This window comes from Lepidochelys kempii, chromosome 1 (assembly GCF_965140265.1).
Source record: "Lepidochelys kempii isolate rLepKem1 chromosome 1, rLepKem1.hap2, whole genome shotgun sequence".
Lineage (NCBI taxonomy): Eukaryota > Metazoa > Chordata > Testudines > Cheloniidae > Lepidochelys > Lepidochelys kempii.
The window spans coordinates 166,350,459-166,494,637 of record NC_133256.1 but is presented as its reverse complement, the minus strand read 5'-3'; the positions used below and the strand labels follow the sequence as shown (position 1 = coordinate 166,494,637).

The window sequence follows — 144,179 nt, the reverse complement described above, 5'->3', positions numbered from 1 at the left end:
ATCCCCTAGATATTGAACCCGGCCCTTGTTGCTGCCAACTCTGATGGGCAGAAGGGTTACACTCGTAAAACCAAAACTGACAGATGTACAGTCTTCCCTTCCCATTCTCCATGGTAAAGAAAATTATGGGGATGCCCTTGCCTCCCCTCTAGAGCTTCCTAGGATTTTTTTTTTAATTATTCCCAGATACTTACTATAGATTCAGATCTAGAGAATGTCTGCCATCAGTTAAGGTTGCTAGCTTGATAATACTAAAGGTTTTTGATTATGATTGTCTGAGACAGTCACCCAGTTAGATTTTTGAGGGCTAAAGGTATTAACCCACAGTCTTCCCACTTGAAAAGAAAATAATCCCCCTAAAGACATGAAGGCAGGATTTGGGAGTAAGAGCATGACAGGTGTGTGAACCTGTAATGTAGCCATGCTGGACTCAGGATCGAGTGGGTACTCTGGCAGAAAGGTTTTGACAAATTTTTTCCTCCGTATATCTGTTACATTACTCATAATAAATATAAGACAACACAAGTATGTTAACATTCTTGGACCATGATAGCTTTATTATAATAATTATTTTGAAAGGTATCACAGATACAAAAGCTAGCTTTGTGAAACTAAGCAAACAAACATACCTAGGAAGAAAAAATTGTCTCCATTACAGGCAGTGGAATAGGAACCCCTGTCTCTGCAACAGATTTCTGATAAATCAACAATCTTGCAGTGCCTCATTTCCCCATCTGTAAAATGGGGACAATACCCCCCTACACACCTCAGAAGCATGGTGGGAGGATAAATTAATTGTTTGTAATATCTCATAATATGGCAATGGGAGTCTGTCATAGCGCTTGGGGTGCAATCCAGACCAGTAAGAGGTTGTGTTACCACTTGCCCTGCAACCCTGGGTGCATTACAATGCTTTGCAGCTTTAGCTCCCAGTCTGGGATGCTTATAGCCAGACAGCAAGCATGCAGGACATATCCTGAGTGCGTGTGTGCTAGACAGCTCTGGTTCAGCAGCTCTGACCCAGCAGCCTGTCTACAGCCACACAGCGGTTTCCACCTTGGTTACAAACAGCAAGGTGACCCCAACACACTCCCAGTCCCGAATTTTCCCAGACCATGTGCTCTGCAGCATCCAGCCCTCTCCTAGACAGCTTAGAGACATAATAAGGTTCCTGTATTCCTTTAAAGAGATAAAAGTACATCACAGCTTATTAACTTTACTGGGGCAAATACACCCTTCCTTACAAACACAGCACTGAGTTGGTTTATAAATAAAACAAATGCATTAACAACAGGACATAACAATAGGTTAAGTGGTGGCAAGTAAAAGGAATAAAATTAGAAATCGCTACAAGCAAATAAGAGTGAAAACATGCATCTAAAAGTCTATAACTTAATCTAGCAAGGTAGAAGCTCTGTTCAAGCTCTGTTCTCTCACCAACCTTCCTTCTTCCCAGCCATGGCTGTCATTCCCTTGGTCAGGACTTTCCACAGAAGTGCAAGATTTTGGCTTCCCTTGTCTCCCTAGGTGAAAGATCTTTGCACCTATATTCAGTTTCCAGATAATTCAGCCCACCCACCCCCTTGGCTGAAGGACCCGTCTTTCTCAGCATGCAAGAGCTCTGTTTCCTCGTGTCAGTCTAGTGATGAATACCAAAGATTGGTTCTGTCCTTGCTTACATCTTCCAAATTTAAATTACCTTGTTTCAAGAGGCAGGATGACCTCATGCTGTTTTTCCCCTTTCTTGTAGGATTCCTGGGGCATCCATTGTTTTGATTACACCATACTTAATTCACATAGGAGACAAGAACATAGCTGCATTCTCTCCTGTCTTGAAGGAAACCTGTTTCTCCTTGTTTGGTTACAGGCTCTAATGCTTAATCATTATTAAGAAGCCATATTTCCATACGTAGTACTAATACATACATTTCACAATGACATTAATCACCAGTGTGTCATTTGCTTTCTGAAAAGACCTAATTTTTATAAAACAGTAATATTGTATATATCCGTTGATTCAATTGGTTATCCCTTGAGGTTCAGCCCCATCTTTATAGACCAGTAAGCTTTGAAATGGATTCTTCTGAAGGTTACCCCTCAAAGTAACATTTATTCAAGCTGCAAAAAAGGCAACATGGAGTTTGGTGGTGAAGAAAGCTCCATGTTCTTTCTTCCCCCGCTGGTGTTTGCTAAATACAGATTGCAGGAAACAGAACAATCTCCTTCCCCACTTGTTAGTTTGATGGCCCCGTTTACTGCTTATCTGTAAATTCCTTTGTCTAAGGCAGACTATGTATATGCACTGCTTGCCAAACACATTTCAGAATACACTTCTAGCCCATATTCATATCTTTGTACACACCCTGTACAAGAATATTAATGATCGGTGAGTTATTAGTTTCCCAATGATTTATTATTACATGCCACCTTTTAGATACAGATTATGACAGTGTGTTAGGTGTAGCAAGTATGTCAGGCCTGACAAGAGCTGCTGACAATGTGAACCTCAAATGGGCCTGTGTGTCAGAGCCATAGAAAAAGATAATGAAAGAAGCAACTAGATGGATCCCATACGGAGTATCCTATATTGCTATACCCACATATGTACCATAAACAATCTCTAGCGTAGCTAAGACGACTTTGTAGGGAGAGTGGTCACTTTGGATGAGCTATTACCAGCAGGAGAGTGAGTTTGTGTGTGTATGGGGGTGGGGGGGTGAGAAAACCTGGATTTGTGGTGGAAATGGCCCACCTTGATTATCATGCACATTGTAGGGAGAGTGGTCACTTTGGATGAGCTATTACCAGCAGGAGAGTGAGTTTGTGTGTGTGGTTTTTGGAGTGGGGTGAGAGAACCTGGATTTGTGCAGGAAATGGCCCACCTTGATTATCATGCACATTGTGAAGAGAGTTGTCACTTTGGATGGGCTATTACCAGCAGGAGAGTGAGTTTGTGTGTAGGGGGGTGGAGGGTGAGAAAACCTGGATTTGTGCTGGAAATGGCCCAACTTGATGATCACTTTAGATAAGCTATTACCAGCAGGACAGTGGGGTGGGAGGAGGTATTGTTTCATGATCTCTGTGTGTATATAATATCTGCTGCAGTTTCCACGGTATGCATCCGATGAAGTGAGCTGTAGCTCACGAAAGCTCATGCTCAAATAAATTGGTTAGTCTCTAAGGTGCCACAAGTACTCCTTTTCTTTTTGCGAATACAGACTAACACGGCTGTTACTCTGAAACCTGCTCAAATATATTTTTCTATTCTTCATATCATAATAGTAGTGATAAACAAGAATGAATTGTTCATTGGGCATAATATTGAATTCCAAGGTGACAAAACTTGGTTTAGCACATGGCAGTACAATGATAAAGCAGTCATTTTTCAAGTCATTTCTTTGGGCAACAAGAAGCAGGTTTTCAAAGCCATAAATGGAAGTTGGATGCCTAATTCCCATAGAAAAATCACCAAGAGTTAGACAACTAAATGCTATTTGTGCCTTTGAAAATCTGTTCATCGAGTGAATGACTTTTTGGGGGAGAGAGATTGTTGTCAGATCACCTACATCTATTCCACCAGTACATACGCATATTCAAAAAAGTCCAATGTGTTAACACCCACCAATCCAATCTCTAATCATCACTGTAAATTCTACTATTTGGAGAATACACCTTAATTATTCTTGGGTAAAATGTTGGAAAATACAGTATCAAAGGATTCAAGTTTAAAAGAATTTTACAGAAAAAATAGGAAAAGATCAGGCTGTTGACTTTGGCTTTTCATATGCTGCAACTTCATTACATCAGAGACTTGAGATACTATGAATATATCTAAGTGTTGACCTCATTGCAGTTTCCAGTATTTGGAGGCAATAAATATCTCTCACTGCATAAATACAGAACCCACTAGTATTTATGAACTGCAGGAAACATTGATGCCAAATATTCTGTGAAAACCAAAATGGGATTAATGATATTTTATTGGAAGTTAAAAAAAAGAGTCACAAAAGAGTCCCCTTTTCCTAAACTGGTGATTGTTAAGTTGAGTAATTTATTGGCTTAATAAGAGCAGTTGGAAAGTAACATTTCTTATTAATTTATTGTTGGGTTCATTTTTCACTGGTTTTGGAGGGCGTGGTCAGAAAAATCAGAAGTTCACCGTAGGATTTCAACATATTGCAGTTGTCAAATTGTGCAGGTGTTTTGTTAGTAAACTCACTATTATTCCATCTGAAATATTACAAAAAGTGAAAGTTAAGATTGGTGTTGAGAACTCACATATTGGAACAGGCTGACGTTAAGTTCACACTTGCAACCTTCACTCTGAGTCTTTGTTCATGTGCAGTATGCTATTGTCTATTATTACATGATCACATGCTACTTCTCTAATATTAGGTGCAGAGGATCATGCCCACTATTATACCTCTCCTAAAGGTGTAGCATTCCCATCACACAGACATCTGGTTAGGAAACCTGGTACATGTTTAAAGAGAGAAGCATTTACCCTGCCTTCTTTCTACCCCCTCACTTCTTTCGGGTTATCTTCCACCACAGGAGGTAAACAAAGATACTTGGTTGTTGCTAGGTGCTGCACAAGGATGCAAGCAGTAGAAGCTCCTGGCACGCAGGAAGTAGTCAGACACAATCTGGTCCTGTGTAAACAAGCTATTAATTATCACTGAAGTAAAAATTTTCAACTAAGGCCTTGTCTACACTACACAGTTTTGTCAACAAAAGTCAGGTTTCGTCAATAAAACAGTGGAGGTGTACACACTGCAATGCCCCTTCTGCCAACAAAACTCTCCTGCTTTGCAGACAAAATAAAATCACCTCGATGAGAGGCATAACGTTTTCTGTGGCAAAGTTATAACAAATTGTTAGTGTAGGCACCGCACTTCATTATGTCGCTGTAAATGGCCTCCAGGTGGTGTCCCATAACACCCATCCTGACCACTCTGGTCAGCAGTTTGAGCTTCGCTACCTTGCCCCCAGGGACACAGGCATCCATCTCTGCCCCTTTAAAGGCCCAGGAATTTTTGAAATTCCACTTCCTGTTTGCTTGGCATGTAGAGTTCACATCACATCCTCCCAGCTGACCATGGCGGCTCCATGCAGCAAATGCTCTCCTGCTCGGAGCACACCTGAGTTGTTGGATCTGCTGGCACTGTGGAGAAAGGAGGCTGTTCAATCCCAGCTCCACTCCAGCTATAGGAACTTCAATACCTATGGTCAGATTTCTCATGGCATGTTGGATAAGGGCTATGAATGGGACATGCATCCATGCTGTGTGAAGATAAAGGAACGCAGGCAGGCATACCAGAAGGCAAGGGTGGCAAACCAGCACTCTGGTGCTGCGCCGAAGTCCTGTTGCTTCTATAAGGAGCTGGATGCTATCCTTGGCGGCAACTCCACCTCCGCTGCCAAGAACCCCATAGATACTTCAGCGAGGCTGGAGACATCAGACAGTGGACTCAACCCCGAGGACAAAGTCATGAACAAGGAGGTGAAGTTGGAGGATGATGTGGAGCACATGGCAGGCTCGTCCAGTGAAATGGCAAGTCAAGACCTCTTTTCCACTCTTGAGGGGTCTAGCCAGTACCAGCCCTCCATCTCTGGCTCACATGATGCAGGAGAGGAGAGCTTTGGTAAGTGTTCTTTTTTAGTTAATGCTGCTTGGTTATATGAGGTAGCGCTGTCCTTTGCTCTGTATACTCTAGAAGTGTGCAAAGGGATAGAAATATACAAGACTAGTTGTGTTTGTGTGTATTCCACATTCCCCTGTGCAGCTAAGCAATGTGTGTGTTAATGTACACTGATATTTACATTTACACTGATGTACACTGATATTTATATTAACAGTGTGTTAATGTACACTGATATTTCATGGGAATACTCCAGAGAAATCTCTAGGAAACTTTTCTGGAGGTACTCGCCAATCCTCTGCTGAAGGTTCTTGGAAGAGCTACTTTGTTCCTTCCCTCATTGTAAGGAAACCTTCCTGTACCAATCAGCAATCACTTGTGTAGGGACCAAAGCAGCACACAGGTAAGAAGCATAGGGACCGGGTCTGAAGCCGTATGCATGCAGGAGATGCACCCTTGCATCCTTGCTTAACCTCAGGAGTGAGACAGCGGTTTCAATTACCCCTGCCTGTAGAAAGTGATGGCAGAATTTATAATATTGTCCCCTAGTCACCTGCAGTGATCCCCTTAAAAAAAATACAAAAAAACACTTAGACCCTCTGCCCCATCTTGAGTGCCCAACCCCTCCCGCCCACCCCCACCCCCGGGCCAAACTCACCATGTTTAGGGTGTTCACCAAGATGTGTGCTTGCCAAGGGTTAGTAAGAAAGTGATTGGTATGGAAAAAGAGGTGTATTTTACTATAAATGATTCAATGTTGTGCATGAACTAGCAATCATGCTTCTGTTTATTGTTTCTTGTGCTTCTGCAGATGTGGCTTCAGCAGAACCCCGTAAAGACAAGAAGAGCACCTCTGCCAGATAAGGAAGTGACCAAGGCAGAGCAAGAAGGACATGTTCCGAGAGGTGCTCCAATCCTCAGAGGCCAAAAACAGAGAATGCAGGGAGTGAAGAGAGACCCTGAAGGAAAAATTTAAAATAGACAGGCAGGACAGAAAGGAGAGAGAGGGGCACATTGTAAAGGGCCAGGAACGGATAATAAAAGTGATGGAGGAGCAAAAGAGATTCTGAAATCCCTAATCAGAACACGTGTGCTCACCCTCTCCCCCACCCCAAACCAATACAGAAATGCTTTCCATGTCCTCTCCAAACTCTTCCCATGCATTCCTTGAAACTTTTCGAATGTCTCAATACCCCATTCACTTCACCCCTTCGGACAGCTTCCAAAATGGTAGCTGGACTTACACACAGGCATAAGAGCCTACACTGCCCTGCATTCTTATTTCCCTTCCCACAAAGCCTTCTGTGTGTGCTGTTAATTGCTATTTAACAAAAACAAACTCTGTGAAAGATAACAGATCTTTATTTGGTGGTTGCTGCTTATAGTAATACATAATGGCAATTTGATCATTTTCTGACTACAAATCCCTGTCAGGAATCACCACAATTTTCATACAAGATGGCAAGTTAATAAAGCATGGCAGAGTGCTGTATAGAAAGACACATTACTGGTACTCTTTGTCAAATTGCTGCCTCAAAGCCTCCCTGATTCGAATAGCCCGCCCTTTGTGCCCCTCTAATAGCCCTGGTATCTGACTGCTCAAAAACAGCTGCCAGGTATTCTGCCACCAGGCTCCACTCCGGGGTAACTTTTCACCCTTAGCCTCAAATATGCAGTGCACAGCAGGCTGTTATGGCCAGGGAAATGTTTTCCTCAGTTAGGTCTAACCTGCCATAAAGGCAGCGCCAGCATGCTTTTAATCTGCCAAAGGCACATTGTACACTTGCACAGCCTATTGTTGAAGCACTCCTTGCTGCTGTCCAGGTTTCCCATGTAAGGCTTCATGAGCCATGGGAGTAAGTGGTACACTGGATCTTCCAGGATCACTATGGGCATTTCAACATCCCTCACTGGAATCTTCTGGTCTGGAAAGAAAGTCCCTGCTTGGAGCTTTCTGTACAGGCCTGTGTTCCTGAAGATGTGTGCAGCATGCACCTTCCCAGACCATCCTGCATTGATGTCAGGAAATGCCCACAGTGATCCACAAGCACCTACAATACCATAGAGAAGTACCCTTTTCTACTGATGTACTCCATTGCAAGGGCCAAAATTGGGATGTGCGTGTTATCTATTGCCCCGCTACAGCTAAGGAATCCCATTGCCACAAAGCCATCCACTATTTCATCCACATATCCAAGGGTCACAGTCCTTCATAACAGGATGTGATTAATGGCCCTCAACACCTGTGTTAATGCAGCCCCAACAGTGAGCTTCCTGATTCCAGACTGATTTACGACCTACCAGTAGCAGTCTGGAGTTGTGAGCCTCCACACAGTGATCACCATGCGCTTCTCACTGAGAGGGCAGCTCTCAATTAGGTGTCCTTGAGCCACAGGGCTGGGGTGAGCTCTGCACACAGTTCCAGGAAGGTGGCTTTCTTTAGCTGAAAATTCTACAGCCACTGCTCGTCATCCCAGCCCTGCATCGCAATGCAATCCCACCGCTCCGTGCTTGTTTCCGGGACCAAAAGCAATGGTCTACTGAGTTCAGATGCTCTGTGAATGCCAAACGTAATCTGATGTTGTTTCTTTCCATGGCACACAGAGGTCAGGCAACTCTGATTCCTGTTCAGATTGGGAGTTCACCATACACTGCATGACCATCTGTGATGCGTTCATAACAGTGACCGCAACTGTAGAGAGCAGTGCGGGATCCATCCTTTCAGACAGAGTTGGTGGGTGCACAATAAATAGGAGCCATTGAAAAATGCCATGAAACGCAGTCAGCAGCCCATGGAATGATGGGATGGAGAAAAAAGCATCCTGGGACATTGAGCCTGCACCCATGATGCACTGCAATCCACTCCGCCTTCCCACAACTCCTAGCTACAGAAGGTGGCGAGTAGCACAGTGGGATAGCTACCCACAGTGCACTGCTCTCACTGTCGATGCTAGAGCACCAACTGTGGATGTGCTCTGCTGACAGAAGGAGCGTTGTGTGCACATGCACAAACAATGTAAATGTACCACTTTTTGATTGTCGGCATAACTTGTCTCGACAAAACTGCATCGTGTAGACAAGCCCTAAGTAACTCGATGTAACTCACTAATCTCGTTTCCCACTTGATCTTGCTTGCTTACAATGCTTACCCTCAAAAACTTGTCATTTACATTAGAAAAAGAAATATAGTTACCCCAGTATTTGCAGTGTTTTAGGTATCCTCCCATAGTAAGTCTAGGAAATACTGCAGAAAGCAAGGTAATGAGCTACGGCAAAACTACAGTGACTTTTAAGGGCAACCGTGATATGCTTCCAACCAACCCCTTCAAAATGGCAACATGTAACATGAGATCATACTCCAGCAACTTTGCATGTGCTGTTTTATTTCAAAATTAATTTTTCCTGGTGGTTAGGACACTCAGATTTCAATGCTTCCTTCAGAGTAGGCCTAACAGGTGTATTCTAGCTCATGATGCACCTACCAGACAGATAGTAGAAAGGTAGCAGAGCTGATGACTACTGCAAGAAGCTATTTGTGAGCATTTGTTCAGATACAAACCATGAACTTGTTTTGATAGTATGCACCACTCATTTGCTTCCTCTGCACGTTCATATGAGGCAATTATTTTTTTCGTAAGAGCATTCAAAGAAAAGAATTATGACTACTCATAAGAATATGTATTTGCACAAGTATTCATGCCAGAATTGTTCCTGTGACCATCTTGAAAACTGTGTGGGTTTGGGAGACATCCAACCAGGAATCAGAAACTATGCCATGTGACTTAGATGACCAATTGCACAGAACAAACAGCTCATTGAGAATAATAAACACTCAAGGCAACGGTTGTTGCAAGTACTTCATGAGGAATGTATAGGCTGAAATATTTTTGCAATACGCTGTTCAAATATTGAATAATGAACGAATTCATAAAAGTTTAAGACTGCTCACTCATGGACAATATTTGCAGAGAAAATGAAATTCACCCCTCTGCAGAGGGCCAGCACAAAGTCTGCGTAGCAATCTAAATCCCACTGGCCTTCTGCACAGGGTTGCCATTCACCCAGATAAAGGGGGCATTAAATAAATTGTCTGATGTTGCCAATAGTTCCCCCAGCTCAAGCAAACTTCAATAAAACTTCTAAGTTTGTATGTAAAGTGATACAAAGAGGACTTAACAGGGCCCTAAGGGGCCAGCTGGGAATTCCCTTGGTGCATCCAAGAGTAGTATAAAACACCCCCCAGCCCTGTCCTCTTTACCTCATCCTCTAATAGTGCAAGGGAGGTATTAGATGTTGGGTGCATGCTGAGAGAGCAGGTGTGGCCAGATAGCACTGGGCTGCAGTGATCCCTGACATATAACAGCTCCTGCTGGGCAGTTACAGTCCCTTACAGCTTACACTAATCTAGACATTGCAATAAGTTACACAATGCTGAACCAAACCTTGGCAGCCCTGAGGACTGCAGAACATGACCCTCTCTGAGGTGCATCAATCCTGCCTTCTGTTTCTAAGCCACCATCCTTCAGACATGGCAAAGAAACTTGACCTCTTTGGAGATTTAAAACTATGACACGTGTGACTTTTAAAAAATAACCTATTTTAGGATTCTCTAATTGAAAATGAATGAGTCCAAAAATGCTTGCACAGCATGATTACATATTTTCCATGCTCTGTTCATTTAAAACTAGACAAACAGAATTTCAGCAAACATCACTTCTGGCTTGAGAACAAGCATGTGAAATTTCAGACAAAAGAGTAATATCCCGCTTTTTGGGATAAATTATAAGCACCTGAAAATGAAAGTGCCTCCTGAATTGTTTGTACAGTAACTATAGTGCAGTTACCACAATAGTATAATACAGCAGCTAGATAATTGCAGCTATTATAGCCTATTACAAATATTTACCAAACTGTGGGCAACGAAAATTGCTGTCTCAACCGATTTTGACATTCCAAGTGGAAAACAAATGCCTTTTACTCTTGGACAATTTGTTGAACAAAAATTTCAAGCAGCATCATATTTATTTTGGGTTCAGAAAGTGTATAGTGGCTCTCAGAGTGGTTTTCATGCCTGACAAAGTCAGATTTCCAGAAATGTGTGTGTAATAAAATCATTTTCTATTACAGGGATCGGCAACCTTTGGCACGCAGCCCTCCAGGGTACCCTCCCTGGCGGGCCGGGCCAGTTTGTTTACCTGCCGCGTCTGGAGGGTCGGCCGATCGCAGCTCCCACTGGCTGTGGTTCGCTGTCCCAGGCCAATGGGGGCTGCGGGAAGCGGCAACCAGCACATCCCTTGGCCCGTGCCGCTTCCCGCAGTACCCATTGGCCTGGGATGGTGAACCGCAGCCAGTGGGAGCTGTGATTGGCCGAACCTGAGGACGTGGCAGGTAAACAAACCGGCCTGGCCCGCCAGGGGGCTTACCTTGGCGGAACACATGCCAAAGGTTGCCGATCCCTGTTCCATAAGGAGAAACAAATCAGAAGATAAGAAAGATTCCAAATCAGTTATTGCACCTTCTCCTGCTGCTTTTGTTTTCTAATTTGCCAGCTTCTGGTTGCATTTTGTTGGAATGTTTTACATCCAATGCATCTCTCTGTCTCTCTCAGGCTTCACTCCTGTAATGAGCAAAGTGCAGACACCCCATTGACTTCACTGGGGAATTGCAAGTGAACAGGGGTCCACTCATATGGAGCTCATTGCAAGATCAGGCCCTAACAACGTAGATATAGTCCTGACAATCTCAGGGCCTGAGCCAAAACAGCATTGAAGTCAACTGAGGTGTAACTTCAGCAAGCTTTAAGTTTTTTGCCAATGAAGCCTGATCCAAAAGTGTCCCCCAGGCACGCACTCACTCTTCCCCCCCCCGCCCCCCCCCCCATAAAACTGTCAATCTGAAAGTTAGTATTAGAGCTATGAGAATTTGAAAACCGATGAGAAAAGTGGGAGGGGAAGTAGTAGTGTTTGGCTTACATTTTAAAGGACTCATCCCACACCCATTGAAGTCAGAGATTATTGTGGACTGGGATGTAGGTGGCCTGGCCTAGTAATCAGTGATGTCTAGTGGACAGAGCAGGCAACCAGTTTTGGGGACTAAGCCAAGGGTCAGCACCAGAGTCAACTGCCAGTTACCAGAGCCAGGGGTCAAGCCAGAGTCAGAGCCACAAATTGAAGCTGAAGGGTCACTGCCAAAGTCAGATACTAAATGCCAGAGTCAAGAATCAAGCTGGCATCAGAAGTCAGAGGCCCTGGGTTGGAGACAGGACTGGTAACTGACAGTGGAAGCAAGATAAGGGCAGGAACTGGAAGAGAGGCAAGAACCAAGCACAGAACAGGAACACAGTTTGGGCAGGTACCAGGAGCAGAACCGGAACAGGGTTGGGTTCAGGAGGCAGGCACATACAGTGTCCAATGCAGCCACAACACACCTGTTACTCAAACTTCCTGTGCCTCCTTTCGTCTTAAATAGCATAGTTGGACCAATCGGTGGAGCCTGGGTGCTCCTCCAATCAGAGCTCCCATGGGTGGTCCGTGGGCTGAGACTGTAGTCCTACTAGCTTCTTAGCCCACCAGGTTGCAGCAAACACTGGGCGGATGCCTGCACAGAGATCCAACAAGGTTTTAGTAAAACATTCCAGGTCCAGGATCTCCTTCTTGATCAAATCTATGAATAGCTGACACTTTACTAACCACTGGCCTTGCATTAATTAGCATGAACTGGGATCCCTGGCCACCAATTGACCTTCTGAAAGTTACATCATGCAAAACAAGTAGCGTAAAGACTAAACATCTCAACTATACTTTATGCCTTGCTCTCCTTTTTTTTTTTTCCTGCATTGTCTCTCCCTAACCACTCTCAGGGAGATCAAGGAAACCAACCACTTGCAAACAATTCTGCCCCAATTCCCACAGATTCCCAGCACATAGCAGTTTGGTTCCACCTTCTCAGCCAACCTATTGTAAACATCAAAGAGATGCAGCTACCACAGTTGAATACCCCAAAAGGATCTCCAGGGCCGGCCACAATATCCATGTCTAATACAAACCTTTTCATTTTTTTTTAAATTGATGTGCAGATAAAAAAGGACTCAATAAGATGATTCAAACAAAATCCTATAAAACCTCCCTTGCCAGGAGAAAGGTATATCTGAAATTATCACGTTTTACAGGTAAAGTAAATATTCCGCTTGGTGAAAACTGCTGAACAAAACCGATACACCACACACAAAAAATTTGCCAAACAGAGAATCACTAGTTAATCAGCTGTCAGTGATCCTGTGAATTGCTGCCACATTATTCATTCATTTCATATAGGATAGTATATTACTCCAGCATTGTGGATATGTTACTCAGTGTAAAATGTTGTGGTTCTGGCCGATTTCACTGCCATACTGTGCATCTTTCTCAACAGCTGTACCATTCTGCAGACCTCTCTTATTGAATTTGTCTAATCGCATCAAGAAATAGTGGGAAGGGAAACTGGGTTATCTAGAAAAGGATTTATTTGCATATGTTTGGACTCTAGTTACTTTTATCTAAATTATGCTCTTCTACAGTGATTATAATGAATTAATTTGATTGTCATGTAGATACCAGATCTATAAGGCCAGATTTTTACAATGAAGAGAGTGACATCAATTTACACCAAGAACTGGCTCAAACTGTACATATCCATCTGCACCAATGTGTTTTTTTTAAGTATACCTTTAAATGAAACTGATGACGGTAGGAATACACACCCTGATGGCAATAAAGATATGTGGCAGCAGAAATCACATTCAGTTGTAAAAGTAGACATGTTATCATATTGCCTAAAAATTTCCTTTGCTAAAACAGCAGCCATGTAATCTGAGCAGAGTGAGGGCTTGGGTAGAATTATCTTGTGCTACTTCTCCCAGGTGCTTCCTAAAGAGTTAAGATTGTTCAGTCTTTGCATTTGACATTCTGCTACTCCCACTCGTTGCCAGGATAATCACTCTATCTTGTCTCCTTAATTCTGACATTCTGACATCAATTTAGAGGAGAAAGGGTTTAACTTTGCAGTCCAAAGGGGCATGGGAGCAAATCAGCAATGACAAAACCAATGCAATATCCATTCCTTGCTACCAGCACCAATACTAAATTAACTTATTAGGGAAGGCTAATGTTAATGTTCAGGATCAATTATAATAAATCATTTAACAAGATTTAAAGATCTAAATGCCATCCTTGCATGCTATTACTAACATAACTTTGTAAATATAATAGGAGCATAAGAATGGCCATACTGGATCATACCAATAGTCCATGAATACGTTATTCTGTGTCTGAGCATGACCATTACCAGATACTTTGGGGGGTGAAGGAGGGAAGAAGTACATAATGGATCTCTATGTTCATCAGCTGGAAATAAGTGCTTGTCACTTTAATTTATTACCATACTGTCACTTTTATATCACCCAAGAGTTTTAGTATCATAAGTTGTATAAATGTGGGACACCAATATTTTTAGAGACCAATTCTAATTCAAAATATTAGGAGAAGCTCCATCATGAGGAGTTCTGAAAGCAGGTTCTCTAACTTAAGCAACAAAGCACACTGGTTTGAATTGAATATTTGTGATGGCTAAATGTCCTAGTCTGGACAAAGGTAATGTTAATGGAAACAACGGGAAGCTGACACAGAGTTGACAATCCCAGAGAAAACTCAATTAAAGTGAACTGAAAAGTTAAAATGAGGACGGCAAGAAATAATTTTAAAGAGATGCTCCAGATGCTCAGCCGAGGTAAAATATCATACGTCCACTGAAGTCAATCAAGCTCTGCTGATTTACACAAGCAAAGGATCTGGCCCTCTATCTTGAAACCAGTCCAGGAGAAGCTGTTGCAGCCCAACAGCAGCCACTGTTGATTTAAGGGACAGTTCATATCATGAGCAGAAAATTCCAAGTAGAGTGGGAGCTATAATAAGGCAACATGAGAACCAATCTCCTACCTGTTATGAGTTATGTCTGTAGAAGAAAAGCATTCTGCAGTTACTTGCTGATTGAGCACAGTCCCCCCACAAAAGTACTTAGCCTAACAATAGGTCTATCTAAAAACAAAAAAACAAGTGTAACTGGAGTAGAATTCCTCCTCGAGTTCTTTGAAGGACAATGCAGCACCCCATTGCCCACAAAAGGGTCTGGGTTTATAAGGCATTAATGACTGTATGATCCTCTCTGGAAAGGGCTGTAAGACCAGGTTCACCGATACAACCAGGCTGCTTTGTGCATCCAGGGATGCAAAATGGCTATTAACCTGGCTTAACTGACCAATGGAGGATTTCCCATATCTAGGGGAATCCTCTAGTGATGTAGAACCACCAGGACAGCTCCTGCACCACCTCTCCCCTCAGCCCCCAGCAAACAGGGCCAGGCCAAGGGCCATGGAAAAGGGAGTGTGGACAAGACATCTTTACACCTCAGTGATCCCCAGCTGTCATCTGAACTGATTGGAAGCTTTTGACAGCTGCTATAAAATACAGCAGCTTTGAAGCTGGCATTTTATGCCCAGGAGAAGTCCAGTGACCAAATAGCCCCAGGATCAGGAATCTGTCAAGGAAGAATAAAGAATACCCTACCTCTACCCGAGACCTATGTCACGCCTCCCCAGAACACTGAATGCAGCCCATCAGCTTGTATTTGCCTATGAATCCACAGTGATTGTGCTGCAATAGTAACAGTTGTAGCATTCATTATAAGTAATCAAATATAATTCATTCATAATTAAATAGGTATAATATTTGTCAGCAGTCTGTTAGCAAGTTTTTCCTCAGGAACCAAGAGGAAAGTTAACGTGACAGTTAATGAAATAGCTACTACTTGCTGAGTGCTGTTACTTGCTACTACTGCCCATGAGAAACCTGGCAAACTTTTAGAAATGTTTATAATTTTTGTATTTTTTCCAAAAAAATTTTAAATTGAATAATGATGGGCTTGCTGAAAGAAATTCAGTCTGTTGGCGGGGTTGTCAACAGCCATGCCTCTTTTCTTAAAAGATATTTCTTTGTTCTTATTAATATGTTTTTAAAAATATTTTTCCATTTTAACTTTTTTTATTACTATGTTAAAATCCATGAAACACTACACATATATTGTGGAGCCCAATCCACATCGTCTGACAGGTACGCAGCAAGGTGGGAACATAAATGCTCCTATAATGTCCATCGGTCAGTGAACAGTACAGTTAACTACTGCACTGTACCTTCACAATAATTTTCTCTGTGCCATGACTAGTGAGCATGCTGCTACAGGGAAAGATTGTAACATTATAATAGGAACCTCCTGCTGTCTGGTTTGAATATTGCTGACCTTCCTTTACATATCTTTTAAATATCCCTAGTTCCCAACCACACTTCATTTGTGCCAAACCCAGCATCAAATGATTGTTCAGTATTTCCGTGTTTTGCTTTGGGAACACCTAATTAATAATTATTTATGGCGTCAATAAGATCCTGAATTGTGCAAATGAGACTGTCACATCCTCTGACTCAGTATGTTTCTTCTTAATTTTTGTATTTTGGAAAACATAAGTGTATGAGAGATGGGTTGTCATTTTATTCATAATTTTAAAAATACATCCAAAACCCCCAAACAACTGAAGGGTCTGACTTAAAAATACAAAGTAAAGCATCACAACTCCAGTGTATTCATAGACTCAAACAGATGCAGTGATATTCCCTTGCAAACCGAAGCAGGAGACATATTTGCCTCTATGAGACCCATAAGAATTATGTAAAATTTGTGGGGATCATTTCCTCCCCCTCTAACATTGGGATTCAATTTTTCCTCAGATTATCCAAGTCAATTGTATATGTTACTGTAGTTTTACTGCTGTGGAAAGAAATCCATATCTGCTCAATATTCTTTATTGAAATCAATGGAAAATTTCTAAAGGATATTTGATCCTCTCCTGGGGCTCTGTTGTCCTGCTACAGGATGGGAGTAACTCCCACTGACTGCAACGGCAGTTTACTCCCATCCTGTAATGGTCATTAAGGCTCCAGGAGAGGACTCACCACTTGGTCTCTTTGGCTAGAGATGTCTCTAGAGAGGAATAGCCCAAGGCACTATTCATCCACCACAGCATGAAAATAACTTCCACTGACTTCCAAGAGGTTACTCCCATCCTGTGGCAGAAGAATAGTACCCCTTGCTATTTCTCTCTGGAGAGACCTCAGTTTTTCAACTGAAAATCTAGTAAATTCAGGTCAATCAACAGATACCAGTTTATGAGGAAGAAGACAGAGGGATGGTGTGGGGATAACCAATAGAAGACTGTTAATTCTTCATCTCAGTCAGTTGGACTCTTCTGTAATGAGAACCATAGATTTTTCAGGAATGAGGAAGTCCACTAACAATGCGTGATCTAGTTCCGAAAAAGTAACAACGCCACACACTCACGCCCCAACTCCCCTGAAGCCCCCCCTTCCCCCTTTTCACCAGGTGCAAAAGAAAAATCAAAGCAAATTTTTCAGGTTTTGAAATGACTGATTCTTTTCACTTCTGGTTTCTAGCCAAGACTGGAACTGGAAATGCAAAATATTTTCATGTATCAGAGGGGTAGCCGTGTTAGTCTGGATCTGTAAAAGCGGCAAAGAGTCTTGTGGCACCTTACAGACTAACAGATGTATTGGAGCATAAGCTTTCCATGGGTGAATACCCACTTTGTCGGAGCCATGCATCGAAAGCTTATGCTCCAATACATCTGTTAGTCCATAAGGTGCCACAGGACTCTTTGCCAAATATTTTCATGAAATTTCCAGACCAAATTTTGTGGATTTAAGAGGTTGGGATAAGTTTGGGTGAGCATCCAAACTGTTAGAATAGCCATCAATGGCGAAAACTCCAACAACTTTGAACTGACCCAGGACGCACATTTGAACCAGTGACCTACAGGCCACCTATTACTAGCCCCAGAGCCATCCCAAGGACTGAGCCTGCCTCCTGACTATCTTATGCTCTTCCCAGCTCAAGTCCATACTGAAATTCCATTCACACTCACTCCCTGCCCTCAGGCTATCTTGATGTCCCGCTTAATCAGACGCACCAGATATGAGGCTTCAGTAAATCATCTCAGACATCATGGAATCAAACCCAATGGAGTAGCTTCACTAAACTCACTGGTCAAACATTAGCATAGCCCTGCAATGACGCTCCCTCAGCACTTGTCACCCTCAAGGATCTACCTCCAAAACCATATTTTTTCTTTTAAGTTCCAGCCTGAGATCACCTTTCTGTTGGCAGGCTGAAGTGCCTTGAAGCCTCCTCTTGCAATTTCCAGCTGATAAGGAGTCAGGATACTGCCCCTATTGCACGGTTAAATCCATTTTTTGCCACCTGCAGACAAGAATTCCCACTTTTGCCAACTACCTGTATGCTTAGCCTCATCCCCGAAGGAATCTTTTAACCTACGTGACCCTATACATCCATGAAAAGGAAAGTATACACTGACAAAGCATTAATCAAGCATTTCTGTTCATAATACCACCATAAATCTCAATTAAATATCCAGATTTACTGGGGAGATCAAGTCATAACCCACTAAAGAATTTTTGTTTAAAACAACAAGCCTAAAAACCTGATATACATCACTGTTTAGGTAGTAATGTCCGAAGATTAAACCTCAACTTTCTCCAAGTCTCATAACTAGATCTGCTTTGTATTTCAGAACAGCTAAATAACTCACTGGCTACTGTCCTGCAAAGTCATTTCCTCTCTTTGTTTTTCACATTTGAATATATCTTTTTCCAACCTTTTGTGCATAGAGTGAGTCAAGTTTGGCAATTTTGCCCACAGTGGCCTTTTTTTCCATATATAAAGTCTTTTATTAACCTCTCCATCTCCATCAAACATAGATTCCTGTCAATGCTGTCATAAATTATTCCTTTTATGTAATTTGAAGACTAAAAGGGATTCAATTGAATGATGTGTGTTAATTTAACAGGTATTGCTCAAGAACAATGACATCTTTTGAACATTTGGTATTGCTAAAAAAAAAGAGAGAGAGAGAGAGAGAGACAGAAAACAACAAAAACAAGGAGACAGGAAAACACTTGCCTAATCAGCTCTGATTATCCTGCAAAGAAATGAAATTTGACATATTGCATATAAGTGGCCTTCACAATTACATCATTACTCCTCCTTCTTAGCTTCCCCCTCCCATCTGAACTCCATAAGTCACAGCAGGTTCTGCACACATGCTGCATCCTGCAGTCAGTCTGTAGACATCAGAGGCCCACTGAGGTAATTTTATTGCAGGATTCAATTCATACCAGATACAATTTTCATCATTTCACTATTAAGATGGGGGAGTGGGGGATAAGGAAGCAATAATTCAGTAGCAGCTCTCAGACAGACAGTTATGCTTTGGAAAGCACCTTTCTCAGACTGGATTGTTTTTTAAAAATTACTGGAAATAATGTAATTCGTTGATTGTATCTCAGATTTCGCTTCCCAATCAGAAGAGGGCTAAATGATGAACAAATCAAAACAGAAAATTCAGCCAATATATAAAATAAGGCTCTATTTTCAGGCAGAAATTTTGATAATAAAGAGATAGAAGGAACTAGTTCATGTCAACATTCATATAGACTTTGTGATTGTCTGAACCAAAAGTCCCAGAAAGGGGGAGAAAGGCTAGCATCAGTCCATCAGTTATATTATTCAAAATGGGAAGGAAATGGGTTTTTTTTTACCATCTTGGTTTGTAAGTCGTGAAGGAACCTGGAGAACATGTAGGGTATTAGAGGGGCTCAGAAAACCACTATTTTACTAGTTGCAGTCTGTTCAGTCAAGTTTCATGCTGACTGCAGAGGAGGGAAAGTCCCTATTTTACCGAATTAATTTTTTCCCTATTCTGTTCCTCCAAAAGCATCTCCCGGTCCAATGTATTTCAGTTACTATCTTCCCCTCCCCACAAAATGTCTCTTTATAGGCTTCTGACTATTGTTACAGTATATATGGGTTGATCATGACTTCAGTGGGACCAAGATTTCACTCTGAAGGTTTATAATCACAGAAGGCAATTTAATGGTCTATTTACGGTCTTTAGCCCATTTCTAGTGAGGTGACCACTTGCCTATAAAAACCTCTATCAGGAACACAGTCTCAGTAGAGAGGATACAACTGATACCCTTCTAGTCCAGAACATATCTGACACATATTTGAAGGGTGGGAAGGGCAGGGAAATTTGCACCACCACCTTTTGTTCTGTCTGCTCTGTGGCTAAATAAAGACTTCAGTGCTATCAATCCAGCAAGTTTCACAAGCACTAGAGGACTGACTAAACCTATTAAACAACTCTCAGGATGAAATGCCCCCTCCCAAAGGGATGGAGAACACCCTGATGCATAAGAAAAGCCTCAAAAAGTCTAAAGGAGTCATAGAATTTAAGGCCAGAACGGACCACCAGATCATCTAGTCTGACCTCCTGTATATCACAGGCCACAAACACAACCCAGCACTAAACTCAATAGCCAAATTAGACCAAAGTATTACAGCCCACAGGATGCTAGACTATTATGTGCCACAGGCAGAGAATAGAAGGGACCAAGGTGCACCAGTGCCCAAGGTCCTAACAATGCCAGGGAAATTATTAAGTGAGATATACCCAGATACTGTCATCAAGTGACCCACACCCACACACTACAGAGGAAGGCAAAATCCTCCCAAAAATGATGGTCAATCTGACCAGGGAGAAAAATCCTTCCCAACTCCACATATAATTATTATTGCATTCTGAACACCTTGTCCAGTGTCCCAATCCAGAGTTTCCTATTTAAAGCCCTTCTACTGGACTAGCAATTTCATGTGCCAGTTCTTCAGTATTCTGAGATGGAAATTCATTTCAGAGCATTAAGTTCTTCGAGTTTTTCTTCTGCCTGAGATCTGGTCATTTCCATTTCTAGACACATTTCCATTAGCCTTACTCCTTCATGCCCATCTTATCATCCTTATTGCAAAATGAGACAAAGTATTCATTTAGGTTTTGGACCATACCTAGATTATACATTATAACATTTATCTCCTCGTTTAAAGCCCTTCTTATCAATCATGTCAGCCTGGATCCCAGAAGGTTGATACCCCAGGTATTCAAATGTATCCATCCGTCAAGAAAAGCCTTCTTTCTGTGAATGCGTCCCACTACTTTCATCCCAAAACCTTCTTCACAGCACCAGACCTTGATCCGTCTGTTGATCTTGATGCAGTCCAGGGGGAACCTAGCAGTATCATCTGTCCTGACATGCAGAATGGTCAGAGGATTTTTCCCCACTCCTATCAGGATCCTTCTCAGCCTCACGTTCACAAGTCGTATCCATGCTCCTGGCAGACAGCATACTCTTCTGTTCTCTGGACCTGGTCTGCTAGGCCTATCAATTGTTCTTAATATAGAGTCCCCAGTCACAAAGACCTGTCTCTTCCTGGTGTTGATCTGAATCTGTGTGATGTGCTCTCTCACAGTCCTTTATATATCATCCTCATTTTATCTTGGGCTCCAGTCCCTGGCTATATCCATCATCTTTTCTGGAGGGACTGGCTTCCTTTCTCTTCTTCCTCGCCACCCCATCTTCTGCCTATTTCCTCTCCTCATTCCCCAGTGCAGCAAGACTGTTACTCAACTTGATTTCACGCCACTAGCTGGTCTCTTCCTCTGCCTTGTCCTCATGGTCACTTCTTCAATGGATCACCCTTCTCTTTCGGCAGTCCACCTTCCAAGTCCCCTTATTCGACAGATGCCACAAATCTTGAGTTGCCTCTATCTCCTCTGCTGCATGATACCTTCAAATCTATCATCATCTCCAGCTGCATTTCTAATCCTTGGATCTTCTCTGTCTTCAGCTTTGTCAGGTGACATTTCATGAATAAGTAGCTTCCATCAGATACCCACTCAAGGATACATTCTGCAGCTTCCATATCCAACCATCTTTTGTGTCCTCTCCTGCTTGGGTCACCTCTAGAGCTGTCTCGAGAACCATCATTGTCTTCTCTTCCTAGTCACTACTCCTAGAGGGTTAAAAAAAAAACTAAACTCCTAGCTAGAAACTTTGTTAGCTGCTAGCTGCTCCAGTGTTCACTGTTCAGTGGCCTTTAAACCTAGCCAAACTAGGTCAGCACCTCCCCCTGATAAGGGATATCAGGAAGCACTGGGATAAAGCAGCACAGCTGGAGCACATCACTGGGGGGAAAACATCAAGACAGTATGTCCAGAACACAAGATCGCCACTCTCATTTCAGGCCATACTCCCACAGAAACTACCAGAGCTTCCCAGGATTTTCAGTATGAATTTGCTTTTGCTAAGAAGTTTCCATTTTCCTTATCTATTATGTATACTCAGAGTAATATTTGATATCACATCCTAGTGACAGTGAGATGATGGAATTGAATAGGGAAGGTGAGTTCAGTTGTATCATTCCCCTGGAATTGTAGGAATGGCCATTGATTAGACTGCTTGGCTTCAAAACAATATGTGCCCATGGAAAGGCATCAGATACCTGTAAATCTCAGCCCATAGTACTTATTCCATCTCTGCTGACTCCCAATCCCTCTTCTTTGTAATGGCATCATTACTTGTTCAGTGGCCATTCTGCTACTGATTTCTGCTATCCTCAAGTGCTCTCATATATATATTTTCAACTGTAGGGGAAGGCAGAGCATGTGAGGGATGTAAATGCTGCTTCAAGTCTGTTTCCACTTTCAAAGGGCTGTGTAGTGTGATTGATGTTGTGGTTATATGTTGTAGGAAAGCAGCTCTGTCAGAAGTTGGATTCCCATTGTCACTCGCTGCTCTGAGTTTTCTCTCCACCTTCTGGCTGGCCACACCATGCCACTTCTCCCCCTGCACTGTCCCCTTGGCGAGCATTTGTTGTGGAAAGTCTGACAGGGGCTGAACAGAAATGTATAATGCAATGTAGTAGTAAGCACCCTTCACATTCACTAACCTGTTTTTCTCCACACTGCATAACAGAGGGAACAATACAGCCCACAGAATTATAGGCACCTCCCAAATAACTGTTTACTTTTAATTGGAGGGAAATAATTTTTTTAGAACCCAGCTACCTGTGGAAAAAATACATGACATGCTTGCAGCACAACATCTTAGCCAGCGCTAGCTTCTTCCCATAGGCGAAATACATGAAAAAATCACCAGTCCCGGAAACATTTAACCCTATCATCCTACATTCTAAAAGTGCTTCAGTGCATGGGGTCTTCTAATGTTCTGCTTCTGTAATCAAAGGAGGATGTCCAATACATACTGAGCCAAATTCAGACCCGGCGTAAGTGGAGCTGCATCTGCCTGCACTGTGTCTGAATTTGTCCCATTGTGTTAAGGGGGACCAGTCAAAAAGAAGGTGGGATCACACAAAACCAACACATTAGAAATACTGGCTGAGATGGCCTTCTTAAAATTCCATGTGTTCTTCATCACTACAGCTCCTGGCCAATTCCATTGTTTTTAAAATAAAAACAAATACCTATGGCCAAATGGTTAAACTCAATGTTAGCCATTTTGAGAGGGGAGAGTTGGAACTCTGATAAGGGAAGCATTAACTCAGACTTAGAGTGCCATGAATAAAGCATTGTACGAATGACACCCTGAAGCAGGCAATCCCCTGACTTGAGGAGTCACTTTAAAATAGCCCCAGGGTTTCCAGTACACATTTCTTGGTGTTTTATAATTAAAAGCTATCTCCATTAGGCAACCAATTTTTGCTGGTCCCTGGGTGGTTACTAAAAGCAATTTTTACTATGTATACAAAGTGGTTGTATACCAAAAAAAAGCCAAGTTAAAAAGTAGGCTGCCACACAAAGGTGTTATATCTACTAAAGGGGCCAGATTACAAAAGGCTTAGCCATTTAAATAGCCAAGTCAAACAAAATGCAGTTGGGTCTAACTTTTCTCCACCAGGAATTCATAAACACACATGGCAGGTCAAGAGGGGGCAACTTATCCTCATCTCTGTATTGTTTTCCTTGGCTATTTTAATGGCTAACCCTTTTGTAAATTGGCAGGTTTTATGGATATCACATTTTTATACAACTACCCTTGCTTTCCCCCTTTAACTTGGCACTTTTGTGCATAGCAACTGGTTTTGATCAGATATTATTTCTTTGTTCACAAAAAAAGTTAAAAGGTTAAAGAGATGGGCCTGATCCAACACCCCAGATCCAAACACTCCCAATCTTTAGGGAAGTTTAGATTCAACCTTTGTGGTTCTTGCTCAGTTCTTACTATTACTGTTGGATATGTGGACTGGACAAAGGATGTGTTGGGAGGTGAATCTTTTCTCTATTACTTCTGTGTGAGAAGGGAAAGTGGTATCAGGATAGGGGGAATGATCTCAATAAATACTGTACTTTAAGAAAAGCCGAATTGCTCCAACAAAAAGAGAGGCGAGAAATAGCTATGTATTATATAAATATGTAACTATATCAATGCATAGAAAGAGATTCAATATGAATATAGTTAATGTCATGCACAATGTCACCTGTCAGAAGAATCAGACTTTGCTTGTTAGTTTAAACAGAACTTAGTAATTGTCAGGTGTTAGACTCAACTTCAAACCCTCATTGTTTGAGTAAGAGCACACTTCTTCCCAGCACAGGATGAAAGAGTAGGTACATCTTCAAACACCAAAGTCAAATTCATTAGCTCACATTAGATTGTCAAGCACTAAGGAGTGACGGCTAGCTTTGTTGACAGAAGGTAACTAGTTTCAATCAGATTAGATGGTTCAGAGTTTCAGAAATGGAGGTTTTGGCAACAATCATGGCATCCTCAAGGTTTGTATGAAAGAGAAAAAAAGGTTATGCACTAGCTTAGAAAACAAAATCCAGGGGCAGATTCTCCGCCTCCCACTTCATCTCCTTTTCCACTGCTCTGGAAGCACAAAGAAAGCATATCTCCCCTGCTAAGAATTCCCCCACCACCAGGAAGTGCTCAGCTGGTGCAGATCCAACACAGCAGACTCTTACACCACCCTTTTCTCAGTCCGGGCACAGCAAATCACATATCTAGACCTGTCCAAAGCATGCTGCACTCCAGCAACCTCCAGATGGCAAAGAGCCCCATGGGACCATTGTCAGCTCACAGAATTAAACCTTCTCTAAAAACTCTTCTGGGCTGGGGGAGAACTAGCTGAAGAATCAGGAAACCATAGTTGGCTCCCCATGGCCTCCCCATGTCTGCTGCACTGAGTGGATTTCTGGCCCAGCAGATAATAGGGGCCCAGGTAGGATTTTGTTCTGTGTAATCCGAGGAGCTATCCAACATTTTAAATAATAATACTGCACGTCCAGAACAAGCTGAGAACAAAGACATCAAATTATTCAAGGCTCTATAAACACACATTACCCTGTTATCAGACCTTCAGCCAAACTCCAGAGTCAAGAATGAAACAGTCACCAGCTCGGGTTTTAGCCTGAGACTTTAACCACAAAAATGCTATTTTACAAGCTGCTTGGAATTTAAAAAAAAAAAAAAAAAAAGTTAAGATTTCGGTCTTTCTTCCCCTTTGTCAGTACATAGGAAGATAGGAATTGCCATAATGGAACAGAACCCTGGTTCATTAAGTCCAGTAACCTGCCTTTACTAATGATCAAGACCTGATGGATCAGAGGATTAAGTGATCTAACAAATACACACACTCCTGGATGACCATGCTGTGAAATACCCTATGGGGGACAGCTCTGCAGGAGGCTTTTGAGTCAAGAAAGCATGAGAATTGCTCTCAGTAGACTTTCTAATAAAAGTGGAGGAAAGGATCTGTCCAATTCATGATGCCAGAGTAGGACCAGAACATGAAACTGCCTGTTCTTTTCTGCATTATGACAAAGATTAAGGGACAGGGCCTCAAATGGCATAAGTTTCTATAGCTCCATTGAGTTCAATAAAGCTTCAGCGATCTATACTAGCTCAGGATCTGGCCCTGACAAATGCAGTGTATAAAAGTGTTTTTCCAATTCATAGATAAAGACATTTCTTTGTGGAAAAATTTGAGAGTCTTTTTTTTTGTTTTGTTTAAGTAATGTGCTACAGAATCTACTTTCAATGGAGATAAATTCTGATTACAGGTTAAGTTTGATTTCTCTGATATTTGGTTTCAACCCTTCTAAAAAGTGTCTAGTCTAGTGGCATTATTCTTTTACTGTGCCAAATGATTCATTGGTATTTGATTTTTATCTAACTTTTTGCTGAGTTTGTGTTAGACTATATTTATTAAGTATACCAAGTTCTGGACATTTTCCCCTATCCAGTAGCTCAGCCCCATCTGCTAGGGTAATAGTAGTGCTACTATCTCATTATCGTGCTGTGTAACAATTAGGGGTAGGATTTTCAAAAGCACCTAAGGAATTTAGGAGCCCATGTCCCATTGAAAACCAACCCCTTCTTAGAAGAAACAAGAATGCAGTTGTCAGTATCATACTGAGAACTATTGAGGAAAATGAAATTTGAAATGGAAAGAAAGAGAATGTTAATAGAATTTAGAACTACAGCTTTTTGAATCTGACACCCCGTCAACACTTCTAGCTTGCTGGGTGTCTAGAGATGGGGTAGGAGAGAAGATGTACTAAAAAGTGCTAGGGTGGAGACCTTTCAGGACCCACTCAGTCTAAGGTTTGATGCTTACTTCAACTGTGAGAGGAGGTTACTCAAATCCATTCAGTTTCCATCCTCCTTGCTGGGGACAGGGATGGAGGTGGAATCCCTGGGTCCTGATAAGAGTCTCACCTTTCACCTTCTCTGACTTTGTGTCCACACAGGTAATACACAAATCTTCAATCCCTGGTGTCAGCATCTGGAACTGAAGCTTGAAGAAGATAAGCTGAAATCTATGCCTGAACCCCCCCATCCCAGCTTCCCATCTGGCTCTCCCAAAAGTCAGTATGCTTCCCCTCAGCCTCTTGCAATTAACATTTTAACATTGCATTAACTTTAGTTTTTGCATTTTCATATGCAACTAATAGCGTGAATGCACTAATAGTGTGCATTCAAAAATTTATAGAACATTTTGAAAGGTCCATATGCTGGGATTTTTTCCTCGTGGATAGAAGAAGATCTAGGTATTATTTTATAGGTTTCAGAGTGGTAGCCATGTTAGTCTGTATCAGCAGAAAGAATGAGGAGTACTTGTGGCACCATAGAGACTAACAAATTTAAACCCCACTGCTTTAACCCACGAACGCTTATGCTCAAATAAATTTATTAGTCTCTACAGTGCCATAAGTACTCCTTGTTCTTTCTATTATTTTATAGTAGATGAAGAACCAAGCAGTTAGCAAATTGTTAGACACCACTGTCATATACATATAAATATAACACTTTATTGTGAGCTTACTCCTCTTTAGGTAGTCCTCTGTACACATTATTTGGGTTCTTCAGTATCCTTTTTCTAAAGGTTTTGGTAAGGAATTCTTATTGGCAGACATTCAATCTGCAAAAGTACAAGCAGTGAGTAGCATCATTCTAGACAATTTTAGCCACAGCCAGAGGATAGTACAGTATGTATGGCACTGTGAATACCAGATGTCTCTACTCAGAGTAGTTGCCACCTTATAATCTTATATTATGCCATTTCTTCTGAGACTCTCCGGTAGTGTTTTTAAAAATAAGTGAAAAGGCTACCACAGAAAAATATCACTGCAGAAAAGTACATTTTTATAGCTCTATTATTTCATTTTAAAAGCTCAGATCACTAAAATCAAAACATATAGGCAATCAGGACTCCAAAAATCCATGGTGGATAATATTAGCCCTGGTCTACACTAGGACTTTAGGTCGAATTTAGCAGCGTTAAATCGATGTAAACCTGCACCCGTCCACACAATGAAGCCCTTTATTTCGACTTAAAGGGCTCTTAAAATCGATTTCCTTACTCCACCCCTGACAAGTGGATTAGCGCTTAAATCGACGTTGCCGGCTCGAATTTGGGGTACTGTGGACACAATTCGATGGTATTGGCCTCCGGGAGCTATCCCAGAGTGCTCCATTATGACCGCTCTGGACAGCACTCTCAACTCAGATGCACTGGCCAGGTAGACAGGAAAAGAACCGCGAACTTTGGAATCTCATTTCCTGTTTGGCCAGCGTGGCAAGCTGCAAGTGACCATGCAGAGCTCATCAGCACAGGTGACCATGATGGAGTCCCAGAATCGCAAAAGAGCTCCAGCATGGACCGAACGGGAGGTACGGGATCTGATCGCTGTTTGGGGAGAGGAATCCATGCTATCAGAACTCCGTTCCAGTTTTCGAAATACCAAAACCTTTGTGAAAATCTCCCAGGGCATGAAGGACAGAGGCCATAACAGGGACCCGAAGCAGTGCCGCGTGAAACTGAAGGAGCTGAGGCAAGCCTACCAGAAACCCAGAGAGGCGAACAGCCGCTCTGGGTCAGAGCCCCAAACATGCCGCTTCTATGATGAGCTGCATGCCATTTTAGGGGGTTCAGCCACCACTACCCCAGCCATGTTGTTTGACTCCTTCAATGGAGATGGAGGCAATATGGAAGCAGGTTTTGGGGACGAAGAAGATGATGATGAGGAGGAGGTTGTAAATAGCTCACAGCAAGCAAGCGGAGAAACCGGTTTTCCCGACAGCCAGGAACTGTTTCTCACCCTAGACCTGGAGCCAGTACCCCCGAACCCACCCAAGGCTGCCTCCTGGACCCAGCAGGCGGAGAAGGGACCTCTGGTGAGTGTACCTTTTAAAATACTATACATGGTTTAAAAGCAAGCATGTGAAAGGATTACTTTGCCCTGGCATTTGCGGTTCTCCTAGATGTAGTCCTAAAGCCTTTGCAAAAGGTTTCTGGGGAGGGCAGCCTTATTGCGTCCTTCATGGTAGGACACTTTACCACTCCAGGCCAGTAATACGTACTCGGGAATCATTGTAGAACAAAGCATTGCAGTGTATGTTTGCTGGCATTCAAACAATATCCGTTCTTTATCTCTCTGTGTTATCCTCAGGAGAGTGAGATATAATTCATGGTCACCTGGTTGAAATAGAGTGCTTTTCTTCAGGGGACACTCAGAGGAGCCCATTCCTGCTGGGCTGTTTGCCTGTGGCTAAACAGAAATGTTCCCCGCTGTTAGCCACAGGGAGGGGGGAAGGTTGAGGGGGTAGTCACGCGGTGGGAGGAGGCAAAATGCGACCTTGTAACGAAAGCACATGTGCTATGTATGTAATGTTAACAGCAAGGTTTACCCTGAAAGAGTATAGCCACTGTTTTATAAAATGTGTTTTTTTAAATACCGCTGTCCCTTTTTTTTTCTCCACCAGCTGCATGTGTTTCAATGATCACAGGATCTTCTCCTTCCCAGAGGCTAGTGAAGCTTAGAAAGAAAAAAAAACACACTCGCGATGAAATGTTCTCCGAGCTCATGCTGTCCTCCCACACTGACAGAGCACAGACGAATGCGTGGAGGCAAATAATGTCAGAGTGCAGGAAAGCACAAAATGACCGGGAGGAGAGGTGGCGGGCTGAAGAGAGTAAGTGGCGGGCTGAAGACAGGGCTGAAGCTCAAATGTGGCGGCAGCGTGATGAGAGGAGGCAGGATTCAATGCTGAGGCTGCTGCAGGACCAAACCAGTATGCTCCAGTGTATGGTTGAGCTGCAGCAAAGGCAGCTGGAGCACAGACTGCCACTGCTGCCCCTCTGTAACCAACCGCCCTCCTCCCCAAGTTCCATAGCCTCCACACCCAGACGCCCAAGAACGCGGTGGGGGCGCCTCCGGCCAACCAGCCACTCCACCACAGAGGATTGCCAAAAAAAAAGAAGGCTGTCATTCAATAAATTTTAAAGTTGTAAACTTTTAAAGTGCTGTGCGGCATTTTCCTTCCCTCCTCCACCACCCCTCCTGGGCTACCTTGGTAGTCATCCCCCTATTTGTGTGATGAATGAATAAAGAATGCATGAATGTAAAGCAACAATGACTTTATTGCCTCTGCAAACGGTGATTGAAGGGAGGAGGGGCGGGTGGTTAGCTTACAGGGAAGTAGAGTGAACCAAGGGGCGGGGGGTTTCATCAAGGAGAAACAAACAGAACTTTCACACCGTAGCCTGGCCAGTCATGAAACTGGTTTTCAAACTTCTCTGATGCGTACTGCGCCCTCCTGTGCTCTTCTAACCGCCCTGGTGTCTGGCTGCGCGTAACCAGCAGCCAGGCGATTTGCCTCAACCTCCCACCCCGCCATAAACGTCTCCCCCTTACTCTCACAGATATTGTGGAGCACACAGCAAGCAGTAATAACAGTGGGAATATTGGTTTCGCTGAGGTCTAAGCTAGTCAGTAAACTGCGCCAGCGCGCCTTTAAACGTCCAAATGCACATTCTACCACCATTCTGCACTTGCTCAGCCTGTAGTTGAACAGCTCCTGACTACTGTCCAGGCTGCCTGTGTACGGCTTCATGAGCCATGGCATTAAGGGGTAGGCTGGGTCCCCAAGGATACATATAGGCATTTCAACATCCCCAACAGTTATTTTCTGGTCTGGGAATAAAGTCCCTTCCTGCAGCTTTTGAAACAGACCAGAGTTCCTGAAGATGCGAGCATCATGCACCTTTCCCGGCCATCCCACGTTGATGTTGGTGAAACGTTCCTTGTGATCCACCAGAGCTTGCAGCACTATCGAAAAGTACCCCTTGCGGTTTATGTACTCGGCGGCTTGGTGCTCCGGTGCCAAGATAGGGATATGGGTTCCGTCTATAGCCCCACCACAGTTAGGGAATCCCATTGCAGCAAAGCCATCCACTATGACCTGCACATTTCCCAGGGTCACTACCCTTGATATCAGCAGATCTTTGATTGCGTGGGCTACTTGCATCACAGCAGCCCCCACAGTAGATTTGCCCACTCCAAATTGATTCCCAACTGACCGGTAGCTGTCTGGCGTTGCAAGCTTCCACAGGGCTATCGCCACTCGCTTCTCAACTGTGAGGGCTGCGCTCATCTTGGTATTCATGCGCTTCAGGGCAGGGGAAAGCAAGTCACAAAGTTCCATGAAAGTGCCCTTACGCATGCGAAAGTTTCGCAGCCACTGGGAATCATCCCAGACCTGCAACACTATGCGGTCCCACCAGTCTGTGCTTGTTTCCCGAGCCCAGAATCGGCGTTCCACAGCATGAACCTGCCCCATTAGCACCATCATGCATGCATTGGCAGGGCCCATGCTTTCAGAGAAATCTGTGTCCATGTCCTGATCACTCACGTGACCGCGCTGACGTCGCCTCCTCGCCCGGTATCGCTTTGCCAGGTTCTGGTGCTGCATATACTGCTGGATAATGCGTGTGGTGTTTAATGTGCTCCTAATTGCCAAAGTGAGCTGAGCGGCCTCCATGCTTGCCTTGGTATGGCGTCCGCACAGAAAAAAGGCGCGGAACGATTGTCTGCCGTTGCTCTGACGGAGTGAGGGGCGACTGACGACACGGCTTACAGGGTTGGCTTTAGGGAGCTAAAATCAACAAAGGGGGTGCCTGTACATCAAGGAGTATTTCAGGCAGGACTTCACGGAGGGTTCCAGTAAGAAATGGTGCACCTAAGTTATCGTTCTTATTGGAACAAGGAGGTTAGCCTGGCCTCTGATTGATACATGGTTAGATTTACCTCGCTGCACCTTCTCTGTGAGTGACTGCAGTGTGATCTAGAGGAATGAGTCCCCTAGACAGGGGAGGAGGCAAATGAGTACAAAACAAATCTGGTCTATTTCTTGTTTTGACCCACTCCATCTATCTTTTACATCTTTGGCTGGCAGCAGACGGTGCAGAAGGACTGCATGCCATCCACATCTCATGGCTGCTCGGCAGAAGACGGTACAGTACGACTGCTAGCCATCTTCATCTCTTGCCTGCCTGGCAGAAGATTGTACAATACGACTGCTAGCAATCCTCATCTCTTGCCTGCCTGGCAGAAGATGGTACAGTACGACTGCTAGCAGTCCGTATCGCCTGCCCGCTCACCATAAGACGGTTCAATAGGACTGACTGCAGGACTAAAGAGAATGACCTGGTCAAGTCACTCCAAATTTAGTCCCTGCGCCCATGTCTGCCCAGGCGCTCCCAGCCGACGTGGCCAGGAGCACCTCGGACATGACGAGGACGACTACCAGTCGTATTGCACCGTCTGCTGCCAGAAGGCAATGGGTTGCTGCTACTGTGCAGCAAAGCCGTACTGCGTCTGCCAGCACCCAGGAGACATAGGGTGACGGTTACCTGAGTGGGCTCCATGCTTGCCGTGGTATGGCGTCTGCACAGGTAACTCAGGAAAAAAGGCATGAAATGATTGTCTGCCTTTGCTTTCACGGAGGGAGGGAGGGAACGGGGGCCTGACGATACGTACCCAGAACCACCCGCGACAATGTTTTAGCCCCATCAGAGTGCTCCATTGTGACTGCTCTGGACAGCACTCTCAGATGCCCGATTGTTTGCCGTTGCTCTGACGCCGGGAGGGGCGACTGAGGACATGGCTTACAGGGTTGGCTTCAGGGAGCTAAAATCAACAAAGGGGGTGTCTTTACATCAAGGAGTATTTCAGGCAGAACTTCACGGAGGGTTCCAATAAGAAATGGTGCACCTAAATTATCGTTCTTATTGGAACAAGAAGGTTAGCCTGGCCTCTGATTGATACATGGCTAAATTTACCTCACTGCACCTTCTCTGTGAATGACTGCAGTGTGACCTAGAAGAATGAGTCCCCTAGACAGGGGAGAGGGGGAAGCAAATGAGTACAAAACAAATCTGGTCTATTTCTTGTTTTGATCCACTCCATCTATCTTTTACATCTTTGGCTGGCAGCAGACGGTGCAGAAGGACTGCATGCCATCCACATCTCATGGCTGCTCGGCAGAAGATGGCAGTACGACTGCTAGCAGTCCGTATCACCTGCCCGCTCACCATAAGACGGTTCAATAGGACTGACTGCAGGACTAAAGAGAATGACCTGGTCAAGTCACTCCAAATTTAGTCCCTGCACCCATGTCTGCTCAGGCGCTCCCAGGCGATGTGGCCAGGAGCACCTTGGACAGGACGATGACGGCTACCAGTCGTACTGTACCGTCTGCTGCCACAAGGCAAGGGGTTGCTGCTACTGTGTAGCAATGCCGTACCGCGTCTGCCAGCACCCAGGAGACATAGGGTGACGGTTACCTGAGCGGGCTCCATGCTTGCAGTGGTATGGCATCTGCACAGGTAACTCAGGAAAAAAGGCGCGAAATGATTGTCTGCCCTTGCTTTCACGGAGGGAGGGAGGGAACGGGGGCCTGACGATATGTACCCAGAACCACCCGCGACAATGTTTTAGTCCCATCAGGCATTGGGATCTCAACCCAGAATTCCAATGGGCAGCGGAGACTGCAGGAACTGTGGGATAGCTACCCACAGTGCAACGCTCCGGCAGTCGACTCTAGCCTCGGTACTGTGGAAGCGCTCCACCGAGTTAATGCACTTAATGCACTTAGAGCATTTTCTGTGGGGACACACACACTCGAATATATAAAACCGATTTCTAAAAAACCGACTTCTATAAATTCGACCTTATTCCGTAGTGTAGACATACCCTTAGTCTGTTACTTTCTCAGTGTGCTCTCTAAAGAGTAAGCGGGAAGGTCCTTGTAAGTATTTTAGTGGGTGGCCCCCTCTGAATTTTTATTTAATAACCATGTTGGGATCTGACCTCATTTCCTAGTGTCTCTCCAGTGTGAATAAGTAAAATTGGATTTTTATCATTATCTCTGTCAGAGTACTGAAAGCCACTGTTTTGTTCCAGACCTCTGGTATGATAATTTACACACAGTTTGCCCTGAGTTCATCGCTGCAACCTTGAAAGCCCATTATTTCAACAAAGCTGCTGGGGTGCAACTTAGGGTAGAATCTGGCTCATTCATAGGCTGCTGAAATGACAGAAAATACTGCTACAGCTCAAGGGGTTTAATCCATAAGGTTAGGGCACAGTGAAGCCAATAGAGCCTCGTGTATTTTAGGTCCACCCTAATAGACTAGTTATAAACAATGGGCAGCATGTGTGTGTATTAGCACCCTCTCTTCTTTCAACTCCCCCACTACCCTGCCCAATACAAAACATAAAATAGTCTATATAAATATGTATAATAACCCTTTTAAAGTAGCAGAGGACAGGTACTAAATTAACAAGGCAAAGGAAGGCACTGAGAGGGTAGGAGATGAACACAGGACCAACAGTAATCATTCTAAGACACCTGGAGAAAAGCTTTAATGGTGATTTTTAGAAGCAAGGTGTGTTCAATTGTGAAGAATTTTGACACCAAAGTGACCATAGTCTTGTTGATTGTTAAGGTGACTGAAAGAGGAATTTCCTTCAGATTTTTTCCGAACAGAAGGGATCTTGAAATCTCAAGTGCAATTTTTAAAAAAAATCCAATCAGTACTGGAATTATACTAGGCTTGAGGCCTGTTAATTCAAGAAGGAAGCCCCAGCACCTATCACGATGGACCTCCAGACGAAATGAAAGCTTCCATCTCCCAACTCTAATCCTGCAGGAATTCAGGAATCAATGTTTCTCCATTCAGCGTAGCCTAAACATCATTCAGCTGAAAGAAAGAAGTAGCGAATGGTTACCAGCTATGAAGTAGTGAGTAACTAACTCAGATTTATTCTGTGAAATGCAGATTGGGTAGTTCCGAAGGGTGCTGCCACATCATTTTCAAAATATGCTGCAAATGGCTACATTTTCAGAAGTGACTAATGCCTCTGGGTGCCCTATTTAATTTTCAGAGGGAGGTGCTCAACACTTTCTGAAAATCAGGCACCTCTTGTTGGGCACCCAAAATCATAAGTCAATTTTTAAATGTAGGCCAATGTAAACAAGCAGCTGTAGGGATCCAATGGAGATTTTAATCCTACTGCAAAATGATTATTTTGTCTCTGAGTAAGAGTTATTCTACCCTGATTATCTCTTGAACAGAGACTGTATTCCCTTACTAACCGGGCCCGTTTGGAAAACTGCACTTGGACTCCACCTCCTGACCTCCTAGTAGTGTTTCTCAACCTTTTCAGCTTGGCAATCCCTTATTCCAAGTCAAACACATTCACAGCTCTCCTACAGTGATAATAAAAGGAAAAGTAAAAAAAAAAAAAAACCAGCTGCTACATCTGACCTCTCAAACTGTGAAGGATTTGGCCACCCTGAGGCAATTCTGGAAATTTCATTTTCTTTGCCTTAGATCTGTAATAAAATGTTCAGTGCCTCACAGCTCCATAGATTGCCTTTTGCAACGCCCTCTGGGAAACAGTTCACCAGCTGAGAAACACTCTTCAAGGCCAAACAGAAGGGTCACTCATCACAGGGGAGGAATTTAATAAAAAGTTATGTGTCAATTGTTATTGCCTCCCAGGGAATCACAGGCAGAATGGAGCTAGGGGTAGGAAGCATCCTGAGTATATTCTGGGGGATTTGAGGACAATGTTAAGGCCGGGAGGCTTGGGAATGCTCTCTTGATTGCATCCTCACTTATAAAAAAAAACATTTGAAAATGGCATTAGGCTCGTAGGCAAGTCAATATAGAAAAAGAACCAATCCCAAGGGACACAGAATGATTGAGAGATCAGGAATCTCTATTTCTTCCTATTCAACTTTACCATATTTTTTTCTAGATACAGTATGCACTCACTGGAGTTCCTCCTCTTTCTTTATTCATTGTTTTCACTGATTATCCACTGAAACTGGGAGCACCTTTTAAAACATTTTCTCTTGACTATTGTCAAAATCTAGCATATTACAAAGTACTATGAAGGCTCATGGAGTGAGGGGTAAGCCTGCGATTCACAGAGGAGCCTAGAGGCATGTAAATACTACAAGCACTACAGTGGCACAGCTGTGGTGCTGCGGCTACACTGCTGTAGTGTAGACACTTGCTACAGTGACAGAAGGAGTTTTTCTGTCACTGTAGTAAATCCCCACCTGCACCCCACCTGAACAATGGTAGCTAGGTTGATGGAAGAATTCTTCCCTTGACCTAGCTGTGTCTACAGTCAGGGTTAGGACAACCTGACTACATTGCATAAAGTGTGACATTTTTCACAGCCCTGAGCAATGTAGCTAGGTTGACCTAAGTTTTAGGAGTAGACCAGGCCTAAGCAAGGTAGGTACCTAGGTTTCCAGTGAAATTCAGTGGGAGCTCCCTTAGGTTCCTTTGCAAAACCCAGCCTAAATCAATATTTATAGATGATTACAAAGACACTCTCAATCATAGTAAAGGTCATATGATCAGTCTTTGCCTCTTTCAGCTCTGCCACTCAAGCCCCAACCTCTTCACCTTGGCCTAATGCCACATCTCTACATTCCTTTCCAATATTTCCTTCTGTATGTCTAGCCACCATCTTAAATTCAAAATGATAAAATGCAACTTTGTGGGCCAAATTCTGGCTTTATTTTAGTAGTTGGTCTCATTGCCAATCAAAGCCATGTGGACCTGACCTCATGTCCTACTGTTCCTCCAGAGTGAATAAGTAAAATATTTTTATCATTTCTGTCAGACTTAAAAGCATTTGTTTTGCTCCATAGATCTTGTATTTATAGTTATGAATGTGTCCTCAGTTACATCTAGTAACTGTCTTCCTGTTCAATAGGGTCACCCTACAGAATATGACACTTCATCTATCCTTCCAAACTCTTGCCTCTCCTGCCTTTTCCATCACCATCAACAGCTCCTTGCATCATCCAGGCTTGTGGTCTTGGTATCATCTCAATAGACCTCGCCAAAAAGTTTTGGACAAGAAGTCTTCACTGAAAAAATGGCTTTCAAAAAAGGTTTTCATTTTTTGTGGGAAATTGCATCTCTTAATTATTGAAAAGGCTATCAAAATGTAAGATACAATCTTGGGGAAATAATTCCCCAAAATTCACAATTTTTTTTTATAAAAAAGATGAAAATGGGTTTGTTTCAGACACTGAAAAAAAAACTTTGAACTTTTTTTGTTGTTGCAAAAATAGGTTTTTGTTTTTGGACAAACTCTACCTGTTAGCAGCCTCTGCTCTCCTCCTCTCTCTATATTCATGTGAAGTCCTGTCACTACTTCCTCCTCGCCTCAAAACTCTATTCTCTCCTATCCACTCTTCCCATGGTGAAATCCTGATCTCTGGCTTAGTGATCTTTTGCCTTAGTTAGTACACCCCTTCCTCCCCACACTCCCTGCCATGGCTCCTCACTTCCCTCAACTCTCCTTGCTCCCCTCCTCTCTCCTTGCTCCCCTCCATTCTATTCAAAATGGCACTATATCATTCTCCCTGAACTTCATTCCCTAGCTTTCCCCGCAGCTTCTACATAGAATATCAGCATCTTATCCTCACTTCAATGCCCTCCACCCTCACTTCTTCACGTCCTGCTAACCTTTTCTCCTCAAGCCCCTCTTCTAAATGTCACCTTTGCAGTCTTTCCTCATTCTCGTGCCTTCTTTCATGCTGTTCCTCACACTTGGCATTATCTCTCCCTTCTGATGAATCAGCCCCTCCCCTTTCAAGTATCTTCTTAAAACTTTTTTCCCACAAAGCCTTTCAATGATGACCAATACAAGCTTTCTGTACCCACTTTTATGGGTGAGAACAGTTTTTTTCTAAGTCTGAAACAGACTGTAAGCCCAAGGACCACATCATCTTATATATCAGTCACTAGGGAGCTTTTTGCCAGACAACATGAGCACTCCCCAATGCCATAATATGGAAAACATGCACAACAGCTAGCAGAGTGACAGCACAAAATAAAACAGACTCAAATATTTTAAGTTCTTCTCTACATCTGTGTGCTTTCAATATTGATATATATACACAAACAACAAAAGAGTATCACAGCATGAAGCTAAATATACATACATTCTGGTATAAATGTAAAAAGATCTGTTTATAGCAACTCTAAAATACAGTGGTCAAATTCCACTACAGTCAGATATATTCCATTTCAGTTCTCAGTTTATGTTGAGGAATCCCAGGTATCCAAAATAAATTGTAATACTGTACTTTGGGCTTGTGCTCCCCTTCTCTACCCCTCCCCACTTTTCAAGACTATATAAAGACAATGTCTGAGTTTCGAGGCAAGCTGATAACTGCATAATAGCTGTGGCTGCATCACAAATTGTACAAAAACAGATTAAAGGCTTAATGTTGATTTTCTTTTAAGGCCTTATCCAAAGTCAATTGAAGTCCGTGAGACTCTTTCCACTGGCTTCAAATCAGGCCCCTAATTGGTTTTGATCCATAAAAAGCATCCAACACAAAGGGTGTCAGCCTGATTTCATCTTACAGTGCTGTAAATCAGGAGTAATGCCAATGAAGCTCTAAAACTGGAGTGAGATCAGAACAAGGCCTGGGCATATATTGCACAATATTACACAACACACATTTCTTACTGATCATGGTCAACACTGAGATACTCCTATGCTACAGAATGGCACCTCAGTGCCCCCTTCTCCCAAATAACATCATGAGAAAAGAGGTACACACGGTATATAGGATCAAACCTTACAATTGGCTATTACCACCTTACAGGCTGCTATATAATAAATATACTGGAATGACCTGCTTTAAATAACCTTTTCAGATACATTTCTTACTTAGGTATATATAATGATTTAATGTCTTCAGTAAGGGTTGGAGTGGGGCTAACATACTTCCAATGTAGCAGTTTCTGTGCCTCATACAACAATGATCTCCATAATCTTATCTTTGTGCTTCACCATTATTTAATTTAAAAAAAAACAAAAAAACTCATCTCTGAGGTAGTTCTTTGGAATTAAGAAAATTTAAAAAACTGGAGTGAAAATACTTGGATGTCCTTGGCGTATCAGCGTGACAGTGGTGAAGCTCCCCAATGAGACAGGTTCCACTGTGGAAAGGCCATTGATTGTTGAAAGTGGTGATTGCTATTGAGAGAGAGAGACGATCTCAACAAGATCGTCAGATCATGACACTTCATTGCTCGAGCAGAGAATGTGCTGATGTTGTTACTAGCATTGTGCAACAATGTGCAATGAAAAAAAAAATATCTTAGTACAAAACCCACCAAAACCCCCTAGCATTCTAGAAAGGGAGTTCTTTCTGAAAGTGTTTGAATTATAGCACTGCACAACCTTCCATTTGAACAAACGTAATAAAAGTTGTATGCCACAAAAATGTACGTTCATTTGGAAGCAAAGATATGACTGATGCTTGTACCTATCTGGTTTCCAAACTTACAGTATGCCTCAGTATATTAGCAAATGCCATTGTGTCACAAAGAAGGTTAGGAAAGACAAAGCAGTTTTATAAGCCAAATCCCTTTTTTTTTTCCTTTTAATTCAATAGGATTAAAGTTTTCTCCTTTTATGCCTAGAGACAAAGGGTAAAATCTCTGGTTGGTGTACTCTGGTGCAATTCCATTGTTTAGTGGAACTGCACAAATTTGCCCCAGCAAAGAACTTGGCCCAAATTGATTTGAAGCATCCCAATGTGTCATACAGTTTGTACACCACTTCCTTTGTACTAAAAGGATATGATGGAAATTATTTCCATATTCTGGCCATGGGGAGAATCATAGAATCATAGAATCATAGAATATCAGGGTTGGAAGGGACCCCAGAAGGTCATCTAGTCCAACCCCCTGCTCAAAGCAGGACCAATTCCCAGTTAAATCATCCCAGCCAGGGCTTTGTCAAGCCTGACCTTAAAAACCTCTAAGGAAGGAGATTCTACCACCTCCCTAGGTAACGCATTCCAGTGTTTCACCACCCTCTTAGTGAAAAAGTTTTTCCTAATATCCAATCTAAACCTCCCCCATTGCAACTTGAGACCATTACTCCTCGTTCTGTCATCTGCTACCATTGAGAACAGTCTAGAGCCATCCTCTTTGGAACCCCCTTTCAGGTAGTTGAAAGCAGCTATCAAATCCCCCCTCATTCTTCTCTTCTGCAGGCTAAACAATCCCAGCTCCCTCAGCCTCTCCTCATAACTCATGTGTTCCAGTCCCCTAATCATTTTTGTTGCCCTTCGCTGGACTCTCTCCAATTTATCCACATCCTTCTTGAAGTGTGGGGCCCAAAACTGGACACAGTACTCAAGATGAGGCCTCACCAATGTCGAATAGAGGGGAACGATCACGTCCCTCGATCTGCTCGCTATGCCCCTACTTATACATCCCAAAATGCCATTGGCCTTCTTGGCAACAAGGGCACACTGTTGACTCATATCCAGCTTCTCGTCCACTGTCACCCCTAGGTCCTTTTCCGCAGAACTGCTGCCTAGCCATTCGGTCCCTAGTCTGTAGCTGTGCATTGGGTTCTTCCGTCCTAAGTGCAGGACCCTGCACTTATCCTTATTGAACCTCATCAGATTCCTTTTGGCCCAATCTTCCAATTTGTCTAGGTCCTTCTGTATCCTATCCCTCCCCTCCAGCGTATCTACCACTCCTCCCAGTTTAGTATCATCCGCAAATTTGCTGAGAGTGCAATCCACACCATCCTCCAGATCATTTATGAAGATATTGCATAAAACCAGCCCCAGGACCGACCCTTGGGGCACTCCACTTGATACCGGCTGCCAACTAGACATGGAGCCATTGATCACTACCCATTGAGCCCGACAATCTAGCCAGCTTTCTACCCACCTTATAGTGCATTCATCCAGCCCATACTTCCTTAACTTGCTGACAAGAATACTATGGGAGACCGTGTCAAAAGCTTTGCTAAAGTCAAGAAACAATACATCCACTGCTTTCCCTTCATCCACAGAACCAGTAATCTCATCGTAAAAGGCGATTAGATTAGTCAGGCATGACCTTCCCTTGGTGAATCCATGCTGGCTGTTCCTGATCACTTTCCTCTCATGCAAGTGCTTCAGGATTGATTCTTTGAGGACCTGCTCCATGATTTTTCCAGGGACTGAGGTGAGGCTGACTGGCCTGTAGTTCCCAGGATCTTCCTTCTTCCCTTTTTTAAAGATTGGCACTACATTAGCCTTTTTCCAGTCATCCGGGACTTCCCCGGTTCGCCACGAGTTTTCAAAGATAATGGCCAGTGGCTCTGCAATCACAGCCGCCAATTCCTTCAGCACTCTCGGATGCAACTCGTCCGGCCCCATGGACTTGTGCACGTCCAGCCTCTTCCAGAGAAGAGGAAAGCAAAAAATTACCTTTAAAACTTACGGAAAGAAGAAGTTCAAGATTTTTTGGTTTATTTTGTGCAAACTTTAAGCTGAAATAATCACAATCGACTTCTGATAACTAGAAAGAATCATTTGAAAAAGTGAGGAACTGGCATTGCTGATTTTAAATTTACAAGAAACTGGATGACTGTTTGTTGTGCAATGAATATTTTGATAGGTGCACATACAGTTGATCACTAATGCTAAGGCTTACATCTATTGATTATAGGGTCCAGGGGGAAAAGAAATTCATAGGATAGAGAACCAAGCATTTTTCCATAGATTAAGTATATTTAAAGTTGTAAATGTTTTACTTACAGTGCTTTTAGCTTCACATAAAATCAGTATGTGAGTTTATAGGAATTTCCTTTGTAATGTTCTTTGAAATCTACAGATGAACAATGCAATGTGAGAGCTAAAGTATTAATATTATTTATCCATAGAACAGGCAGGGGCAAAGACAACCTTTTCATAGGGGACAGAGTAACAAAATGCCATCTGTTGAATATCATGTTAATCAGTAATATTGTGCCAGGACTAAATGTATCCACTTTTATTTGAATTTCTGTTCCAGGACACAGTATTTCCTTTAGTTATTAATACAATCCTTCCGGGGGGGAGGGGGGCAGGGTTGTCTACCCCCATGACAGGTATAACCTAGGTAGAGGCATTGCCCCACAAATCGTACTTCTCTTCTGATCCAGAGAGACTAACCCTACAGCAAGATGCTAACTGGGTCCCCAAGCCCATTTGTGATCTCTGTGGAGACTGCGTGCTGGATTTGAACTGGCTACCTGCAGCAGAAGTGAAAGACTCCATATTCTATTACCCTATTATTCTATCCTGTCTGCTTTCCAGATGATTATATTATAAATTTTGTTGTGCTTTATAAATAACAGTTATTTAGAGGTTTTGGAATTTAGCTATATTCAATAGGTGTCATTTTGGTCTCCCTCTAATTGCTCCTGTCAAAACTCGCAAATATAAAAGATCAAAAAAATACAAAATATGCTAACTACTACATATATTTTCCCCACACTGTTAATTTGTGTCTACTACACTATGCGTACTTTGGCAGATTTAGATATTTTGTTCAGTTTAGAGATTATAATATGATATTGCCACATTAAATAGGTTTGCTTGGAACATAGACAAATTTAGCAACAATGTAGTTGTCCCACATTTAAATACAAAATATCATACAAATAAAAAGGATCCCATTAGGGACAATAATAAAATATCTTTAACCTCTCTCTCCCTCTCTCTCTTACCCCCACCCATATTTTCTACAAAATAATATATTACATTGTGATATTGTACATAGGTCTCCATTGACATCAGCAGGACTTACGCACATTTTTATCCACTTTGCTGAATCAGGACCTTATTCTATACACATCAAATCTAATTAGCATCAGTGGGAATTCTCAAAAGCAGTGGAATCAAAAGCAGTACATGGATAAAGTATCTTGACAAGCAGTATAGGAAATTTTTCATAGGAAATTTCTCCAAAAAGTGTGTTTTTTCTCCCCAAAATTCCCATATAAATATTGGGGGGGGCAGTAGGGGGCCTGTCATAAATATAAAGGGAAGGGTAAACCCCTTTGAAATCCCTCCTGGCCAGGGGAAAGCTCCTCTCACCTGTAAAGGGTTAAGAAGCTAAAGGTAACCTCGCTGGCACCTGACCAAAATGACCAATGAGGAGACAAGATACTTTCAAAAGCTGGGAGGAGGGAGAGAAACAAAGGGTCTGTGTGTCTGTCTATATGCTGGTCTTTACCGGGGATAGACCAGGAATGGAGTCTTAGAACTTTTAGTAAGTAATCTAGCTAGGTATGTGTTAGATTATGATTTCTTTAAATGGCTGAGAAAAGAATTGTGCTGAATAGAATAACTATTTCTGTCTGTGTATCTTTTTTGTAACTTAAGGTTTTGCCTAGAGGGGTTCTCTATGTTTTTGAATCTAATTACCCTGTAAGATATCTACCATCCTGATTTTACAGGGGGGAATTCTTTATTTCTATTTACTTCTATTTTTATTAAAAGTCTTCTTGTAAGAAAACTGAATGCTTTTTCATTGTTCTCAGATCCAAGGGTTTGGGTCTGTGGTCACCTATGCAGATTGGTGAGGCTTTTTATCCAACATTTCCCAGGAAAGGAGGGGTGCAAGTGTTGGGAGGATTGTTTATTGTTCTTAAGATCCAAGGGTCTGGATCTGTAGTAACCCAGGCAAATTGGTGAGGCTTTTTACCAAACCTTGTCCAGGAAGTGGGGTGCAAGGTTTTGGGAAGTATTTTGGGGGGAAAGATGTTTCCAAACAGCTCTTCCCCAGTAACCAGTATCTGTTTGGTGGTGGCAGTGGCCAATCCAAGGACAAAGGGTGGAATATTTTGTACCTTGGGGAAGTTTTGACCTAAGCTGGTAAAGGTAAGCTTAGGAGGTTTTTCATGCAGGTCCCCACATCTGTACCCTAGAGTTCAGAGTGGGGGAGGAACCTTGACAGGGCCTCTGAGAAAAAACAAACAAAAACCCTGAAATAATATTTGTTTTTTAAAATCACTCAGTTAAAAAAAATCTGGCTTTTGTGAACAGTTTTGTTTTTCAAAAACAAAGATTTTACAGAATTTTACACATTATGTCCATTTTTGGTCAAATTTTACATGAACATTTTCATTGAAAAGCCATTTTTCATTGGAAAAAAAAAACCATTTCAACCAGCTCTTTAGGAAAGGTAAGATGAGTTCAGACACAACTAGAGAAAAATAATCCCTGTGGGGGGGAATTAAATATGCAATGCATATTAACTGCTTTATAATACCACCTAGCTCCCCAGCTGGAAATCTCATAGCCCTTTTAAATGTAGTTGTAGGCCTCCATTGAATTATGGTGCAGTGTTGTAGCTGTAATATAGTTGAGGTTGAGTGGCAGTTTCTGTTTAACACCAATTTTTAAACGTTTTACATGAGCTCTCTGTTACATGAATTACAGCATAAGGACCATCTACGCCAGGCCTAAGTTATCATCATCACTGGATCCTACATGTCCCCATATAAACCTGCATAAAAACTGGAGTGACACAGCAGTTAATCATGTCCAAAATATTGTTGAATATATTGTAATCTTTTTCTAAAATAATTCATATATCATTTAAAAGCATACACATCTCTAGACAATCATAATTTTGGTTCAACATGTAACATTTGTACGAAATTCTAGAGATGTATAAGCTATTGTAGATATAGCTAGCTATAGAACATTTTAAATAATAGACTATCACAGCACCATGTTTTTTTCAAAACTGAAGAAGATTTTTGTTCAGACTCCAATATTTCTGGGCAAAATACTTTGCAGAGGCATTCCATTAACGTCAACTCTGTCAACTCCAGCAGAAAAGACACTGTTTATAGAATGATGACATACAGTTCAGAAACACTGTGCTATATATTTGCTTATAGTAGCCTGTTATGCATTTTTAAAAAAAACAGTTTAACAAATTATTCTAAAGAGTTCTTTATCTATTCTAGGTACCTATTTTGGAAAGCTAACAAACAAATTAATGTTAATCTGCAGGTTACAAAGCTCTGAGTTGCCTTGCTATGAGCCTGATCCAAAGCCCACTGAAGCCAAAAGCCCATAGAACCTAAATATTGTATTGCAAAATGGCATTAAAAATCCTTTTTTGCCTTCCCTTTCCCTCTGTGGTTTGTGTTTAAATCAGATGAACATCAATGCTGTGAAATTTCAGTAAAACCTAAATTCAGATTCCATCTATCAGAGCCAGACTAATTGCATTTGTGACCCTTAACTGTAGCAAGTTGTGCCTGAGAAACATGACACTGGTGGCCCAGGTAACTTCTGCCTTAGGGGGATAACTTGAAGGCATTCCAACATCTGCTGTTGTAAGTTGTTGCTTTTATTTCCTGTGAGATTGCCAATTCTCTGGTTTTTGCCATTGTGTGGTATCTCACTACATTTCCAATTGCCCCATAGCCATTCCATCTAGCTTCCCTGCATTCTTTGTAGCGAGAAAATGAGAAATATGCACCGTTTCTTAAGAAATCAGTGACTTGCTATGCATTTGTCCTTTGTATTGTTTGCCTCAGCCACAGGCAATATGGAGAGGTCTTGACCACAGATGCTGTGGACTCTATTAGAAAAGGTAAACCAGTTTTCATTAGCTGAGTCATTTTTAGAGGGTTTTGAGTTTTTTTAAGTGTATAATTCTTATACTGTTCCTTTTTTTTTTTAAACATGGTACACAATGAGTTCACAGTGATGGGCATTATTTAGTGAAGGGCTCAAGCATGCCTTAAAGGCAGAGATGTGGATTTTGCTTCAACTCATGTAGATCATATTAAAGTTAACACCTCAAGCCCTAGTAGATGGGGCACAGTCAACGATCTTAGGGGTACTGTGATGGCGTGCAGTAGGCCTTGAGGCCCCCTGCTGGAGGCTTTGTGGCCCTGCAATACCCCGCTCCACAAAAGGGCAGTAGAGAGGTCCTCAAAGCTACCTAGAGCAGCTGTGAGGGAAGCAGCCAGCACGTCAGTATAAGACAACCTGCAGGGCTAGTGAGAGTTTAGTTCCTTACTAGAGCTGGAAGAGAGTGGATGGTGCTTCAGGCTGGCTGCTGGGGCTTCATGAGGACAAGGCCTTGAGGTAAGGGTGAAGAATGTATGGGAGCTATGGGGAAGTGGCCCAGGACAGTATAGCAGCAATGCAGTTTATTTAAGGGGACATGGTGGATGGCTGCTATCTATAGGGTCCCTGGGCTGGGACCTGGAGTAGAGAGTGGGAAAGTGGCCTGGATTTTGAAGCACCCCAGAAGGGGAGCTGAACTGTAGTGGCCCAGCTGAAGAGCTGGGGCCAGAAAGGCCCTGAGAGGGTGAAGACTGCCCCCAGGGAAGGAGCCCTGGGGCACTGCTCTATTCTGGAGCAAGGACAAATTGAGAGAGGGGGGCCCCTGCTGGACATGTACCCTGAAAGGGATTTGTGTTGCTTTTATCTCATAGACAAAGTGCGTATGACTCAGTTGGAGGGCTGAGTCAGCAAAGACCCACCACAAACAGGTAGAGAGAGTGCAGGCACATGTGCTCGGCCAGGAGGCACTTGTGGGAGGTGAGTGCAACCCCGTTACTGCTACCTTTATCTCAAGGATGCACAATGGGTTTGAGATGTTAACTTTAATATGATCTACATGAGTTGAAGTAAAATCCTTAGCAGAGCTCCCCAGCACACAGCAGAAGCTAACCTGCTCCTCATCGTCTGCTCAGCCAGTGCCACAGGCTTGTGCAAAAGGGGCATGTGGCTATGGTTTAGCCCTTCCATTCCTTTTGTGTCTTGCACCCAGAGGGGCACTAGGATAGAATACACCTGCTGCTTACAATTCCCTCCCCTTTCTCTGCCTCTGCTCATACTATTTGCAACCCTGGGTCTGTAATAAGTGTTTATAGGGAACCCATCACTGCTGTGCCTGGGTGCATTTTACATTCATATTTTATTTAAGCACAATGGTTTTGATGCTGTACTAGACAAAATATGGAGGCAGTCCCAACTTGAAGACTTTACAGTCTGAAAAACAGACTCTGGAAAGACAGGGTGGACTAGAAAGCCTATGAGAGAATAACGCAGACAGGTTTTACTAGCTCACTTCCTGTGGACCATTTAAAATGCCAGCAATTAACTATGTACTTCAATCAAACATGAGCCCAGCCCTACACAACTACAGGAGAGAGAGAGATACAGGAAAGTCTAAGGATGATGAATTCCAGGATCCTCAGTTAGTGGAAAGCCTGGACAAAGATGCTTCTGGCCAAATTCCAGCTCAGACTTATTTCCTGAGAGCAAATTCCAGCCACCATGTCTCTGCTCACTTATTATCAGACATTTTAGGATGGGGAAAAAAGAAAAATGTTCAACTAGTCTATGCTCTGATAGGAACTTCTCCTTCCCTGTGGTTCAGAATATCCAGTTAGGCCATGGCTCTTATTCCATAAACACTTAGCCATTTTCTATCCCAGGGGAACTGGAATTCATAGGATCAGGCACTAATGTCATTAGATCCCATAGTGTATTTGACTGGTCCTACAGCAGTGCAAACTGGCCTATTACACTTTAATTAAAAAAAAAATACCAGGTTATTTTATTAAAGGTGCACTCAAACCCCACTCCAGGAGAAGCACTGGCTGCCTATGGAGTTGTTTGGAAGCTGCTTTGCAAACTTTAAAACATTTTTAATCTTTCGGTTTTAAATTTTTTTTGTAGTTTTCAAACATTCTTGAAAACCCCATTCAAGTGTGATGTGTAGAGCACTAAGACAAGCCTATACACTAGCTTATAGAACTTATCATTGTAACAAGTACAACAGAGAATGCCATACAACCATCTGTAACATGAGACAGGAAGGGACAATGGTATCATTTGTGGGGATACTACAAGTAGTAATTTTCACTTTTTTTATTAATAGTTGTACTGAGATGGTTATATTTCAGCATTGCCTCACTACTGGGCTCCAATCTGCTGCCATTGAAATTGATGGAAGTTTTACCATCCACATGAATAGGCCTATTTTGTCCATTCAGTTCACCTCCATACAACATAGCCTGACCTGAATGAACACCCAGAGTTACATCACATTAATATAGACTCTTCCAGTCTTGAAGTGTAATAAGCATTTCTTTGGCTGTGATTCTAACACTGCTATATTGCCTGCCTAGTAGGGTGACCAGACAGCAAGTGTGAAAAATCAGGACGGGGGGGAGGGAGAGTAACAGGAGTCTACATAAGACAAAGCCCCAAATATTGGTACATCTGGTCACCCTACTGCCTAGTGAGGTTAAAACAGTTCTGTCACTAATAGACTGGCTTTCTATTGGGTAATGCATTCAAAGAAATGCTGGTGTGTAAATCAAACCCTGGCCTTAGGGAAGCCTTTGTCCCATTCCAAGAAAGATCTTTAAATCTATAACTGTTACACTACCTTAGTTGTCCATTAAGGATTGAGAAGCCTGAAGTGATGTCTGTATTATCCAGAAAGATTTGGAGGTGTTTTTGTTTTAAGCAGAGATGGACTGAACCCTCACCCCAGCTCTCAACACATCTTAAATTGGGGGAAGGCATCAAAATCTGTACTTGAATTTTGAGAACTGGAACAATTAGTCTCAGTTTTCTAAAGGTGGCTCTTCTTGGCCAACATGACATAAGCTGGTTGGTTTTAGATTTTAAGCTCCCTGGGGCATGGATCAGGTCTTGCTGTATATTTGTGAAGAGCCAAGTGTACTGACAGTGCTCAGTAAATGAATATATTCATCTTCTATAATAACCTTCCAGCTGGTAATGTTACCAACATCAGCATTAACAAAATATGTATCTCTGAACATTTGCGAGTACAAGTTCCCAGAAATCAGCCAAAATAATAAATGGAGATAGTACTTGAACAAGCTAGGTATCTAATTACACAAATATTTGTTTTTTAAAAAACAGAATGATCTCATTATATTCACAAGTATGTGAAGAAATATACACTTCACTTTATCCTATTTCAGGTGGTTAGCTGTCATCAGTCCATACATCCTATGTAATTTAACTGGCATCAGTGCCATATTTGGAAGTTCACCTGTTTAGCATTTCTGCAACTGTCTCTAAGAAAAGAAATGTTCCTGTAAATGCCTCCTGTGACAAATTTAGATCCAGCTCTGAGTCCCACTTTCTGCTATGTGGGGAACATTTGTGCTTTTCATCTACAGGAAATGTATACCTTCTGAACTGCATTTGTTTGCCATGTTGACATTAGGGAAGAAAAAAAGAAGGGAGATCATGCCTTCAAAATACAGAGTCCTTGGGCATCTAAAAGTTATTCTTCTGAATTCATATATGTTTTGAGGCATCTTCCCTCAAATACAGTAAGTGCCTAGAAAGTAGGTATCTTTGATTCAAACCATATGCTCTAACTCCTATGCTCCATGCTTGTATGATCTCATCCCCCAACCCTCATATGCAGTGGTGCATTGTGCAATCCTCCCTTCATTTTCAGTCTTGTCTTGCTTTATAGTGGAAATAATTTGAATGGTATTTTCCATAACACGCAAATATAAATAAATCTCACATTCTGTACCTATAATTGTATTTCACTTCAATGTGTTTCTAGAGCTGCATCCAAAAAACAGATAAATACACAATCAGTTAACTGTAGATAATTGAACTCCATGCATGCACTGAACAGTGTGTTGTATTTTTTGTTCATTAATTCTTTATAATCATGTCTAATTGTATTTGTTACTCAGGCACTGATTGTCAAACTGGCAGACTTAAGTTTTATGTAGCAGCTGGTGAAGGTCTCCACTCTGAGTAGGTGAGTGCGGATATTGTCCGAATAAAAGCAGAATTTAATTCAAATGTATTAAATCTTGGCATTTATGGCTTTTAAACTATGCTACTTTTATAGGTATTAATTCTCAGCATTAATTCTGTCTTAATTAGTTCTGTCTGGCAATTCCTTTCATATTTGCTAAGTAGAGTGGGTATTTCAAACACAGATTTCCACTTTCTTCACCAATGGTGAAATTCACACCTATATGAAGGGCAAGCATGAAGCCCATGCTCCCTGACTTAACTACCTAAACCTACAAAACAAAGATTGAGTGGAATTTAAGTGGTGTATATAGGCCTTGTGCAGGATCTCTAAAGATTTAGGGGTGAAATTCATCCCAATTCTCTACTGGTCTGGTCCAAATGATGAATCACAGTGAAAGCAAGCTTTTTAAATACAAGGAACAGATAACATTTATATTGCTGTGTAGCTCCCAGCATCCTTGCATTGAAAGGAAAATGATTCCCAGGCTGACATAAGAAGGTTGTTAAACCTGCTGTGTATTTTATATGGTCTCTTAAAATCCTCCCTGGTCCAGCATAAAAGTCTGTTTGAGCGATCCTAGGTAACTGAAGTGGACAGCTCAAACCTCCTTATTAATAAATTCACTAGCATCATTGTGCTCAATGTTCAGGAAGTGATTGTGTTGCCAGGGGATCTTTTTTTTTATATGGCTAATGAAGTATTTGCCTGCTGGGACAACAACACTACATAAGGAGGCAGAAGATGCAATTTTCAGCAGCATTTTTCCTTTATGGTTTGATCCTGTACCACTGAAGCCAACAGGAATCTTTTTATTGATTTCAATGGTGCAGTATAAAGCCCTTGTGGATTGTCTACAGAAATGGTGCCTAGACAAACTAGTAATATCAACTTAGCTAGTGTAGTACACTAGCTCAGGAAAATTAACTCCTTGGAAGAATTTGCAAGCTTGGTACTCAGGATCATCTCCCTTAGTTTTATATAATTACTGGTAGTGAAGTGTGACAGTAATTGTTCATTCCATGAGGGAGGCAAGCTGCCACTAGCCTTTTGTCAACTGCTTTGCTTAGAGCTAAGTTGTGTACTCACATTTGTCTGATGCCTACTGAAGTCAACGTACATCCAAAAATACAATATTGTAACTGTGTATTTGTTTTACAATTGCACCAAAAGGCCTCAACTGAGATCTGGGCCCCATCATGCCAGGTGCCACATAATAGACAGTTTCTGACACAAAACTTAGTCCCCTTTTGTCTATCTTGACTATTTAGGCTCCACTCCTGCAATTCATGGCACATGGGCACACTGCTCTACTCCTGTGCAGACAAAGGTGTGTGGCTGCACATAGCAAATTGGAGGATCAGGGCACAAGATTGTGCCTCAAAAAGCTTACAATGGGACCACAATTTCTGTTGGTGCTCTAGGCTCTACATGGTACAAATAAGAATTAATTAGGAAAGACCATTTCATAGAAGGAACCTCAACATTTGCATGACTCTTCCCATTTAGATCAAGAGATGCCCCCTTAAAAAAAAAATTGACAAATGTCCAAAACATGCTGCCCCATGAGGCCCGGTCCTGTGAAATGCTGAGTGCTGTTGCAAGGTAGAGAGCACCTTAATTTCCTTGACGTCAAAGGATGTGGAGGCTGCTCAGCAATTTACTATATCAGACCTTTACAGATTTGTATGCTTTGAAAAACTGCATTGAACTCTTGGTGAGGGAAGTGTGACTGTTAATTATTAAAATCAGCAGTATGTGGTGAGGATTTGAAAGCCAGACATTACCCTTGGAATCTTTAAACAACCAGTAATTAGATTTCCAGGTCTAACTGGCTCTTTGTTGGGAGCCTCACTTATAGTGAATCTAACCAATGAGCGATCTGATGTAGTCCCGGAAAGCCAACTGCATGAACATGGAAGATTTAGACCATTCTGATAAATACTTTAGAACAAATTCAAAAGAAGTTTGCAAACAGGCATTGAGTAGCAAATTTTAAAATCCCCTGTATAATCTCTCCTGTTGATATCTTCTCCATGTGTCTGAACTGCAAATCCGCCAAATAGCTTTTTAAAACTCTAGCAGCTCTGAAAGAATATCAAAACACACTTCTGAACTGGATTGAGTGCACAGTTAAAATTCTTGGCCAGGAAATACATCACTTAAAAAGAAAGCAAGTCCAGGAAAAAAAAGTCATGGAAAACATTGAGGGCAGTCACATGGCAATGCTACAGGTTAGCAAATGTAGTATTTTTACCAGATAAGATGACAGTCAAGCATCGCAGAGCATATCACCCTCATTTTCTTATCAGGGCTCTCTTTCTCCTCTCTTCTCTCCCCCTCCCCGAATGAAAGTGTTTTATATTAAGTAAACTCACTGTCCCAAACTGAACTGAAACTATTCCCAAACCAGGCCCTTATCAGGGTTGCATGCTCAGCAGCCAGAGAGCAACATTGACTTGTGCATTGTATAAATGAGAGAGGTGAGTGTTTTTGTTTTTGTTTTTGGTTTTTAAAAAAAAAAAAAAACCTAGGCGGCTGTTGTGCCTCAATCCACGATAAGGATTTGTAAGTACTTTTGTCTACAATACACAGTTAAAAGAAAAATAGCTCCAAGAGATCCATTACTGCACATGACTCCTGCAGCCACAAACTCTACATTCCTACCCTTAAAAAGTATAACCTCAAGATAGACCAGCAAGAAGAACCAGAAAAGTACACGTCCCAAGTACCTTTCCCTTCCTTTCCAAGTAATTTTCAGGTTGTTTTGTTTTTACATTGTAGAGTGTATTCTGTATGATTTAATGTCATTTATTCACTATGGACCATAATGGTGGGTTCAAAGCAGTGGAAATTCTGCGTCAGTGGGCTAAAAAGAGTTGGTGAGAAAGGTGGGAAAGACAACAGGGCATTGTTCTTCACTACAATACTGCAGAAACCCCTATACAGACAGGATGAGGATCTCTGTGTTTAGGGGAAGGATGTATCGAGGTAGGGGGTGCAGAGCTGGGGTCAGTCATTCTATGTGGCATCACTCCTGGCAAGCCAGGAGAACTTCTGAAATCTGGGAATCTTTCCATTCACTTTAATGGGGGCTGGATCAGGCCCTAAGTTCCCAAGGGAATTAACACTGTCATTTTCAGCATCGTCTCATGCTCCACACCTTTCAGATCCCTCAGAGAGGGATAATGTACAAACATTCATGGGGAGTCTGTGCAAGGAATGGTGTAAAGGAGCTGACCTATGGCAGATATCCCATAGATATGTCCCACTATGGGATCACAGGCAGACTTTTACAAGTAACTCCTGCAGATTTCTCAATGGTACAGGTTAAAAGTGCTCTAGGAATGTATTTTAGTGTCTTGTACGCTGCTCTGAGCACCTCAGTAGGTGGAGGGGAGGGTCTGGTGCACATTTCAGTCTCTATCCCAAAACTTGATTTATGTGCTTGACTTCCGGGATCAGGCAGTTTCAGCACCCTCAATCACCTAGTGAGGAGGAGGAATAGCAGAGCATGCTGAGTGAGTGGTGACCAGGGTGGGTCACAGGAGAATCTGGGCTTGCTAGGAGAATGTAAGTTGGTTCTATTTTGATCCTGTAATGTAAGAGGAAAGCCTAACTTAACTTGTAGTGAAAAGCCAGCTTGGATAAGAATATAATTCTTTTCCCCTCTCTAATACTTTGTTCCAATTGATAAATAAAAATACTTTGTCTTAAGGTGGCTTTTGATCACTATATCACAGCTACCAGCTTCCACAAGGGAGGAAATGCAGATGCTTGAAACCCAGTCAGAGCTGCAGGGTGATATGCAGTTGGTACACAGAGGGCAGCATAACCAGACCCAGCTCTAAGACTGAAAGAATCACTGGGATCCACCCCAAGACCCATAAGGGCAAGTGGCATATTACCTGACCCAGTGCACTCAGAAGGAGGACAGAGTAGCAGCTAGCCCCATAACTGTGACAGAGCTAAAGAACTGTGTGAACCTGAACAGTTTAATTTAGCAGCAATAGAATATGAACTGTGGTTATAGCCTGCAGTGGGTCAGGCTCTTGGTTCTAAACAGTCAGGCCTGGTGACTGGAGGTAGTTAAGAACAGATATCAAGGCTCAAAGCCACACAGAGTCAGGACTGAGCCGAGGCCAGTGCTGAAACCAGGGTCTGGGGACAAGCTGTGAGTTAGAACTGGGATCAGAGTCCATAGACAAGCCACATCAGGATCATAGGATCCAGAAGCAAGTGTAAGTTTGAAACTGGGCTGGAGTCAGTCCAAGGGCCTGGGAGTCAGGAGCAAGTCAGGAACACAGCATGGACAAGACTGAAGTGGACTGGAACAAAGCTAGGGCAGGAACTGAGGCAGGATCCAGGGTAGGCTGTAACACCAAGATGCAATAGGAGGAATCCTAGTGACTGGTTCACAGGCTCACTCACAGCTCTAGCAGTAGGAGTGAGATACCTGTGCCTGGGGGTCCTTCCCCATGGATATGCTACTACAATGTGCCAGGCTCCCTTGGCAGAATGTAGCTGAGCAAGCAGCCCTGGTCCAGCAGCGGGTTTGCCTCACACAGTGGTTCAGCCTCACATTCCCTCAGCTTTGCTTTAGGTTTGGGGTTCAAATGAATCCCCAAAAATCTTCAAGTGCAGGTCAGCCAAAATCAAATGTCTAGTTTTGAATAAAAACCTGAATGACCAGGTTTCTGCATAGCTTTCTACCAACAAGGATAAATCAGCTCTGAGTCACTGAAAATTTGCTTGGTTTACAGTGTAACCTGGTTTCAGAGTAGCAGCCTTGTTAGTCTGTATTCGCAAAAAGAAAAGGAGTACTTGGGGCACCTTAGAGACTAACAAATTTATTTGAGCATAAGCTTTTGTGAGCTACAGCTCACTCTTTGGATGCATTCAGTTCACCTAGGTTCACCAAAACTTTCATCAGCCTCTGCAAACCATCTGTTGAACCAAGTGTTGGGATTGTGAGAAATCTTGTTCCAGGTTTCATTTAATGGAAGAGGACATATAATTCCATTTTATATTAAAATATTCTTATTTTGCTGTTAACTTGAAGAGATATAAAGGAGACATTTACATACATAACAGGTTTACAAAGCAAATTACTATCTAGAAAACAAAGAATGGTACATAAACATACTAACCATATAACTCCAGAAACAAGGACTAAATAACATCAACAACTATTTTATCTTTCAGGCAACATGAGATTCTTTTCTCTATTTGCTAATCCACTCTGACCATTATGCTATTCACAGCAATATTTAAACCAGATGCAGACTGCCATTTTTTGTTAGTCTGCTGTGCTTTGCTATTGGAGCTGCTTTCAAAAAGAATTGTGGGGGCAATACATTTAAGGATCAGATATCACCCACTTGCTATAACACAAAAGTCTCTCAGGTTGCTCAGGGTGTCACCACACAGTATCAAATTAAGTCTGGAGTGTTTTTCGAGGCGGGGGGCAATTATAAATATACTCAAATGATGATTCTGAACAATGTTGCCAGAGCGATACTTAGAATTTACAGTATTCTCAGAAAGTCAATTCCTGCACCTCTGATCAAAGGAGTGACTCAGATTAAATGGTTCTGCTGAAGCCCATGACTGCTCTCCAGGGGTCAAAACCTAATGCCAGCAACCAGCTTGAGAAGCTAGTGTGAGCACTGGGCAGATGTATGGAGCAACAAAGGAAGGTATCATACTTTGTGAGGGCAGAGCAACTGAGGAGCCATTCCACAGAGTAGCCCTATGTATCCTCACTTCAGGGTGGATGGCTGGAGGGCTCATGCAAAGATAGATCCTCAATCCCACCTCCAGCCTATCCCAAGCCTCACCACTCCTTCCCCTTGTGTGCTGCCATCTATACAACATCCTGAGGAGCTTGGCTCTGCACTGCACTAGAGGTGGCAGCCTGCCATATGACACCCCATCCAAATCCTACCTATCCTTGCACAGGAGAACTGCAACAGTTTAATTATCATGGGACCCCCTATGGTTGCAGAGAAGAGGCAGGATTTGCCCCAGGATGCCTATTTTGTGAGAGTCCTGCCCTTGAATTTGTAAGTAGAGGGTCCTACTGACGAAAGCTGGTATGAATGTTTATGCTGAACATCTCAAAGAACAATGATCTAGACTTTTAGCAGACTGATTCTGAGCACCTAAACAAACGAAGCACCAAGCCATTAACCACCTGTTGACTGAAGCTGCACGGTTTGACATGGGAAACCTGTATTTGCTGTATTTTTAACAATAGCACAATTCCAAAATCACAGTTAAACATTTATGCAACTGCATTATTTCCATTTGCATGTGAACATAACTGCATTCTTCACATTTAATGCAGCGTGGAAGCTGATCTCTTGTGACCTCTCTCAAAGGACTCAGCTGTTGTTCTACCAAAAAATACTTCGCTTTGTACATTTCCTGGAAAAAAATGAGGGAACAGGACAGATTGAGCAAGAAGCAAAACGCAAGCTTTCCATGAAGCATTGCGCACATTTGTAAGGTGTAGTGACAGCTGAATGGAATATTTATGTGCAGCATCATCTTAGTATAAAAAATGAGGTGAACTCACATTTATGTAGACTGTTCTACCTATAATTTACTCAGTAGATCCAGAGCCAGTGATCCTAATACACACTAGAGTTTGTAGACCTTAGGTACTGAACACACACATAGAGAATCGTAGGACTGGAAGGGGCCTTGAGAGGTCATCTAGTCCAGTCCCCTGCACTCATGGCAGGATTAAGTATTATCTAGACCATTCCTGACAGGTGTTTGTCTAACCTAGTCTTAAAAATCTCCAACAATAGCGATTCCACCACCTCCCTAAGCAATTTATTCCAGTACTTAACCACCCTGACAGGAAGTTTTTCCTAATGTCCAACCTAAACCATCCTTGCTGCAATTTTAAGCAAATTGCTTCTTGTCTTATCCTCAGAGGTTAAGGAGAACAATTTTTCACCCTCCTCCTTGTAACCTTTTACATATTTGAAAACTGTTAATCATGGTCCCCCTCAGTCTTCTCTTCGCCAGACTAAACAAATACAATTTTTCAATCTTTCCTCATAAGTCATGCTTTCTAGATTTTTAATCATCAACTCTCTCTTCTAAAAGAGAACAAAACATTCTTTACACTCTTGTGAGTTACCCAAAGACATAGAAATAGAGATTTTAAATATATAATATAATACAATGAGAATTGTTACTGTGGTGCACTGGAACATATTGACTATTTAAATAAAAACACACACATACATAAACAGTACCCAAAAAGAAAGTACTGCGTGTTTTTTTGGATACCACACACACTAACCTATTTACTTCTCTACCATTAGTAGCTCAGCTGGACTGAGATACCAGCTGATGGCCTGAAGCCAGTCTAAAGGTACTACATTTTCTCTTTAAAAAGTTTGTCTATCATGCACGGATTCAATATGTCACTGGTGATGACACAATGGATCACAAACACATTATTTTGTATCTGAAACAAAATACACGTTTCTATGAAATAGCCAGGCTTTCCAAGAGCTTCTTTTCAATTCCTTGTGGATTGGTCCGATACGTAGATAGCTTGCTTCCTGCTCATCTTTATCCATTATATGTATGAATTGCTCCAACAATTGCTGCTTCCGGACCTGTCAGCAGTATGGGGCCTTGCTGAAAGCAAGACATTGTCTCCAAGAGAAAGAGTATCCTGTTCTATAAAGACAAAAAAACTCTGCTCTGTTGTATTTCAGGGCTTGTATCATTAACAAATGCTTATGTTACAGCTGTCAGAGACAAACTCCTTCCTAATATAATTCCACTGAGTTCAATACAAGCATAAATTTGGCCTTCTGCTTCTCAGGGAGGCCATTTTGCAACTTACATTCTAATTTATAAAGTATTTCCTATGTAACATTATAAATATTGGAGTCATGTCTAAAGGCAACAGCCAGTTTGGGCCTCTTTGTGCTTGGTGCTGTACAAACTTTAATAAAGGGCAGTCCCTGCCCTTGAATGGGAGTTTACAAATATTGGATTGCCTGTTCCAAGTGGAGGCAACTGTTTCTTGTGTGGGGGACAAAGTTCACCCATGCTGGGGCCAGCGTGAGAAAAGCACAATTGCTGCCACAAGCCCTTCCAGTGCACGGGGCTTGCTCGGTGAATATGGGTGGCCCTCGCTCTTCCCCAGAGCAAACATGGAAAGAGTAACTTCAGCTCCCCAGGCAGACAGCCTTGGCCTGCTACACAAGGACATACATGAGGGGGATCCTGGCACCATCTTTGCCGCTGTCACGCGTTCATTGACTTGCTAGGCACAATCTGGCCCAGCAAGATACGTCACAAGAAGAAGAAACGCAAACTCTGATAAGCTTCACATCTGCACATTTCCAGGGCAATGTGAATGATTTCTAAACAAGTGTATTTAGATAAACTGTACTCATCCTTCACATTTATGTACTTCTTCTAGGTTTTATTTTTCTCCAATAAGCAGGATTTTTTTTCATTTGAATTAAATTTGTCATTGAGTAGAGTCAATGAGGTTCTTGAAAAATAATGGATGAGCCATTAACAGGACTCATCTCCTAACATTATTTTAAAAATAATTCATATGTATATAGTTGGTCAGGCCATATACATTATGGGTGAAATTCACTTCTGTGCAGAGGGTCATAACAAGGTCTATACACCAAAACACTTAAGTGCCATTAAGCGCTATTGTGGAGGATTAAGGGGTATTTTACTAACGCTTAGACCTTGTGTTGCCTGCATTAGATGAAGCATATGCAGTTCTAGTATATGGAGTTGCACCAGCTAACACTAGCAGTGAATTTGGTCCTCTGTCTTTTCTAATGTGCTCTGACTTTCAAGTAAAAACAAAATTCCCAGAAGCTATTGTATCAATGTAATGTGCCTAATATGGGAGTAGTTTTGTAAGCATTTGTGAGCAGGGCTCAATCCCGTGTTTGTAGTAGTCCATTGAAAAGCGCAGTTATGATGCAGAGAAATGATTATGGATATTTCGCATACTTTAGAAGCTACAGAATGCTGAACACAGATGTCTGCAATCATAGCTTTCTTGCCCAGACTGCTAAACATCCATGACTTACTGTATTCTTAGCCCGAGTTAACAAAAGCCCAATTTACACTAGTTTCATAAAACTGCTTCTGCCAAGATTGTCAGTCATCTGAATGCCAATGCAAAAGAAAACACTGATGATTGGGAGGAATTTTAAGGTGTGAGAAAGGGAATAAAAAAATGAACCTGATGATTTTCACGTCTATAAAACAAGATGTTCTGCTTGTTCTCCGTGCACCTGCAGCATTCTACTAGCAGAGTTTAAACAAAACAGAGCACTTGATCCTCAGCTAGTTTAAATCAGCATAGATCATTGAAGTCAATGGAGTTACCTTGATTTACACTAGCTGAGGATCTTGACCAGATGATGCAAGTCAAACTAAACTTTTTTTGTATAATAATCTGATGATTTTGCTTGCATACACTAGACTGAAATACCAATACTTAGATGAACAAATCAAACCCACATAATCTTTCCTGCTTACATATTGTGAGGTGGTGGTCTGCATTGTTCAGATTTTTAAGCAATTAAGATGGGATTTCCTTTGGCATCAACATTTTTCTTGTCTGGTTTCAAATAACTATTTACTTTAGATTAATATTGTAGTAGACAGAAAAAGTGATTCAGAAAATTAAGTGATTTTTGCCATTTAGTTTATTTTAGCTTGGGCTTTGTGTATGCCATAAGGGAAAGTATTAACCTATTAAATACAAGTGCTATCATAGAATCATAGAATATCAGGGTTGGAAGGGACCCCAGAAGGTCATCTAGTCCAACCCCCTGCTCGAAGCATGACCAATTCCCAGTTAAATCATCCCAGCCAGGGCTTTGTCAAGCCTGACCTTAAAAACCTCTAAGGAAGGAGATTCTACCACCTCCCTAGGTAACGCATTCCAGTGTTTCACCACCCTCTTAGTGAAAAAGTTTTTCCTAATATCCAATCTAAACCTCCCCCACTGCAACTTGAGACCATCCTCATGCATGTGACCACTGCACAGGTCAGCACTCAAAAGTCAGCAGATGCCCCCAAAAAGTGGGGTTGAAAGAAAAGGGGGAGAGACCTCTTCATACTATGTACACTGAGAGGACTCCCCTACAGACACCATGCTCCCCTTGAACTGGTAGGGAAAATAGCAAATATTTTCCATGGGAAAATCTTTAGATAAGAACTTAGAAAAAATTATCCACTTTTCAAAAACTAAAAATGGTTGTTTTGTGTTTTTGGTCAAAAAACAGGAAAGAAACAAATATTTTCCATAACAATTTTCATTTCCAAACCAAGGCCATTTGTCTGTGGGGAGGAAAAAAAATTTTCCTTAAAGATGTCAGTCCATTCTAATTTCTTCTTTCCCCACAAGGAAGGAAGGATGGCTGCCTCCACAGCACCATCCTTTATCTCTCTGGATTGACAAAATCCATCTGTTCCACACCCGAGTCCAGTGCTCGCCTCTGCGTAGGCTCCTTCACAGGGGTTTTCTTGGTGCTAGTCTCTGGCCCTGTCTGTGCCATCGTAAGTTCCTTCTCTGGAGCCAGGGGAGGTCCATCCACTGCAGCTCTATTCCACAGAGATCAGATGTCCCTTGCCAGGCCTGGCTTCTAACCAGTCTATGGGAGGCCTCCTGACTGAAGCCAGGCCCTCTTGGGTGACTATCAACTGCAGCCATCCACAAGCTCCCCTCTCTTACAAGCACCTTTTATAGGTTTCCCCAGAGAATTCACCCTCTAGACTCCCTGCTCAGCTCTCGAGGCAGGGGTGGGCAAACTTTTTGGTTCAAGGGCCACATCTGGGTATGAAAATTGTATGGTGGGCCATAAATGCTCACGAAATTGGGGGTTGAGGGCTGGGTATGAGGGTTAGGGGGTGCAGGAGGGTGCTCCAGCCTGGGATTGAGGGGTTTGGAGGGTAGGAGGGGGATCAGGGCTGGGGCAGAGGCACAGGAGGGGGTCAGAGGTGCAGGCTTCAGATGGTGCTTCCTCAAGCAGCTCCCGGAAGCAGTGGCATGTCCCCCCTCCAGCTCCTATGCGAAGGCATGGCCAGGCAGCTCTGTGCACTGCCCTGTCCACAGGTGCTGCCTCTGTAGCTCCCATTGGCAGCAGTTGCCAGCCAATGGGAGCTGCAGAGGCAGTGTTGGAGCCCCCTGGCTGCCCCTACACATAGGAGGGACATGCCACTGCTTCCAGGAGCCGCATGGATCCCCAGCATGTGCGGAGAGGGGCAAGCCCCCGACCCTGCTCCCTGGCTGGAGTGAGGCAAGCTCTAGACCCCACTCCCTAGCTAGCGCTTGAGGGCCGGATTAAAATGTCTGAAGGGCCAGAAGCAACCCTTGGGCTGTAGTTTGCCCACCCCTGCTCTAGGAGCTCCTGTCCACAGGAGCTTCCTGTCCTTTATTAAATCCAGGTGATTTTACTAATAAGTCATCTGGGGAAGACAAATACACCCAAGTTAAGGTCTTCATAAGGTAGTTACAGGCAGATTGAGCCTTAACTCCCCATAAAGGGCAGCGGCCCCATGACAAGTAGCATCAAGGCTGAGTAAACCAATACATTTATTCCTCTGTTCCAAAATCTAGTTGGTCCGCTGGAATAGGTCAACAAGAATATTTATCTGAAAATTCTAGTAGGACAGCTAAATCAGAGCATTCTAAAAATATTACACACTCCCCTATGAAAAACCCAAGGTAAATGAGGGTTCTGTGCCCATTTACAGAGACATAAATTGCTGTAATTAAGCACCTTGATTCCTATAAAGCTGCTGAAGTGATACTAAATGGCAATACTGCTCTGCAGGATCACTGGTTATTTGTTATTACCAAATCTCAGGGAAGTGGCCACTGAACTGTTTGCACAATAAAAAATTTTCTATGATCAGTGTGACAACAAAATTAAGCAGCTTTCTGGCAAAACAGAGCAAAACTGTGTACGGAGAAAAGCAAACAATCCACTAGTCAAATCATGCAAAAGATATGTATGTAAGTGCCCCTCCAGAGAGTAGGTGAGCTGTTCTAATGAGGTGCAGTTTTGAAATACAAAGTTTTCTAAGATGGGTGGAAATGGAAAATTGTTCCATTTGCAGCTGTTCAGGCAGCAAGACGATAAGACCACTTTATACCAAATGACCGGAGCATATTTCAGTTTCTTTCCAGCTTCAGCTGATAATTGCAACTAGTTTGCAGTGTTGCTCATGACAACTGTTGGTATATGAGATTTGTAAATGGTCCCACTGAGTACTCTTCTAAGCATGCATTATCACCCAGATAACCTCCTTATATTTTACCTGTGTATTTCCTTAACCTAGTATGTATGCTTTACATATAAAACGATTTTTCCTAATCCCCACTGTATATTTTTACTGCAAACTCTCCTCTTCACAAAGACCACCTATATATTGCCAACGACACTTTCCTAAGGTGTTTCTTGAAGGAAAAGTTCTGTTTACTTTCTGTACGTCTGCAAGCATACGTGGAAAAACCAGACTGGAAAAAACAGGAAGAAAGCCCACTACTGTACAGGTAAAATTCAAAAATGCACAGGGGAAAACTGGCACAATGCAGAGATTCAAAACTGTATTAGTCATTATCTCATTAGTAAAGCTATAAATGTGAGGGATTGGGATTGGAGAGCTCTGAAGATTGGGAATGCAAATATGACTTAACTCCCTAAATCATAGCTTTGAATCCAGGACTGGTCAGTACTCACCAGAGGTCATCTATGGTTATTTGGTAACCTATGTTTAGCAAATTAGTGGCCACAACCAAGGACTGGCTCGGCATCCCTAGCAGTGGTCTCAAATACAAGGTGATGGCACATTGATGAGGCAATGTAAGAAGTTTGTACCACTGCGGCCCAGGCTGTACCTGTTTTATGGACAAAGATTTCACACTCAACAACAATCAGGGTCCTTTCACAAATAGGCACTTTAAAAAAATACAGAAGTAATTTAATAGTTGCATTTTCATAATTAATTAGGTCTGCACAGATACTAATTACTATCACACAGGTCAGACGAGCTTAAAATGAAGTCATTGTTTTGTGTTTAATAGACAGGCTCCAAACATAAAAGCTAACTATACCTCAGTATATACAGATAAATATACATACTTAATTTAGACATAGCTGATTTAATAGGTCTGTGGTGTTCATATGGCCTCCATTACCATAGGATCTTAGGCCTGGATCCACAAAGGGACTTCGGAGAAGGAGGAGGCAGCTTAAATAGTCCCTGAGCCAGACTGAAAGAATGAACATGACTCTGTAGCTTGTTGATTAGGGCACAGAGATGGGAGACTTGCATTCCAGTCCTGCTGTTCCAATGACTCTTTAGTTATCCAAAGTAGAACATCTTCAACAGAAGAGCTTGAGTAAGCCCCACATAAGACTATCCCATAGATCAGTTATTAGGGCACTCACCTGAGAGGTAGGAGAGCCCCTGTTCATATCCTTTTTCTCCTTCATGCAGAGGGGGAAGTTTATCTTGGGTCTCCGGCATACTGGGTGAGTGTTCTAACCAGTGAGCTAATAGTTATAAGGGAGCCATCTCTTCCTCTAGCCATTTTGTGTGAAGTTATGCACCTGCCAAACTTCTTCTCACAAGAAGCAGCTTAGGCACCAAAGCTGTCTGACTCCAGAAGAGGGGTTCCTGACTGTCAACTTTCACAAAGACAGGCACCTCCCTACAGCATCCCCCACTGGCTAGCTTAGACAGCTTCCTCCCTAGCATGCTGGCTTTTGTGGATCTCATTCTTCGACATATGTCTTTCCCCATTCATTGTATTGGGAGCCTAGGCATTACAAAGTTGAAGTCCCTTTGTGGAACTAAGCCAAAGTGACTGGCCCAGGGTCACACAGGAAGCCTGTAGTAGAACAGGTGATTGAATCCAGGTGGCCCAAGTCTCAGGCTACTGTCCTGACCAGAGGACTATACTTTCTCTTCCTCCTATAATGAGGAGAGGAGATGCAGAAATCTACTAATCTCTAGTTAACCTCAGGACTGCCTTTTCCCAAACCACGCAATGCAGGCTTCCACTCCAGAAAAATGCTTTCAACATGGCAAAAGTGACTTTTGTGAGCACCATTTACAATCAAACTCTGTGGTTTCTTGGAGGCATATTTGGCACTGCATACTGCATTTTCATAAGTATTCTCAATAAACACCTCAGGAAACTGAGCGCCAATTATTAATGATGCAACATCATTGAAAGTTTATGGGGTGAATATATACTCCAGTAAGGTACTTATTTTTTCTTTGCCTGCAAAATTCAAACATAAGCAATAGGTAATATACTAAAACTATTAGGAATATCTTATGTCTACCTCACACACGTATGGAAAAAAAAACAAGATTTTCCAGTACTGACCCAAGTAGCAGCTGTTTTTCAAAAAAAGTAAGATTTCTCCCTCTCTCCTAGAGGTACTCTGTTAGGGGTAAAACCATTGTTTGAAGTACTCTTTTTCCTTCATATTTGTCAGATCTACAACAATCTCTAACTAGATTCATTCCATGTGGCAAAAATATTAGTAGCCTCATTTTATTTATAGGGATTTTGTTTTTTAAATTGCATCCTGGGCACCCATTCTGCAAATATTGATGCATGTGAGCAATATTATTGAGTGGGACTAAGGTAGGTGAGTGTTTGTAGGGTCGGGGCCTAGATTTCCCCTAGTTAGCTCTTGTAAGGCTAGAGCTAGATGAGGAACATCTTGAGGAGTTTTAGGGAATGAAGCAACAAGATGCCCTTTGTGCCACTGAAAAGGTCGCCCTTTGTGGTCTATTAAAGAAATCATATTGGCTTTGCACAAAAAATAAAAAGTAAATACAAATCTACAAAACCCTGAAAGTGTGATCGGTGATGTTACAAAGAGTTAGTTTTAAAAGAAAATAGCGGTTTAAATCTCAACACTAGACTAAATATTGTGAGCTAGTATAATTCAGTATTTTTGCCTAAAAATCTTAATGTGGAGATGACTGAGGGCGAGTTCCACTCCAGCACAAGCAATGCAGTGAACATACAAAACCAGCTAAAGTCTTAATGTTTCATCATATACAATAATAATAAAATGTTAACTTTCCAGTAACTTACATAACTACCAAAAAATACATTGGTTCAGAAGTCGTGCAATTTCTATGATAAAAGAGGTTTCACGTCTCATTAAAAACTAGCTATTTGTAGTCCTCTACTGCCATCTACAGTACTTTCACAGTGGTATGCAAGGCTTTTTGGATGTATACTATTCTAGCAAAGATATTAAACCTAGCAGCCTTCCCAACAATGGAAGCCTATGGACAGCTAACAAAATTTGATTATATTACAAACCAAACTATCCTCCTTTCCATTCTGTTTTCTTCTCATTTTTATCTCTGTTGTATCTGCTGATAGAGTAGAAATCTTGAACCCTGTGCCCTAGTATTGTGGTATTTTAGTTTTTTTTTTTTTTTTTTTAAACATAGAATTAAGGGGAAATGTTGAGGTAGTTTAAAAACTGTAAAAAATAATTAAGAGCTATCTCTCTCTCTTAGAGTGCTGGTTTTCTGTATGTCACAGCAGTAAAACTTAAGTTTAACATAATATCCCCTAAAATTTAGGGCTAGAGAAGGATGAACAAGTTCTTCTGTTCTCTTTTACACAATAGCTGTCTGGAATTCTAGATATGTACTTTAAGTATCCAATACTTTGTTACAAAGGAGTTGCTGATTTCCTATTTGTTTAAAGAAAAAGTTCTAATGTTTGTTCTTAGGTTCACAAGCTTTTTGTAGGGTACAGAAACAATCTGCTAAAATCATATTGTACTACAATGTTTATATAAAACTGCCATGCTTACATTGTAGGCTCTTTTATGATGCCATTGACCCTATTGTCCCCAAATTTTGTAGAGCAGATGCATGTCTGAGGGTTAGCATGGTGCTTGCAAAGACAGAGTCAGGCATCTCATGTGCCAAACTCTGAAGTGGCACAGTTATTTTATTCCCAGTCAGAAAGAAAGTACGGAATTAAGAGAAAAGAGATAGGAAAAAAGGTGAAATGGGAAGAATACAAGTGTATTAAAAGTGGCAAGGTAAATGCCAGAATACTCATGGAGACATCCTGTGCTGGAATAATTGGCTTCAATGGAGCTACAGCCACTTACCCCAGCTGACGGTCAGACCCATTCTTCTAAACCTGGAATTCATATCTTTTCTGAAAGGGAGAAATAAAAGGAGGCGTATGATCCTTCTTAGCTGACCAGTTAATCCACATGGTGACTGGTTCTGTAGAATTCTCACACTGTGGTGTAGAATGTAGATCAGTCAGCAGCACTCACCGCTCTTAAGTCAGATTTTGCCGAGTGCCTAGCAGAAGGCCTGACAGTTCTGTGCATCCAGTCTCTCCATTGCTGGCATGCCGCGTGCCAGTCATTATGCATTTGGCAATTTCCACTTACACCAGTGAGCGCTATGAAATAATTTCTTGTACCCTATGTACTGTTCCATCCAAAGTAATCCTTCATGCAAATACTGACATACTCTACAGTCCTCATCCAAAGTGCTGAAATATCACTATTATAAAATACAGTATTTGAGACAATGTAGTAATTTATGTATTTTTTTATAAATAAGGAAGGGGACCTTAAAAAGCACCCATTCCTTTCCATTCATATTCTCAAAGCAGTAACTCAGCAGGATATTAGTACTGTGTCACTTTCCACCTACATAGTTACTGTACACTGGATACTAATGACAATGCAAACATAATAGTAAAATTACTTTGTGATAGAAACTTTCATCCAAAGATTTCAGAGCACTATCCAACATCTGTGTGGGGGCACGCACACCCAGAAACTGTGCGCACACACAAGCGTGCGTGTGCAGGAACTATGTCACCCAGCACTGAAATGCAGCAGCCTTTAAACTGTAGTACACAGCAATGTAACACAACAGCACTATGAGAAAAACAGTGAGCAATAATTTATCTGGTGAACACTTGTCTCAATGCACAGGAACGGCATGTAATATAGCTCACAGTCACCACTACCAGGCACTGAAAGCTCTTCCCATTAGCTAGCCAGAAACAAAGATTGAGGGCACATCAGTATTAAACACCATTTTTAAAAAGAGAGAGAGTTGACATTTTTATAGCATCAGCTTTGTATCTGCATTATGTGGCCCTACTGCAAACAGAAGGGGGATTTATCACGATGTGGAAAAAAGTTCAGGACAAATAACAGCTTACATGAAGAACTTCTATTACTATAGAAGTTAGAGTTAAAATCATACTGAACTAATCAGGGCTAGGACTGTGGTAGGATTTTCATGTAGCCAGACTGACATCTTGAGGTCTGTGCAGAACATTTAAAGATTTAGTTGTGGGAAATGAATGTGTTAGTAGTTAAGGCATGGTAAAATAGAGCTCTTTTCTCTCCAGGGAAACATGCAGCAATCCCAATCTGTCACAAGTAGCAAGCAAGCTATTTACATGTAAAATTGCCTTCATTTCTGGTTTTGGTTTTATATGGGCTTTTTACATGTGCTGCAATTTAGCTTTGTCATATGGGGGGGCAGTAGTGCCAACCCCAAGCATGCAAAAAACTCATGAGTCAGCCCCCCAAAAATCATGATTGGCTTTAAAATCATGAGGTTCTACATTTTTTTAATAATGCATTTGAGGTTTTTATTTGCTTTCTCATTTCTGATTCTTTGGGGTGCATTCACTTCTTGTTTTCAAGCTTTCTTCTTCAAGGAAGAACTGAGATTCTCACAATATCTTGACTCCAAGATCTAGGACTTCAAAAAAAATAAGCCACCAAATGTTGAGCGTCTCTTGATAAAAATCAAGAGTTTGCAACACTGGGAGCAACGGTGGGCACCAGGAGGCAGTGATTATCCTGTGAGCGCAAAAGCCATAGAAACCTTCAGTATTGCCAAAAGAGTATTCAAAAATGAGTCTCACTCCCTGCCCTCAAAAAAAGAAGGTCATGAGATGGCTTAAAAATCATGAGATTTTAAAAAATAATAAATGTTTAATTTGCCTTCTAGTTTTTGAGTCTGTAGGGTTCAAGTTTTCAACTTTTTCTCTATAACCAGAAGAGTTAGTAACTTTTTTCAAATGAAAGTTTAAATTCTTATATAATCTCATGACTCAGGGAGCTGGGGCTTTACAGAAAGCACCCAATATCACAAGGTTCACAATAAAACCTCAAGACTTGGTAAAACAGTTACTTCTCCAGCCTCAGCAGCAAGCTATCCTCCAGTGACAGTTTTAGTACAGCCTCGCAGATTGTCTTCCTCCTTTTCTCATTTTAAGCCACTAAAAGTCAAACCACATGGACTGGGGGCTGGGAAGGGACCAGGGCAGGGAAGAATTGATGGGGATGACCATGAGGGAATGCAGTCAAGGGAGTAGGTGCAAGGGGAGTCTGTTACCTTAACACCACATGGTCAACAACAACAAGTTGGGCTGGCCCTCCACTCAGTGAATTTCCCTCAGAAGGCCCAAAAACGTGGAAAACCATGTCCCTGCTCTGAACAGCTTACAGTCTCTGCTTCTTCAAACACTTACATGTTTACATATAGCGTGTGCAGGATCTGCACCTAATAGCCAACACATTCCACTTAGCTTTCGTGTTTGACCCAGTGTATCTATGTAGCCTTCCCCTGCAGCCATAAGTTGGAATTTAAGTGTGGCACAGGCCTTGTAGTTTACCCTCTGCACTGGAGTGATTGAAACTCTCTATAAATAGAAATAAAAGATTTAAATTGTATCCATTTTCTTTCTGTTTAATTCATTTTTAAAATGTGAGTGAGCTTAGAGCTCATGAAAAGTGAGCGAGTAAGTGCACTGCCTAACAATAAATATTGCTGAGGGCATAATGTGGCCACACTGCCTATGTAATGCCACTGACTTCCCCTGAAATTGCAAGAATGTAATATAAAGTAAAATTTGTTCCACCCCAGGTAATTATGAGACATAACTGTTACTGTAGCTGGAGAAGTAACTCTGTGTTACCAAGTCTTGAGGTTTTATTGTGAGTCTCATGATATTGGGTATGCTCTAACTACCCCACACAGCTCTGCTAATGTGTTGTTCCCTGCTATTCCAGCTGTGCTGTTCTTCATCAGTGACTGACATTCATGCCAAATTGTGTAGTGTGATATTCCCAACTGCATAAAGCCCTCTAGTGAAACCTGAGAAGGAATTATGACTGTTTCAGTGGCACAGGAAAGAATTGGTAGTTAATGTCCCAGAACTTTTATCCAGTAAAAGATATATTTCAGTTATTGGGAGTGAAAAAGATGGTTAAATTGCACAGAGTAAGAGGTCTCGCTCTCAGGGACAAATTTACCTATTTTTCCTCCAATATGAATGCCTTTATGCTTGCACTTGTGCATAGTTGCATGGGCAGGGGTTCCAACATCAGGGCAAAAATTACTAGACAAAGGACCCAGATCCTGCCTTAGCTCCGGGCCTCTGTTTCCATGAGGGGTTGCACTGATTTCAGTGGTGAGGCCTGGACTACACTTAAAAGTTAGATTAACATAGTTACAGCACTCAAAAAATTCACACCCCTGAGCACTGTAGCTAAGTTGACTTAAATTTGAAATGTAGACCTGGCTGATGTAGACACAGTGGAGGGAACAATATTTCTGTCAACTTATCTAGCATCAGTCAGGGAGGTGGAGTTCCTACAACGATGGGAAAAGCCTCTGTCACTGTACAAGTGTCTAGGCTATGGTACACTACCATAGCTGTGCTACCGGAGCACCTACAATGTAGACATGGAGACTCTGCACAGGTGAAGGGGTCTCCACCAGTAGAGCCCAATGCAGGACTGAAGCCTAAAAATAGTATACTCGTCTACAGACTCTGGCAAGGGGGGAAAGGGCTGAAGCATTTTAGCCAAGGGCACCCTCCACTTTGGAGAATTATAATGGAAAGCTGAGCAAAAGTGGTCTACGCAGTTACATAGCTGCAGAACTATAGCCATGTGAGCCCACTCTACGTAGTCCAATGCTTTTTCCGCATCAAGAGAAATAACCCAAATTTTCCTGGCAGAATGAATTCACATGAGAGCTTGCATGAAGGAGACTACAAAAAAAGAGAGAATACTGCTGTGGCACAAAGCCAGTCTGGTCCTCCCAGACCAGAGAGAGAGAAAAAAATGTATTAAGCCATTAGCTAAGATTTTAGTTTTAAAAGGCTTCAGATAGCCATGACATGGCAGATAGAGGAGGGAATCTGCTTTCTGCTGCATAATCCAACATTGACAAGGAAGCTGTGTTTCACATACTTAGGGTTTTTTGCATGCCAGGTGTTTTTCTGCTCTTTCACTGGCAGAGCTGGTATGTTCGGCTTCAGAAGTCTTGAGCACCAATATTACATCAGAGTAAGTCATATGCCCCGATTTCTCAGGTTATTGAAGATGCCTGAGACAGCGTCATCTTCCTATCCAGATGCCCTGCAGACTCTGATGGATCTCAATGGATTGCCACAGTCAAGTCTTCATTGGCCTGCATACAGCTATTTCAGAAAGCTGTGAGTCAAGCAAGCAATGGGCATGAAGTCAAAAGATATTTTGTGCTCTCCACTCCCCCAAGGACTCCTATGGTACAGAGGATTTTTACCAGATTTTCTAGTTTGTCCTTAAGGAAGGCTACTTTTTCCATTTCCTGCAACTGGTGAGTCCAGGGAGTTCTATTACCATCCACCCTCAATCCAGTGTTCAAGGTGTTTCATTCTAGCCTTACAGCTGTTAGAAGTGTTTAGATCAGAGGTGGGCAACCTACGGCCCATGGCCACATCCGGCCCATGGGACCCTCCTGCCCAGCCCCTGAGCTCCTGGCCCCTCCCCCACAGCCTCAGCTCACCGTGCTGCTGGCGCAATGCTCTGGGCAGCGGGGCTGTGACCTCTTGCCGGGCAGTGCGGCTGCAGAGCCGAGCCTGACCCGGTGCTCCGTACTGCGCGGTGGTGTGGCTGGCTCCAGCCGGGCAGCCCAGCGGCCTGGGCGGCACAGCTGTAGTGCCGCCAGCACTCCAGGCAGTGCGGTAAGGAGGCGGGGGGGTTGGATAGAGGGCAGGGAGTTCAGGGTGGTGGTCAGGGGGTGGGGGTGTGGACGGGGGTTGAATGGGAGCAGGGGTCCCCAGGGGGGGAGCAGTCAGGGGTAGGGGGGTCCAGTGGTGGTCAGGAGACAGGGAAGGGTGGATGGTGCAGGGGGAGGTCAGATAGGGGGCAAGGGCCAGGCCACGCCTGGCTGTCTGGGAGGCACAGCATCCCCTAACCGGCCCTCCATACAATTTCGGAAACCTGATGTGGCCCTGAGGCCAAAAAATGTTTGCCCACCCCTGGTTTAGGTAAAATCCTAACAGCATAAGGGATTAGTGTGATTTTAGGAGTGAGGGCAGCAGTCACTTCCTCTGTAATGGAATCTATGCAGTCAGATGAACTTATCCACGGTTGCAGAAATCTTGGCTACCATGATGCAAATCATCCCCCACTGATTCATGCTTTAAGAGAGTTCTCCACATACGTCTCTGAATTTCCACAGGGAAAAGATGGATGGGGGGGAAGTACGCACTCTATCACCATTTTCCCCTCAAGAATGTCCCTGAATTTGGTCTCCATGAGGAGAGAACTCCCTGATATTTGAGTGAGAGGCCAGGACGGTGGAGCAGAGGACAGTCTGTTCTCTGTGGGAGTACCCCCAGCTCTGCCTCAGGAATTTCACATAGTAACCTTGGCAGGAAGTAATTTCATCTGGAAACTTCATTGGCTCCTCTTAGTTTCCCTCAGTATCTACAACTGACTTCCTTTGAGGGGTGGGGGAGAGGCAGATCCCATTCTCATTTCCTATTTAGGAATCCAAATATCTTAATAGGCCCACAAATATAAGTATCATCAGAAAACTGGGAAATAAGCCTATTCTTGTTTTTAAGCTGTGTAGGCAATTTAAATACATACCACTGCCTACACAGATCAGGAGGATTCAATCTCCAGGCATATTGGTTCAACACATTTAATGGTCACTAACATCCATAGAGAAGTTAGAAACAATAATAAATCTCATGGCCACATGACTCCGAAAACTGCAGCTGGCACACGTTTGAAGTTACGCAGCCACTCCTTGCGCACAACTCGTGCTCAGTATCAATTGATTCTGAACCACATCAGCTCATCATTAATCATTGTCATGGGAACACCCTAAAGCAATGCTCAACTACTGTTTCCTCAGGTCTGCAACCTGTATTTTTGCTTAACATCAGAGCAACCATTCAAGCTACAATTGTCAGAGCCATTGTTTTTGAAGCAGAGATCAGGTTAAATTTAAATATATAATCAATTATGATATGACAAGAAATTGAAAAGCGTCAGCTCTGTACATTTCAAAGTCTGCTCCAGTGAATATTATTTTTATCACCTAAGCAAGAATTATAGTCCTGAATTATTTTTTAATAAATTTATGCTCTAACTAGTCTGGTGGGCAGCAGTGCTTGAAAAGAAATCAGTGAAGGCCAGTATAAGCATTATCCCTTTTAAAATAGGTGTGTGGGCTACTTGCTGACTAAAACTCCCTTGAGCAAGTTTTAGAGTCCCTTACACTTCTCTAAACATCAGTGTTTAGGAGCTCAGATTCCACATCTTTGTCCACACTCTGGACCAATGTGTTGGTTTAGGACCCAATATCAGAGGGGTGGCTGCAGAAGCAAGCACCTGAAATCAAGAGACTTAATCAAATCTGAGATACAAGGGGAGGTAGGACACCTAGCAAGCATTCATTCATTCCACTTTTTGTTGTATTTCTTTATACGTGTCTGATATGTTGGTGACATTGCCACATCTGTAACCTTTTAATAATTCAGGATGCTCTACTTTTTATGCAATAGAGCGTGATATGATATGAGTAATATAATACAATGCAGTGGCAAATATTAACAAGTGAACATATATAACCAGTACCAATTTAGCTAGTGAGGACACCTGCTGGAAGCTGTTAGAAGAGAGTTTATAATCCATTTCAATCTCATGTAAACCACAGAAATTTCAAAAATGTAATTGAGACCTCTCAAAGAAAAAAAAAGCCTAATTAGCTCCTGCTTCCCCAGTCTCATCCAATCCTCTTCAAGGATTTCTGAAACCAGGCCATTTAAATAGGTAACTTTTCTTCTTTAGTTTGTTTGATAAACATTGCACCTTCATATGGCTGAGCTTCATTTTAGAATTTCCAGGTTTTCTGATTATATATCTAGATCAGACATTTTTGTAAACCAAAATGTGTATAAAAGTTATTTGTGGAAACACAATACTAATGGATTCTGAACCCACAGAATCATTTGTTCCTCATCTAGCTGGCTAAACAAGCTAACAGCCTGAAAATATATATCTTGACAAGTTTCTGTTTCACCAAGAGTTTTGTAAACACACTATGATGGGGTAATCATTACATATGCTTCAAGGAGTAAACAAATTGCCAGGGGTTTCAGAATTTCCCCGGGTTTCAGAATTTCCCCCACCTCATCAATGTATAGCTGTAAAGGAGCACAGACTCACTCCTGCAGCACCTCCTGCTGGTCATTGGGAATTAGCAGCCTGGAGCACCCTCTGCAGGCCAGTGATCTGCACAGCTCTGGCCCCTGTGTCCCTCACATACCCCAGTGCCCCTTTCTCTAGGGTTCTGCTCCCTAGCAGTACCCCCACACTCTGCCTCTGGGTCTCCCCTTCCTGGGGAACCCCCAACCCACTATCCCCACCTTGCCTCAGTCTGGGCTACTGCCAGTCACCATCTAGCCCCTGCTCCCTGGGGCAGACTGCAGCATAAAGGCCACCCCCATAGGCAAGGGGGTTTGGACCTGTTGCCTTCCAGTACCTCTATGGGCCTTGGACCAGGCCTTACAGCCTAGGGAGTTGCCAGTCTGGAGCACCCCTGCGCTGCGCTGCGCCGCGCCTTGCCCATAGTCAAGCCCTGCTCTCTCCTAGCCTGGAGAGAGACTCCTTACGCCTCTGGCTCACAGCCTTTTTATACAGGCCAGCTGGGGCTGCTTCCCCAGTCAGCAATCCCCAGCCACAGCCCTCTCCAGGGCTGCTTTTAACCCCTTCTATTTGAGGAGTGGGGTAGCCACCCGGCTACAATAGCATTACACAATTATCTAAGTGAATTACTGGGATTTTTTCAATTTCCTTTTAACAATCAAGCACTGTACTGGTCAGTCTCAAAGACAGAATGTTGGACTAGGTTGACTAATCACCTGATCAAGTGTGGCGGATCCTATGTCCTTGTGACAGACACATATGTATAGAGTGCTAATGCTGTCTTTCTGCCTGGCAGAGATTAATCTAAATTGTCCCATGGGACAGTGAGGATCAGGATTTGCCCCTTTGCCCCTGCAGAACTGGTGCCCCAAACCTTGGAGATTTTGGGAGAGCCACAAGAGGCCAGGGCCATGGAGCAGAAATCCTCTCATGGAGGAAATATCCACAAGTACAGCTCCAGAGGAAGGATCTGTCACTCAGAGGCTGAGTTATTCTGTCTCTGTCCCCTGTTGGAGATATTTGTATTTACTAGAGTAGATTTTCAGCAGAATACACATGGAGTTAATTATGCCACTCCAATTAATAATAATAGAAGCAGAGTGCCTAATCTCTCTCTCCCCCCCACGCACACACACCATGTTGAAAATGTAACCCCATGAAACTACAACTTCACAGTTATTGTACTTCAGTTCATGTCATTTTCCTTATGCCACACAGACTGTGTTTTCATTCTGTGTCCAGGAGCATTCCAGTTCCTCCAGTAGCAAACAACACATGAATCTTAGGAGGCTCTGGTGTAGTTAAGAGGCTCTGGCGAACCTATCTAAAGAGGCGATTTATTTTTGAACTTGGCACTGTGTGCAGCATGCCTTGTAAATGTCAATTTGTGTACGTGTGAGCATCTGACACTACTCAGCGGCACATATTGAGGGCCAAGAATTTGGCTGATTCTGGCTGATTTGCAAGCCTAAAAATATTCTCTTTTGTCAATATCCATTTTTGTGCTTATTTGCATGCTAACAAAATTCTAAACAGGCAATGGTTTCACAGATCAGCCCATAACAATTCTATGTAGATCAAGTACATGATGACCTGCCATAAACTACATGCTGACACAGTTAGCATAATTTCATAAGAAATGGGCCTTATATAGGCATACTTTGATTTTCATTGTTTGTCTGCTCTAATCCTGTAGGAATCAGAGTCATTTTAATCTGTGGTTTTATTGTTTTGTATGTGTTTACATGAAGTGCCCAGAAGGCCTACGATGAGTACAATGAGGGCTAAATAAATAAAATGTATTATTATTACTAATGTATTTCCCATAATGGGCCCAATTCTGTTCCCAGTGACGTCAACGACAAATCCCCTAATGACTTCAGTGGGAGCTAGATCAAGCCAAAAATCTCTGATCACACTTTATGTTTTATAATCATAACCTGACAGTACTGTGGTCCCAAGATTTACATTTTAGCACTTCTGAAAGTACATAGAAAACCGTGACATTCTAATGGGGTTTCTAACTAGTAACTGCTGTCCTTGTGTTACCTCCAGAGAAATAAGAAGCTGCCCTATTTGTAATTTAAAATAAGACAACTGTGTGTGTTCAAAAAAGAAGAGTTTGGAAAACCAGGAGAAATATGTGCGTCTTATGTTATTTCAGAGTTGTTTGCATTTACTGGACAGTTTAGAACTTGAAGAACTTGGTTTAGAACTCAATACCCTAACCACATCGTTCTTTTACAGCTCAGGACATTCTATTTTTTTTTTCTAATTCATCAATCCTTTCGGCTGGATGGATCTCAAGGGTTGAATGCCTTGATGCTGCTCTATAGCCTTCTGTTTCTCACTCTCTCAAAGATTTCAAGAGTCCCATCTTTTTCTCCCTCCTTCCAGTGTTCAGTTCTTCCTTCCCATTTCTGTTTTCCCCGCCTCCATTCTTAGTCTCTCCGCCCTCTCTCTTTGCTCTCAGGCTTCTGTGCCTGTCTGCTGGCTCCTGAAGGCCCCCTCTCCCTGTTAAAAACAAAAGTTTGCTACCAACTGCCACCCAGTCCCTTCACCTGCCAAGCCTTTTTCTCTTTGTTGCCAGATTTTGTCCTTTTCTGTTGTTAGCACTGCTTCTAGATCTCTTCTTCAGAATTCCTCCCTCTCCCTCTGATTCTCTGCTCCAGCATTCATTCCCTTTCCTTCCTGTCTGTGCTTCAGAGAGCTCCACCAACTCCTGACCTTGATGCCTTTTACCACACCATCTCTGCACTGCCACTCAGCCCACCACAGTAATCTGAATCTTGAGTGTATGATTGATCTGATAGTTAAGCTCTTTCTCCCGCACAACAATCCATTACAGGAATTTGTGAAACTAAACCAACAAAAAGATTTGGTTGTTTCAGGAGGTTTCAGTCTTGAAGTTAAAGGTGACAGGACTAAGTCAGAATCTTTGTTCTCGAAAACACTGAGTACACAGTTCAGAGGAATGTTAGCAGGGCAGATGGTGGGGTGTAGCCATAGTCCTCTTCCCCTGTGCTCTGACTAGTCCTATAACAGGCACTAAGGAGAGTCCTGTACACTTCCTAAAAATGCTCCGTAAAGTGTTCTTAAAAGCATTCTGCCTGACTTTGCAAACCACAGGCAGAGTATCTATGACAGCTGCTGCTGCACTCAACACCCCACACAAACCACCTACAAAGTGATTGGAGTCCTGATGGACCAGGAATGAAGTACTCCACCTATACTACCGCACCTCCAAACACCCCACCTATCCCAAGTTACTTCGTACACTATAGGAAAGTTACCTTCCTCCTCACCTCTGAATTACTTCCTGTACTACAGAGAAGGCAATGTGTCTCCGAGGATGTTTACCACAGCATCTGCCAATAATATTGATCAATACAGCTTAGTCACTCGAGTGATTTTTTTCCAAGAGCCAGTGTGCTCAGGAATGGTGTCATTTAAAATGGTAATCGTCCCTCACTCTTGGAATTGTATTGGGTAGGTGAAAACAAAACAAAAAACCAAGCAATCTACTGAACAAAGGGGCTTCAAAGAATCAGTGTTCTAATGTACTGTCATCCTCTACCTTAAAAAATAACTAATGATAAAGCTGACCTTAAGAAACACTTGCAGAACTAACAGCTATGCGTTCGTAATTCCTTTAGTAATTTATGAGGTGCTATTCATCGTACTTGTAATGTCTCCCTGCTGGAAACTCAGCAAAATGATGGTTATTCGCTATTATATGGAGAGTCTGAAGATGCTACCAACTCCAATTATTGCAATATTACAAAGTTCAATGAGTCCAATCTATATAATACATCCCCACCTTACCACAGTATTTGTCTTCACCCCACCACTGTGAAGCAGGAAGGTAGTAATATCTCATTGTACAGATGGATGAGTGGGACCCAGAGAGATAAAGAGACTTGCTCAAAATCAAGCTATGGCAGAGTAGGGCATTAAATCCGGGTCTCCTGAGACCCATGTTAGCCTTTAACCACAGGACCATCCTACCTTCCTCCAGCCCTTGGTATCTACTTACGCAAATATTGGTGTTTGCAGGTGCAAAAGCTAATACTTGCACATTAGAATAATTCAAGAGTGCATGGAAAGTGCATTTGAGTATGCACCTTTATATAGGTGCAAGTTGTGACTGAGGGATAGAAACCTGGCCCTAAATATGTAAATACTGTTTCCACTCTGAGCCATGATTATATAAAAACTGAGCCTTTTTTTCCTCCTCAGATTGCAACTGCTTATATTCAGATATATCTTCTTACTTATTTTAAAAATGTAAGCTTTTCTCTACATTTTATTCTTTCTCATCAGTGCAGAGCTACTTCTGTTACGAAAGAGTGAGCTAGATTCTATTCTGGGTCCCACCAATACATTTATTAACTGAATTCGCACTCCAGGGCTATATTCTTTGCTCAATTGCACCTGTACCACCTCACTGATAACAATGAGTGTAAAGGAATAATTGAGGGCAGAGTCTGAAGACAATGTCTACAAGTTGCTGCCCTACCTCCCCCAGCCCAGGAAGGACTAACACCACACCCAAAGCCTGTTCAGACCCTTCCTTCAGAGCAGTTATGTTCTTCAAACATAAAACTCACCAGGAAACACTCAAACAAAACTATGCCCCTGACCAAAGCTAGCTGCCAGAGCCAGCTCACACTCTCTCACTTACTCTTGTCTACACTTTACAGCGCTGCAACTTTCTTGCTCAGGGGTGTGAAAAAACACCCCCCTGAGCACTGCAAGTTTCAGAGCTGTAACGTGCCAGTATAGACAGCACACCAGCGCTGGGAGCTCCGCCCCTCGTGGAGGTGGGTTTTTTAGAGCGCTGGGAGCGGCAGTGGTTTAACGTTGCCAGTGAAGACGTTCCCTTACTCTGTGTGTGTTTGTGTGTGTGTCTCTCTCTCACACACACAGCCACCCACAATTCCTCTCTTCAGCTAAGCCACTTGTTGGTTTTTATAATCACTTGATCAATCTAAGCTGGAAGGCAGCTGATCAGTCACAGGAACAGCTGGACCCCACTCTTTTTATTGCACAAACATAACACAGGACAGAATTTGGCTAGCAGAATATTATGGGTGATAGTGTAAAAGCCAAGGAGAATGCAGCTTGGTTTTCAAGATAATAGGAGAAGTCTGCAGAGCTGGCAGTTAGACAAAGCATTTATTTATTTGAAAACTGATCAAAATTTCCCAGAAATTTATTGAAACACAGACATGCAATCCCACCGTGCCATCTTTACACAATCACTTAGAGCACGACCTCATTTTAATGTTGCCTCAGTGTGCACTTTTGTTTGCATTTAATTTCCTGGTTGCCTTTTTCAAAAGTACAAAAAGAGAAAAGACAAAAAGAAGCTGCTTCAGCATGTTAGTGTTTAATTAATCCTATCTAGGCTGGAGTGTAAATTCACACTGCTATTGTGTGGCTGGAATCTTCTTTTCTGAAAGGCTGAGTTAACAGAACAGTAACTCATCTAAACAAAATAACGGATGAGGGTGGCAATAATAGACTTAAGGGAGACCTAATTGGCAGTGGTAGATTTAATAGAGGCATCATTAGAATGTTTTGGATTATTGTGCTCTGAGTGTGTGCAGGGGTGCTGGAATTAGGGGTGCGGCAGCAGCCCCTGGCTTGAAGTAGTTTCCATCGTATACACCGTGTACAGTATTGTTCAATAGTTTTCAGCACCCCCACTATAAAAATTGTTCCAACATCTGTGTGTGTGTGTGTGAGTCATTTATTTTATTTGTGCACATTGCTCGAGGGCATATCTACACTGTGGAGACTATACTATGTCAGCATAGCTTCCTAGTGTAGACACCGTGTACACTGACGGAATGGGTTTCTCACCACCTCACTGACCAACATCAGCTACGTTGAGGGCAGTACTCTTCTGCTGACAGCTGCATCTACACTGGGGGTTATGTCAGCATAGCTATGTCCATCAAGAATGTATTTTTTCACACCCCTGACTAACGTAGCTGTGTCAATATAACTTTCAAATGTAGACCAAATCTCAGTAGCAGTCCCCAGGAGGAAAAGGCCAACCAGAAAAACAGTACTACTTTACAGCAAAAGAAGTGGAAAAGTCTTAGCAGATACTAATGGGCATATTTAAAAGTTGTTTTTAATTTTTTATACATTTATTTTTCATTTTCCCCACAACTCCCAATCTATCAAAGAGCCTGCTCCTCCAAATGGACTATTCTATAGGCAGTTCACCACTGTGGGTATGTCTACAGTGTAATCGAAGGTGTGATTCTAGCACAGGCAGAAATACCCCTGCTAGCTTGAATCTAGTTAGCATACTAAAAACAGCAATGAAGCCACAGCACATGGGCTTCAGCATGGGCTAGCAAGGCGAATACATACCCAGGGGGTCCCAGTAGAGTGACCAGATGTCCCTATTTTATAGGAACAGTCCCAATATTTGGGGCTTTGTCTTATATAGGTTCCTATTACCCCCCCACCCCCTGTCCCGATTTTTCACACTTGCTATCTAGTCACCCTAGGCCCCAGGCAGGCTTGTGCAGCCTGCACTAAAATCTGTACTGCCATGTCTTCACTGATATTTTTAGTGTGCTAGCTAGATTAAAGCTAGCATGGGTATACCTACCTGAGTGGGAAATCACACCTTCAATTGCAGTGGAGACATACCCTGTGGTACTCCAATATCACACTACCATAACACTGTTGACGTCAATGAAGTTACAGTAGCATGAGATTGGAGTTACAGTGGTGAATCAGGACCAAAGTCTGGAGGATTTTGGTGATGTTGTTTTAAAACTTATTGTTGATTAGAGATTGAATACTTTGAATAATGAAAGTGTGGGGGGGAACACTAAGCACAAATATTGGTTTACATTACAATACAAAGTCACTTCACTGGTATTTTGTAAACTTGTTTGTTCATATCATTTGAATAAGCAGATTTTTGTTTTCGGTAGGTTTTTTTTTTTTTGCAGAAAGAGAGATTATCACAAATACTTGTTTAAGTAAATATACGCACTAGAATTTATTATGATAGCCTTCATACAACCATTTTGAAAGGACTTTATGGATTTGGAAGTCATCCAGTCAGCAAGCAGAAACAATACCATATGATTTTGCTCTTTACCACACAATGAAGCCCAGTCCCAGTTAGGACCTCTATATGCTAACACAATATAAAATATTATTAACAGTCATCATAATTTAGGTGACCAGTCACAAGGTGCAAATAGCGAATTATTAATGGGGAATACTACAGCAATAGTTGCACTGAATACTTTGCAAGCAATCTTTAGGCAATAAATTCTTCAAATAATTTTGAAGAACAAATCAATATAAAAGTAAAAAACAAATCCCATCTGTCCTCCCATGCTCATTTATTGTATCTTGTCTTTAATTAAGTTGTAAGTGCTTGAGGCTGGCAAGGCATCTGTCTACCTGTGTTTGTACAGCAGGTATCGCAGCAGGGCCATAATAGGAACTGGAGGCTTTGGTGTTACTGTAATAGCAAAACAACAATAATACTCTGTAATGAGCTAAGTTCCCTCCTAAGCTGCGTGGCCATACGACCACGCAGCTGCCTATTGAGCCCCATGCAGGGACTCAGAGCTGCGACACAGAGAGATGCCTCTCTCCCAGCATGGACCTGCCATGGCAGGGAGAGGCGCCCCTCCCCGCCGGCCCCAGCACAGACCTCCCTCAGACTTGCTGCAGCCTCTCTCCCGGCCCCAACCTGCTGTGGTGAGAGAGGACTTAGGGCAGTCCTCTCTCCCCACAGCAGGCCTGGGGCAGCCTGCACCCCAAACCCCTCATCCCTGGCCCCACCCCAGAGTCCACACACCCCACACCCAAACCCTCTGCCCCAGCCCTGAGCCCCCTCCCGCACCCCGAACCCCTCATCCCTGGCCCCACCCCACAGCCTTCACCCCTAGCCTGAGCCCTCACCCCCTCCACCCAACCCTCTGTGTCACACATCACCTCTATATTGGTGCGCATAACAAAATTCATTCCGCACATGGATGTAAAAAATTAGAGGGAACACTGGTAATGAGGTAGTGATAATTCTCATTAAACAATAATTCAGTACACAGAATACAGCATATCACCTATCACATTGTACAATAAACAGTTGGAGTTCCATTCAAAAATATTGATTGGCCAGTTACACAATGATATTCCCAAACATACCATATTTTGGTATTTTCTACAAGGACATCACATCATATAACGGTGACTTAGGATGTGTGGTGGTGGGATTCCTTCCAAGTAGCTTGTTTGGGAATTCCTACCTTAACTATTGCTGCACCTCCCATGATAGCCTTTAATTTAAGCGACTCTTGAAATCATTTTGGCCACATTTACTCAAAAGTCTCCTGTCTTTTGAGAGGAAGGAAACGTAATCATTGGCGGCAACCAGAAGAAATTCAGCGGTTTATTGTACTTTAACTAAAGCCCACTTTGTAAGAAGATAAATTTAAACAGACTTCAGCAATAAAATGCATATCTCAGTCTTGCCTTGCGCAACCAAGAAGCAAAAGCATTTTTTAAACGACTTCAACAAAAACATTTTTGTTTGAGTTAAGGAACATTTGCAAAATGAACTGCCAAATCACGCTATCTCCAAAGGGAAAATATTTGAATTGGCTTTTAAAATATTCTTGATGCAAATTTGTTATCTTTTCTATCCCCATATTTAAGCTTGTCTTTTAATTTACCTAGGTTCCATTTGGAACTGCACTACATCTGCCATTATTATTCTTAGCATAATACCTTGACTTTAGGTCCAAAAAACAAAGGATATAGACGTTATGATGTTGACAAGCTAAAGTCCCCTGAAATAGAGAAAGCCTTTGTTCTGCAGTTAAATGAAGAGGAGGGGAATGCAGATGAGGAGATCAACCAGAAGTGGGACAAAGTAACAATTTATAATAGAGCAGTGAAGCCTGTCTAAACTACAGGCAGAAGAAAAGGAAGGAGTGGATTACACCCAGTACATGGAATGCCATAGAACCCTGATGAGCTCTGAAGAAAAAAGTTTTAGACACAAAATCCCAGAAGCTAAAGGACAAATACGATGAGCAGTATAGCAAGGCATATTGGGAGGTCAAATGCTTTGTGAGAGCAGACAAATGACATTATATTGCTGATCTGGCAACACAAGCAGAGGATGCAGCTGCTCATGGTGAACAAGGAAATGTCTAAAAAATGACGCAGCTTATCAGTGGTAAATGGCAGACACCAACAAACATTCTCATCAGGAACAAACAAGGCCACCTACTGAAAATTACTGAGCAGGGAGCAACCTAAGAAGAAGCAAACATCCAGGAGGCGGAAGAAGATCTTGATATCAGCACAGACACCCCAACTAAGGAAGCTATCATTCAAGCCATCAAATCCTTAAAAAATGGGAAAGCTCTAATTTGAGTGCAGAATTGTTCAGTGCAAATCCTGAGCTAACACCATCTATCCTGGCCCCTCTATTTACATCAGTCTGGGAAAGGGGAAAAGTGCCAGATGAGTGGACTAATGGGGTTATAGTGAAGATACCAAAGAAAGGAACTCTCAGTGATTGTAATAACTGGCATAGTATCACACTTTTATCTGTGCAAAGCAAGGTATTGTGCAAGATCATAGTCCAACATATATCAGAGGCAGTTGATAGCGTTCTCAGAAAAGAGCAAGCTGGTTTGTGGAAAGAACATGGATGCACAGACTCGATCTTCACTTCATGAAACATAATAGAACATATCTGAGAATTGCAACAACAACACTACATAAACTTCATAGACTTTGAGAAGGCTTTTGATAGCATTCACAGGACCAGACTATGGAGCATTCTGCTGGCGTATGGAATCCTTCTCCATATAATCAACATCATCAAAAGCGTCTGTTCCAACTTTACATGCAGTGTTGATCACAGTGAGCTCAGTTTTGTAGTCAAAACAGGAGCAGGGGTGTGTCATGTCTGTGTAATGTGGCGTACAACAAAACGCATGCCAAGAGGCATTAAATGGACACCCTTCTCACCCCTTGAAGAACTGGACTTCGCAGATGATCTCCCTCTCCTATCACATACCCAACACCATATACAAGAAAAAACAACTTGACTCAACACATTCAGCCAGCAAATTGGACTGAAAATCAACCGCAATAAGACAGATATCATGACCTTTAATATTGCCTCACCATCACCAATATGGATAGAGAATCATGTTCTCACCAATGTGGAACATTCACATACTTGGGCAGCACCATTAGCCAGGATGGTAGAACAAGCCAGGACATCTGGACCAGAATCAATAAAGCCAGAAACACCTTCAGGAGCTTAAATACAGTCTGGAAATCATCAAAATACAACACCAAAACCAAACTCAAAATTGATCAGAGCTGTATACTTTCAACACTACTTTATAGTGCAGAATTCTGGGGAATGAAAAAGTGTGACATGTCCAAACTGTCTTCATTCCATACAGCTTGTCTCAGAAAAATCCTCCATATCTTTTGGCCCAGATCAAGATCTCAAACCAAGATCTATTCACACAATGCAGCCAAGAAGATATGAGCATTTTCATTGCCAGGAGGCGTTGGAGATGGATTGGCCATGTCTTTCAGATGGACACGGATTCCATCACCAGAATAGCAATAAGATGGACATCTGAAGGCAAGCAAAATAGAGGCCGCGTGAAAAAAACATGGCAAAGAGCTGTGGAAACTGAGCTGAAAAATCTGGGGCACAGATGAGGAACCATTGAAAGACTTGCCAAAAAACTTGGAAGAACTTGTCACTGCCCTAAACACCAGAGGCATAATTGGAACATGACGGTGATGATGATGAATATCTTGACTATTGCGGTAGTCCTATAAAATGTTTTACTGATGGCATACAAATATTGTCAGCAAATTTGCTTTACACTGCTCGTTGCTGGTGTATGATAAAGATATATAACCAATGGATTATACTCATGATTTTGTTTAATATTCTTGGTAAACTATTTATTATGTCTGTCTCTAAATGCTGGTCTCCTCTCTTGCCTCCACTCTTTATTTTGCACAATTTAGTGATTAATGGTTAAAAGGACAAAAATTTTAGTCAATTTGAACAAATAGTTCTAGTGTCTTGATCTTGCTGGGCATAATTCCCAATTCAAGTAGACGCCAGTAAACTAATGAAGAATGTTACTGATCTCTTCTAGCCATACCAAATCAGGTTTTGATCTTGTACAAACTATGCAGGGTCAGACCTAGTCAGTACTTAGATGGGAGCCGAATATTAAAATAATAATTCCTGGTGTGACCCACAGTGTGTTGTTGATGAATCAACTGGTCTGAGTCAATGCCTCAGCTTGCAGTTAGGGAGTGCTATTCTGTTTGGATGAGATGTTAAACCAAGTTCCTGACCACTTCGGGTCACTAAGGAGTCCCATGGCATTTTTTTCAATAGAAGGTCTACTGAGGCTGTAAGCTACATGGCTGTCCCTCCCTGTCGGTCTCTGAGGGAGGCCAAGCCTCCTCGCTGTTGCTTATCTGTAAAGGTGAGCTCAAAGGGGGGAATTAGCTACACCTAGTGCTCCAGTCCTCCGGACGGGCAGAACAGTAAGGCAGTCTATAAGCCCTGGGCCCTCGATCGGGGCAGGGCAGCAAACAGTTAGTAGACTCTGGCCTGCAACCAGGGTAGAGCAGCTGAGCAGTTTATGAGCCTCAGGCCCAGTCAGGACGGCGCAGCAAAGCAATGCATAGGCTCTGGCCTGCAGTCAAGGCAGAGCGGCTAGGCAGTCTATGAGCCCAAGGTAAGGGAGAGCACCAATACATTCTAGAGGTTTAGATAAGGGTAAGCACCAAGAGAGTCTAGGGGCTCAGAGAGGGCTAAGCACCAAGCACAGTCTATGAGGCTCAGGTAGGAGTGCCCGAGGAGCACAGGCCTCCTGGCCTAAGGAGGGGGAGTACTGCCACCCCAGGAGTGAGGTGACAGGGGGGACGTGGGCCCACTCAACTCCTTCGTGTCCCAGCCCAGGGCCCTAACAGTGGTGGAGTGGTCCACCACTGGGTTAGAAGGGATCCTCCTGCAACACACTGACCTTGTATCAGGCCAGCTCCCAACCAGACTGTGGTCTGGTTTCTCTGGACTGCTTCCTACCCTCCCCCTCCGGTGTACCTACATCTGTCATCTCAGGGTGGGGGTTCTGGCCAGTCTGCAGGTGGCAGCCCCAGCAGCAACTCAGTAATGAAACTAAGGGCTTATCTACACAGCACCGCAGTCCAGACTATAAGGATGTGAACTGTAGAGCCCTCTAACGTGTTGTCCTCTAACTGCTTCATGTAGACCCTGCTGGCACAAACCTAGTGTGTGTTAATGTAGTCTGGTTTGAAACAGGAGTACACCAATGTGAACTAGGTACCTTTTAGTTCTCAGCAGCAATGTCTACATGGGGCAGTTAGAGCACAACACATTAGAGCGCTCTACAATTCACATACACCCTAGTCTGTACTGTGGTGTCATGTATCATAGACTCATAGAAGTGTAGGACTAGAAGGGACCTCAGTAGTCATCTAGTCCAGTCCCCTGAACTCAAGGGGGACCATCTAGACCATTCCTGACAGGTGTTTGTCTAACCTGCTCTTAAAAATCTCCAATGATGGTGATTCCACAACCTCCCTGGGCTTAACCTGACATGAAGTTTTTCCTAATGTCCAACCTAAACCATCCTTGCTTCAATTTAAGCTCATTGCTTCTTGTCCTGTCCTCAAAGGTTGAGAACAATTTTCCACCCTGCTCCTTGTCACAGTCTTTTACTTACTTGAAAACTGTTACCATGTCCCCTTTAGTCTTCTCATCTCCAAACTAAACAAACCCAGTTTTTTCATAAGTCATGTTTTCTAGACCTTTAATCATTTTTATTGCTCTCCTCTGGACTTTCTCTAATTTGTCTTCATCTTTCCTGAAAGAACTGGACACAATACTCCAGCTGAGGCCTTATCAGCATAGAGTAGAGCAGAAGAATTACTTCTCGTGTTTTGCTTACAACACTCCTGCTAATACATCCTAGAATGATGTTTGCTCTTTTTTTTTTGTAACAGTGTTACACTGTTGACTCAAATTTAACTTGTGATCAACTATGACCCTCAGATCCCTTTCTGCAGTACTCCTTCCTAGGCAGTCATTTCCCATTTTGTGTGTGCAATAGTTTTTTTCCTTCCTAAGTGGAGTGCTTTGTATTTTTCCTTATTGAATTTCATGCTATTGTCAAAGTCAGATTCAGGACTCACATAATTTGTCAGACCACTCTGTTTATTAGCAAAGCGCTTTGCCAATGCACCCAGATGTGAGCCCCTCTCTGAGGCTCACGATAACTTATTTATACAGCTAAGCCAAAGCCAATTTAACATAAGAGACAAAAGAAAGCAGAAACTGACAAATATACATACATATCTTATTTGCATACTAATGTTTATCAATCTCCTAGCTCAGTAGGAGCTCTAAGTTAATTAGTTTGAGGACCCATAGTCTCACATGCCTTAATGTTTCTCTTCCTGACAACTACATTTCAACAAACCCTTCAAGTAGCATTTCTTTAATGAATTATAATGTCAATATAATTCATTCTACTTTCACAATCCCTCCTTTTGGTCAAGCTATGCAATGACCAACAATGATTGGGTTCCACATATCAATCGTTCTTTATCTCTTTGTTCATCAGTGATATTTAAAATCATCAAATTAGCACTCTGGTTTGGGGCAGCTATCTGTGTAGCATGCCTGACACAATTTTGGATACAACAGGAAAGTAACTGAAAACATACAAAAATTATTAGGATTCCAAACAGGAGAGTTAGGGCTCCCTGAAACAACCAGTTTCCTATGCCAGAGAAATTGAAAAGGTTACTTAGCCACTTCCATAAAGAACTTGGCATTTCGTGGGGAAGATATGCGATTTGTTCTAAGTGGCTAGCACGATCTATTATCTCATTGGTGTTGTTTGGTATATACACACAGCAGTCTTTTCCAATGAGAGCACAAGTCCCTCCTTTTGTCCAATGCCTGACAGTTTTGGAGGGCCATCTGTCGGATTGCCCCTGTTTCTTTGGCCAGGGCTCTTAAACTTTCTCCAGTTTCATTTGCCATTATTTCAACTACTGCTTGTAACCTTAGGAGCCTTTTTGCATGGTGTATTACTCCCCCTAATGGTATTAAGGAACCGCCAATGACCTCTTCCCAGGTTAAGGGGCTTATGTTATTTACATGCCATTGGGCATCTATTAAGTCCCTTCTTTTTCGCCTGAAATTGTGGAGGTGTTCTCGAGGGAAGGTTCCTAGCACTCGGAATTGTGGGACGAGTCAGGCAGGATAACAGATTCCTGACCAATTAGCTGTTAGTTCGGTATAAGCTCTGGTCCCACACACCCAGTGGTGGCCTATTAAGGCCAGGAAGGGTCGGTTGCACCCATTTGTCATATAGGTGTTTGCAAAGGGGGAGTAGTATCCCCCAAAGGGTATAGGGTAATTCTCCTTACGAGGAGTGGTGTTATTTGCATGACATTGAAAAATTGTATTGTTTTCACTAAGGTTAATGTAGGGGGAACATGAGATTGATTTCTCTGTTTGATCCCAGGTTGAGAAAAAAATTCGTATCTCCATACCCGGCCCGCCACTTTTTAGTTTTGTTTGAATAATCCTGTACACCATTGGCCACAATATGCTGAAGGCAATGGCTTTTCCCCAGATCCAGCTCTGTCCCATTACACACCCAACACCAATGACCTTTTCCCTCCACCACACTTATCCATTTAGTTGCATTTATTCCCACCGCTTCCCAAGTGTCATTGCTGATCCATATTTTGTTAAACGGACGAGGCCCTCCAGTGAGGTCGGGGGACTTGAGTGGGATAGCCAGGCCAGGAACACCAGTTTGAGAGTGGGCTGGGATGTGGCTGCAGACCCAGCAATTAGAAATATTAAGGGTCTGAGCTATCCACACCTGCTGCTGGATAAAAGAATTGTCATTGTGGTCTCCCCAGACCATAAGTTACCAGCCGCCGAGGAACAGCATCTGCTTCTGGCAACCCTTACGAGAGCGTAGATTGTAAGGTATTGCAGACTGTTCCTCTACATCTTCTTCTGGAGTCAAAATTGACTCTGCGTTGTCCTGAGGTGATGATTGGTTCTCTGGGGGTGGTGCCTTTTTACACTGTGAAGCATGTATCCATGCTGCGATGCCAGATAGTCTAACAACCATCTGTGTAGTAAGCAGTACCTGATGAGGACCCTTCTACCGGGGCTCCAAGGCGTGGTTTCGATGATGGCGCTGTATGTAGACCCAATCACCTGGCTTGAGGTTGTGGCAAGCATCGGAGGTGGGTTCCGTGGGCCAGGCGGCTCGAACCTGTGAATGGAAGTGACTTACAGCTTGCATTAGTCCCTTGCAATACTGAAGGAGTGCACTGTGAGTCAAGTTCAAATCTGGAACAGGAGTAATGGTAGTCATAGCTCGCATAGGGCGTCCCATAACAATTTCAAAGGGACTTAATTTATGCCTTTGGGATGGAGTGGATCTCATGTCCATAAGGGCTAATGGTAAGGCTACTGGCCAGCTTATCCTGTAGAGTCACAAATTTTAGCAAGCTTATTCTTAAGTACACCATTTCGTCTTTCAACTGCACCTGCACTCTGTGGGTGGTAGGGACAGTACAACAGGTGTTTGATATGCAATATACGGTCCAGGTGTTGAACAAGTTGTCCAGTAAAATGTGTACCCCGATCACTGGACAGAGTAGCAGGAATTCCCTTGGCAGGCATAATATGATTTAACAAACATTTGGCAACAGACAGTGAGTCAGCCTTGCGACAAGGAAAGCTTCACTCCAACCAGAGAATAAACATACCATAACCAATATAAATTCATATTGTTGACACTTAGGCATTTGTGCAAGAACGGTGCTTGAGGCAGGCCCCGGAACCCCTGGGCCACTTTTACAGGTTTACCAATATTATGGCTTTGGCAAATGGTACAGGCTGCACAGTGGTGGGCTGCAAAAGAGCTAAAATGGGTGGGCCCACCATCCTGTCTTTGTTACAGCAGAGACCATCCCCTCCTTTCCGACATGCGAAACACTGTGTAGCAGGGCGGCCAGAGACGGGTAGAGTGAAAAGGGGGCTACAAAGGCGCCAGTAGGCGAGCGCCAAAAGGAATCGGGATGTAGAGAGCAACCTTGGGCAACCCAGGATTCTTTCTCGGTTTCTGGGGCAGAGTCTTGGAGCAGGGTGAGGTCAGTGAGGGACCAGGAGGGTAAGAGGAGAGCAGAGAGCAAGGGAATCAGACATTTCGACTAGGCGCGCTGCAGCAGCCACAGCACGCAGGCAGGGGGGTAAGCCTTGGGCAACAGGGTCTAAACTGGCAGAGAAATAAGCCACTGGGCGGTTCTTTTCTCCGTGCATCTGAGTGAGAACTTAAAGCGCACACCCAGATTGTTCATGGCAGAAAAGGGTAAAAGGCTTAGAATAGTCAGGCAGCCCTAAGGCAGGGGCAGAAGCCAAACCCTGTTTGAGGGAAACAAAGGCAGAATTGGCCTCAGGGGGCCACGGCATGGGGTCAGGCACAGAGAATCAAGTGAGTTCCTGGAGAGGTTTTGCAAGGGAGGCATATTGGGGAATCCATTGTCTGCAAAATCCAGCCATGTCTAAAAACTTCCGGACCTGGCGTGGGGAGCGCGGTCAGGGAAAGCTAAGGATAGTTTGGACGCGGGTGGGAGAAAGTGCACAGGAACTCTGGGAGAGGAGAAAGCCAAGGTATGTGACAGAATCTTGACAGAGTTGTAGTTTAGAGCAAGAAGCTTTGTGACCCTTATTTGCTAGGGCAGTAAAGAGCACTAAAGAGTCAGTTTCAGAGGCAGACAATGAAGGGGAACAGAGGAGTAGATCATCTACATGTTGGACTAGTGTGGACCTGGACGGGAAAACAAGGTCAGCAAGGTCTCGGGCTAATGCTTGGGAAAAATATGCCAGGCTTTCAGTATACCCCTGGGGCAGTGTGGTCCATGTGTACTGTTGCCCCTTGTAAGAAAAGGCAAATAGGAACTGGAAGTCAGGGTGAGCCGGGAGAGAAAAGAAAGCAGAGCACAAATCAACAACAGTAAAATGAGTTGCATCTGGTGGGATAGAAGCCAGCATCTTTGAGAGAGGCAAGTTTTGATTCTGTCCACCTATGATTTGCCTCTTCCCACCACTGCATGAAACAATCAACCTCTCCTTTTGCCAATTTAGTTGTAGGTTGGCCGAGTTTGTCTTTTAAGACGTCTACTCGGTCTTTGTCCCAAGATCCTAACAGTAGCCACTGAATTTTGGGATTCTCCTGAGTTAGCCTTTTGCATTCCCATACACATCTTTCCCCCCTGCCCCCCACCCCCGTCAGCCTTTTGAAGCCATCCCTCACCCATGTCATGAGGTTTTCTGTTCGTTAAAACACAACAATGCTAGCAACAAGACAAACACCACAGACAAACAACACAAAACATAGATCCATGGTATTCTGAGTTATTCTTCCGCTGGCGCCAGCTTGCTTGTAGAGTCTAAAAACAAAAGAAACAATTTCCACCCCCCTGGTGGGGACAGATTATTGCTTAATAATAATACCACTTTCTTTTACAAATTTCCTTGCTAATTGCAGGAAAAACAGAAGAATTACCTCCAGGCTGTCCTTATTTTGTTCTATAATCAGGCTGTTCTATAGTCAGGCTAGTGAATTACCCCACTCACTGATCATTTATGAAATTCATGAGGTGGTGTACCTCAGTTTCCCCTCTTGTGCAACAGACCATGTTTGCAATAGTTTCTCTGCTGTACCAAGCTATAAGTTTATTCTCAGGTAATAGCTGAAACACAGCTTCAGATTTTAGCACTACACACACACACAAAATTCTCTTTTGCCTAACATCCCTTGAGCTGTGATTACTCTTTTACACAACTGTACCCCGATTACACTTCCATCTTGTACAACTAGACAGGAGCAGCCAAGTTAAGTTCCAATAGAAACCCCTTACATCCTTTAGTGATTTTGATTACATTACCCAATAGTCAAACAATTTTTGATCCGATTCTCTCTCTGCCTGCAGCAGTCCCTTATAGACCATTTCTGTGGGAAAAGGGCCCATTTTCCCTCAGAATAGCTGTGAAGGCTTCTGGGGACAGAAGCATAGTGCTGGTAGTAGTCACTCTACCTGACCCCCTTAGCCTAGACCATTTTTCCAGAAATTTACAGGAGTCCGGACTCTTCCTAAAATACATAAACTGAGCCGGCGTTCCTTTAGGGAACTGTCCCGACTTAGATGTCTGGTTACCCATACAGGAGGACTTTACACACCAATCACACAAGAAGGAAAGTTGGGTTCGTCAGAGCGATGCCCGGTGCAACACACAAAAGGAGCCCACAGGCTACTGCCTCAATCGCCCTTGCTTTCACACTAAGGGTTTTACCCAAGACGCGGTGCGGCTGCGATTGTGCAGATTTCACTCACTCAGACCGTGGGGAGAGGAACCCTTTGGTCAGCCGATCGCTGGACGGAGACGGTGCTCAGACTCAAACACACCACAGGGAGGACAGATAGACACAGAGACAAGACAGTCCTCAGTCCGGACAAAACACAGAAATAATTACCTGACCAGATTCCTGATGTCAGATCCCGGGATCCCTACCAGAACAGAATGGGAACCAACAGGTTCGATGGCGTAGACTTCACTGTGGTCATGCACCCTTACGTTCTGGCGGAGGACCGCTCGGGCCAAATGCCCAGGTGCCAGCTTGCCACGGCCATCCTAAGAACAGTCAGGAGTCACATGGCTTCAGTGAAGACGGTTGCCATCTCGTTGGAACCTCCAAATTGTCAAAGTCAGATTCAGGACTCACATAATTTGTCAGACCACTCTGTTTATTAGCAAAGCGCTTTGCCAATGCACCCAGATGTGAGCCCCTCTCTGAGGATCATGATAACTTATTTATACAGCTAAGCCAAAGCCAATTTAACATAAGAGACAAAAGAAAGCAGAAACTGACAAATATACATACATATCTTATTTGCATACTAACGTTTACCAATCTCCTAGCTCAGTCGGAGCTCTAAGTTAATTAGTTTGAGGACCCATAGTCTCACATGCCTTAATGTTTCTCTTCCTGACAACTATATTTCAACAAACCCTTCAAGTAGCATTTCTTTAATGAATTATAATTTCAATATAATTCATTCTACTTTCACACTATTTATTTCAGACCATTTCTCCAGTTTGTCCAGATCATTTTGAATTTTAATCCTATCCTCCAAAGCACTTGCAACCCCTCCCAGCTTGGTATCATCTGCAAATTTTATAACTGTACTCTCTCTGCTATTATCTAAATCATTGATGAAGATATTGAACAGAACTGGACCTGGGACTGCTCCCTGCAGAACCCCCTCAATATGCCCTTACAGCTTGACTGTGAACTACTGATAACTACTCTCTGGGAACAGTTTTCCAACCAGTTATTCACCCACTTTACAGTAGCTCCATCTAGGTTGTATTTCCCTAGTTTGTTTATGAGAAGGTCATGTGGGACAGTATCAAAAGCCTTACCAAAGTCAAGATATACCACATCTACCACTTTCATCCTATCCAGAAGGCTCGTTACCCTGTCAAAGAAAGCCATTAGGTTGATTTGACATGATTTATTCTTGATAAATCCATAGTTGACTGTTAAGACATGCTTAAGCCAGGCATAATCATAAATCATCAGATCATGCCTAGAACTACTTATCTGAACTCCAAATGTGTAAGTAGATCAGAATGTTTAGCTAGACATGATCAGGTTTATTTTCTTTATTTTGGTTTGGGGATCTTCTCTGTGCTAACTCCTAATGTTTGTTTGCTTGTAACCTTTAAGCTGAACCCCCAAGAAAGCTGTTTTGGGTGCTTAATTTTTGTAATTGTTTCTTTTAAGATCTAGCAAAAAGCCTAAGTTCCAGATGCATTTTTTTCCTTTTTGGTTTTAATGAAATTTACCTTTTTTAAGAACAGGATTGGATTTTTGGTGTCCTAAAAAGTTTGTGCATGTTGGCTGATTAGCTAATAGCGACAGCTAATTTCTTTTGTTTTCTTTCTCAGCTCTTCCCCAGTGGGCGGGTGAAAGGGCTTGAGGGTACCCCACAGGGAGGAACTCCCAAGTGCTCCTTCCTGGGTTCAAAGGGGTTTTTTTGCATTTCGGTGGTGGCAGTGTTTACCAAGCCATGGTCAGAGAGAAGCTGTAACGTTAGGAGTTTAATACAAGCCTGGAGTGGCAAGTATTAATTTTTACAATCCTTGCGGGCCCCCACTTCTGCACTCGGAGTGACAGAGTGGGGATTCAGCCTTGACTGTCCTATTGACTTCAGTAGATCTACTAACATGTTTAAAGTTAGGCATGTGCTTATGAGTAGATCTGTTGAAATCAGTGGGACTGTCAAGGCTGAATCCCCGAGGGATGTGCTGGCCGCTGCTTCCTGCAGCCCCCACTGGCCTGGAGCGGCAAACCGCAGCCAGTGGGAGCTGCGATCGGCTGAACCTGTGGACACTGCAGGTAAACAAACCAGCCTGGCCCGCCGGGGGCTTACCCTGGTGGGCCACGTGCCAAAGGTTGCCGATCCCTGCACTAGATTGAAGGCTGGAAACTTGCTGCTTTATTTAATTGCATCACAATGAGGGGGAGGGAATTTCCACTGACTAAAACAGGATGGAAATAAGGGAGCAGTAGAGCATGGCTCCATGCCATAATACTCTGGATAACCCAGTTAACCCTATTATAATCACTTTACTACAACAATGGTGTCTGGACTAAGGTATAATACATCTAGTGTGGTGAGAAATGCCCCTAAAAATATGGCTAGTGTTCTACCCCCTTACTGTAGTTTGGCACCCCAAAGTGGATCGTGACCCCCTTTGAATGGGGTCACCAGGGCTGGCTTAGACTTGCTGGGGCCCAGGGCTGAAGCTCGAGCCCCACTACTTAGGGCCAAAGCCTGAGGGCTTCTGCTTTGACACCCCTCCCCCACTGCCCAGAGCAGAAGGGCTCGGGCTTTGCCCACCACCCCCACCACCCAGGGCAGTGGGGCTTGGTCTGCCCTCCTGGGGTCGTGAAGTAATTTTTGTTGTCAGAAGGGGGTCATGATGCAATGAAGTTTGAGAACCCCTGGCCTAAGGCAAACCCAGAGCGGAAGTAAGTGTAAAAGCCAAGATGAGCATGCTGGTGTGCCTGAAACCTAGTTTGTGCTTATCTCAGTCAACCACAGCTCTCTTTGAGATCAGTCATACTGACACATGTCAGCTTGAAAACTCTGGAGGATGAAGCTCTCCATTTAACCACAGAACTGGTGTATCATAGGTAATAGCAGCACAAACTTCCCCACAACACCCCAGTCCTGACCTGAAGAAGGTGCTACTTTCGGTAGTGACATGTTATTTCACTCTGTCTATTCAGAAACTGCCAACAAGTATAGTAATCATGATAGTGAGTTTCCGATGCAAATACTTGTCTGCTAGACACTGGGGTGAGACCACCAACTCCTTTCACATAAGCATTAAACCACCACTAAACAGTAATAACTCTTGATCATTACCAGTCTAGCTAAGTATACTTTAACCTATAACCGAGAAATCATAGGCTTAGTTCCCCAATATCACAACCTCCAGTCCCTCTATAAATTAGTTAATTTATTCCCTGTAATCTCAAAATTTGGTGGATGCCACTAATATCCCTTCTGTCTTAGCTTCTGCAAATTATATTGCAGCATTGCAAGGTATTGCTGATCTGCTAGTGCTCTGAGATTCTGCAGTGCTGCTGCCTGTGGAAATTGCACTTCTACTCACTTTAACACTCAGTGAGGACTGCGGCAGTGAGGTTGAGTAAGATGTGGGGAGACTGTGTTGGAGGTCTTACAGGAGTATTTAATGGTTGACAGGCTATGCAACTATGTTATGTAATGAGGCCCATGCAATGAAAGATCTTATGCCAGGGCATAAGGGTTTCAGCACTTTTGTATTTAAGATAAGTTTATTGTGTTTTGTTAAACCTTTAAGCATATTACAGATTTAGAATCTATGATAAGTGCAATAAAAGTTTAAATCAACAAATTCAGAACATCATTTACAAAAATCCATCTTTTAAAGCTGTCCATCTGGGGCCCTTAATCAAAGGGGGAAAACAGCTAATATACTTAAAGCCTGTAAATAATTATTTCAAATATTTTTCTAAGTTCCTGACTTTTTTCCCCCTTGGAGCTTATTGAGCAAGCCAGTGTTTTTTATAGAGCAACTATTCTGGTGTTTAAAATGTGTTGAACATAAAACACACAGGCTGAGTAGCACTGCAGAAAATTGTGTAAGAGTCCATATACACAGCAAAAATCAAATATGGATTTGTAGTGTCCTTCTCTGTTGTTGGGGATGACTCAGATTGGGATGGGGGAGGAGAATAAATGAAATAAAAAGTATATGAATTTCTGTAAGTAGATGGGGAGGGCTGTTGCTTAATGCAGCAAGGTTGATCCACTGATTCACCACCCATCCAGCAAAACCGGAGGAGGGAACGGAAAAGAATAGCCAAGTTAAGGTCTCAAGCTTGGTACTTTAACCTTCAGTCAACTTGGGATGTTTGTGGCAGAGAGGCTATGTGTCTGGCTCCTAGGGCTCTCAGACTTGGAGGAAAATATGAAAGTACAGCACACTTGAGCAACTTCTCATGGATAACTCAAGAATTAGAACTAATGGACTCTCCAGGAAGCTCCGTCTAACACTTTCCCACCAGACGGAGGGTAATTGCAGCATGAGACTTTTGTGGGAGAAGAGCATAAAAAGAAGAAGAAGAGAAAAAAAAAAAGCTGGGGAAGATCCAAGAGGCTCTCAAGAATGCCTCTGCTTCCCTCAGAATAAAATAAAGTGAAACATAAAACCTCAAATTAAAATAAAATAATTCTGCTGGAGCAGCACAAATCAACTGGAGTGGGGTACAGGGTCTAGCCTATAATTTATTATTTGTATTGCAGTAGCACTGAGTCCTAGTCCTGAATCAGGCCCCCATTCCGCTAAGTGGCTAACTAGATCAAGTTCATGATCAGAAATTATATCCTGGTTGTACAGAAGAAACTGAGCCGAATATATATGTAAATTTAGTCTGGGAACATGGTGTAGAAATAAATCTCCCTTTGGCTGCAGGTGTTCAAAATCAAAACAACATCCCATTTCCAACGCTTTTGTTAGGAAATCTGACATGAGATGTGAATTTAACCTTTTTACAACATAGCTGATGGCTTCATTTCGCAATCATTTACTGTATGTAGTTGTGCTGATCTGTGAAGTGTAATTAGCAATAAAGCACTTCCACCCTGTCAAGTTCTAATTTGTACCCAATTTCATTTTGATAGGAGAGATGAGTAAGGTAAAAACAGAATTTCTGCCGGTTGTCTGTCTGTCTACTACCACTCCTAGATATCAGAGTTTAAAGCCTGCTTAGTTTTCAGGTTGAAATAAGTTTAATGATGTCCTCCAACTCCCCAGAGGTCATTTTTACAAAAGTACCATCCAATTTAACATGATTGGCAGCTTGTACTCAGAAAAGGTTTAGGATGAGGTCAGAGAAGGTGTTATAGATCAGGATGAAAGTAGGTTGGCATAGATGCATGGGGAAACTTACACAATGCCTTGCACACTACACCTGGCTCTTGTCTGGCTCTGACCAGTACTATCAGTCACTTTTAAGAGCACAAAATTCATATCAAATATTCTGAACAATGTATACAGTCTAGTAAATGTTCCCAAGGCTGATTCCTTAGATGCCTCCAACTCTTTCTTGTTGGTGCTACTAGAACTGTATATGAGCTTAAGTTCAGGACACAGGTTGAATGTTCACATGCCCAGATGAGGAAAATCACTTTTAACCTCCAAAAAAGGGAAATGATGCCGAATATAGCAGCAAAATCCTGTTACCATGTAACAGAGCCTACAGGTCTTGAGGACATTACTATAGGTATGTCTACACAACAATCAGGGGGTGTGATTGCAGTGCATATAGGCATAACTCAGCTAGCTTTGATCTAATTAGCCACTTGAGTATGTACCCAGGGCCCTGGAGGGGGTTGTACTCAGGAGGCTACCCTACACTGCCACCCCTGCTACCACAGCAACAGTGCTATTATGACTCAAAGTATCTAGATCAAAGCTAACTAAGATATGCCTACAGGAGCTGTGTCACATTTCCTGGCTGCAGTGTAGACATACTTTAAGGATATGTCTACATTGCAAAGGAGGGTGTGGTTGTAGCACAAATAGGCATATCCATGCTAGCTTTAACCTAGCCACCACAGGTAACAATAGCAATGTAGATATGATGGCATGAGCTTCAGCACAGGCTACCAACCAGAGTTTGTCCCAAGCTCCCTGGAGGGCTTGTACTAAAGTTGCTGCATGGTTCTGAAGGATGTAGATGTTCAAGAGCTAATGCCTCACAAAACTCAGCATTGGAATGAAGGGAGGGAAAATTTACGAGACCAAGGAAGGGAAACTTACTTTGGAAAATCTGGTATCCATTCATTTGAGCCACAGACTTGGCTATTATGCATGAATATTTATGTTTTAAATTATCCACTTATTTGCCAAACATCCATCTAAGAACAAAGACCACATTGGCTATTCTCAGGATCATGATGATCTCCCCAATGATGGATGTCTTTTGTGGGGGACTGAGAGGGAGGGTGGAACGTGAGGTCCATTAAAGGAGTGAATCATGTGAAGAGGACCCATGGGAAAGTGCAAACAAAGACTATTCTGTGAGCTAGACTCAGGGAATACAGTGGTTCATACTGGTAATGTGCCAAAAGCTTGAGGGGCCAACAAATCTTTATATTAATGGGTATGATTTGCATAAACTGCTAATAAAAGAGACATTACAATTAATGCACCCTCTATAAAATATAAGTGAAATGACTAACTTTACTGAATTGTTTTATTAGGAACATGAATGTCTTGCTGGTACATTCTTCATATTATTCATGTTACTTCAGCTGTTCAAGCATTCCTGAAATGCAAGGCATTTGCAGAGGTATGGTACCACACTCATGCAGGCCACACTGCTGTATTAAGATATTAAGGGGCTACTTCTTTATAAAGGAGAGAGTGGTATGATAGTTCAAAGAGGAAACTACATGTCAGAATTGGAATCCTGAGCCTTGTGATCTAGCAGAACTCACCCCATCTAGAAGCAGCTGACTAGAGACTCAAACTCCACATTTTGTATTAGTAATTTTTAATTTAAAAATGATCTGCTATGGAAGTTTGTTGGGATGGCTTTCCCATCAGTATCCAGGCCATCATTAATAAGCCCAAATGCAACAGGCTGTTAACAAAGAAGATATTTTAGAACACAAGAAAGGGCAGACTCACATTCTTTCTTCTACCAAAATCACAAAGTGCCGCTAGAACGGAAAGAGAATAGAATATATACACCTTCACATGAACTGGCTGAATAAGCCCATTAACAAATAAAGCGATAGAGAACAGTCTTTAAGGTTGGGCTTCTCAGGTAGAAGATTCATGTGCATCAGCACTAAAATGGCAAAATATGTCATATCCCACTTCATGTATTTTTTGACCATCAAATGTAGAATTTAGACATTTACTTTGGGTGAACAAGTTTGAAAACTCAGCCCTTTGTGCTTAAAATAAAATATCAATGTAAACATGGAACTTAATACAGAGCCTAAAATCAAGCTTTCCTCATATTCCATTTCATTAATTCAAAGGAGAATATCCATGCAGTTTTTACCTTGGCAGCCAGAAATCCATTTTTGTCCCTACAAGGAGTAAAGTGTTCATATCAGCAGTGTAGCTATTTTTAAGTCATTGATATGAATGGATAGCTTCAGAGTACCAGGTGCAGGATTGGAACACCACTTTGTACTGCACAATTGCCCTAGAAAGTTTTCTTTTGAGGAAAGGAGATGATCATCCTCACTGATTACATTATGTGCCCCAAAATGGAACTTTTCAAACACCTTTTCCTCTAACAATATATGTACTTCAGATGGCAGGAAAATCATTTTATGTAAAGTGTGAAGAGCTGCATTCAGCCAGTTTTCATCTAAATTAAATTTAAAAAAAAAATCTTATGAAGTGGTTTGCACAAATTTGGTTAGAATAGATTTCATAAGAATTTTTAATACCTGGTTTTTATACTTTGTGTACTATTCAAATACATATAATTGAAAATGACACTGTAGTTTCCTCTAAGTCTATACCTCCAAGAAGTCTCTTAATGGTTGTTTTGCTATACCTAGAAACAGTCCATGTTATTGCATTCTCTGTAGCAGCAACTTGAGTAACAAGCAGTCCAGCTGGTAGTACTTCCTGGAGAATATGACTGAAGAAACACTGCCTGCCGTCTGCTAGACGGTAGTGTCCTGATTAGTTCAATGTTGCTTATGAACTTAAAGATGCTTGAATCCATCTTGTAGCTAAAATGGGGAGGGGAAACCTTACTTTAGGCTTCCTTTTTCTCCCTAGTAAATCACAAGAAATCCCTTATAAAAGTTAATGATATTGTATCGGTTGCTAGTAGGGACCATTGCAACACAGTTAGCACCTGTTTCAGAAATACAAAATTTTCCAAAACACCCACTTTACGAGCTGAATTTCTACATGCTTGATCTGTGCCCAGAAATGATTGTTTTTTCACACTGAGAAAAATCCCTTCAGTTGACTTGAAATTGTAAGAAGATAAACAAAATACATTTTCCCTACTGTTAAAAAACACAGTGGGAGAAGTTAACCAAAGCCAGCAGAACCTTATATATATGAAATTTGACTTGTCCATTGTAAATGTAACCCTTCTGCCTGTCAGAGTTGGCAGCAACAAGGGCCGGGTTCAGTATCTAGGGGTTCCATTCCAATAACACAATGCAAAACCGGCTCGAGCCCCCACCCAGTGACCTGGGACAAATATATACCACCCCTGCTGGGCGCCTCCAAGAGGCAATACTTCCCCTCTCGCAAGCACATAGTCTGAGTGTAGCAAAAAGCCTTTTAATAACAGAGAGAAACAATGTGGCATTATGTTGGGGAAACACCACCAACAGGATTCATAATACAACCCATGAGCAAAAACCCCACCCCAAGCAAATTGGGGCGTGTCCTTTCCCTTTGGTTCTTGAGTCCAGCAACCCAAAATCACCCCAAGTCCCAAAAGTCCAGCGACCCAAAAGTCTCTGTCTCTGGTCAGGGCAGCCCCAGAGTTCGAAAGTTTATCTGCAGAGTTTTACCTCCTAACCTGGGTGGAGATGGGGCGGGGGTTTAAGGGGCACCTTATGTGGTCCAAAGCTGATGGCTCCACCTCTCCATGGGGCTCCGCTCTGCCAGCCGGCCCATGAGCTGCTCTAGGCATCCAACAAACTGCTCTGCTCCACCAGCCACTCTGCTCCACAAACTGCTCTGCTCCACCAGCCGCTCGGCTCACCGTCCCGCAAATTGCTCTGCTCCACCAGCCGCTCGGCTCACTGTCCCGCAAACTGCTCCACCATATATCTTCAGGCTCCCCCACTACTTAACACAACACTCAGTGATTTCAGCTCTTAGTAAGTTTAGCTCTTTTGTGATTTCAGCTTATAGTAGGGGAGCCTCAGTGCTGGTGCACCATTAGTCCAAAGTGAATTCAGTTCATCAGCCTGTAACTAGACTTCTAATGGAATCAAAATTAGCTCTGATATTCCACAGTGGAGCGAGGAGGAAGTGCAATTAGCATGTAAGGCCCTCACCAGCGGGCCCATGCCACCAAGTATTAATACCTGTCCCCAGCCTCTCTCAATTCACAGAGTTTTGGAACTCATGTCCCTTGCCTAGCGAGTGCTACTTAGTTGATGGCAAGTCCCTCCATCATAACAAAAGGCCAAGTACAGTTCCACTGTCCTTGATTCCCATAATCAGGGTAATAACAATTTATTCTTCCTGCCCCAAAAACAGAGACACTGGGGATCCCACAGCAGCCAAAGTGACCATTTGGGCAGCTATGGCCTCATCCTAGGCTGGGTGGGTGTGCCTATGCAAATGAGATCGGCCCCTGAAGTTCTTTACCACAACTTGCCACACCTCACCACCAGATGTCAGGGTGGAGCTCATCCTGACTCTGCTTACATAAAAATGTAAATAAACAAAAATGAGCAGTACATACCCTGGGTCGAGTACATATACTGAGAAGGAATAGGAGGGCTTAGGGGAGGGCAGAAGTTCAGCAATTTAGAGAGGAAGGATGTTAGTGTTAGGGTGTTATTAGGGTGTTAGGGTGTTATTGTTAGGGTGTTATTGTGTGATATGCGACACCTGGATTCAGATCCCCTGATTAGCCACAGGCTTCACAGGTGACCTTGGTTAACTTACTCAGGTTATGCTGATGTCAATTTTTGGGTGACCAATGAGATACCTTATTTAGAGCTTGTCTGCTCTGCACTTTCTAAAACTTTTTCACATTTAAAGTGTCTTAGGTTGATGTATGCAAGAACTGAGGTACTCAACATTACTACTCACTTTGAAAACGTTGACCCAGCTGATATATGGTTCCAAAATGTCATTAGCAGTCCTTCATATGTTCATTAGTGTTTGCAGTCTTATTTATTGATGTGTACACCATTTAAAATCACCAGTCTGTCTTTATTAACGCTTATATCAACAAGTAAATAAAAAACCACACACACACACAAAAGAGACCTAGTCATCTTGAGCACAGCTGCTATAAACTATTCTGTAGCATTGGAAAGATTATTCCCAACTAAATAATTGATTATTTGGTGCATTCCATAATTATGATATTCAAATGGGAAAGTTTAATTTAGACCAAACAAAAATTGTTCTAGATGAATTTAGACTACTTGGTCTTTAAGCTTCATGCAAAAAGAACAGAAGTACTGTACTGATTCTTCAAATTAAATCACTCTTATGCCTCTTCTGCAAAAAGGATGAGACTCTTTTAAAGTCTCAGGAAGAAGCAGCCAAATTAGCTTTGCATTCACTAAAAGAAGTAAGAAAACAAAGTAAAGCACTGTAAATAATATGAGATGAAATATATAGGATAAAATTCAGTCAAATGCTGTTTGGAATAAGTAAGTGAAGCTAACAGACATTTCTCATCCAGATTCAGTAATGTTGCATACAGTGGTGTGAGTTCCTAGCACAATGTAATTCAAACTGGCAGTGGCCACCAATTCTGAGAGAGGTTGGGAATTCAGTACACAGTATATACTTTACCTGCTGCTGACCTCTTCAGTTAGGCTTTTCTGAAGTGGTTTGACCCTCTGTGCTGGTAATTGTATGGCTCTCTCAAGTGGCTCCTTTGCAAGTGTAAAGTATCAGAGCTTTAACTTAAAACCTAAGGAGATGCCAGAGCCAAGTCAGGATCATGTATTTAATGTAATCTAACCATCACTTACTCAATTTACAAGAAATTCAGGAATCTTTATCCAGCACAGGAGTGTTAAAATATGGTAGGTAGATCAAAACCAGGCACACTTTCTTTTAAATATATTAAAGATGGAAAAGCTGAACAAACATCCCATCCAGTCATCTGTAAGGCATGGCTCCATTCTGTAGGTAGGCATGCATATTACTCAAAACACTGTGCAGATAATTTGCTAACTAAATTATGCTATTGATTACATAGGGCCAAAAGGAAAACATAGGTGCCTGAAGTTATGGTAGGCATCTACATTCATATTTAAACACCAAAAAAATGGCCTGATTTTAGTATCTGCAGCTTCACTTGCCTGTGGGTACTCAATCTCTGAAGCATCAGGCTGCTTTTATTTAGATGCCTAAATGTAGGCACCCAAATTGGAAAGTTTGAGTCCTACTGTACAGGTAAATGTAAAGTAATGTACTTTAACTGCCTAGTGTAAAGTAATGTATGTTAACTGCCTAGTAAGTATGTAAATTGTAATTTCCAATATTTTCCTGATTTATTGTTATGTGATCAGAAGGATGACATTCTACTATCATCTTTTCATACGTCTCACACTGAAACTGTTAAACTTCATGGCACAGTAAAGGTAGGCAAGCTACTGAATTTTTACTGTAGCTTCTTCATACACAGAAGTATCATGTACTATAAAACCCATAAATGGGAATCGTTAAGTACAATGGAATAAGAGAATAAAACTAGTTTAAAAGTGATATAATAAAACTAAGACCTAAGTGAAAATATAAAACTGTATCATACAGGCATTTACAGATTTAGCATCGGAGATATATGTTCCTAGGGAAAGTTACAGCTGTAAATTGGTTTAGGTCTTGTAGGAATCCATTGCAAATTCATCCATTACCATCTTAAGAAAAGGTTAATATTTTTAAAATGTTCTTCTTACATGATCATACGTTACTTATCAGCTTCTCTTCCATAAACCTCATCTTCTGAGAGCCAAGAGCTGTGTCCTAACCACTGGAACCAGAAGGTTTCAACAAGTTTTAAGTCACATGGTTTTTTCACTGTCACGCACTTTATTTTCCCTAAAGACCTAAACAGCAAATGAGAGGCTGAAAAACTTAATTTCTTAAAAAACTAGAGCAATGCTCAGTTATTATTTATGTGCCCAATGGTCTCTGATATGGTGTTGAACAACTGAAAAATTACTTGTTTTTTTCTCAAACACCGCTAACTAGAACAAATTATATTTCTGAAATTGCAGGCTTATGTTTTGAAGTAGCTTTGACTGGCATTGTGAAGTACAGAAAAGTGATTCACAGTGAGAGAGAAGATATATGCTTGCATAATGGTTAGAGAGGTGCATAGCAGAAGTTAGGAGACAGCCCTACATTCCAGAATTTCCTTTTTCTTCTTCTATAACAAAGTAGTACTGTTAGAAGTCTGTCTCTTTGGAGAATTGTAGTAAACTTCCTCCTGAATATCGGTCAAGCTGGATGACATGGGATTTGAGAGAGATAAGGCAGAACTGGTGGTGTAAGTCCCCAGATACTGAGGAACTTTGAGGTGGAGGTGAAAGTCGATCTTAAATTTTAAGTAGGGTCTGAAGGTAGCTAGTTCAGAAATAGTTATGAAGCTTAATAGGCACAGACTTTGTAAAGTATTGGTTAACACTTAGTGGGGAAGGTTAGACCAGTGGTTAGAACACTAGCTTGGGATCTGGGGGAACTGATTCTCTGCTCTGCCACAGACTTTCTGTGTGACCTTGAGCAAGTTGCTTTAGGGCATGACTACACTGGAAACTTCAAAGCGCTGTCGCGGGAGCGCTCCCGCAGCAACGCTTTGAAGTGCAAGTGTGGTCATGCATGAGCGCTGTGAGAGGACTCCCAGCGCTCCTGATAATCCACCTCCACGAGGGGATTAGCTCCGAGCACTCAGAGCCTGTCTACACTAGCACTTCACCCCCCTGAGCACAGCAAATCTGAGCCCTTTGATTTTTCACACCCCTGAGCCAGCAAGTTAGAGCGCCATAAAATGTAAGTTTAGCCAAGCTCTTAGTCTCTGTGTCTCTCAGTCCCGCATCTCTAAAATGCAGATAACAGTACTTCCTCATCTCAGGGGAGTGTTGTACCTGGCTAGGTTGTTATGCAGTGCCAAGCCTTTGTGCCAGTAGGTGGAGCAGCACCAACACCTGTTGGGAGAAGAATTTTTCATGTTGGAAATCCCCTGTCTCCTTTCTAGAACAGTACTTGTTCTTTGGCTTTGTGTCTTCCTGGGAACATGCACTCATTTCGGGTACGTTTATTTCCTTGTCCCCAGTCTCTTCCCCGTGCCATATCCCATCACACAAGATGATGCAATGTCATATCGCCACAGGATGTGAACACCCATAATGACAGAAAAGCACCAGAACTGGTGAGTTCCCTTCTATTTTGATCTCTTTTTACCACTAGTGCGAAACCAGTTCCTTACAGAGATCTTTCCACAGAGCCCAGCAAATTAGATGTGGTGAGTCAGTGAACTCACAAAAACCTGTCCCTTGAAATCAGTCAAGCCAGATAGCAGGGCTGAGCAGTGTAAACACTCAAAGGCCTGTGGTTTGGCTTCAGCCTAGCAAGCTAGCACTTCTGAACTAGTATACTCACAGACTCCTACTTCCAATCTAGGAAGTTGTATCTACTGAGCCTGGAAACCTCCCAGAGACCTCAATGTCAGCTCAGCAAGTTGGAGAGATAGAGCCAGGAACTTTTAAGAGGCCTATAACCTGGCATTCTCCCAGCAAGGCAGAGATATTTAGTTAGTAACTTCACATAGGCCTATGACTTGATATCAGCCAACAAGATGAAAGTGCCCAGCCAGCTACCTCAAAGAGAACAGTGCCTTCATTTCAACCCAGGATGGTAAAGTAGCTGAGATAGTAACCTTGTCATAAATATAAAGGGAAGGGTAAACACCTTTAAAATCCCTCCTGGCCAGAGGAAAAACCCTTTCAACTGTAAAGGGTTAAGAAGCTAGGATAACCTCGCTGGCACCTGACCACAATGACCAATGAGGAGACAAGATACTTTCAAAGCTGGAGGGGGGAGAAACAAAGGGTCTGTGTCTGTCTGTGTGATGCTTTGGCCGGGGACAGAACAGGAATGGAGTCTTAGAACTTAGTAAGTAATCTAGCTAGATATGCGTTAGATTCTGTTTTCTTTAAATGGCTGAGAAAATAATCTGTGCTGAATGGAATGGATATTCCTGTTTTTGTGTCTTTTTGTATCTTAAGGTTTTGCCTGGAGGGATTCTCTATGTTTTGAATCTAATTACCCTGTAAGGTATTTACCACCCTGATTTTACAGAGGTGATTCTTTTTACTTTTTTTTCTATTAAAATTCTTCTTTTAAGAAACTTAATGCTTTTTCATTGTTCTTAAGATCCAAGGTTTGGGTCTGTGGTCACCTACACAAATTGGTGAGGATTTTTATCAAACCTTCCCCAGAAAAAAAAGGGGGTAAGATTTGAGAGGATTCTGGGGGGAAAGACATTTCCAAATGAACTCTTTCTCAGTAACCAGTGTTAGACGTTTGGTGGTGGCAGCGAAAGTCCAAGGGCAAAAGGTAAAATAGTTTATACCTTGGGGAAGTTTTAACTTAAGCTGGTAAAAGTAAGCTTAGGAGGTTTTCATGCAGGTCCCCACATCTGTACCCTAGCGTTCAGAGTGGGGAAGGAACCTTGACAGACATTCTATGACTTCCAAATGTACTTCGTGACCTAAACCTATTCCAAATGGCTGGAACTACTTTGCAAGACATCTGCAATACCAGCACATGTCAGTGAAGTACTGTTGTTTGCAAAACCTGGTTTCCCAGAACAGATAATCACTGATGTTCCAGTTTACTTAATCAGAATTTCACGAGTTCATGAAATTAAACAGAGCCACACATCTAGCCACTAACATAAGAACATAAGAATGGCCATACTGGGTCAGACCAAAGGTCCATCCAGCCCAGTATCCTGTCTACCGAAAGTGGCACCAATGCCAGGTTCCCCAGAAGGAGTGAACCTAACAGGTAATGATCTAGTGATCTCTCTCTCCTGCCATCCATCTCCACACGCTGACAAACAGAGGCTAGGGACACCATTCCTTACCCATCCTGGCTAATAGCCATTAATGGACTTAACCTCCATAAATTTATCCAGTTCTCTTTTAAACTCTGTTATAGTCCTAGCCTTCACAACCTCCTCAGACAAGGAGACCCACAGGTTGACTGTGCACTGTGTGAAGAAGAACTTCCTTTTATTTGTTTTAAACCTGCTACCCATTAATTTCATTTGGTGGCCCCTAGTTCTTATATTATGGGAACAAGTAAATAACTTTTCCTTATTCACTTTCTCCACACCACTCATGATTTTATATACCTCTAGCATATCTCCCCTTAGTCTCCTCTTTTCCAAGTTGAAAAGTCCTAGCCTCTTTAATCTCTCCTCATATGGGACCCATTCCAAACCCCTAATCATTTTAGTTGCCCTTTTCTGAACCTTTTCTAATGCCAGTATATCTTTTTTGAGATGAGGAGACCACATTTGTACGCAGTATTCAAGATGTGGGCATACCATGGATTTATATAAGGGCAATAAGATATTCTTCATCTTATTCGCTATCCCTTGTTTAATGATTCCTAACATCCCGTTTGCTTTTTTTGACTGCTGCTGCACACTGTGTGGACGTCTTCAGAGAACTATCCACAATGACTCCAAGGTCTCTTTCCTGATTTGTAGCTAAATTAGCCCCCATCGTATTGTATGTATAGTTGGGGTTATTTCTTCCAATGTGCATTACTTTACATTTATCCACTTTCAATTTCATTTGCCATTTTGTTGCCCAATCACTTAGTTTTGTGAGATCTTTTTGAAGTTCTTCACAGTCTGCTTTGGTCTTAACTATCTTGAGCAGTTTAGTATTGCCTGCAAAATTTGCCACCTCACTGTTTACTCCTTTCTCCAGATCATTTATGAATAAATTGAATAGGATTGGTCCTAGGACCCACCACTGATTACCCCCTCCATTCTGAAAATTTACCATTTATTCCTACCCTTTGTTCCCTGTCTTTTAACCAGTTCTCAATCCATGAAAGGATCTTCCCTCTTATCCCATGACAACTTAATTTATGTAAGAGCCTTTGGTGAGGGACCTTGTCAAAGGCTTTCTGGAAATCTAAGTACACTATGTCAACTGGATCACCTTTGTCCACATGTTTGTTGACCCCCTCAAAGAACTCTAATAGATTAGTAAAACACGATCTCCCTTATAGAACCATGTTGACTTTTGCCCAACAATTTATGTTCTTCTATGTGTCTGACAATTTTATTCTTTACTATTATCTCAACTAATTTGCCCGGTACTGATGTTAGACTTACCGGTCTGTAATTGCCAGGATCACCTCCAGAGCCCTTCTTGAATATTGGTGTTACATTAGCTATCTTCCAGTAACTGGGTACAGTAGCTGATTTAGAGGACAGGTTACAAACCATAGTTAATAGTTCCGCAATTTCACATTTGAGTTTTTTCAGAACTCTTGGGTGAATGACATCTGGTCCCGGTGACTTGTTACTGGTAAGTTTCTCAATTAATTCCAAAACCTCCTCTAGTGACACTTCAATCTGTGACAATTCCTCAGATTTGTCACCTACAAAAGACAGCTCAGGTTTGGGAATCTCCCTAACATCCTCAGCCGTGAAGACTGAAGCAAAGCATTCATTTAGTTTCTCTGCAATGACTTTATCGTTTTTAAGTGCTCCTTTTGTATCTCGACCGTCCAGGGGCCCCACTGGTTGTTTAGCAAGCTTCCTGCTTCTGATGTACTTAAAAAACATTTTGTTATTACCTTCTGAGTTTTTGGCTAGCTGTTCTTCAAACTCCTTTTTGGCTTTTCTTATTACATTTTAACACTTAATTTGGCAGTGTTTATGCTCCTTTCTATTTACCTCACTAGGATTTGACTTCCACTTTTTAAAAGATGCCTTTTTATCTCTCACTGCTTCTTTTACATGGTTGTTAAGCCATGGTGGGTCTTTTTTAGTTCTTTTACTGTGTTTTTTAATTTGGGTATACATTTAAGTTGGGCCTCTATTATGGTGTCTTTGAAAAGTGTCCATGCAGCTTGCAGGGATTTCACTCTAGTCACTGGTTTCAGAGTAGCAGCCGTGTTAGTCTGTATTCGCAAAAACAAATGGAGTACTAGTGGCACCTTAGAGACTAACCAATTTAGTCACTGTACCTTTTAATTTCTTTTTAACTAACCTCCTCATTTTTGCATAGTTCCCCTTTCTGAAATTAAATGCCACAGTGTTGGGCTGTTGAGGTGTTCTTCCCACCACAGGAATGTTAAATGTTGTTATATTATGGTCACTATTTCCAAGCAGTCCTGTTATAGTTACGTCTTGGACCAGATCCTGCGCTCCACTCAGGACTAGATCGAGAATTGCCTCTCCCTTTGTGGGTTCCTGTACCAGCTGCTCCAAGAAGCAGTCATTTAAAGTATCGAGAAATTTTGTCTCTGCATTTCATCCTGAGGTAACATGTACCCAGTCAATATGGGGATAAATGAAATCTCCCACTATTATTGAGTTTTTTATTTTGATAGCCTCTCTAATCTCCCTTAGCATTTCATCGTCACTATCACTGTCCTGGTCAGGTGGTCGATAATAGATCCCTACTGTTATATGCTTATTAGAGCATGGAATTACTATCCACAGAGATTCTATGGAACATGTGGATTCATTTAAGATTTTTATTTAATTTGATTCTACATTTTCTTTCACATATAGTGCCACTCCCCACCCCCACCATGACCTGTTCTGTCCTTCCGATATATTTTGTACACTGGAATGATTGTGTCCCATTGATTGTCCTCACTCCACCAGGTTTCTGTGATGCCTATTATTTCAATATCCTCCTTTAACACAAGGCACTCTAGTTCACCTATCTTTATTATTTAGACTTCTAGCATTTGTGTACAAGCACTTTAAAAACCTGTCAGTGTTTATTTGTCTGCCCTTTTCTGATGTGTCAGATTCTTTATGTGAATGTTTCTTGTCCGATCTGGCCCATACTTTATCCTCTTTCATCCCCTCCTCCTGACTAAAACCTAGAGAATCTCTATCAATAGACTCTCCTCTAAGAGAAGTCTCTGTCCGATCCATATGCGCCTCTGCAGCAATCGGGTTTCCCCCATCTCTTAGTTTCATAGATTCATAGATATTCAGGTCAGAAGGGACCATTATGATCGTCTAGTCTGACCTCCTAGAATCTTTTTAATGATAAGTGCCAGCGGTCTGGATCCACTTTGGTTTAGGTGGAGCCCATCCTTCCTGTATAGGCTCCCACATCCCAAAAGTTTCCCCAGTTCCTAATAAATCTAAACCCCTCCTCTCTACACCATCGTCTCATTCACGCATTGAGACTCTGAAGCTCTGCCTGCCTACCGGGCCCTGCATGTGGAACTGGTAGCATTTCTGAGAATGCCACCACAGAGGTCCTGGATTTCAGTCTCTTTCCTAGCAGCCTAAATTTGGCCTCCAGGACGTCTCTTCTACCCTTCCCTACGTCACTGGTACCTACATGTACCACAACCACCGGCTCCTCCCCAGCACTACACATAAGTCTATCTAGATGCCTCGAGAAATCCGCAACCTTCGCACCAGGCAGGCAAGTCACCGTACGGTTCTCCCGGTCATCACAAACCCAACTATCTATGTTTTTAATGATCGAATCTCCCACTACTAACACCTGCCTTTTCCTCATGACTGGAATTCCCTCCCCCGGAGAGGTAACCTCAGTGCAAGGGGGTACCCAAACGTCATCTGGAAGGAGCGTCCCAACTATGGGAATGTTTCCCTCTGTTCCCGTTGACTGCTTTCCTTCTCTGGGCCTTTCATTCTCCTTAACAGTGCAGGGGTTGTCTGACCGGAGGTGGGACAAATCTACGGTGTTCCGGAAAGCCTCATCAACATACCTCTCTGCTTCCCTTAACTCCTCCAGTTCTGCCACCCTGGCCTCCAAAGCCCGTACATAGTCTCTGAGGGCCAGGAGCTCCTTGCACTGAATGCACATATACGCCACCTGTCCACAGGGCAGGTAATCATACATGCTACACTGAGTGCAGTAAACAGGATAGCCCCCACTCTGCTGCTGGTCTTCTACCTGCATTTTCTCCTATAGTTACCTAGGTTAATGATAGGGTTTTTGTTTAAATCAAGAAGTTGTTATTATAGTTTAGTTTAAAGGTTTTAAAGAATGGCAAGTGTACCTCACCTCCTTCCCACTCCCCTTCCAAACTCCCTCTCGAAACTCCCTGTTAGTGGTCCCTGGTCAGAAAGCTCCCTGGTCGCTTGCTCACTTGTCATCCATCTTCCAGTACTTTGGCTGAAATGTTTGTTCAAACATTACCAAGATTAGTCTTTGAAGTCAGAAAAGGGCACTCAGAAAGTGAAACTGGCTAGCTTACTACTATTATTACAGTAATACCTAAAGGCAAGTCAGAGCAATATCCCATTTCAGAGTTGAATTTTGATTACTTGATCAACAGAAAGCCAAAACAAAGAGGAGACACAGGCAGTTTACCCACCCAAATCAGCTGCATATTTATTGTAAAGGGAGCTGCTGCCTCTACTGTGTATGCCTTCCTCCCATCCCCCAAAAACACACACATAGCCCTCACACTACAGTGAATAAACTGCTGTCTGCTGGGCCTGTGGCAGACACAAGTCAGAAGGGAGAGAGGAGATTCCTGAGAGTTTATTTAATTGTCACTCATATCCTGTTGCCAAACCCAGATCCTGTCGGCATATTTGATTTGTTCAGAGCATGAGATATTTACCCAAATATATTTCCTATTGACACTCAAACACAAAATATGGTTTACTGTCTCAAAGAGCTTTTGCCATCCTATTTTTAGGATCTTTGGCACTAGCCTATCTGCCCCTATGATAGTTTCTGAAGCTTTTCTCAGCACTGCAGGATTTGATGGCTCCTGCAAGACATCAAAGAAATGTATAATTCAATAATTCCTTCTTCAGTGAGGAATTTCCAGTGCTTATATACAATACTTTTCAGCTGTTCTCACTGTATGACAGTAGACTAACTCTGACTAATTCTTCCTCATAGCTGTTACTGAAAAAAAATCAGTATTAATTTTGTAGTGTGGTGACCAATGTAACATAATACATTCAAAAAGTGATCAGAGAAGCCCCACATATGTCTATTCCTTCTCCGCATATACAGAATAAAAACAAGACTTGTTTGTGCTTTTCACTATCACTGAACACTGGGCAAATGGCTCTATGGATTGTCAACAATGACCCCCAACACTTATTCCCTGTGGATGAAGTCCTGGCCCACTGAAATCAATGGGAGTTTTGCTATTGATTTCAGTGGGGCCAGGATTTCACCTGATGTCTTTATCTAATGCTATATTTGCTATAAGGCCAAATATTACATTGTACAAACTGGCTAGATGAATCTTTGACTTTAGTATATAAGCACAGTTTGGAATGTGAATGCCAGGATTTGAGCAATGACATGAATACTTGAGTCTTGGCTGAACAGCTGTGCTCCCAAACAGATGTGTTCCCCAAAATTTTCAACCTCTCTAAGTAGTATTTTAGTAGTGTATTTAACATACTAGATTTATCCAGAGAGATGGTCTTGAGCTCAGTGTGCCTTTCACATTGTAACTTATTTTTTTACTGCAAGGAGTGATGCCTTGAAATCTCTAATGTCCCAATTATGACGAAAGGCCTGAGATTTTTGAATGAGAATTTTAACGGGTGACATGCCAACGTTTTCAGGATTTTCTCCTAAATTGTTCAAAAGTGTTTGACTGGTAAATTTATTAATGAGAAAGAAGTCCCACTGTGTTACTCAAGTTACTCAAGCATAGCATTTTGGTTTCTTGTGCAGGAGCAAGCCTACACAGGGTATGTTTACACTGCAATTAAAAACCCACAGCTGGTCCCTGTTAGCTGACTCGGGCTCACAGGGCTCAGGCTAAGGGGCTGTTTAATTGTGGTGTGGACGTTTGGGCTCAGTCTGGAGCCTGCGCTCTGGGACCCCATGCAGAGAGGGAGTAGAACTGTTGCAACCAAGATATGAGTCACTTTAGAGATATAGATTCCAAGTTGCATTCAGATGAGATGACAAGACCGTTTTGTAATGAGGCCACACCTCCAGGTGGACACAGAGCAGATGTACTGGTGTAATGCAGATGTGAAGAATAGAATTGAGACATAGAAAGCATATTTAATGACCCCACTACAGCTTCTATGAGGCACAGGTTAGGCAGACCAAAGAATCGAGCCCCACATTTTTAATATATTCAGTAAAGCTAAAATACTTTTGTTTGTAGCTAATGTTCATAGTGCAGATTAGTAAAGCTTCTTAAACATTTGATAAAGATGGCAGAGCCAGTATGCAAGGATTGAAATGTTATGGGATTTTAATTACTGCTTATTATTAGTTACTTGTATGATAGTAGTGCCTAAAAATCCCAACCAAGATTGGGGCCCCATTGTTTAAGCACCACACCCACAAGAGACCATGCCTGCCTGCAATAGCTTACAATCTCAACGGAGAAGACAGATAAAGGGGGGAACAGAAAGAGGCACAAACATAATGTGATATTTCTTTATTCCTAAAAGTAACTTTTTCAATTTGTATTTCTCAGTACATCATTAATAAAAGAACAAAACTTACTAATTAAGAGCCCCCATCCAATTCCTATTAAAGTCAGTGGGAGTTTGTCATTTATTTCAATGGGAGCACGACCAGACCCTAAATGATGGACCTTGTGAATACCAAGATTTAAAAAACCAAAAGACTTTTGGGGTTAAATTCTCGACAAACAAACAGAACCACCATGGATTATTTAAAGGAACATCTACTAAAGAGCTAAGCAGTTCTATAAGCAGATAAAACTGTGTTATGCTGGCATACAATGTCCAACACTTAAGAGATATCAAGAGAAGTCAAAATAAAAATATTCAGATTCTGGAAGTAAAGATTCATTCAATAATTAATTCATTTCTTTAAGTGGCAATTGCAATGTTAAAGTTATTAGGTTCTGCCTTCATTCCTTCAGCACCCCACACTGAAAAAACACCCTGCAACTATTTGTCAATTCTCTCAACATTAGGAAACAACATCTAACTAACTTAGAAATGTTTGAATTGCAGCTGCTCCAGGAAATAGCTGAGCAAGTTTGAAAATTGGATGGCTATACTTCTTGCATTGAATTAAAGCTGGTGTTGCTGATAAAAACAATTAGATTGTGCAATTTTTTTTATTTGTTATTTTTGAAATACAAGACATTGGGCTACATGAGTGGCAGAATAGTTTTCTCTGTTCCAGCTGGCAAGTTGGACAATGCCTACAGCTTTTTTGCTGTTACAAGAACACCTCCTACTGGCTGGATAATGAAATTGTGATGCTAGTGGTAATTAACAGGAAGGTGCATCTTGCAATATCAGGTTATGTCTACATTGCAATTAAACACCCTTGGCTGACCCGTCCCAACTGACTCTCAGGCTCACAGGGCTTGGGCGGTGGGGCTGTAAAATTGCAGTGTAGATGTTCTGGGCTTGGGCTGGAGCCTGAGCTCTGGGACCCTCAATGGGGAGGGTCCCAGAGCCTGAGCTCCAGCCCAAGCCCAGTGTCTACACCTCAGTTTTACAGCCTCACAGTCTGAGCCCTGCAAGCCCGAGTCAGCTAACACAAGCCAGCCACAGGAGTTTAATTGCAGTGTAGACATAACCCCAGAGACCTCTTCAGGTAAGCCCTCTCTAGAAGTCTTCTAGGGGGATCCTTGGCCTAAATAGCGTGAGACGGGAAGTGCAGCTAGAAATCTACTCTGAGATTTAGATCTTCAGAAATACTGTAAAGTTTGAATCTAAACATCAACATTCAATGAGAATAGGCACTTTTAGATGCCTTAGTCTGCCCTACATTTACTTTCATGCCTGTGTTATCTAATCCACCTCTCCACTTCAAATCTGTAATTAGACTCTCTTACTTATGTTAAATGTTTGTAAACAATTTCACTTCACGAAACGTGTTCTACTTTCCTGTTCTATTTCCAGTTTCTCCAAGGAGGAAAAAAAATCACATTGCTCACAAATCACCTTTGAATATAGTAGTAATTCTAAATGGCTATGTTTTTCCAAGATTGCAAACATTAATGTGTATCCTCAAGGGTGAGTTGTACTCCCTAGGACTGTGCGCTGAAGGGACTCTAAATTGCTTGTAATGGAGTAAGGCTATAACTAACTCTATAATATGTTTAGTCATTACATTTTTTCTGCTAGGCAAACAGAAGCTCAGTTCTGTTTCTCTGGCACAGTTACCACCTTTACCATCATACTTTTCCAGTTGCAACAGTAACACGTAAAAGGAGGCTGAAGCCCTACCCGGTTGCTAAATGTGCCCAGATATGTATTTGGAATTCTGTATTAAATGTCTTTTTGGAAAAAGGATCCATTCATGAACTGTCCATTACTTTTTAAATGGGAATAGAGAATAGCTGGAGACAGATGCAATTCAGTACTAGAAAGGAAGTTTGACCTTAACAAACCTCACCAGTACTTAAATGGATGACTCAGGATAGAATACAAAACAGACTAGTCTAGAGCAATCATCCATTAATTTATTATAATCCTGCCAAATCTCATGTCTTACAAAAGATTCATGCAAGAGAGTATCATGCCATCTACAGCCATCTCACATGAACTAGCAGTTTTTCCTTTAAAACAGGAGCCACTCTCCCTAATAGCTGCTGCATCCACTGGTGCCAGTTGTTAACTCACTCTTACCCCTTCCATGTCCAACACAGAAATTCCATCGGTTGAAAGGAAGGCTGAACAACCACTTTGCCCCATGCTCCACATAACCTGCTCAGGCTCCTGTCTGAATCCCCTTTTTTCCTTTAACTTCCCTCCCTACAGTTTCCCTCCTTGTTCTCCACATTCCCTTTCATGTGTGCAGGTGGGTCCACATGTGTGCGCACGCACACACACACACACACACACACACACACACACAAGCACCAGTTTTCCTCAATTCCATTGAGATTCTCCTGCCCTCCTTGTCCCATCATGTTCACCTAGTCCCCACAGTGTGTCTGTTGGTCTCCTGACCGCTAACATCCTCTGAGAGGGCAAGCTAGGTTCAATCCTTTGGGGACAATGTGAGATGGTGATCCTCTTTACCTAAACTTCTGCCTGACCAGGCTGCAGGGAAGTAGCAGCCATCTTAACTGAGGATAATCTGTGGCTTCAGTTCCACTGAAACAATCATACATAGCGGATACGTTGAAAAAGAGCAAATTTTTGTATTTACAGGAGATTTTATGACACTTAATCCTAAATATTTCTGTTCAGAAACTACCAATGGTTGCAGATCACCTTAAGAGTCACTTCTCAGCCAATTTTTTTTATAAATTTAAACATAAAATCTGAGGAACCCTAACAAATTTCAGCTAGAACCAATTTCAAACACTCCCTATTCCAAATTTATTACACTAAAACAAGCAAACAAAAACCTACACAGAAAATTCAAAGGACATAAAAACTAACACTGAAATTTCACACTGAAACCACCTACAGACAAGTAGAGGGGAAAAAAATGTATGTCCTACTAGAACACCATCTTATGTCTGGACTAGCACCTCCATAGTATAGTCTCATTATGATCTCTGATGGATTTTACACTGGAGTAAGTCCACTGATTTCAGAGAAGTTAATCCTGATTTACATGGATGTAAATAAGAGAATCACTATTATGGGGAAGATTCTCCAGTCTTTAGATTTAGAGTATCCTTATTCCACAAGTAGTCCCCGCTTAAATTTATTCACGAGTAGACTCATTAAATCTATGTGACTACCTGCACGCATGAAGTTATGTTGACAAGCATAAACATTTGCAAGGTTGGGAGCTAAGGTATTTCTTGATATGGGTGTAAGAATCTGGCTCTGTGTACGTATTTCTAATCCATCCACTGTGCAATGGGGTTTCTGGGCACCAAAAGGGAAAGATAATGAAACAATTTTTCATAAAAGAAAATTCTGTAGGATTCTTGGCTCCTCATTTTTGAGGAATATTTTTCCCCTAATCAAAATTCAAACCACAGTTTAGCTTTTCTCTTTCCTGAGAGTGCCTGGATTATATCAAATCTCTGCAACTGAGCTAATTCTGCTTTTGTGTGATTAAATTAGTTTTGACATTAGGCTAGACTTGGAAACATTTTAAGGTACATATCACTGGGGAAAGGTGAAATTGTAATAACTTTTGTTTCCTTGATTATATTATAAATCTATCCAATGGAATCTAAGTAATTTAGACAAAAGTGTACTGAAGCAAATTGACTTTTATATAGATTTAACTTTTTTATAGAGTATATATTTTAAATCCTATAGACAATATTAGTATAACCACATTTTATATCATGAATCATATGGAATAGTAATTTGTTTTGATAACAGATTTGCTTTGCCAACATTTTAAATTATTTTATAAAGGAGCCTGGATATATCCAGAATTTTATAGAATTTTTGTGGAATAAAAAATTTGAAGAATTACTGTAGTTTATTTATTTCCTTAAATGAACCACACGATAAAACTAGCCAGAACTTTAAAAAAACCCATTTCCATAGATGCTCTTAATTGTTGGCCTGCTGCACTACACCGCTATGAAATGGCTGATGGTCACCATCTGGAGTTCTTTATTACACAAAGGGAAATCATTGAATTAATATATTTAATTATATAACTTGATGACTGTAATTAGCCAAGATAAAACATAATTACTCCAAATATAGACTTAGAATCCTACCATGTCTTGGCTGGATGTTTTTAAAAATAGCTTTTCTCCTGCAAGGGGCTTAGCAACATGGGTTAATGTGCATTCAACTCCACCTATTTCTTACCCCAGAGTGTTTCTGTAGTGTATGTAGACAACTGTAGCCTGTTTATAGTACAAACTGTACTGTGAACTAGGCATTTAAATTTGTTCAAGCTTTTCTAATGTAAGAAGAATGTGGGCAAAGCTAGGGAAACAAAGAACAGGTTTTCAAAATTTCCCTTCATAAAAAAAGAAACTTTTTATCTACAGTAAATGTGATGTGAATGGGACAGCAGAAGAACATTGTTTTTGTTTAATGAGCACTGTGCATTTTGCTAGTGGTTATGTTGTCAATAGTGTGTGACCATATTAAACTATGACATCTACTCAGATTTATAATAAGCACTAAATAATGTTATTTTGGATGGAAATTACTGTGTATCAGTTTATTTTAGAACTGGTTATTATGTTAGCTCAGAGGTGGGCAAACTTTTTGGCCCAAGAGTCACATCTGGGAATAGAAATTGTATGACGGGCCATGAATGCTCATAAAATTTGGGGTTGGGGTGCGGGAGGGGATGAGGGCTCTGGTTGTGGGTGCGGTCTCTGGGGTGGGGCCAGAAATGAAGAGTTCAGATTGCAGGATGGGGCTCCAGGCTGGGGTGGGGGAGTAGGGTCTGGGAGGGTGAGGGTTCCTGCTGTGGGGTGCGGGCTCTGGCGATGAGGAGTTTGAGGTGTAGGAGGGTGCTCTGGGCTGGGATCAAGGGGTTCAGAGGGTGGGAGGGGGATCAGGGCTGGGGCAAGGGGCTGAGGTGCAGGAAGGGGTGCAGGCTCCGGCTGGGGGTGTAGGCTCTGGGGTGGGGCTGGGGATGAGGGGTTTGGGGTACAGGAGGGTGCTCCAGGCTGGGATCGAGGGGGTTCATAGAATAGAATCATAAAATATCAGGGTCAGAAGGGACCTCAGGACGTCATCTAGTTCAACCCCCTGCTCAAAGCAGGACCAATCCCCTGGATAGTGGGAGAGGGATCAGGGCTGGAGCAGGGTTGGGACATGGGGAGAGGCTCGGGGTGCAGGCTCTGAGGGGTGCTTACCTCAAGCGGCTCCCGGAAGCAGCAGCATGTCCCTTCTCCGGCTCCTACGTGGAGGTGTGGCCAGCCGGCTCTGCATGGTGCCCTATCTGCAGGCACCGCCCCTGCAGCTTCCATTATTGCGCCGGAGGTGGCCATTGGAGCAGAGCCATTGGACTGCGTAGGAGCTGGACGGGTCCATGCTGCTGCTTCCGGCTCCCCAGCTGGAGTGCCGGAGCGGGGCAAGCCCCAGACCCTGCTCCCCAGCAGGAGCTTGAGGGTCGGCTTAAAACATCTCGTGGGCCACATCGGTTTGGTCACTCCTGTGTAAGCTGTAGGAGTTAAAAATTTACTTCTCGACACAGAATTTTGTTCAATATGCCATTTATATTTTAAAATGCATTCGTTTAGTCCTGGATATGTTCAGACAAGAAACTTGACTGCACATCAAATTTTCAAAAGTGCCTAAAGGCCTTTCAATGGAATTATGATCTTTTGGGCTTCTGCACTGCTCTGAATCTCCTGTGCTGTGGTCCCATCCTTAACATGCTCTTCCTGGCCCCAGCCTTGCTTCCAGCATGCCCCTATATGAGGCGATGCTCGGAAGGCAGACCTATAGCTGCCTGTCAGAATGCGTGATAGAGGAATCCTTCCCCACCAACTTGATCAGCTGGCAACAGCAAATGGGACAAATGCCAACTTTTGTCAAAAAAGCGGCATGCGGTACAGAGGAACGTGCAGGGGGATGAGTGGAGATACCAGCCCCTTGCAGTGGAGAAGGGCTTGTGCGGGGGCAGGCAGGGTTCCAGCGACCCTAGCCTCACGTGTGCAGAGAGGGCAAGCAGGGTTCCAGTGACCCCAGCCTCATGGGGGGTGGGGACCCCACGCAGTGTCCCGTTTTCCTTTTGGGAAATATGGTCACCCTGATCACACACTATTTTTCCACAGAATTTGTCTCATTCAGTGAACATTCAATGTACTGTTTCTTCTTATATTAGGCGCTGGAACTAGCGGTGCTGCCCCACCCCACTGGCTTGAAGTGGTTTCCACCATATACAGGGTTTACAGTTTGGTTTAATGGCTCTCAGCACCCCCACTATACAATTTGTTCCAGTATCCCATCATCTTATCTTCCTCATTCAGTGTGTTATTTAATGCACACCATTCAAACTCTGCGCACCTAACTCTGCGCTGAATATAAAATTATATATAAAATAATGAATAATTAATAAAGGAATAATTTTTCAGGTGTGTAACTCCTACTGATTTCAGTTGATTGCCATTGATTTAAAGGGGATTTTAGGCACTTCTGAAAATCTCACTAGCCACCTATCTGCATCTTTAGGCACCTGAATACCTTTAAAAATCTGGTCCTTAGTTAATATACCATATATCTTTTCCTGCCACATAAAAATGGAAATAAATCTGAGGTAAGGTCAACTTGCTGTACATACCGGTATCTATTTAGTTAACCAATTCTCCATTTCTACACGTCTTTTCAAGACAACAGGCATTAACCAAGGACTGACTAGTAGCAGATGTTCAACTGAAGAATTGGGTTTTGTAACAGAACTGAAAAGAGAACAGATCCCAAGCCATACACAGCTTGAATTTAGCTTGATTCAGTTATTAGTATTTATTATTTGTATAGAGGTAGTCCCTAGAAGTTGCAACCGTGGACCAGGGTCTTGTGATGTTTTGGGGATCTCCCAGATCAGTCAGGGTTCTGTCACCCTTGTAACTTGTAACTTTGCTGTAATGCTATGCTGCTATGGCTCGTACCCCTAACCAGTAGCCACCCCACAAGCATTAAGGTCTCACCCTGACTACCAGCAGCCTAGTTACTCTGAAAGCATGAAACCAGCCCCCCCAGTTATCAGTTCAGTTTGGCACACACTCCACGCAATTTACACAACAGAGACCCGCTTGGGGTAAAAACAAACAAAAAGATTTAATAGAAAAATCACAGATTCAAAGATGAAATAGTAAGAAAAAGCAAACACATACAAGTTACACAGAAATCAAATACAGAGATGCAACTTTAGGCTTTGCACTTCTATGTTAGATAAATTCCCTTTTCTCATACAAGTTACCTATTGCCTTTGAATAGTTTCCCAACATGCCCCCTAGCCCTCCAGGTGGATCCAGCATACACAGAAAGCCCCCTGCCTTTGAAAGAGTCCCTCCGTTTGGATAACTTTCATTTAATCTCTGCCCTTCTAACAGGGTTTGCAGGATTTTTTACCCCCTTTCTCTCAGACAGCGGTGATTCATGGTGGGAGAAATTCCCTCTCAACGTGGTAGTCAGGACATCTCAGTGTTTGCCCCTTAACCGTAATGGTCCATTGTTTGTCTTTTCCTGAGTTGTACCAGGGATCGTTTCTTTCATCTGATTTTGTTCAAACACCTGGTTTGGGAGGAGGCCCTCCCTGCTGTGAGGTTTATTTAAAATTGTAGTACAGGCCATGAGCATAGTATTCTATATACATAAATACATAGATTCATAGCCACAATCTGTACACATCTCATAATAATCAACAAGTTCAGAACATTATAAGCTTTCATTAAAGATCTTACTCGACATATTTTTAAACACAACAGCATTGTATATAACTAGTTGATTCAATTGCTTATTTTTGGGGGTTCAGACCCACTGTTCTCCCCTTGAGATGTCTGGACCCTGATTGTCACAGAGGAATACTAAAGATAGGTCTGTCAGAGTTCAGGGCAACTGCACCTGTATACCCTCTCTGTGGTCCAGCAAGCATACCCATTCTAGGCTCCCGACTCCTCAGCTATTGCCTCTCTTGGACAGAGACCCATGTCTCTGTCCCTTCTGACTGGTAGGGTTGCCAACTTTCTAATAGCAGAAAACTGAACACCCTTGCCTCACCTGCTGCCCCACCCCTTCCCCAAGGCCCTGTGCCTGCCCTGCCCCTTCTTTGAGGCCCTGCCCCCTGCTCACTCCATCCGCTCTCCCTCCCTTGCTCACTAGCTCATTTTCACCAGACTGGAGCAGGGGATTGAGGTGCAGGAGGGGGTGAGGGCTCCGGCTGTGGGTGCAGGCTCTGGCGTGGGGCCGGGGATGAGTGATTTTGGGTGCAGGAGGGGGCTCCGGGCTGGGGCTGAGGACACTCAAGTGTGGGAGGGGGTTTGGGGCAGAGGGTTGGGGCATGAGAGGGGGTATGGGCTCCAGGAGGTGCTTACCTCGGGAACCTCCTCGGAAGCTGCCGGCATGTCTGGCTCCTAGGCGGAGGTGTGGCCAGGCGGCTCTTTGTGCTGCCCCTGCCCACAGGTGCCGCCTCCACTCTCATTGGCCACAGTTCCCAGCCAATGGGAGCTGCGGAGACCGTACTCAGGCAGGGACAGCACATGGAGCCCCCATGGCCACCCCTATGCTTAGGAGCTGGACATGCCAGCAGCTTTCTAGGAGCTGCATGGAGCCAGGTAGGGAGCCTGCCTGCACCACCAACCAGACTTTTAATGGCCCGGTCAGCAGTGCTGACTGGAGCTGCTAGGGTCCCTTTTTGACCGGGTGTTCCAATTGAAAACTGGACACCAGGCAACCCTACGGACTGGGGTTTTTCCAGGATGCATAGTTCCCTGTCTACACTGATATTCCTAGTCAGACTGCCTAAGCAGGCCAGCATCTAAACGGTGTTTATTCTTTGAAGACTATGAACAATGTAATTGCCAGCAGCCAAGATACCACATAACTCTTTATAAGCAAGCACATTTATTCTTAAGGTGAAAACATTACAGAGAAAACATATTAAAAAGAATAAAAGAACTTACACGCATGCTAAAAATCTTATTTGGAGCTGGCAAGTGCCAGTCCTTCCAGCCCTTCCCAGGAAGGATTGGGGCCACTTTGGACATATCAAGTATTATCTTTGGCATTTAATACAGTAATACCTCCCAAAAATATTGCAGGAAACTGCCATATCTGTCACAAGGTCGTGTGGCTGTTAAACCCTTCATTTATTGAAATAACATGAGATCAGGAGTATAAATGGGCCCTCAGATTATGTTATGGAATGACAGAAACAATAACCTACTCTGACCTTTGTGTTTTCTGGTTATGACCCTGTGGTTTGCCCTAAAAACACCATGGTATGTTAAAATATACTGAAAAGCTAGAATATTTCATTAAAATATTGAAATTTTGCCTTGCAAAAATCCCTGCAACTGGGATAATTTGCAAAGCATTCATCTAATTTATGTTACAAATGAATAGTTCAAAGGAAAAGCATTTAACCAGAAAACTATATGTAAAATGATACGTAGCATATGAAGACAGATGACTCCCCTCCCGCTTCCCAGTAATAATCAGTGTTTCCACCATAATAACAGTCCTTACAAAGTAGCTGCATTTCTGCTGCTTTTGATTCTCCTGGGGCAACTACCCCTTCGCTCGCCCAGACTGAAGCTGTAGTGAGCCAGAAATTACACCAAAAAATGTTGGGTCAAGTCCAGGAAAAAAGAAAAACAAGACATTTAGTGGCTGTTTTATTTTTAACCCTGGGTTTTGCTCCCCAAGACAGCTGACCCTGAGAATGCTGTGGAGACACTGAACTCAACCACTTGTGGGAAGAGGTGCCTCACATCCAACATCAGTAAGCTTTCTGGTTGATTCAGAAACAGCACTCACCACTTCCAAGCCCCCTCATCCAGTCTTCCTTGGCCAGAAAGCTGGTATCCACAAAGCAAGGACTAATCAGCAAAGGATGGAACCCTGAAGGATATAGGAAGCTCATCAAAAATGAAAGAGGCTTCCCCTGAAAATGTGCAATTCCAGATTAAATGAGCCCTCGGTCTCCTTAATGAACTTCTTTAGAAGATATCAGTAGGGACTAAGTGTTAAGTGTACAAGTATTCACATTCACATTGTGGTTCCTTCTCATTGAGGAAGTTGTTCATGATGCTTTTGACAAATTATAAAATCTGCTTGGGCAGGTTTCATATCTCTAATTTCCATGGTGTCAGTTCTGCTTTCACAGATTACTCTGGTTTTCAGTGGAATAGCTGAGGGCAGAATTGGGATCAACATTTCTATGGTTCAGCTACATACGTGAGGCTCCCATTGACTTCAGTCAAGTTGTCTTACCAAGGTACGATGTAGTGTATTTGTTAGCCTGTTCAAACGCAGGGTTACAGCTTCACAACTACATGGCAGAGGATTATATTACTAATGCTTTGCATAGTTGTCCGTTATTCTGGTAACCATTGCTCCAGCAAACTGAGCACAGGTACCTGCCTAAACTGCTTATGAAACTGTGTTTTGAGTTGTGTCCCGTGTTGAGTAGAATGACAAACCCATACACTGAAAAACACAACAGCATGCAGCCAGGGGAAGAAGCTGGCCTTCAAGGAAATCTAAAACTAGATTAAGAACAGTTCTGGATCTGACACATTTTTTCATTATAAAGTGTATACCATTCTATATGCATTTGAGTCCTAGTCGCTACAAAGTTTCACTTAACAGGAGACAGTTTACCTGGCAAAAATCCCCTCCTCCTCTTCGTCGTAGGAATGGTAGTAGGGCTGTCTTTCAGCTCTACCAAATCTCTCCCCTGCATTGCAAAAGATACTGGAAGCCAAGAAGAAAAATGGTATGATGAGGGAGGAATCATGGTGCCATCGTCATTCCAAGCAGGATACAGCTGTACAAGACTTGCCCTGTTCCTATTCATTCTGTGCTCTGTGTGAGCATATGTGTCCTGTTTGTTTAAAACTATAAACAGATGCTAGCCAGGAGGGGGCCTTGAGACGGTTCAAGGCAGAAGCTCTACAGCAAAGCAGTGAGAAAAAAAAAAGGAATAATGCCATTTTCCTCCTTCTAATGAAGTTACTTGTTCAGTGTTAGAGGAAGGAGACTCTTTCTAGGACTTCTTACCAGTCATAGGACATGGTCCTAAATTGATTTATTTTGAACCTCCATAAGTCAGAGAAAAACAAAAATGTCAAAATTTAGCCCTGCCCAAGACATTCAGTGAGAAAAATCCACAGAATGGCTTGACAGGATGAAGCATTAAACTCAGAATCTGTTAGAGAATTCTCATCCCTCCTCTGCCTCTGACTAGTTAGGAGACCATGGGCAAATCAGATCCCTTCTCTGCCTGAATTTCCCCATCTGTAAAATGGAGATTGTAATTTTAGCTTCCTATTTCACAGGCAAATTGGGCAGATTAATTATTGGGCACAAATCTGAATTCATTTACTCTACGTTTAAACCAATATAATTCCATTGTTCTGATTTACACTAGTACAAGTGAGAGGAAAATCCAGCCCAACAGCTTTATAATACTTTGAAGAACTATATACATATCAAGTATTATCTTTGGCATTTAAATACAAAGGTAATAAGTGCTTTAGAAATAACCAAACTAGACAGCGAGAGCCAGTCAATTTTATGTACTATGAAGCTCTTCAGCAAGTGCACTGATAGTCTCAGATGGAAAGCGACAATATGTGAATGAAAATATTACGGTATTACTATTGCTACAAAAAGTATGTTTACTGTGATTTGTGTTTCTAATTTCTTGAACTTTGCAGACTCTGCTTTTAATAGACAGTAACTTTGTGAACTACTACTTTTACACACTTTGCAATTCCTGAGGGGTTTTTTAATGAATTATATAAACAATAACAATCAAGGTGTAGGAAATTTCCTGGGGATTAATGACTGGCTGGGAGGAACTAAAGGCCCAAGGCACAGCCAAGGATCGTTAACCCTACTTGATCATTAATCCAAACAAATTGTCTTGTGCCAAGGTTGTTATTGTTATTATAAACTGCAGATGGAAAAACATTGTCATATGGATTTTTATTGGAGATGCAGTTATCATTGTTATATTAAGCACATTTCAGAATTAATTATATTCAGGAAAATTACATTAGCCAGTCTGAATGCCAGAACCATCTTCAACATTTCATTCATCTTATTATCTTTAGTATATCTACTGGAACTCTCACAAGCAAAAAGGATTTATGGAATTATTTTCCATGTGCTATTGTTGTGGACTTACTAAGTAATGGTGTTGTTTGTGCACAATGCTTTTATACATTTTGATTCTCCTCCTAAATGTTACATTTCTAAAGTTTGTTTCTCACCCACACAAAACACCTTTTTTGTTGGGAATACTGTTTTAAATTTATTACATTTTTAAAACTGATGTTTCAAAATATTAGCAAGACAAAGAGGGTGAGGAAATGTCTTTTATTAGATCAACTTCTGTTGATGAAAGAGACGAGCTTTTGAACTTACACTGAGCTCTTCTTCAGTTGAAAATATGGCTGTTCACAAAGGCTTGCCATTTGGAAGAGGTTATATTTAACGAGAGAGCTCTTACAATAGTGAACCCCATAAGAGTCATAGGAATTCTTTTAGGGGAAAGGTATACTGGTGACTTAGCTTAGATCTTCAAAGATATTCAAGCAGTTAACTCCTATTGAAGTCAATGGGAGCTAAGCACCTAAATACCTTTAAGGATCTAGGCCTTAGTGCTGTAGGCTAACACTCACATTTAAATCCATCACCTAGTATTCTAGTGGTTTTTAAATTAATAAAAAGCACTAATTGTTTTGAATTGGAGTTTACTATATTTAAATACATAGTTTACTTACATTTTTTCTCAGTCAGGGCCTCACCCAAAGCCCAATTAAATCTATGAAGGGACCACAATGACTTCACAGGACTTTCAGTCAAGACCTTGATCATGATCTATCCCAGTTCTTTTCACTTGTTAAGGAGAAGGAAGAGAAAACAAAACCTAACTTTGACACTGTCTCAAAAGTAATGGTTCTCAAATGAGTCTATTACTACAGGGCAAAGATTTAGTCCATGAGGACCTGTATGTGGAACTCTAAACAAAATATTTGCATTGTTGGTAAGTCCCCTGTGCTTTAACCTCAGCTGAATTTTCTGATTTATGGCACTAAGAGCTAAGTGCTGAGCTGGATTGGGGTCACAATATATGAATGCAAAGTCTTAAGGTATTATTATAAAAGCATTGTTCACTATGATTTGCGTTTCTAATTTTTATTTGTGTTCCAATTATTATCCTTAGGGTACGTCTACACTAAGAAATTAGGTTGATTTTATAGAAGTCGATCTTTAGAAAACGATTTTATACAGTTGATTGTGTATGTCCCTACTAAGCGCAGTAGGTTGGCAGAGTGCGTCCTCAATACCACTGCTTGTATCGACTCACGGAGTGGTGCACTGTGGGTAGCTATCCCACAGTCCTCGCTGCCCATTGGAATTCTGGGTTAAGCTCCCAGTACCTGATGGGGCAAAAACATTGTTGCCAGTGATTTTGGGTACATGTCGTCAGTCTCCCCTCCCTCCCTGAAAGCCTTTTATCCTGGGTTATCTGTGCATACGCCATAGCATGGCAAGCATCAGCTGTGCACTGTTGTTGTGAGCACTGCAAACACCTCGTGCATTATCCTGCAGTATGTGCAGAGCCTGGCGAGGAGCCGCCAGCACGAGGATGATTGTGAGGAAGACATGGACACAGACATTCCTGAAACCACAGGATGTGGCAATTGGGACACCAACGCGGCGGCAGTGGGGCCGGTTGATACAGTGGAACACCAATTCTGGTCCCAGCAAACAAGCACAGACTGGTGGGACCACATAGTGTTGCAGGTATGGGATGATTCACAGTGGCTGCGAAACTTTCGCATGCGTAAGGCAACTTTCATGGAACTTTGTGAGTTGCTTTCCCCCACCCTGAAGCGCAGGAATACCAAGATGAGACCTGCCCTGACTGTTGAGAAGTGAGTGGTGATAGCCCTGTGGAAGCTTGCAACGCCTGACAGCTTCTGGTCAGTCGGGAATCAATTCGGAGTAGGCAAATCTACCGTGGGGGCTGCTGTGATCCAAGTAGCCAAGGCAATCAATAACCTTCTGCTAACCAGGGTAGTGACTCTGGGAAATGTGCAGGTCATAGAGGATGGCTTTGCTGCAATGGGGTTCCTTAACTGTGGTGGGGTGATAGGGATATGCATTCCGTCTATCTTGACACTGGACCTTGGCACTGGACCTTTTTAAACAGTACATAAACCACAAGGGATACTTCTCAATGGTGCTGCAAGCACTGGTAGATCACAAGGGACGTTTCACCTTCAACATCAACATGGGATGGTCAGTAAAGGTGCATGACACTCGCATCTTTAGGAACTCCAGGCTGTTCGAAAAGCTGCAAACAGGGACTTTCTTCCCAGACCAGAAAATTACTACTGGGGGTGTTGAAATGCCAATAGTTATCCTTGGGGACCCAGCCTACCCCTTGCTCCCAAGGCTCATGAAGCCGTACACAGGCAGCCTGGACAGTAGTAAGGAGCAGTTCAACTATAGCCTGAGTAAGTGCAGAATGGTGGAAGAATGTGCCTTTGGACGTTTCAAAGCTCGCTGGCACTGTTTGCTGAGTAGGTTAGACCTCAGCGCAGTTAATATTCCCACTGTACTGCTGCTTGCTATGTGCTCGATAATATCTGTGAGAGTAAGGGGGAGACGTTCATGGAAGCATACGAGGTTGAGGCAAATGGCCTGATGGTCAATTTTGAACAGCCAGACACCAGGGTGATTAGAAGAGCAGCACAGCTAGGCACGCTGCGCATCAGAGAGACTTTGAAAAACAGTTTCATGACTGACCAGGCTACAGTGTGACAGTTGTGTGTGTTTGTCCTTGATACAAAACCTCCCCCTTTGTTGAATGTACTTCCCTGTAAGCCAATCTCTCTCCCCCCTTCGACCACAGCTGGCAAAAGAAATAAAGTTCCTACTGTTTTGAATCCATTCATTCTTTATTTATTAAAAAAAAAAAAGAGAGATCACTGACAAGGTAGCCCAGGTGGGGTGTGGGAGGAGCGAAGGACAAGGCCACATTGCTTATTGTAGCCACACTACAAATCAAAACTGCTTGACTGACAGCCTTCTGTTGCTTGGCCCATCCTCTGGAGTTGAGTGACTGGGTGCCCGGAGCCTCCCCTGACCCGCGTTCTTGGGCATCTGGGAGAGGAGGATATGGAACTTGGTGAGGAGGTCAGGCGGTTATACAATGGATGCAGTGGGGGTCTGTGCTCTAGTTGCCTTTCCTGCAGCTCCCACCAGATGCCTCATCATGTCCGTTTGCTCCCCCATTAGCCTCAGCATCTCCTCCTGTGTGTTCTGATCACACTCACTGTATGCTTTCCTGGCCTCTGCCACCGAATGCTTCCATGAATTCAGCTGTGCCCTATCAGTGCAGGAGGACTGCATGAGCTCTGAAAACATGTCATTGCAAGTGTGTTTCTTTTCGCCTTCTAATCTGCGATAACCTCAGGGATGGAGTTGATACGGGGAGCATAGAAACATTTGGGATAAAAAGGGAGAGTACAATTTAAGAAGATACATTTCTGAGAACAAAAGGGAGACTCTTTCACAGTGAATCAAGCAATTCATAGCAGACAGCACATGTGCTTTAGGTACAAGGTCACATTTTGCCTTTTATATTGAGCACCTGCCGGAATGGTGACACATCACACACGGCTGGGCAACAGAATTCAGTTTCCAGGCAGCCATGGTAAACCAAAGGGTACACGGGGTTGGCATCTTCCGCCTTCATAACATGTGGGAATGGTTTCAAACTGCAGTGCCCTCATTTCCCATAGTAAGCAATGCCAGTTGGGTTTGCCATTTAAAAGGACGGGCTGCAGTTTTGGGGTAAATGTGCAGAACACCACTCCACCCACCGTGTGGCTATTCTCCAGGATGATCCCTGTTAGCCAAACGCAAACAGCCCAGCATGAATGGGGTCCTTTTACTGTTCCCTTACAAAAATTCCCCTATTCCAACCAGGTGACCATAAATGATATCATTCTCCTGAAGCTGACACAGAAAGATAAAGACCGAATGTTGCATGAATGTGACCAAAACCCAGGACCATTTGCTGCCATGCTTTGTGCTGCAATGATTCCAGACTACTTGCTACTGGCTTGGTGTGGTAAAGTGTGCTACCATGGAGGACGAAATAAGGAAGCCCTCCTCAGAAACCTTCTGCAAAGGCTTTCAGAGTACCTCCAGGAGAACTTCATGGAGATGTCCCTGGAGGATTCCCACTACATCCCCAGACACGTTAACAGACTTTTCCTGTAGCTGTACTGGCCACAAATGCATCTCAATTCTTCAGGGCAAATCAAACATTAAACACAATTGCTTTTAACACCTGTAGTGTAGTTACAAAAGTTCACTCACCAGAGGTGCCTTCTCCACCTTCAGGGTCCGGGAACAATTCGCCCTGGGAGATTGTTGGCTCCAGCGTGATGAAAAGGTGCTGGCTGCCGGGGAGAACGGATTCTCCGCTTGCCTGCTGCGCATTCTCCTCCTTCTCTTCCTCATCCACAAAATCCTCCTCCATGTTGCGTACGACTCCCCCTTGCAGGTGCCCAGCTGATCATAGCCCTAGAATGGCATGCAGCTGATCATAGAAGCGGCATGTATGGGGCTCTGACCAGGAGTGACTCTTTGCCTCCTTTGTCTTGTGATAGGCTTGCCTGAGCTCCTTAACTTTCATGTGGCACTGCTGTGTGTCCCTGCTGTAGCCTCTCTCCACCATGCCCCATGCAATTTTGGCATATATATCAGCATTTCTTCTGCTGGATTGGAGTTCTGCCTGCACAGATTCTTCTCCCCATACAGCAATCAGATCCAGTGTCTCCCGTTTGCTCCATGTTGGAGCTCATTTGCGATTCTGGGACCTGTTCTGCTGAGCTCGCCATGCTGACCAAACTGGAAATTAAATTCAAAAGTTCCCGGGGCTTTTCCTGTGTGCCTGGCTAGTGCATCGGAGTTGAAAGTGCTGTCCAGAGCAGTCACATTGGAGCACTCTGGGATAGCTCCCGGAGGCCAATACCGTCGAATTGCATAATCCTGCATCTGCACTACCCCAAATTCGACCCAAGAAGGTCGATTTTAGCGCTACTCCCCTCGTTGGGGAGGAGTACAGCAGTCAATTTTAAGAGCCCTTTAGGTCGGCGGAACGGGGTTGGTTGTGTCGCCGCATTGCTTATAAAATCGACCTAACACAGCTAAATTCGACCTAACCTCATAGTGTAGACCAGCCTTAGTCACAACCATAACATACTTTTACTGTCATGGTAAGCCCCTCTTAAAGTTCTAATTATTATAGCTTTCTTTACAAGTCAAATTCTATTTTTAATCCGTACTGCAGTATTAGAAAAAACACAGCCATTGCAGTATGACCTCTGCTTCAGTTCTTTCAATTAAACCATTAAACTACAGCTGCTCTCAGCGTACTACACGTCATATCCTGAAAGAGTGCTCACAAATTCTTCTGTGTTAGTGAAGGGTTCCCACTGAGTAAGGTGAAATTCAGACCATGAGCTTTTCCTATTTACTCATAATATCTCAAAAAACATGACAGAAGCTTGGTACGTGGACAATTTCTGCAAATAAACAGACCTTCTAAATCCTTTTAGGAGCAAGACTGTGATAATTCGATTATTTTAGAGAACAGATTTGTCTCAAACTCCCTGATGGATTGGAAAACATATTGAGGATAAACCCCTAAGTCCTTCCAGAGCAGCGTGGCAGGAAAGTGGAATAATAGCATTAATTTAAAACACACTGCCTCTTCTATTATTAGCTTTTCCATCAGTACTTAATTTTCGGAAACAGTGCTCGGTGCCTTGTGTTTCAGAATGGATAAAAACAGAATGTTTTCAGGAAATATACCACTGAGATATTTTAATACTGTCAGCAGAGTTGTCAAGCGTTCGGTTTTCAAACGGTATGCTTGGTTGAAAAGGGACCCTGGCGACTCTGGTTGGCACCGTTGACTGGGCCATTAAAAGTCCAGTTGGCAGTGCAACGGAGGCCCGGGACTAAGGCAGGCTCACTGCCTGCCCTAGCTCCACACAGCTCCCGGAAGTGGCCGTCAGGTCCTTGTGGCCTCTAGGCGTATAAGTGGCAACGAAGGCTCCGAGAGCTGGCCTCACCCCAAGTGCCTGCTCCAGCTCCCATTGGCCAGGAACCGCGACAAACGGGAGCTGCGAGGACGGTGCCTGTTGACGTGAGAGCAGCATGTGGAGCCTCCCTGGCTGCCCATGCACCTGGGGGCTGCAGGAACCTAGTGGCTGCTTCCTGGGAGCTGCAGTAAGTGCCGCTGGAACCCTACACCTCAACCCTCTGCCTGAGCCCCCTCCTGCCCCCCAACCCCCTATCCCAGCCCGGAGTCCCCTCTCACACCCAAACTCCCTCACGGAGCCCACCCCCCCCCAACACCACAACACCCTGCCCCAGCCCTGACCCCCCCTCCTGCACCCCAAACCCCGCATCCCTGGCCTCACCCCAGAGCCTGCGCCCCCAGCCAGAGTCCACACCCCCTCCTGCACTCTGAACCCCTTGGCCTCACCCTCCTATGCCCCAAACACCTCATTTCTGGCCCCACTCAGAGCCCACAACCCCCAGCCCAGAGCCCATACTCCAATCCCTTTCCCCAGCCCAGCACCCTCTCCTGTACCCCAAGCCCCCCATCCCGGCCCCACTCCAGAGCTCATACTCCCAGGCCACTTCTGGGAGCCACATAAGGTAAGTGCCGCCCGGAGCCCACACCTCAACCATCTCCCGCACCCCAACCATCTGTCCCAGCCCTGAGCCCCCTCCCACACACAAACTCCCTCCCAGAGCCTGCACACCCTCCTGCACCCCAAACCCCTCATCCCTGGCCCAGAGCCCCCTCCTACAGCCCTCATCCCTGGCCCCACCTCAGCGTCTGCATCTCCAGCTGGAGCTGTCACCCCCCACACCCTAACTCCCTGCCCCAGACCAGAGCCCTTTCCCACACTCTGAACCCCTCATTTCTGGCCCCACACCAAACCCTGTACCCCCAGCCAGAGCCCTCATCCTCTCCTGCATCCCAACCCCTGGCCCCAGCCCGAAGCCCTCTCCCACACGTCGAACACCTGGCCCACACCCCAGCTAGAGCTCCCTCCTGCACCCCACATTCTTCATCCCCGGCCCCACCCCAGAGTTCACACTTCCAGCCGGAGCCCTCACCCTGTTCCACACCCCAACCCCTTGCCCTCAGCCTGGTAAAAATGAGCGAGGGGCGGGGGGTGGGCAACAAAGCATGGGGAGAAGGTGGCCAGTCCTCTGTGGAGAAAGAAGTGGTTCGGGACTATTTAGAAAAGCTGGACGTGCACAAGTCCATGGGGCCGGATGTGTTGCATCCGAGAGTGCTAAAGGAGTTGGCGGCTGTGATTGCAGAGCCATTGGCCATTATCTTTGAAAACTCATGGCGATCGGGGGAAGTCCCGGACGACTGGAAAAGGCTAATTAGTGCCAATCTTTAAAAAAGGGAAGAAGGAGGATCCTGGGAACTACAGGCCAGTCAGCCTCACCTCAGTCCCCGGAAAAATCATGGAGCAAGTCCTCAAGGAATCAATCCTGAAGCACTTACATGAGAGGAAAGTGATCAGGAACAGTCAGCATGGATTCACCAAGGGAAGGTCATGCCTGACTAATCTAATCGCCTTCTATGATGAGATTACTGGTTCTGTGGATGAAGGGAAAGCAGTGGATGTATTGTTTCTTGACTTTAGCAAAGCTTTTGACACGGTCTCCCACAGTATTCTTGCCAGCAAGTTAAAGAAGTATGGGCTGGATGAATGCACTATAAAGTGGGTAGAAAGTTGGCCAGATTGTCGGACTCAACGGGTAGTGATCAATGGCTCCATGTCTAGTTGGCAGCCGGTATCAAGTGGAGTGCCCCAAGAGTTGGTCGTGGGGCCAGTTTTGTTCAATATCTTCATAAATGATCTGGAGGATGGTGTGGATTGCACTCTAAGCAAATTTGCGGATAATACTAAACTAGGAGGACTGGTAGATACGCTGGAGGGCAGGGATAGGATACAGAGGGACCAAGACAAATTGGAGGCTTGGGCCAAAAAAAGAAATCTGATGAGGTTCAATAAGGATAAGTGCAGGGTCCTGCACTTAGGACGGAAGAATCCAATGCACTGCTACAGGCTAGGGACCGAATGGCTAGGCAGCAGTTCTGCGGAAAAGGACCTAGGGGTGACAGTGGACGAGAAGCTGGATATGAGTCAACAGTGTGCCCTTGTTGCCAAGAAGGCCAATGGCATTTTGGGATGTATAAATAGGGGCATAGCCAGCAGATCGAGGGACGTGATCGTTCCCCTCTATTAGACATTGGTGAGGCCTCATCTGGAGTACTGTGTCCAGTTTTGGGCCCCACACTACAAGAAGGATGTGGAAAAATTGGAGAGAGTCCAGCGAAGGGCAACAAAAATGATTAGGGGTCTGGAACACATGACTTATGAGGAGAGGCTGAGGGAACTCGGATTGTTTAGTCTGCAGAAGAGAAGAATGAGGGGTATTTGATAGCTGCTTTCAACTACCTGAGAGGTGGTTCCAAAGAGGATCGTTCTAGACTATTCTCAGTGGTAGAAGATGACAGGACAAGCAGTAATGGTCTCAAGTTGCAGTGGGGGAGGTTTAGGTTGGATATTAGGAAAAACTTCTTCACTAGGAGGGTGGTGAAACACTGGAATGAGTTACCTAGGGAGGTGGTAGAATCTCCTTCCTGAGAAGTTTTTAAGGTCAGGCTTGACAAAGCCCTGGCTGGGATGATTTAATTGGGGATTGGTCCTGTTTTGAGCAGGGGGTTGGACTAGATGACCTCCTGAGGTCCCTTCCAACCCTGATATTCAATGATTCTATGAGAGCAAGCGAGAGAGGGAGGGGGATGGAGTGAGCGGGGCCATGGCCTTGGAGAAGGGGCAGGCAGTGGCAGAGCCTCAGGGAAGGGCGGGACTCAGGTGGGGCAAGGGTGTTTGGTTTTCTGCAATTTTTCTGCAATTGCAATTCTGCAATTTGGTTTTTGGCAACCCTACGGAGGTGGGAGAAGCTCTCTGGAAAAGAGAGGATCTTGGGGGTGAGCTGAGGGATCCTGAGGAAAGAACCACAGGTATAGCCAAGACTGGAAAGAAGGTTTGAACTGCTCGTTATGTTATCTTATTGTTGTTATCATTATTGATAATACCAAACTCTAGGGAAGAGGTGAGTTTGGGCTTTAAATATTATATAAAGAATTTGGAAAGCATCTGCTCATATGTCTATTGGTTTTTTTTTTTTTTGCACCTTCCTTTGAAGTATCTGATATCAGCCACTGTCACAGATGGCATCCTGGGCTAGAGAGACCACTGGTCTGATCTGGTATGGCAATTCTTATGTTCATAAATGTTATGTCTCTTTTTCTCCTGGTGTTACAGATAGGCACTCTCATCCAATACTATTTCCTGGACAGTTTTTATGTTTGAATAATCAAAAAGGGAAAGTATATTATGTAACTAAACAGAATCTGTGTGCAAGTATATCTTTGGTGGCAGTTTTCTCTGTGTGTGTTTTAATATGAAAAACTAATAAAGAGAATATTAAAAACGATTTTTGTTTCAAAATAAACATGTTTTTCATAGTGACATTTGATATGCCAGGGTACTGATGAATGGCAAGTAGTGAGATTAGGTAGCTGTTTACCAAAATACTGTATCTTGATTAGCAGCTTTAGTCAGTACTAGATGGGACCATATTATTAGCAGCAGCTGAGGAGGGTTTTCCAGAGGACACTAGTGGGCTGTATAAATAATGCATCTTGACACCATCAGCAGAAAATGACCCAATGTTACTCATCCTTTTTCTCTGTCTCTACTTACTGTAGTTAATTCAAGAACTGTAAAATCACAGCTCATTTTTATGTATTCATGTAGGGTCAGATTTAGTGTCCCTTACTGAGATTCATTTCAATAGAATCACTTGCGGAGTCACATGCTATTCCCTGAGAAAGGGTGGCAGAATCTGGCCCATAAGGAAAGACCATAATGCAATGTAGTCGAGTTACGGTTGCTATGGAAATGTTCTAATTTAGACCAAGTTCTATTGGATACTGACATTTTCTGTGGCTTTGTACATCGACAAGTATCTGTTTGCACACCATGAATAATGAAATATTAACTGAATGTCATGGGTATTGCAGGTTTAAACTTAATATTGTTTTGAGACAGTTCTTTACACACACATTTCCTAGGGAAAAGCACAATAGAAAGAAGTGAAAAGAATGAAAAGTTAAAAAATGAAAGATTGGTGGGGAGGCACAGGACTAGCTTGTCGGACAAGTTACTTTTCTTTCTGGCTGCAGAATCGGTATCTGATCTTCTGGGAATTATTTTTTGGCTTTTAAGGCAATGCAATTCAACATTTTATTGGATTGTGCTCATGTTGAGCCTTTGTCAAGCAACAACAGTCCTCTTAAGCTCTACATCTTTTCATGTGCACATCTATTAACATATTTTAAAGGAAACTGTAAAGGAAAACATATTAAAATTACAGACAAAAGTATATGCTGGTAAGAACATATTAAGTAATTTGGAATAGCACACAGATTGCAATTAGTAATCAAGGGGACTGTTCTTGTCTCTGTTGTTCAGTGATTTCCAGCTTGAGTGATTCTAGATTTCCCAAGGTGGGTTATGGCGGCCTAGAAGAGAAATTGTGGAGGTAACAAAAATGGAATCATCTCAGATTCCAACTAACGCCACTAAAAAAAATAACTTCATGTTGTCTGCTTTCCCTTCCTGCTTCCTTGCAAGGTCAGTTGGCTGTGGAAGCAGCAAATACATCAGTAGAGGGGAACAACAATGGGAGGGGGAGAACAATGGTGTTACCCATTGCAAGCACAATAACATGAAAAAACAGATCTGTGCATACATATTTTTGTCTTGCTCTTATATCTGTAGAAGCAGAAATGTGTTAGTTTGGCCTGGAGATTTCCACCCACACTTTGCTTCTATCAACCATTCATAACCTTGTCATGGAATCACAGAGTTGAGGATGTCTCTGTATGAAGAAACACTGTTTCCTCAGAGTGTAAATGGAAAAAATGATATTGGCTATGGAGGGAGCCAAACTCTTGGAAGAATTCTGGCTCTTCTACATAATAACAGAATTGTGAGGGAACTAATGCCCTCGCCAATAGGAAAGGTAACAGTAGCCTTCTCAGGTACATCTACACTGGTGCGCATACTCAGTTACCTGACCCTGTACATGCTTGTGTGCGTTTCCTATTCCGAGATGATTGTTCGCATATGCTGTGCTGGACATGAGCATAATGCTGTGGACACACATATACACATATCCACACTGCTGCTTTTGTTACGTGACATTAGTGGTACCCATCTTAGGGGAGGTATCCCACGTGTCTGAGTGTCAAGGGAGACACTCTAGGAATTGCTGTGCTGTTGGTACTGTCCCCCACCCTCAAACATATTTGCCAATGACAGTTCTTTTTCATATTACCAGGGCTTAAATTCTCATCAATTCCAGGAGCCCTATGGCTTGGGGCTTCAGCCCCACGGAGGGCAGAGGCTCAGGGCTTCTGACCCGTGGAAGATGCCAGGGCGTCAGCCCCACGGGTTTGAAAATATTTACCATAGCTCTGTTCTGGACAGCTCTGGATGAATTTAAGCCCTGCATGTTACCTTCCTGCCAAAACTGATGGAAGCAACTGGATGATGATCTGGTTCTGCTTCTACTTCTTATTGCGGGACAAATGTTTACGCAGTGGAGTAGGGGACTGGCAAGATGCAGGAGGGAATCTGGGCAGAACTTTCTGACATGATGGAGATGGCTCACCGAGAAAATGAATGACAATCCTTTTGGGTCCTGTGGAGCAGATATGGTGAGTGTAGGTATTACCACAATATACCAATAAGTGGACAGTCACTTCTGGTCCAAGAGAACCAGCATGGTGTGGTGGGATCATATTATTCTGGAAAGCTAGGATGACCAGCAGTGGCTTCAAGACTTCTGAATTACAAAACAGACCTTCATGGAACTGTGTAATGAGCCTGCACTACACCTTTCACCACTCCGCCAGAACTTGATTCAGGGAAGCCATATTTGGGTAGAAACCGGTGGCTATTGGTCTGTGGAAGCTGGCAACATCTGACAGCTATCAGTCAATTGCAAACCACTTCAGGGTTGGAAAGTCCATTGTTGGGGTCATGGTTGTGTAGGTTTGCATGGCAATTAACACTGATCTATCCACAGGTGGTTGCCGTAAGCAAAGTTCCAGAAATTCTAGCTGGATTTAAGAGGATGAGTTTACCAAACTGGGGCATTGATAGCACCCACATCTCAATATTTGCCCACCAAAAGGGGTGAGTATAAGAACCAAAAAGGTTACTATTCACTTGTTCTTTAAAGCTCAGTGATCCACACAGGCAGTTTCATTAATACCAAGGTGGGAAACACTGCAAAGGTTCATGACACCAGGGTGCTGAGGAGATCTGGATTGTACTTGAAGAGGGGAGAAAGGACTTCATTCCCAAGAAATGATGTGTTTCTCTATGATATGTCTGTGCCAACAGTTATTTTGGGGGACATCGCATACCCACTCCTAACTTGGCTCATGAAACTATACCCCATCAATGATGCCGAAAAAAGGGAATTCAATTATAAACTCAGTAGCTGGAGAATGATCATAGATTGCGTGTTTGGCAGGCTGAAATCATAGAATCATAGAATATCAGAGTTGGAAGGGACCTCAGGAGGTCATCTAGTCCAACCCCCTGCTCAGAGCAGAACCAATCCCCAATTAAATCATCCCAGCCAGGGCTTTGTCAAGCCTGACCTTAAAAACTTCTCAGGAAGGAGATTCTACCACCTCCCTGGGTAATGCATTCCAGTGTTTCACCACCCTCTTAGTGAAAAAGTTTTTCCTAATATCCAACCTAAACCTCCCCCACTGCAACTTGAGACCATTACTCCTTGTCCTATCCTCTTCTACCACTGAGAATAGTCTAGAACCATCCTCTCTGGAACCACCTCTCAGGTAGTTGAAAGCAGCTATCAAATCCCCTCTCATTCTTCTCTTCTGCAGACTAAACAATCCCAGTTCCCTCAGCCTCTCCTCATAAGTCATGTGTTCCAGACCCCTAATCATTTTTGTTGCCCTTCGCTGGACTCTCTCCAATTTTTCCACATCCTTCTTGTAGTGTGGGGCCCAAAACTGGACACAGTACTCCAGATGAGGCCTCACCAATGTCTAATAGAGGGGAACGATCACGTCCCTCGATCTGCTGGCTATGCCCCTACTTATATATCCCAAAATGCCATTGGCCTTCCTGGCAACAAGGGCACACTGTTGACTCATATCCAGCTTCTCGTCCACTGTCACCCCTAGGTCCTTTTTCGCAGAACTGCTGCCTAGCCATTGGGTCCCTAGTCTGTAGCTGTGTATTGGGTTCTTCCGTCCTAAGTGCAGGACCCTGCACTTATCCTTATTGAACCTCATCAGATTTCTTTTGGCCCAATCCTCCAATTTGTCTAGGTCCCTCTGTATCCTATCCCTGCCCTCCAGCGTATCTACCACTCCTCCTAGTATAGTATCATCCGCAAATTTGCTGAGAGTGCAATCCACACCATCCTCCAGATCATTTATGAAGATATTGAACAAAACCGGCCCCAGGACCGACCCCTGGGGCACTCCACTTGACACCGGCTGCCAACTAGACATGGAGCCATTGATCACTACCCGTTGAGCCCGACAATCTAGCCCACTTTCTACCCACCTTATAGTGCATTCATCCAGCCCATACTTCTTTAACTTGCTGGCAAGAATACTGTGGCAGACCGTGTCAAAAGCTTTGCTAAAGTCAAGAAACAATACATCCACTGCTTTCCCTTCATCCACAGAACCAGTAATCTCATCATAGAAGGCGATTAGATTAGTCAGGCATGACTTTCCCTTGGTGAATCCATGCTGACTGTTCCTGATCACTTTCCTCTCATGTAAGTGCTTCAGGATTGATTCTTTGGGGACCTGCTCCATGATTTTTCCGGGGACTGAGGTGAGGCTGACTGGCCTGTAGTTCCCAGGATCCTCCTTCTTCCCCTTTTTAAAGATTGGCACTACATTAGCCTTTTTCCAGTCATCTGGGACTTCCTCCGTTTGCCACAAGTTTTCAAAGATAATGGCCAATGGCTCTGCAATCACAGCCGCCAATTCCTTTAGCACTCTCGAATGCAACTCATCCGGCCCCATGGACTTGTGCACGTCCAGCTTTTCTAAATAGTCCCGAACCACCTCTTTCTCCACAGAGGGCTGGCCATCTACTCCCCATGTTGTGATGCCCAGCGCAGCAGTCTGGGAGCTGTCCTTGTTAGTGAAGACAGAGGCAAAAAAAACATTGAGCACATTAGCTTTTCCACATCCTCTGTCACTAGGTTGCCTCCCTCATTCAGTAAGGGGCCCACACTTTCCTTGGCTTTCTTCTTGTTGCCAACATACGTGAAGAAACCCTTCTTGTTACTCTTGACATCTCTTGCTAGCTGCAGCTCCAGGTGCGATTTGGCCCTCCTGATTTCATTCCTACATGCCCGAGCAATATTTTTATACTCTTCCCTGGTCATATGTCCAACCTTCCAGTTCTTGTAAGCTTCTTTTTTATGTTTAAGATCCGCTAGGATTTCACCGTTAAGCCAAGCTGGTCGCCTGCCATATTTACTATTCTTTCGACTCATCGGGATGGTTTGTCCCTGTAATCTTGTTGGTGCTGCCTACGCACCCATCTGGATGCCAATGAGGCCAACGCTATTTGCATAATTGTCACCTGCTATGCACTGCATAACGTTTGAGAGAATAAAGAGGAGTACTTCTGTCCAGAGCGGTCACAGGACATGTCTGATTTACAAACTGCATACAGGAAGCCAGATCCCACCCACATGCACACTGATCGGTTCCCAGGAGGCAAAGGAAATCAGGCATGTCATATGTGCACACATCTTGGCACAGCAGTGACGCAGACGGTGATATCTTCCTGTGCCGAGGGACAGCTTCACATCCTGTGCAGCTGCTAGAAAAGCACAAGGAAACATTGGCACATACTTGTGGGGCTACATACCTTTGTGAGGACTTTGGTTCCTTGTAGCTGATGGTCATTACCCATTCATTCCTATGACTATTCACCCATTACAGACAATTATAACAAGGCATTTCCACCGGGTTAACAATTTAGGGGTTGGCTTGGTGCTGTGGAGGGTAGGACTGAGTTGCAATGTGGACATTGTGCAGTGCTTTTATCTTAAGCATTCACATTGGTTTACCAACCTCTGTTCTCAGTAACACTCAGTCTCTATTAATAACCTTATCTATATTTGGGTTGAAAGGGGGGGGTTCACCCCCCTTTTTTTTTTCCCACCATTCATTGTTGATGCTAATTTCACTTAGTAGCTATTATGGAGCACTAACCCCAAGGTTGTAACTGGTCGAGGTTTGGGGAGGTCAGAAAGGGCTGTTTAATGACCGGGTAGTGGCAGATACCTGTATTGTTAGTTTAAATGTTTTGTTGTTCTGTATATGAACCAAGCCATAAAGATGCTTATCTACCCATTTTCTGTGTTGTGAGTTCTGCTTTTAAAACTATCAGTGATTTTTCTAAGCACATAACAATGCACCTTCCCCTTCCCTCCCATGAATCATGGAGCCCAATTCCAAACCTGAAAACATCTTACATTCATCATACTTAGCAAGGAGGGTCGACGCAGAAGTCAAGGAAATGATGACATTTATTATAAGTAGTATATGAAACATGTAGTTGAAATATTTTTAAAACGAGTAAAGCAACAAAATGTAATGGGACTGAATTTGTAAAAAACGATCAAATATTAATGTATTTGCATGCCCTCCCCCACCACCTAAAAAAGGGGGAATGACTGTGGAAAACTGCTCTTGGGGACATTTTGTGTGTGTAGTCTGGGGGGCAGGCACTCGGTGGTTTCAGGGATTCCCACAGGCTCATCATTCCTCACTTGGATGCTCGGTGGGGTCCTGCTGTGAGGGGTTTTGGCTGCTAGCAGAGGGTGTGGTCCTCGGAGTCCTACAGGCTTCTTCCATTCTCAGGAGGTTTGGGTCCTCTGCCTCACCAGCACCCTGGGTGGCAGCCGGAGGAGGAGGAGTTAGGGCTGGTTCACCGAGAGGTGCTGTGGCCATGACAGCAAACAGACTCCGAAATTGTTCAGTTACCAGTTCTATGAGCATCAGGAAATGCTCCTTTTCCCTATGGGAATGTCCAATTCCCTAAGCACACCTCCTGCTCCAGGAACCAGTTCATTAGTGTTTCTTCCTGCTGAAGAGCCTGATCCTTCCATGCCTGAGGAACTCAAACTGCTCCTGATTCCTTCTGTTCATGCCAATGAGCAGGTCCTATGTCGGCCTTCTCTGTCTCTGCAGTGCTGCCCTTGCCCTCCCAGCAGAATGGTTTCCCTCTCAGGAGTCAAAGGTACTGCCAATTCAAAGAAAGTATATGTTGTTTTTCCTTTGGAAGAAACCAAGAAATCCCCCCATATAACATAAATTTGCTGTAGAAGGCTACAATTTTGATAATTTTCAGCATTTCAGGAATGTGACGGTTAAGACTACCCTTGGTTCTCAGACAATTTTTGCAGCCCCTGAGGAAAGAGCAGAGGCTACTAATGGTAAGATACATGTACTGAAGTTTTTTTAAATGTAAAATTTTCATAGTGTCTTATGCAGTGTATGGGGAGGGAGGTGGCAGTTCCATCAAGGCGCTATTACCAGTTTGCAATTTTTTCTTTAAGGACTAGCCAACATTTGGAGAACATAGCAGTTTTCAAGGTATCAGAATGGAAAAGAGAGGTGGCTTTCCAGCCCTGTGGAGAAGATCTGGCAATCTATGCCAGAAATATATTTCTGCTAATGGTCACCTCACTGCATATTGCTGAATGGAAGGGTTTGAACAGTTATGAAGGTGGACTAAGCACATTTGCGCTGTTGTTGAACCTCAAGAACCCACTGGAGTGTCTGCTACCCCAAAAATTTGCTGCAATATTCTTACAGGATTGGGAGGCAATTTGTTGATAAATTGACTATATTCTCACTTAGCATTCAGAGTTTCCATGCAATTTTATGGGCATGGTGCTGTTGGAGGTGCTGTCTTTTCAGGTGAAATGTAAAACCAAGGTCTTGATTACTTGTAACTTAAAAATCCCATGCCAATTTTTCCAAGTAGTAGGGTTACTCCCAGGGTCTTGGCCTAAATCCAATTCAAGCAATTATATTCTACCTACCTAAACATTTCCCTTTATGTTCAGTTGGTTATGGTATTCATTTTTTCTCCTGAAGTATTGCATAGTGCTACTCTATAATATTTAAAAAAGTCTCTTGCCTTCTCTTCTGGGGTGGCTGCATTTCAATGATGCATGATATGATACCTTGCATATAATAGTTTCTAAAGTTTAGTATGTACTTCAGGATCTTTGAAGAAAAGGTACTAAACAAGCATCAGTCATTTTTACTCCTAAGAGCTTCATCTCTGAAATGATGTCACAAGCTTCTGCAAATTCCACTTTCGAAACACTAATCAGACAAGTATGACATTCAAAAGTGCCCCGTTCAGAAATGAAAAAAACTTGGCCATCAAATATTTCTCACTGTAAGTACTTTAAAACATTTTCAAATCTAGGATCCTACAGTCAGGATCCTAAATCCAGAGTTATGCTCCTGTATGAATCCATTTATATACTCCTGTATAAAAATGGCCTAGTTTTCAAATGTTCTATGTACTTGCACCTTCCACCAAATGTATTTCACTGGTGAGGGAAGTGATTCCGTTACAAATAGTTTAGAATCTCTTGGCTCATCAAATTTGGATCTGTGATTAATTTCTCTTGTGCCACAGAACACTGAAACAATATCACAATATGACGGCAACATTCTCATCAGTCAGTGGGGGAGTGAGAGTGAGGAAGGGTAAAGGAAAGAATCAATCTATCAGCCAGCCTTTCATGGTGGAATAGAGGGGGAATTCACCTTTTTCTCCTCCTCTCCTGGCTGACTTGGAAGTGGATCCACTCTTACATACTGAGATAATCCCAATGGCTCCTTTTCACCCCATCCACACGGAGGAAAATCTCAGCTATTTCAACACAGGTGGTCTGTTTGCTCAGACTTCCAGTGAATTGATTTGCCAAATCTAAGCAGAGGAGTGGAGTGCCACTCAGATGTGCACAATTTCTGAGCCTCATGAAGACCTGTAAAGGGCCACAGGCAGCTAAAGAGTTGTGGATTAAGTATCAGTAGATTAAATTAACTGCATTGAGCTCCAAAGAGGATGGGCCATAAAGCTTAATCAGTGCAAACAGGCAAGTTACAATTTCCGTCAAAAAAAAAAATTAATCTCAATAAAGCCTAGTTAGTAACATGGCAAAGATACCATTCAAATGGGAATATTAACAATTTTCAATAATTTCTAGAAATTGAAATAGAATCTGTTTTGGCAAACACACTGCAGTCTTCTACCAAGAAAAACATTTTATGCAGTTATGCAAGCAATAAAAATAAATGTTCTATAAAATTTAGCCTGAAGGCCTCAGAAAGTATTAAAAAAACAATAATAATTAACCAGAGTTCTTGACGTGTAGAGCAGCCAAAAATAACATCTAGTACAGCTGAAGATGGTGAGGTCATTTCTTGTATTGCACTCCAAACACTGACCACCTGCAGAGATGCAAAAATATTCAAAAGTATCTATTTCCCAAATATAGACAGACTGAAAAATTCTCAGTCTCTTACATGATTTTATTTTGCCGAAATAATGGAATTCAATACACATTTAATGTGCATTACAAGTAGTTGTTCCTATGGTGCAAAAGTTCCCCATCCATTTATGAAGCTGATACTGTCTGCCCCTAGAACAAAAGTGCCATGATGCCAGTCTTCAGTATTCTTTTCCAGCTAATCTAAACAGTAACATTGGCATCACCACTTTAAGTCAAACTTTTGCTCTTACAAAAAGAGATAATGTGTCTCTGTTCTACCACAAACAATCATACAAACATAAAATGAACTTTTGTCTAAGGTAATATTTGATGGGGATGTAGCAAATGTCTAATTTTAGCATTCTACTGAATATCAGATATTGTAATATGTATCCAAAACTGAAACAAAGGCCCATAGTGGATAT

General features: G+C 42.8%; 1 long non-coding RNA gene across 2 annotated transcripts in view; it reads right to left on the bottom strand.

The window, feature by feature from the left end:
• Positions 1-140,745: 140,745 nt before the first annotated feature.
• LOC140918478 (uncharacterized) overlaps positions 140,746-144,179 on the bottom strand; it is an 8,102-nt gene continuing 4,668 nt past the window's right edge. The window contains exons 2-4 of one of the 2 annotated variants that reach the window (XR_012161201.1): positions 143,619-143,713; positions 143,027-143,247; positions 140,746-141,479 (exon numbers count right to left, since the gene is read on the bottom strand). This is a non-coding gene — a long non-coding RNA (uncharacterized lncRNA). The remainder of the gene's footprint in view (positions 141,480-143,026; positions 143,248-143,618; positions 143,714-144,179) is intronic. The other variant, XR_012161202.1, reaches the window with a different exon arrangement.